Source organism: Miscanthus floridulus, chromosome 5 (assembly GCF_019320115.1).
Source record: "Miscanthus floridulus cultivar M001 chromosome 5, ASM1932011v1, whole genome shotgun sequence".
Taxonomy (NCBI): domain Eukaryota; kingdom Viridiplantae; phylum Streptophyta; class Magnoliopsida; order Poales; family Poaceae; genus Miscanthus; species Miscanthus floridulus.
In genome coordinates this window covers 147,193,302-147,316,963 of record NC_089584.1, presented here as the reverse complement: position 1 = coordinate 147,316,963, position 123,662 = coordinate 147,193,302, and the positions used below count along the sequence as shown (strand labels likewise).

Genomic DNA, 123,662 nt, shown 5'->3' with positions numbered 1-123,662 from the left:
GTGTTGTTAACAAATTGGTATTATTTTGTAAATAGAAATTAACATATTCATTTCTGACATTTGAGTATACAAAAGCTGGTAATTTTGTCGGACTAGAGATCAAACACATTAGGCCTAACAATATGTTTAATTAAGACTAAAGACTCAGGAAGAGTTTTGCTATTATCTAGTATCCTTCCAACATTGATGAGTCTCACATAATTGTCAGTTCAAAACATGCTATATATTGTCGTCACTAAATGTAAACAAGGGTTCTCTGCACAGACTCAATGGTGTTTGCTTGTGGAATTTCCAAATATATATGATATATAGAAAATGCTCATGCTTCTAAATGACGTGTTTCACTGGTTGGGGAGGAAGCATCATGGTCCACACTTCCACTAGCTCCGTCAAACTTGAAGAATGGCACACAATGGCCTTCATATCAGCACTGTTTTCTCTGAAAACCGGCTGTCAAGTATCATAAAATCCTGGAGTTCAGTGTTGCACCAAATGGCAAAGTGCCTAACATGTGCGTATTCTGTCTAAGGACAAATCTTAACTTCTGATTTCAGACTACTGGGAGTACAATGCTACGATGTCATCTTAGGGGGCAGGGGCTAATTAGATTTATGCTGACAGCCCTGTTGGTCTTAATCTGTAAAGATTGAGGAATTTATCTTCCATTAAATCTGATGAATCTGATATGAATTATGCATACTCTGAATGAATAACTCGTCGTGTTGCAAAATAGAAATTACTTGATGTCGTAGATTTTGTAATATATAAGAATAATTCTGAAAATAAGCCTATACCTTATGAGTCTTGAGAGAGAATTATCATATAATATTTAGTTTTTGCAAGCGGTGCAGTTGGAGATGTAGTATTCAAAGTGATGATACAGGTTAAACAATATATATAGGAGGAAAAGATAGTGGCGAGCTTATGTTAAGAAATTACAATTAAATACAACATTTTATCTATGTGTAGGATCTCAAAAAAAGAATTCAAAAGGAGGATAATTAAATTATCTAACTTCTACCATTCACCTGTTTCGTAAAAAAGCACCCAGAGAGACTTGGCTGGTCGCTTTAGCTCTGCTTCCCAGGGCAGTGGCTGGGCGCCATCGCTGCTTGCCTCCACATGGATCTGCAAGCTAGCACCTAACATCCCCTTCCAAGGCAGCCACAACCGCCGTAGTTTGACGCAGGGCTGATGGAGGTAGTGGTTGCAGCTAGGGAGCAAAGGGTGACGCGGAGTCTTGGCAGGCGCACGAGGCTACAGGAGAAGGGCCACAGCGCACAACACGACTAGTGTTTCGTGTTCGTGGAGGGACATGCCGTCGCAGAGGCGCCCGCGCCAAGCTCGAGCGTGAAGCGATGGGAGGGGGTGAGGAGCTGTGTCGAGTGAGGAAGGAGCGGCCGATGGCCGAGGGTGAGATTTTTTTTAATTTTAACACTTTTTAGAAACTAATTTTAAATCTAACACTATCGTTTTTTTAAACTAACACTTTTGGCCGCGCTTATTTCTCTAGAGCGGCCAAATGCCTGTGCCGCGCCATGCATGGTGGCGCGGCAGCCGACTGATGTGGCGACGACCGAAATCGCGACCGGTGACGTGGTAGGGCTCTGCCGCGCCACCGATTTTGGCAGGGCAGTGCCGCGCCCTGATCCGTGGCGCGGCAGAGCCGAATAAAACCCCTGTGGCCAGTCCCGCTGCAAGGCCGCCTAGCCGCCGCGCCCGCGTCCGCCCGCGCCAGCCCACCGCCGAGCACGCCGGCCGCCGCACCACGAACGCCGGCAGCCCACCCCCGCCCGGACCTCCATTGCCGCCTCCCTCCCTTTCCTTCTATTCCCCGACCGTCTCCCTCTCTCTTCATCCTCGTTCAAGGTAATGATGCACATTTTATTTTCGTTTGAATGGTGGATAGGATATTATGAATAGGAGTTAAGGTTAGGAGGAAAATTATGTTTGTGAACTATAGTCTACGGTTTGAAGAAAGATATTAGTTTGATTTTGTCAATGTTAAGGTTAATTATTTAGTTAGAAGTATGTTTACCATGTACTTTTTTATTGCTATAATTCTCGGTTATATTATTTTAGTTGCATTGCAAATGATTATATTTTACATTAATTTGTGTTGTTTTGATTGATGTTTAATTTGAACTGTTTTATTAAATGGAAGACATGTTTTGGGAGCAGTTATGGCGAAAACGAGATTGTCCTAGAGAATTATACCCTGACGAGTCTAGCAAAGATGCCCCCGTCCCTCCTGAACTCCCTGTTCCTAACTGTGATTGTGGTCGTCTGGCCGACGTGTTTCAATCGAGATATCCAGACATAGCGGCTCGTTGCTTCTACACATACAGCCGTTTTAATGCAAGTAATTGTTTCCGTATGTTTTTTTTTCTCATTTGTATTACTAGGTTACTAATATTTTGTTGGAATTTTGTTGTGTAGGCCCATGAGAGGTGTTTTTTTCTTTCAGTGGATCGATGGTGCAGACAAGTTTGACCCTAGGTACCTCCTTTTCGACGATTGGTGGAGAGGGTGACATCCACGAGAGCACTTCGAGCGGTGGGTTCCACCTCTCTCTAACCCTCCTCCAATGATGGCTAAGGAGAAGCACTTAGCCACAGTTAGACGACTCGAGGAACCTCCTCTGTGCCATTGCGGAGATCGAGCCGTGATAAACCCTGATAATATGTTAGAGTTTGTGTGTCCAAACAAGCATGAAGTAAGTGCAAAGTGCATGTGTTGAAATGTTGAGCTATATGTGGCATGTACTAATGTCATGTTATTTAGGTGTATTCAATGGCGAAGTGTCATTTCAAGGAGTGGTTGTATGGTCCTAAAAACAAATGGCCCGAAGAAACTCCAAAAGCAAAGCAAAAGAAGAAAGAAAGGTTAATTTACAAAGCACCGCCAGTCAAGTGCGAATGTAGTGTTGAATCCAACTACGGTCTAGTCCCTTCGGAGCTTGGAATAGGCCATTATTATGGCCATATGATTGACTATGATGAGATTGGTTATTTTTGTGGTAACCATGAAATCATATTTTATTTCTTTTGCTAAGACATATATGATATAATTTATCGTTTGAACAGAGCATTAGGAAATACAGGTGGGAATGTTATGATGGTCAAACTAAGTTCTTGGATGAACTAAAGGGAAAGCAAGTAATTGCACGAAAGAGGGGATATGTACCTGACTACGTCAACCTTTTCGTTAAACATCACAAAGACAAAATGCGTGAGTTTGCTAGATAGTGCGGTATTTGTAACCCGATCGACGTTGGGCTTATCATCAAATGGGGATTGGAGGGACGGATGACATTAGAGGAGGAGAGGGCAAGGAAGGAGGCAAGGGAGGAGACAAGAGTACAGATGTAGGTCTTGAACGAGCATGTTGTTTCATTATGTACCAGTGAGTGCTTGGAAGCCTTTTTTCGTTTCCTAATTTTAAATGTAATATAGTTGCGTTGCTAACTGATTGCATTTTATACATAAAGGGATTGGATGCAACGAGGACCATGTTGCAGAGGTGGCTCATGCAAGGTACGAGAAAAAGAAGTTAGATGAGCATAAAAAGCGAGCCGATCGCACCGTTGAATCACTGATTGTGTTGTCTGATGAGGGGGACGAGGATGAGGACGACACTACCAGACTAAGCGAGCTCATCGCTCTAGCAGAGGCGGGCTTGCAGGCAGATGAGGTTAAAGACAACACTGGTAGACTGAGTGAGCTCATCGCTCTAGCAAAGGCGGGCTTGCAGGTGGAGGAGGTTGAGGACGACACTAGCAGACTGAGTGAGCTCATCGCTCTAGCAGAGGCAGGCTTGCAGGCGAAGGAGGATGACGACGTGTTCTACACTCAGGCCGTAGAGGCTACAGATGAAATGGAGGCCGTTTACTACAGGTGAAAGGCAGATCAGGGCAATGCAGGTGAGCCTAGCCACAACAATAGGGTTGTGGTTGAGGATTGGTACTCAGACAACGAGTTGCTTACTCAGTATCTTTCTGACGGAGGGTTTTTTATTTGCGTCGTCTGTTAGTTCCATGATTTATTAATGATCAATGTAGCTATGTAGTAGAAATTCTATTGTGTTGTCTTATGTTCCATTTGAAGTACTGATGTATTGTACCCATGTATCATGTACTCAGATTACCCATGATCGATCTTAAGTGATCACATCTGTTTGTATCATGCGTTCAAAATTTCTAAAACGAACGTAATCGGGTGAAATTATCTTGAATACAGCAACATAGCCCACTAGTTACGCCATGCCATAGCCCAGGTACTGCCGTGCCAGAGTCCACGGCATCTCAGTGACACACCATAGACCATGGTGCGTCAGTGACGTGGACAGACAACATTCAGTTTCAGTTGAGTTGTTGTCGGTGTTGTACAAAACTACAAGTGCTGCCACGACCGTGCGCAAGTTCAAACGAACATGAAGCAAATAAATGAATGACAAGTTGCCACATAACATTTTCATTGGTTTATGAGTCTATAAATTTTCGACAACAATATTCGTTCAACATAAGTTCGACGTAATAAACTAAGTCATAGGAATGTAAGGATCCCTCGAACGCCTCTTGGAAACCTCGTGGTCTGGTGGAAGAAGGGGGTCGTCGTACTCCACCTCAAGAAGGGTGTACAGCTGGTGCGGCATGGGAGGGGCCATCCTGTTACAAATTGATAAACTAAGGGTTAGAGTATTCAAATTAACAATATTTAGATTAACATTGTGTAGCATTGCAAAATTTAAACTACTTGTTATGCAATACGAACACAATATGAAATCACCTGCTGCCCTCATCTTCTATGTCGGCTAGCCTTGTGACCAGATTGTTTACAAACGGAGCAAAGATTCCTACCACGGGTCTCGTTGAAGTGTCCCCGTTGTACATGTCTTCGTCATACCCTCTCATAGCGTCCATATCCCTCTTGAGTCGCTTCTTCTTCCTCCTACCCTTTCCTACCTTCATTAGATCCAGATGCGGCACATAGTCATAACTATTATAAGGTGGCCACTGTGTCGGGTCAAGGTATGGCTCGAAGCTCATCTCCCAAATACTAATGGTGTTCGAACAGAGATATAAGGGTGACATATATGGCAGATCCTCATAGTTGTACCCATGAACCCTGCAGGCCGTGATCATATGAGAGCAAGGGGCATGCATGATCTGAGAGACGTTGCAACTGCACTATACCTTTTCAAGATTAACTCGGTAGTTTCGTCCACCATAACATTCACCGCCCAAGCTTGTGCCACCCTTGCCCCGTACACTAAAGATATGGCGGCAGGGTCCATACGGCTCGACGGTGTGCTGCTTGGCCAATTTCTCGGCCTCCTTCAAATGTTTAGCTATAGCCTTTCCAAAATGCCCCTGCTCAGCTATATTCCTCTGCGCAAGTTCCCACCTCTTCACAAAATTTCATTGCACTTATGAAAGGAGAACTCAACAATTCCAGACACAGGCAATGATCGAACTCCGGTGAATACATGATTGAAGGACTCCGAGGAGTTAGTGATCATGATGCCATACCTAAAACCCCCCTCGTCATATGCTAACGCCTACTGAGCCTTCTATTCTATCTGCGCCTCTAACCAGACCTTTCCCGCTACATTTACCATCTTGTCTAGTTCTCTCTTTGTCTCCTTGAATTGGTGCTCTGTACGTACACAACATAGAGCCTTTACCTTGTCACATACCTCCTGTTTTCGCTGACGCCGCCAGAAATTAGCGGCAAAGTATCTCATGCACCATCTATGTACTAGAGGCGGGAACCTATCTATATGCTCAGTTGCAGCATTAAGAAGCCCTGTGTAACGGTCTGAGATCAAACATATAGTGCGAGTTGGGCCAAACACTTGCACACGTAGAAGCCATAAGAACCATGACCATGATTCATTGTTCTCTCCCTCTGCCAAAGCAAAAGCCATGGGTACTATCTGATCCTCAGGATCAACAGTAGCAGCCATCATCAAGGTGCCCCTGTACTTTCCTGTTAGGAAAGTGCCATCAACAAGTATGACTAACCGACAAAACTAGAATGCATGTTCTGTTTGCGTGAACGACCAGAACACACGATAGAGGACATGCCTCAATGGGTCCCAAAAAAACATCCCTCCGATGTCCATAAACCATTTCAAGCTAGGGTTGTAGTAATGATATACAACCTACTGCAGTTGAATGAAACTGCTCCTATGTCAACTGACCGTCCAAATCCATATTATCCTGAGTTGCTTTCCCTTCGACCCCTAATTCTTGGTCATTGCCTCCAAAATCATCAATGAACGGGTCGTCCTGAACACCCTGCATCCTGTACCCATTCTCCACCACCACCTCAGCCATGGGCACATTGGAACCTTGGAGAACCCTAGTGTAGCGGGACCAGTGAGCAGGGTCGCACAAGGGCATGAGGACATAGTGTTCCCTAGTCTTCCCAGTATCAAACCTCCCCTTCAGTGTGAAATCACCACAAAACTTGCATTCAAACGGACACAAAGGTCGTTGAAGCTAGGAGGTTCATCAAACCATTCCAATTCTTCTTCCATATCCTCAAATATATCATCTTCTTTCCTAACACTTCCTCCATACAAAACTCTAACACAACAATCCATCTGCAAAAGCATTTCAAGAAACTTCATCAAGTCATCGAAATCGTCGTACGTAATGTCCATAGTAATATTAATACATATTTTAACGATAACTATACTAACTAATCTAATATTAACATCTATACAAGGCTAACTACAACAAATAATTAGACTAAATCCAATATATAACTAGAATCAATAACTGTACTAACTAAACTACATAACTTTACTACCTATACTAACTTACTATATTACATATACTAACTAAACTAACTAACTATACTAACTATACATTAATAATTTTACTAACTTTATTAACTATACTAACTATATTAGGGGAGTACCTCGCTGCAGCGTGCTAGACCAGACCGAGAGGAGCGGGCGCAGGCCTCGGCGGGCAGCCGCCGTGCGTGGTCGGAGGGGGTGGCGCGCCGACATGCGGGCGCGGCGGCCGTGCCATGCTCGACGGCGGGCTGGTTGGCGCGGGCGGACACGGTTGGCTAGCTAGCTGGCTAGCGCGGAGCGGGCTGGCTGGCGCGGGCGGACGCAGCCTAGGCGGCCTTGCTACGCTGCTCGGGCAATGGTGGTTGCTCGGCCACTGGCGGACACAAGACACAGCGGGGGTTTTATTCGGCTCTGCCGCACCATGGATCAGGGCGCGGCAGTGCCGCGCCAAGATCGGTGGCGCGGTAGGCCCTGCCCCATCAGTGGTCAGTGATTCCAGTCGCTGCCACGTCAGCCCTCTACCACGCCGTCATGCATGGCGCGGCACAGGCATTTGACCGCGCTAGGGCAATAAGCGTGGCCAAAAGTGTTAGTTTTAAAAAAATGACCGTGTTAGATTTAAAATTAGTTTCCAAAAAGTGTTAAAATTAAAAAAAATCAAGGGTGGTGGATGGGGCCGATTCATGGGCAGAGTTGACCGGCAAAAAGCGCCGAAGGGACAGGTGGCTGAAAGGTCCTAATATGGCTAGAATGGGGGTAACCAACGTCCGGTCAGTCACCCTGATCATTGTGCTGCCACGTCAGTAGGACCGGACGCAGCCTTCCAGCGCCCGGTCAGTTTGAGACCCAGCGTCCGGTCGAAGACCGACGCCGGCATTTTCGCTGCTACAACTGACCGGACGCGCCGGTCCCTCTGAGACCAGCGTCCGGTCACTTTGTGACCAGCGAGACTAACTCCTTTTCACCTCTATCTTCTTCACCTTTGCTCAAATGTGCCAACCATCAAGTGTATCACCTTGTGCACATGTGTTAGCATATTTTCACAAATATTTTTAAGGGTGTTAGTTCTCCACTACATCCTAAATGCATATGCAATGAGTTTGAGCATCTAGTGGCACTTTGATAACCGCATTTCGATACGAGTTTCACCCCTCTTAATAGTACGGCTATCAATCCTAAATGTGATCACACTCTTTAAGTGTCTTGATCACCAAAACAAAATGGCTCATATAATTTATACCTTTGCCTTGAGCCTTTTATTTTTCTCATTCTCCTTTTCCAAGTTCAAGCATTTGATTATCAACATGCCAACATCATCGTCATGATCTCCTCCATTGCATCGTCACTAGGAGTAGTGCTACATATCTCATAATCATTTTGATAAACTAGGTTAGTACTTATGGTTTCATCAATTCACCAAAATCAAGCTGGAGCTTTCAGTGGCGGCGGCGGCGTGACTGCAGGCGGGGAAACGATGAACGGGACTATGGGAGGAGAGTTCGAGAACAGGGCGAGACGAGAGGATCTGACAGATCCAAAATCGGACGATCCATTTCGAGTCTTGGTAGATCCAATGGTTCTCGCTGGCTTGGTTCATGATGTAGAATTCGTAAAACGCTCTGGAAACCAGACACGCGGCAAAATAATAGGCCGAGTAGTTGGTGCAGATTTCGTCTTGTAGAGATGGTCCAATTGTTAGAGAGATTAAAGCCAGGAAATCTAGTTTCCAGCGTGTTGAGTTTGTTCATGAGAGTAGGAGCTCCAATGTGGACGCTCATAAACTAGCGAAGAGCTCGGTTTCTCTGGCTCCAGTTTCCAGCGTGTTGAGTTTGTTCATGAGAGTAGGAGCACGCTCGTAAACTCGCAAGAGCTCCAATGTAGGCATGTTTGGTTTTTGCAACAGTTACATAGAGATCAGCTGATTTTGGGCCGTTATCTAGGCTGGGCTCTAGGCCGTCGCCCTGCGTGGCCGCGGTTGAACCGAGAGAGTTGGCGCGAGGCGGCGGCGGGGTGCTGGGGACCTGGGGTCGGGCCGCGGAAGCGAGTAGCGAGTAGCGCACGCGCACCAGCCTGGCCCAGTTGAGAAAATTTACGGTGCAGCCTGGATTTCTCTGCCCTTTCCTTCCCTTACTAATTAACATCCTTATTACGTCCACACGCGCCGCCGGACCCTGATCCATCATCCCTATTCCCTCCTGCACTGCCCCAGCCTCCCCCGCCGGCCTCCGTGGCCGCCCAGCCCTCGTATCCTACGCCACTGTTGGTGCGCTGGCAGCCCCGCCTCTGCGACCGCGCCGAACACCGGGATCCCTCAGCCTCTGCAAAAACGGAGTTGACTGTCTTTGAATTCCCGAGTCGATCCGAGGCGTCATCACGTCACGGGGATGCTGAAGCTGAATCAGCTCATGTCCATCAAGCGGCGGAATCGTCGACGGCAGATCCAAACCCGTAGTAAGTAGCAGCATCTCGTCCGTCCATATGATATTTTTCTTGCATTGATGAATATTATAATAGGTTCATCTAAATCGATCTGAGCAGCCTACCCATTGTTTATTTAAGCATATATATATATAGCCTTAGGGCTTCTTTGTATACATGCATTAGCCTAGTGGAACCAGCTAACACCTAATTTTTAGTTTGGTGATTGGTAAGAGACTATTAGCTGGGATCCAAACGGGCTAATTTTTAGCAGCTAAATTTTAGCCGTGTGGGATCCAAATAGAGCCTTACTCTTGAACAAAATTAGCGTGATTTGGGGAGTCTGTACTCTTTTCAAAAAGAAAAGGAAAAATCTAGTTGGTTAACATTTTTTAGTGTTATGTAGAAACAGTTCGGGGTCTCTAAACTTTTAGACGTTCTGATGCTTGCGCTGAAGATTAATTAGATTAACTATTTTTTGCACAGAAGATTAATTTCAATATGAACAAAATTAGATTTCTGTGTGCATTCTTTCCTGACCATGAACTGGTGTGTCGCAGGTGGATCCATTGCTTCATGTGCAAAAAGAAAGGGTTCACCCTGTCAACATGATGAACATTCTCTGGATGGCCAAATAAAGGGATACTCGGGATCAAATCTCCCTGAGGTACAGCATTGATGTTGGAAGATTTACATTGCTCAGTATGACTACTCGGTTTTAAATAGTTGGCTAAGACATTTAGCGGTGGTCTCATCTAGGAGCTCTAAAAAGCTATAGCAGGATATAGTAGAGCTATGTCATTATGCGGTTTTGTCAAACATGAAGATTTTCAATGAATTATGTACAAAAGCATAGAACTAATTAAATTTCATGGACACAAACGTCATAATCATTCCATCAACCAATATAGTCACAGTTATAATCAAAACATTATATTCATTCAACAATAAACAGCTAAGCATTACATAGTTTATATTGAAGTAAAGAACACAATAGAGAGACATAGATTGCACTAATCCAGAACAAAGAATGAATATTTTCTCGGTCATGTTATGTTGGTGGCCTTCATGTTGCAGCCACCGCAAGAAACCATAGGTCGCAACGTGTGATGTTGGTTATCTCAAGTGGAGGCCAACTAGTGCATGAAACCGCTGGCCACGGCCGTCTCTAGTAAGCTTTCATAGGATGCTGCAACTGTTTTTAGAGATGAATGGTGGCCTGGTTAGGGATCCATTAGGACTAAGACTTTGAGTTACTGGCATCGTTTGTAGGTTTTTGGGCCTCCATTGTGAAGGGAATGAAGTAGCCTTGACCCACAGACAAGCGCTAAAAAGTTGTGGCTAACCCAAATAGCGATTTTTGTCAGTGATATCGCATTGTTAGCTATAATAGCGAAAAATTTGGCAATATCGTAGTGTTAGGTCTTTGAAAACTCTATAAGCTTCAGCTATAGTTGGGCTATAGTGGGCTATTTAGAACCATGATTGCTTGATCTGCACAAATTGGTTGACCGATGGTAGCAATTTGAAGTTTTTGAACTTATCTTCTAATGCTTCTATTTTGTGGACTTCTACTCTTCTAAAGAAAAAATTGTCTTGGGTCTAGATCCCCATGTATCTTGTTTCAGCACTTGGCGAGAGCTATTGGCCAATTTTGCTTCTTCTTTTTTTGTGACTGTCGCTTTGTTTATACCTACGAATACCCCTCAAGTTGTAACTTTTTCCTCTCCTCTTCCACGTCTAGCACAAACCATGCCAAGCTTGTCTAGATTAAAATAAGCTTTTATAAAGATAATTTCATGCACCTACCTATGAAAGGCACTTCCCTAGTATTATGCTGGCTGTCGTGCTAGTGCACAGATTTTGATTATCTATATTTGCTAATAATGTGATTGTTGTTGTTTGCCAACTCCTAATGTTTGAAGATTAAGGTTTAGTACATACTCTTAAGCACCCTCAGAATATGATTCCCAACCATGTGCATTGTCCAGTTGTCAAACATGGAGTTATGTTTTTGTAATTTTTTACCAACATCTAGACCGGTTAGAGCAGTAGCTCCATCTCAATCTTTCCTCCTTAAGTCTAGTTTCAAACCATCCATACTATGCTTTCTCAAATGACAATATTGCAAATCATCTTTAGGAATTTATAATAATAAGCGTTTCTTAATACCAAGAGGTTGTCTCAACATTAGGCACTTGCCACAAATATTTACGAGTAAGATGCACTGGGGTCCCTAAACTTGTGAGGGTGTGTCACTTATCGTATGTTTGGTTGGAGGGATGGAACGGGATGGGACGATTCTACGTTCGCTAGTATTTGGTTTAGAAACGAAGTGGAATGGGACGGTCCCAGGAGAGAATATTCCTCGTACATCCGGGATGGATTGATTCCTTGAAATCTCGCAGACGAGGCCGTCCCACGCACATGGTGTCTGTGTTTGTCACTTGTGGAAGAGTCCATCCCTGTGCATGGCAGGTGGGGCCTCAAGTTCGGGCGGCAGCCATGGCACGTGCAAACCTTGGCAGGCGACGGCTGGAGCGTGGCAGGCAGCGCCCATGGTGGGGGGAGCTCAGCAGGCGTCGGCCGAACCTCTGCAGGTGGCGGTCATGGCGGATGGGAGCGACCTCCCTGTGAACTCGACACATGACTTACGTCCATCCTTCCACCGTGAGATCGACGCACGGGCTCCAATCGTCCTTCCTCGCGAGCTGCATGGGGTAGCACCAGCGGCCATTCCTCGAGCCGCGCGCGGGAGAATTGACGGCCCTTCCTCGCCAGCAGTGTGAGGGAGCAGCGGCGGGTTGAGGCCCTTCCCCTCGCAGCGGATCTCCCTGCTCGCCTCGAGCCTCCTTCCTCGTGAGTTTGCGACAATGGATTCGTCTGCCTCTACCTGGAAAATGATAAGGCAGAGTAAAAACAAATAGAAAGAAAAAAAATAAGGATAAAAGTAGAGAGCATGCCACGGAAAACATGTGGGCCCACCTATCAATGTGACTATCGGTGCTGCAAACAACGTCCATCCCATCCCTCTTCATACCTCCAACCAAACAAGAACTGGGACGGTCCCATCTCTCAAATAGGGAGGGAATCGTCCCATCCCACTTAGTCCCTGAACCAAACACACGGTTAGTTTCATCAACTCCAAAAGTGCATTTCTAGGTCCATAAACTTTTTAATCGTTCATCGAAGGTCTAAATCAGCCACACCACATCCTAGGAGCTGACATGACATGCTGATTGTGTAGCAACGTGGATCCTAACATGTGGGACCCACATGTTAGCCTCACCCCTTCCCCCCTCTCTCTTATTCCTTGGCCTAGCTGCCGCTGGTCGGTAGGGTAGAGTTGCGCCGCTTCTGCCCTATCTAGAGCGCCACTGCTGCTGATGGCGGCCTAGCTCGCCAAGCACCCTGCCCTTGACTGAGTCGCCGCTGCTTGTTGTGGGTGTCCGACGATCTAAAAAAATCATCCGTAAGACAAACAATTTCTATCAAAATCGTCCACAACGCGATGGGCGGAGGCGGCTGGGTGCGGTGGCAGGAGGGTGGGAAAGCCGCAGAAGCCCTCTCGTTGTGGTCCGTCAGGGGCACGTCGTCGAGGCGGCCACCTGCGTAAACAAACTCCATGTCTGCCCGACCCAAATTCTGACTTGTGGGCCCTTTTTGAGCATGTTGTGCATATTTTCATAACTTGGTTTCTAAACAAAGTTTATTCCTTATAAAATTTGCTACAACTTTGTTTTAGGTTGCTTAGACATGCATAGACTCTAAGTTGTACTTTTTAAACAGTCAAACCAAAGAGTTCAGGAGTCAAAACTAGTCAAACCATGACTCGAAAACTTAATTAGGCAAAATGATCAACATGAACAGTGTTCCTAATGACCTTCTAAGTATAGCTAAGTTGTTTAAAAATATATTTAGCCATACCACACATTGGTCACACAAGAATAAGCACTGAATGCACTAAAACAATGAAAAACAATTGAAATGTTACTTTTGTTTCATAGCCATGTTTCACACGTTTCATGATCTTGTTGCATCGTACTAACTAACTATGTTCCACAAAAGTGAGTTGCACATGTTGCACTTGGGTGCTGCACACTATTCATTCCATAAAAACAACACTCATGAAATATACAATATGTTGAAATGTTTCGATAACATGTTTCATGTGTTATAAGCTCATGAATGGATGAATGATGCTCATGTTCATGAAATGCAAGTGCAATTATGCAAGCCTAACACCAAGGGTGTTACAGCCTTCCCCCTTATAAAAATCTCGTCCCGAGATTTGGGTTACGAACCATTTGTTATAAAAATCTTCATAAGCTTTTTGTAGATATTCTCCCGTTTCCCAAGTTGCATCTCCCTCATCATGATGATTCCACTGTATCTTGTATGTTTTCACCACACTATTCTGAGTAGCACGTTCTTTAGTGTCTAACACATGGAGTTGCTCACGATACACCAAATCTGATTTGAGTTGGATGCCTCGAGGTTCTATTCTTTCCTCCGGAACACGCAAACTTCTTGAGATGTGATACATGGAAAACTAGGAAGACGGTACTCATTGTCTCAGGTAACTCTAACTTATAAGCTACTGGACCTCTTCTTTCCAAGATCTTGTATGGTCCTACGAATCTAGCGGCAAGCTTTCTTCGGACTCCAAACCTTTTCTTCTTCATTGGCGTGACCTTCAGATAAACATAGTCACCAACTTCAAACACAAGGGTCTCCTTCTGTCTGCATAACTTTTCTGACGTGATTGGGCCGCCTTCATTTTGCTGAATAATATGAACTTTCTTCTCGGCTTCTTCTACAAAGTCAATGCCATAATACCTTCTATCTCCTGGCTCGACCCAATTCAATGGTGTTCTACATTTTCTGCCATACAAGCTTCGAATGGAGCCATCTTGATGCTTTCTTGATAACTATTATTGTAAGAAAACTCAGCTAATGGTAACCATGACTCCCATGATCCCTTAGAAGACAACACAGGCTCTTAACATATCCTCCAAAACAGCATTCACTCGTTCAGTCTGACCATCTGTCTGAGGATGATAAGCGGTACTACGAATCAAACTAGTTCCTAAGCCTTTGTGTAAATGTTCCCAAAAGTGAGCCGTGAACTGTGGCCCTCTATCAGATACTATAGTCTTTGGTATACCATGCAACCTCACAATTTCTGATATACTTCTGGCATATTGAGGTGGTCGATATTCTGTCTTGACAGGCAAGAAATGAGCGGTCTTGGTAAGAGGTCCACAATACCCAAATCGAATCATGTCCTTTTGAGTAGTGGGCAAACCCGAGATAAAATCCATACTTATATCATCCCACTTCCAACTAGGATGGACAAAGGTTGCAACAAACTAGCAGGTTTCATATGAATAGCTTTCACTCTACAACATGTGTCACATCTGGCAACATATGCTGTAATTTCTTTCTTCATTTTGGTCCACCAATAACGAGGTCTTAGTTCTTGATACATCTTACTACTTCCGGATGGATAGATAGCTTAGAAAGGTGAGCTTCATCCATGAGTTTATTCCTAAGCTCTCGATCCTTGGGAACCACAAGACGGTCGTCAAACCACAACACGCCCTGTTCATCCACTTTAAAGTGCTGAGACGCTTTTCTTTTATTTTCTCTTTGATGTGGAATATTCCCTTGTCGGTTTTCTGGCCTTCTATTATCTTACTCTCCAAAGAGCAACTAATCTGAATACTATGTAACACAGCAGGATGCATCAGATCGAACCCATCTTCAAGTAATGGCTGCACATTCAAGTAATGTGACTTTCTGCTCAAAGCATCTGCCACTACATTGGCTTTTCAGGATGATATTGCACATTCAAGTTGTAATCTTGATCAATTCCAACCATCTGCTGTCTCATTCAGCTCTGGTTGGGTAAAGATGTACTTGAGACTCTTGTGATCTGTGAAAATATTGCACACATTACCAAGTAGATAATGTCTCCAAATTTTTAGGGCATGCACAACTGCAGCAAGTTCAAGATCATGTGTTGGATAGTTGACCTCGTGCTTTCTCAATTGACGTGAGGCATAAGCAATGACTCTCCTTTCTTGCATAAGAACACAGCCCAATCAGTTTTCGATGCGTCGCAAAACACATCAAATGGTTTCTCAATGTCTGGTTGTGCTAGAACAGGAGCAGTGGTCAACAGTTTCCGCAAAGTGTGGAAAGCTGCTTCACACTCCTCTGTCCACACAAACTTGTGATCCTTCTGTAGCAGACTTGTCATGGCTTGGCAATCTTCGAGAAGTCTGGTATAAACGACGGTAGTAACGGCTAGTCCTAAGAAACTTCTAATCTCAGGAACTGTGGTCGGTGCTTCCAATCCATAACCTCTTGCACCTTACTTGGATCGACTGAAACTCCATTTTCTGACAGAATGTGACCAAGGAAAGGAACTTTCTTCAACCAGAATTCGCATTTGCTAAACTTAGCATACAGTTGATGATCTCTAAGTCTGGTCAAGACAATTCTCAGATGCTCTTCATGATCCTTCTCGTTCTCGGAGTACACCAGAATGTCATCGATGAACAACCACAAACTTATCCAATTCTGGCATGAAAACTGTATTCATCAAAAACATAAAGTATGCAGGAGCATTTGTCAAGCCAAAGGACATGACAAGATACTCATACAACCCGTATCTTGGTGGAAAACAGTTTTCGGTATATCTTGTGGCCTAATCTTGATCTGATGATAACCGGATCTCAAATCTATTTTTGAGAACACCTTAGCCTTGGCTAACTGGTCAAACAGAACATCAATATGAGGCAAGGGATACTTATTCTTGATGGTTACAGCGTTAAGTGGCCTGTAATCTGCACATTCTCAACGTGCCCTCTTTCTTCTTCTTCACAAACAAGGCGGGACATCCCCATTCAGACTTGCTTGGGATAAACCCCTTTTTTGATAACTCTTCTAGTTGCTTCTTCAGCTCAGCTAATTCATCTGGAGGCATCCGATAGGGTCTCCTTGAAATCGGAGCTGTTCGGGGATTAACTCAATTCCAAACTCAATATCCCTTCTAGCGGAAGACCAGGTAGCTCATCCGGGAATACATCCGGAAACTCACACACTACCGGAATCTGATGAATAGGAATGACTCAGTAGCACATGTACACTTATAAGGTCTTCTTGAGGCAATGGTACTTGGAAAGTACCCTCACCAGGGGATCCTTAAGGGTAAGTACCGACTTCCAGTATCTATGACTGCTCCCCAATCCTTCATCCAATTCATCCCTATAATGACATCCAAACTAGTCCAGGCATAACTATCAAGTTCACTCGAACTTCCTGCTACCTAATTCAAGGGTTGCCCCTCGAACCATCCGGTTGGTCAAAACATCAGCCCCTGCTGAACTTATACGGTAACCATAACCCAATTCTGTGCATAGTTGTTCATGTTTCTGTGCAAATGCTTGACTCATAAAAGAATGCGATGATCCAGAATCAAATAGAACAACTGCAGGGTTTTCGTTGACAGGAAACTTACCAGCGGTTATGGGCTCTCCCTCAGGAATTTCATCCACAGTCGTACTATGCACCCTAGCATTATAAGTCTGCTTCTTCTTGGGCGGATAAGGACAAAACCTCGAGAAGTGGCCGGGTTGATCACAATTGTAGCAGGGTCCCCTCACTGTCCCAGCAGATCCCACAGCTCCCTTGGAACTGCCTTGTACCCAGTTGCGGCTGCCTTTGGGCTGTACTGCCATCTTGTAAGGCTTCTGGGTCCACGGAAATTCTGACTTCTTGCTGAGGTGGCCTGAACCTAGCCCAGGTGCGATGGCGATAGGGAGGACGACCTCCCATAGGTGCTCTTGCTTGGGACGGACCACCTTCTAGGGCTCTCTTGCGAGTCTTGGCTGCGGTGCTGGCGTTGTTATTCTTTCCTGCTTCAGACATCGCTGATGAAGTCATTGAATCTGACGGTTGTTGGTACCCACATGCTTCATCATCTTTGGATTGAGTCCCCTCTTGAAACTGGCATTCTCTTAGCATCGTGTCAACCATGTCGGGAGCATAACGACACAAGTTGTTGAAGGCATGCAAATATTGCGTCACGGTCTTGGTGCCCTGATTCAACGCCAAAACTCTCCCAACTTCATCTCGGTCAGCCCAGGTGGAATATAAACTCCACGGAAGGCCTCAGCAAACTCTCTCCACGAAATCTGAGCATTTGGAGGGAAGGTGGTGCGATGGTGCTTCCACCACATTCCCGCTGGTCCTTGCAACTGATGTGCAGCATACTCCGTTTTCAATACCTCAGTCATCCTCAACACACGGAATTTATCTTCCATAGTGTTGATCCATTCCTCAGCATCGATGCGTGGCTCTTGCTTCCTTGAATATTGGCGGCCTGGTGTCCATAAAATCTTTGAAGCTGCTATATTGGTTCACCCCAATGCCCCCCCTGATTGTTACCGCGTGAACGTTGTTGGCGATGGTACGCAGAAAATCCTCCATGTTCTTCTGGGATTGTTCCGTTGCGCTGACTCCGAGCAACTGTGCGAGGAACATCTCTGGGGTAAACGGGGGAGGAGGTGGCAAATGCGGTTCATGGGGAGGCTCATTGTTGTTGCCGTGGTTTCCACCACCACCACCGGTCCCCGCACCGTTAGCACCGGTCTCAGCGGCCTCATACGTGGTACGGCGAGTGTTTGTCATCTGCATATTTCAGCAACAAGTAATGATTGAGTGAAGCTGTAATAATTGCGAGTGAAGGAAAAATTATCGTACTGAATTTACTGGAGAGAATAAATTCATACAATAAAACAGAGGCACAACAATCGCATCCCAATTAAAACAACATCACTTAATCAAATTACTTCAACAGCAAACATCGCGTCCATACAACCAAATTGCCAGCATACATACACTGGACTTTTATGCGTTCAGATATCGCATTAATCAAGTTCCAACCACATGCCAAGTCTCATAAGTTCGAAGCAAATACATTAGGTTACATGCCAACAAAAGAAAGGTCATCGCGACAGGACCTAGATACTAGCGCAAGGCAACTAGCCTACTCCTGGGGCCATCGTCGGGATCGGAGACGTCACCATCCCCCAGGTGAAACTACAGGCTCGTCCTCGTCGTCGATGTCCATGCCAGCGGCTCTGGAGCATATGGGCCAACCCCATTGTAGAGCGCGTGAAACTCCTCGTGCAGGTTGTGTTGTACTCCTCTAGCTCATCGACCCCTATAGCAGAAGGTCCCTCTCGTCCAGGCTTCATTCCTTTCCTGAACCAACTGTCCAATCATGCGGTCTGCATTGTTGTTGGCTTGAGTCAACGTATGCACCCGCTGCATAGCTCTATCACCTCTCTCAACCGCCTGGTCCGCTGTAAGTTCATATCAGCCAACTGCTCCTGCAAACTAGCTATAGCACGTGCCTGTCTCTTCTTCTGCTTTCTCCCCTTGAGCTTATCATGACCACGTAAGCCAGTCAAAGTCCAGTAGGTACTCTAAGACCCTCATACGCTCTGATGGTGGCAAACATAGCACTCATACTGGTTGTCGCTAGCCTGTCCCTCAGCTGGACCTCTGACCAAGGCACTTCCCTGAGGCTGAACCCAAATAGCATCACGAGGATCATCCCTAGGAAAGTGCCAGCTAGAGCTGCTGCAAGCTCACTGGGAAATCTGCTCATGATATCCCTGATGACATGAAAGCTGCTCCCTCTGCACCCTCAGCAGGAGTGCGACCCTCAAACTCCAAGTGCCAACCATCCCAATCTGGAGCATCACCGAGAGCAGGAACCGTGATCTCTACCACTGCAAGTCCATCCTCTGCTAACTGGCTCTCATTCCAAGAGTACAGGCTCTTGACCCTCTGGGTACCCCACATCATGGAGCACTCTCCAAAGCAAGGTCGGCATGCCAAACTCGCTCAAGAAGGTGTCCGTGGTGCGGTGCTCCCTCAGGGCCAACGGACGTCGAGGTGCTCTTCCTCCGGTGGACTTACGGGCGGTCTGCTTCGTGCGGGCCATCTGTAGCAAAAGTTCTTTTATTACCCCGTGGAAACATATTTTAGGTGATACAACTTTTATCAAAATGAGATAATCAATTTATAAGGGGAGGAATGCATGACATGAATGAAATGCACAAGTAATATGATGTATGTACGTGCCGTACGTTCTCACAAACTTATGAAATAATAATTTCTAGCGACGAATTCGGTGGCATACAAACGATCTCTCAAATACGTAGCTAATACGTTCTACACGATAGCGTTGTTATGTACCTGCAGAAGATTCATTTCAGCCCAATTCCCAATGAATGCATAAAAGCAGTAAATTTTATCTACACGCTCTACACGAATCCCCAGATACGTGTACAACGGTAGTAACTACCCGAACCATCGTCCTATTGACGGCATCGCCTCAACAGACGGAAGACCCACACATGAGATACCTTTGTAAAACATGCGTAGAACATGTAATTACTCCAGCATCATATAAGCATTCACCCTAGATCGGCGGTGTATCCGATCATGCTCTCACAACTCACACTTACCGAGGCGTAGAGGCAATTGATCCATACACTACCACTCAAACAAGTGGCACTCATACAATAGCACGCCGTATGAGCGACGAAAGAGAAATATGATGCAAGAACCCCAAGTCAGTACTTAATTAAGCCACCTAGTCCTTAACTGGGCATAAAGGATATGACCACTGGCACACTTTTAGTTTGAAATCACGTTTTTCAAATGCCTTTTTGTTTTAAATACACTTGTGAACAGTAACACGCTAAACCATGCTCTGATGCCAGCTGTAACAGAACCGACCAATTATACGAAATTAAGTAAGAAAATCATCCGCCAGCAGACGATTTAGCAAACTTAAGCCCGTATAACCCGGTAGTCCGTGAAATCACGAAGGATTTCAAACCAACTCACATCCAGCCAAGATCGTAATAAGTTTAGCGGTCACCATCACATATTACATAAAAGTTGCATCTCAGATACATCAGAGTTTAAACATAGTTATTACAAAACGAGTTCAAATAAAGTAGCGGAAGCCATTTGTTCAAAACCACACACACTCACACGGAGTTCAAATACAGTGCCAGCTAATGATCATCTCCAACAAAAGCATCAGACGAGATAAGGAATGACCATGCCCATGGTCCTAAGCATCACCCATCGCAGGATAAAGGCAGTTGATACAGTAGCCGTAATACATCTGCCCATCTGCAACAAGTGGGAATAAAACCCTGAGTACGAGAAGGTACTCAGCTAGACTTACCCGACATAACCGAAAAAAGTGACACCAAGGATTATGAAGGGCTTTATAGTAGGGTAGCTGACTCATTTGCAAAAAGAAGCATTTTTAGCATTTCAAGAACCTTTCAAAAGCATTAGTCAAGTTAATTATTATTAACCTGTCGACTAGATTTGCACCTATACTAGAGCAAACATGTGATTAAGCAGATAATGATAACCAATGATCATTAACAACTTCCATAATGTCATATTCATTATAACTGTCCAAGTGTTCCATAACATTACTACGATGAAGTAACTCAAGTCAAGTGCTCACTATCCAGGAGCGATGGCGATTCGAATCGATTCCTAACCAGCTGGTGATTTATTCCTTACACAAACCTCACTCACCCGCTAAAGTGAGGTATGTCACCGAGTCAACTATCCAGGAATCTCGAGTTTGCCAGGAACCACATGTACCCGGGGGCCGACCGACTGCACTTTGGTCTTATCATCTCGCCCCCGTGTCCTACCACACCTGCTCCGGCACAGTGCGCTGGGCAATCTACTCGGCCCGAATAATCTCCAGCTTCGGTCGAAGGTACTTTATTCGGCCAGCTAAATGTAAGGCATGCGTTCAACATGACTCGAGGCCCAACAACGGTCGGTCCTTAATCGACACAGACGGAAAGCACTACAGTCCAAAACTCTGTAAGTCTCGTCCGGTCTCAACTTCATTTAACACTTAGTTATACCATGACTCATAGTATCCAAGCAGATCCAGGTAACCACCTATAGCTCGCAGGTGACAGGAAATCACCCGACTTCTACCGGTCTAAGCCAGCTAAGCATTGACTCGACTGCGGATACCAGGGTAACAAGGATATAGTATAACAAAGGTAGACAAGGTATAATGCAGCAACGGTTGCAAACAACTCCTGAACGTAATGCATCAATTAAAGTAAAGCATTTAATTAATAATTGCAAACCGGGAGAAAATGCTCCGGGCTTGCCTCTCTCGAAGGAGCTCGGGCGGTGATCGGGGCACTGGAAGTTCCTCAACGTCCTCCTCGTCGGCTTCGGCACTTCCTGGCTGCACCTCGAGCTGCTCCTGGGCTCCTGGGTATGACGACTGGGTTCTCGGTTTGCGATCCTGTATGATGCATGTGCGTAAGTGCTTATGCAAGTGTGCATCGGATGAATGAATACAATGGATATGCTTGAATGCAAGGTAGTCAACATCATCCAAGAACATATACTACAAGCACATGTCATCTACTGCATTCTCTTCTACTACTAATATGCTAAGAACACATCTATTAAATGCTTCAAAGATACACCAAAGCTTCACTAATTTCTTAATCACACATAAAGCAACACTTGATTAAACCCTAATTAATAATAGGTTTGAATAGCAACATCTATTTTTATTGCTTAGAAAAATCTTAGAAAATTACCATAGCACAGTACTACCCTAAGTAGTCTACCATCAGATTTTATGGTATTTGAATGAGTGGATTAGCCTACACAAAATAACAAGCTATGGCATGATTATGAACATGAAAATACTTTGTACTGTGAAAAGTGTCAAACAACAGATGAAATATTTTTCCTATGTTCTACACAGCAAATAATCACTGTACAAAAATTATCACATGCATGTTTTATACAAATTTTGCTCTCTAGCAAAAATAACAAAAATCAGCCATTAAAGGCACTTGAACTACACCTCATAATTTTTCTATAGTACATGCATGACACATATTTTTCCTAGGAAGTCATTACACAAGAGTAACAAACTTGGAATCATATTTTTCTGATACATATAGATTTACTAACCATTTTTACAAGATCAGCAATATCAAGATTAATTAAAGCTCTATAGAAAAGTATCTCAAAAAACATGCAATATTTTTATCATGTAGATCTGGTGACAAGGAACCTAGCAAAATTTGTTTAACAGATTTGGAGAAAATTTGAGTATACAAACATTTTCCAAAGTATTTCTCTTTCCAGATAATAAAAGAAAACTTAAAACCAAATTTTCCTATTACTACTGGGCCGGCCCGTGGAAAACAACTGGCCCACGGCCACATTTGGCCTGCGCAAACCGAGCGAAGGGGAGGGTGGTGGCCTGGCTCGGGGCTTCGGCCCAAGCCAGCCTGGCCTAGCTCGGCCGGGCAAGGAGCCACGCCACTGCGGCTGGGCCCTGCGGGTCAGCGACCGAGAGCTGGGGAGGCGACATGCGATGGCGCGGCGATGGTCGAGCTCACCGACGGTGGCTCCCCCGATGAAACCGACAGCACCTACATGATCTATGTGACGAGCCGCGTTGAATGGTGCTACCGCGAGACCTAAGACCTAGCGGAGGGGGCTCATCGCCGGTGATGGCGGCACGGTAGTGCTCCGGCGCGAGACATCGGCGACAGCAAGCCATGACTGACTCAACCGAGCTCGGCATGATCTACCGGGGGCCGCTATGGTGCTACCCAAGCAAGAATAGGGGACGAGATCCTCGGTGGCAGTTGGCCGCGTAGAGCTCCAACTCCGGCGAGACTCCATCATGGCGGGCGGTGGAAGAAACAGCCAATGTGCCCTTACCAAGACCCAATCGGTGCAGCCAAGGGGTAGAGGAGGTAGAGGACACAGTGGAGCTGCTGACTGGCTGGCAGTTGCGTTTTTGCGGCGGCGAGCAATCTAGGCTACGGCGGAGCTGCTCGGCACGACTGCGGCTGCTGTGGAGACGAAGGAAGGAGACAAAGGAAAAGAAAATGGACGGGCGAGCAGGTCTGGCAGGCGCGGGACTTAAGGCATGGCCAGCGGTGCCAGGACGGCCATGGCGCATGGCCTGCGTGGTCAGGCGACCGGCGACACGCGGCATACACGCGGCGGTGATGTTTCTGAAACGGGTCGGCACTAGTAGCTGCCGATTCTGCTAACCAACTACGGACTGACAGCGGAGTTTTCACCGGCCATTAACTCCTAAAACCGTTGATCGTTAGCGAGAGAAATCAAAACGAAAGTTGTAACACCTACATACCAGCTACAAAACTCATTTAGAGATCAAGGTCTAATTCGCAAAGGACAGAGAGTAAAATCAGGCCAAAGTCGAGTTCATGAAACTAAAAACTCGGTTTTTGTACTTAGAAAATTTCTAAGTGTTAAACCCAACCCAAATTCTGACTTGTGGGCCCTTTTTTAGCATGTTGTGCATATTTTCATAACTTGGTTTCTAAACAAAGTTTGTTCCTTATAAAATTTGCTACAACTTTGTTTTAGGTTGCTCAGACATACATAGACTCTAAGTTGTACTTTTTAAATAGTCAAACCAAAGAGTTTAGGAGTCAAAACTAGTCAAACCATGACTCAAAACTTAATTAGGCAAAATGATCAACATGAACAGTGTTCCTAATGACCTTCTAAGTATAGCTAAGTTGTTTAAAAAATATATTTAGCCATACCACACATTGGTCACACAAGAATCAAGCACTAAATGCACTGAAACAATGAAAAACAATTGAAATGTTACTTTTGTTTCATAGCCATGTTTCACACGTTTCATGATCTTGTTGCATCGTACTAACTAACTATGTTCCACAAAAGTGAGTTGCACATGTTGCACTTGGGTGCTGCACACTATTCATTCCATAAAAACAACACTCATGAAATATCAATATGTTGAAATGTTTGATAACATGTTTTCATGTGTTATAAGCTCATGAATGGATGAATGATGCCTCATGTTCATGAAATGCAAGTGCAATTATGCAAGCCTAACACTAGGGGTGTTACAGTCGTCGTACTCCACCTCAAGAAGGGGGTACAACTGCTTAGCTATATTCCTCTATGCAAGTTCCCACCTCTTCACAAAATTTCGTTGCACTTATGAAAGGAGAACTCAACAATTCCAGACACAGGCAACGATCGAACTCCGGTGAATACACGGTTGAAGGACTTCAAGGAGTTAGTGGTCATGATGCCATACCTGAAACCCCCCTCGTCATATGCTAACACCTACTGAGCCTTCTATTCCATCTGCGCCTCTAACCAGACCTTTCCCGCTGCATTTACCATCTTGTCTAGTTCTCTCATTTGTCTCCTTGAATTGGTGCTCTGTACGTACACAACATAGAGCCTTTACCTTGTCACATACCTCCTGCTTTCGCTCATGCCACCAGAAATTAGCGACAAAGTATCTCATGCACCATCTATGTACTAGAGGTAGGAACCCATCTATATGCTCAGCTGTAGCATTAAGAAGCCCTACGTGACGGTCTGAGATCAAACATATAGTGCGAGTTGGGCCAAGCACTTGCACACGTAGAAGCCGCAAGAACCATGACCATGATTCATTGTTCTCTCCCTCTGCCAAAGCAAAAGACATGGGTACTATCTGGTCCTCAGGGATCAACAGCAGCAGCCATCATCAAGGTGCCCCTATACTTTTCTATCAGGAAAGTGCCATCAACAGTACGACTAGCTGACAAACTAGAATGCATGTTTTGTTTGCTCGAACGACTAGAACACACAATAGAGGACATGCCTCAATGGGTCCCAAAAAACATCCCTCTAGTGTCCACAAATCATTTCAAGCCAGGGTTGTAGTAATGCATTGCACATAAGATGCGGGGCACCCTGTTGTACGCTTTCTCCCAAGTACCCCATCGAATCGCCAGAGCAATTTGCTTAGCATGCCAAGCCTTTTCGTACATCACATCATATAACAAATCTAGATATGGACTGTTGTAAAGAAGACACGAGATGTCGTTATTGTCATCAACAAGCCCCAATATACGACGAACAAGGTAACATGCAGTGAGCTGCTGATGATTTTCCTTCCCTCTATTATCTAGGCAAGTGTGGGGTTCGACAACTTTAGTTATCCTTCACTTGCCATCACTCTGTCTCTTTCATGCATTTAGCCTCCACATACAATTATTTTTGCATATCACGTGGTACCTCAACTCCTGGTCCGAATGAGTGACGGTGTACGGCCTATGGTGGGTACATAGCATAGTCTTGAAGGAAGAGTTTCATCTCTGACACTGTGTTGAATATCATCCCCTTCCTAAGGGTTTCTTTCTCATGGTTGTATAATAAATTCCCACATATCTGGAGACCGATGTCACAAACTGCCATATCCGTCATGCTGACATCCCTATAGTTCGAAACGCTCCTGAAGGTATGTTCTTGGACCTTAGTTGCTCAAGCTCAGTCACTGTGTAAGGTGGTGGTGGAACATATGCTACGCTTCGCTAATTCAGGCCCATGAATCATAGGGGGTATCATCTGCAGCCAAATCTGTGACTAGTTTACCCTAAGCTTGGACACCATGCAAAACCTCAATTGGTACTGGTAATGGCATAGTATGAACCAGTATGGCATGGCATCAGCGATGTTGGCATAGCATATTACCTCCTTGGTCATCATCAGGATCGTCTGAATCACTGCTAACTACATCACCGATCCTGTCCTCCTCCTCCTGCTCCTTCTCTTCCTGTTTGAAATCATTCACAGAAGTCTGCTTATATACCTATTGCCGTTGAATGAAACACGGCCTGCATCAACTGACTGTCCAAAATCCATGTTATTCTGAGTTGCTTCCCCCTTCGACCCCTAATTCTTTGTCATTGCCTCCAAAACTATCAATGGACGGGCCGTCCTGAACACCCTGCATTATGTACCCATTCTCCACCATCACCTCAGCCATGGGCACATTGGAACCTTGGAGAATCCTAGTTTAGCGGGACTAGTGAGCAGGGTCACGCAAGGGCATGAGGATATAGTGTTCCCTAGTCTTCCTAGTATCAAACCTTCTCTTCAGTGTGAAATCACCGCAAAACTTTACATTCAAATGGACACAAAGGTCGTTGAAGCTAGGAGGTTCATCAAACCATTCCAATTCTTCTTCCATATCCTCAAACATACCATTCTCTCCTAACACTTTCTCCATACAAAACTCTAACACAATAATCCATCTGCAAAAACATTTCAAGAAACTTCATCAAGTCATCGAAATCGTCGTATGTAATGTCCATAGTAATATTAATACAATTCTAACTATAACTATACTAACTAATCTAATATTAACATCTATACAAGGCTAACTACAACAAGTAATTAAACTAAATCCATGTATAACTAGAATCAATAACTGTACTAACTAAACTACCTAACTTTACTACCTATACTAACTTACTATATTACATATACTAACTAAACTAACTAACTGTACTAACTACTCTTTATAATTTTACTAACTTTATTAACTATACTAACTATATTAGGGGAGTACCTCGCTGCAGTGCGCTAGACCGGACCAGGAGGCGCGGGCGCAGGCCTCGGTGGGCAGCCGCTGTGCATGGCCAGAGGGGGTGGCGCGCCGGCGTGTGGGCATGGTGGCCGTGCCGTGCTCGACGGCGGGCTGGATAGCGTGGGTGGACGCGGCTAGCTGGCTAGCGTGGGGCGAGCTGGCTGGCGCGGGCGGCGCGGCCGACGTGCTCGGCAACGGGCTAGCACGGGCGGACGCGGGCGTGGCGGCCAGGCGGCCTGCTGCGCTGCTCGGCGCAATGGTGGTTGCTCGGCCACTGGCGGACACAGGACACAGCGGGGTTTTATTCAGCTCTACCGTGCCACGGATCAGGGCACGGCAGTGCCGCGCCAAGATCGGTGGCTCGGCAGGCCCTGCCCCATCAGCGGTCAGCGATTCTAGTCGCCACCACTTTAGCCCTCTACCACGCCACCATGCATGGCACAGCACAGGCATTTGACCGCGCCAGGGCAATAGGCGTGGCCAAAAGTGTTAGTTTAAAAAAACAACCGTGTTAGATTTAAAATTAGTTTCCAAAAAGTGTTAAAATTAAAAAAATCGAGGGTGGTGGATGGGGCCGATTCATGGGCAGAGTTGACCGGCAGGAAGCGCCGAAGGGGCAGGTGGCTGAAAGGTCCTAATATGGCTAGAATGGGGGTTAATAGCCTATTTAAAAATCTATAAATCAACTAGAGCAATTTGATTAGTATGACAAATAGTGAAATGCAAACTTGCTCTAGCTCTATAAGGGTTGCAAGCCACCTATTCAATAATTATAGTTGCAATGATTATTAGACACACAACTTGCTATTTTACTACTCAATAAGAGCTCTCAATCTTGCTACTCTAAAGAGCTCAACTAGATCAACTTAAGTAACAAAGCAAGCTCTCAATTCTAATTACACTAAAGAGCTTGCCACAACTAGTTTGCAAGAATATAAATGAGTGAGTAGGATGATTATATTGCCGTGTAGAGGAGTGAACCAATCATAAGATGAATATTAAATCAATCACCGGGAGATTACCGAATGGCAAGAGACAACCAATTTTCTCCCAAGGTTCACGTGCTTGCCAACATGCTACGTCCCCATTGTGTTGACCAACACTTGGTGGTTCGGTGGCTAAGAGGTGTTGCACAAACCTCGTTCACACGATTGGACAACGCAAGAACCTACCCATAAGTGAGGTAACTCAATGACATGAGCAATTTACTAGAGTTATCTTTCGGTGCTTCGTCGGGGAAGGTATAAATCCCCTCACAATCACCGGAGATGGCCACGAACAATCACCAACTCGTGACAATCCTCCACCGCTGCACCAAGCCGTCTAGGTGGTGGCAATCACCAAGAGCAACAAGCAAATCCTGCAGCAAAACACGTATACCAAGTGCCTCTAGATACAATCACTCAAGCAATGCACTTGGATTCTCTCAATCTCACAAAGATGATGAATTAATGATGGAGATGAGTGGGAGGGCTTTGGCTAAGCTCACAAGGTTGCTATGTCAATGCAAATGGCCAAGAGTCTGAGCTTGAACTGGCCATGGGGCTTAAATAGAAGCCCTCACGAAATAGAGCCATTGTACCCCTTCACTGGGCACAACACGGGATGACCGGACGCTCTGGTCATACTGACCGGACGCTGGACCTCAGCATCCGGTCACGCGATGCGTGTCACGTGTCCCCTCTCTTCAAATACTATGCGCCCGATCTCAACGGTCGTATGGTGACCGAACGCTGCAGCTAAAAGTGACCGGACACTGAACCCCAGCGTCCGGTCGTTTCCAGTAAGCTTCCAGAGACGACATTGTCTGGTTGCCCTTGACCAGACACAACCAGCGTCCGGTCAGTCACCCTGATCATTGTGCTGCCACGTCAGCAGGACCAGACGCAGCCTTCCAGCGTCCGATCAGTTTGAGACCCGCGTCCGATCGAAGACCGACGTCAGCGTCTTCGCTGCTACAACTGACCGGACACGCCGATCTCTCTGAGACCAGCGTCCGGTCACTTTGTGACCAGCGAGACTAACTCCTTTTTACCTCTATCTTCTTTACCCTTGCTCAAATGCGCCAACCATCAAGTGTATCACCTTGTGCACATGTGTTAGCGTATTTTCACAAATATTTTCAAGGGTGTTAGTTCTCCACTAGATTCTAAATGCATATGCAATGAGTTTGAGCATCTAGTGGCACTTTGATAACCGCATTTCGATACGAGTTTCACCCCTCTTAATAGTACGGCTATCAATCCTAAATGTGATCACACTCTTTAAGTGTCTTGATCACCAAAACAAAATGGCTCCTACAATTTATACTTTTGCCTTGAGCCTTTTGTTTTCTCATTCTCATTTTTCAAGTTCAAGCATTTGATCATCACTATGCCAACATCATCGTCATGATCTCCTCCATTGCATCATCACTAGGAGTGCTACCTATCTTATAATCACTTTGATAAACTAGGTTAGCACTTATGGTTTCATCAATTCATCAAAATCAAACTGGTGCTTTCGGTCGCAGCGTGAGCGTGATTGCAGGTGGGAAAATGATGAACGGGACTATGGGAGGAGAGTTCGAGACGGGGCGAGGAGCTGACGGATCCAAAATCGAACGATCCATTTCGAGTCTTGGGTAGATCCAACGGTTCTCGCTGGTTCGGTTCATGATGCAGAATTCGTAAAACGCTCTGGAAACCAGACACGTGGCAAAATAATAGGCTAGAGTAGTTGGTGCAGATTTCGTCTTGTAGAGATGGTCCAATTGTTAGAGAGATTAAGCCAGGAAATCTAGTTTCCAGCGTGTTGAGTTTGTTCATGAGAGTAGGAGCTCGAACGTGGACGCTCATAAACTAGCGAAGAGCTCGGTTTCTCTGGCTCCAGTTTCCAGCGTGTTGAGTTTGTTCATGAGAGTAGGAGCACGCTCGTAAACTCGCGAAGAGCTCCAATGTAGGCATGTTTGGTTTTTGCAACAGCTACATAGAGATCAGCTGATTTTGGGCCGTTATCTAGGCTGGGCTCTAGGCCGTCGCCCCTCTGGCCACCGCCCTGCGTGGCCGCGGTTGAACCGAGAGAGTTGGCGCGAGGCGGCGGCGGGGTGCTGGGGACCTGGGGTCGGGCCGCGGAAGCGAGTAGCGCACGCGCACCAGCCTGGCCCAGTTGAGAAATTTGCCAAACACCGTCCCTCTGCCGGGCCTGGCTCATCTCACCTCACCCGAGCGGCAGCCTGGATTTCATTCCCTCCTGCACTGCCCCAGCCTCCCCCGCCGGCCTCCGTGGCCGCCCAGCCCTCGTATCCTACGCCACTGTTGGTGCGCTGGCAGCCCCGCCTCTGCGACCGCGCCGAACCCGGGATCCCTCAGCCTCTGCAAAAACGGAGTTGACTGTCTTTGAATTCCCGAGTCGATCCGAGGCGTCATCACGTCATGGGGATGCTGAAGCTGAATCAGCTCATGTCCATCAAGCGGCGGAATCGTCGACGGCAGATCCAAACCCGTAGTAAGTAGCAGCATCTCGTCCGTCCATATGATATTTTTCTTGCATTGATGAATATTATAATAGGTTCATCTAAATCGATCTGAGCAGCCTACCCATTGTTTTTTAAGCATATATATATAGCCTTAGGGCTTCTTTGTATACATGCTAGCTGAGTGGAACCAGCTAACACCTAATTTTTAGTTTGGTGATTGGTAAGAGACTATTAGCTGGGCTAATTTTAGCAGCTAAATTTTAGCCGTGTGGGATCCAAATAGAGCCTTATCTTGAACAAAATTAGCGTGATTTGGGGAGTCTGTACTCTTTTCAAAAGAAAAGGAAAAAACCTAGTTGGTTAACATTTTTTAGTGTTATGTAGAAACAGTTCGGGGTCTCTAAACTTTTAGACGTTCTGATACTTGCGCTGAAGATTAATTAGATTAACTATTTTTTGCACAGAAGATTAATTTCAATATGAACAAAATTAGATTTCTGTGTGCATTCTTTCCTGACCATGAATGGTTGTCGCAGGTGGATCCATGCTTCATGTGCAAAAAGAAAGGGTTCACCCTAGTCAACATGATGAACATTCTACTGGATGGCCAAATAAAGGATACTCGGGATCAAATCTCCCTGAGGTACAGCATTGATGTTGGAAGATTTACATTGTCAGTATGAGTACTCGGTTTTAAATAGTGGCTAAGACATTTAGGGTGGTCTCATCTAGGAGCTCTAAAAAGCTATAGCAGGATATAGTAGAGCTATGTCATTATGCGGTTTTGTCAAACATGAAGATTTCAATGAATTATGTACAAAAGCATAGAACTAATTAAATTCATGGACACAAACGTCATAATCATTCCATCAACCAATATAGTCACAGTTATAATCAACTTATATTCATTCAACAATAAAAAGCTAAGCATTGCATGGTTTATATGAAGTAAAGAACACAATAGACATAGATTGCACTAATCCAGAACAAGAATGAATATTTTCTCGGTCATGTTTTGTGGTGGCCTTCATGTTGCAGCCACCCGCAAGAAAAACCATAGGTCGCAACGTGTGATGTTGGTTATCTTAAGTGGAGGCCAACTAGTGCATGAAACCGCCGGCCACGGCCGTCTCTAGTAAGCTTTCATAGGATGCTGCAACTGTTTTTAGAGATGAATGGTGGCCTGGTTAGGGATCCATTAGGACTAAGACTTTGAGTTACTGGCATCGTTTGTAGGTTTTTGGGCCTCCATTGTGAAGGGAATGAAGTAGCCTTGACCCACAGACAAGCGCTAAAAAGTTGTGGCTAACCCAAATAGCGATTTTTGTCAGTGATATGGCATTGTTAGCTATAATAGCAAAAAATTGGCAATATCGTAGTGTTAGGTCTTTGAAAACTCTATAGCTTCAGCTATAGTTGGGCTATAGTGGGCTATTTAGAACCATGATTGCTTGATCTGCACAAATTGGTTGGCCGATGGTAGCAATTTGAAGTTTTGAACTTATCTTCTAATGCTTTATTTTGTGGACTTCTACTCTTCTAAAGAAAAAATTGTCTTGGGTCTAGATCCCCATGTATCTTGTTTTGGCACTTGGCGAGAGCTATTGGCCAATTTTGCTTCTTCTTTTTTTGTGACTGTTGCTTTGTTTATACCTACGAATACCCTCAAGTTGTAACTTTTTCCTCCTCTTCCACGTCTAGCACAAACCATGCCAAGCTTGTCTAGATTAAAATAAGCTTTTATAAAGATAACCTATGAAAGGCACTTCCCTAGTATTATGTGGCTGTCGTGCTAGTGCACAGATTTTGATTATCTATATTGCTAATAATGTGATTGTTGTTTGCCAACTCCTAATGTTTGAAGATTAAGGTTTAGTACATACTCTTAAGCACCCTCAGAATATGATTCCCAACCATGTGCATTGTCCAGTTGTCAATCATGGAGTTATGTTTTTGTAATTTTTTACCAACATCTAGACCGGTTAGAGCAGTAGCTCCATCTCAATCTTTCCTCCTTAAAGTCTAGTTTAAAACCATCCATACTATGCTTTCTCAAATGACAATATTGCAAATCATCTTTAGGAATTTATAATAATAAGCGTTTCTTAATACCAAGAGGTTGTCTCAACATTAGGCACTTGCCACAAATATTTACGAGTAAGATGCACTGGGGTCCCTAAACTTGTGAGGGTGTGTCACTTATCGTATGTTTGGTTGGAGGGATGGAACGGGATGGGACGATTCTACGTTCGCTAGTATTTGGTTTAGAAACGAAGTGGAATGGGACGGTCCCAGGAGAGAATATTCCTCGTACATCCGGGATGGATTGATTCCTTGAAATCTCGTAGACGAGGCCATCCCACGCACATGGTGTCTGTGTTTGTCACTTGTGAAGAGTCCATCCCTGTGCATGGCAGGTGGGGCCTCAAGTTCGGGCGGCAGCCATGGCACGCGCAAACCTTGGCAGGCGACGGCTGGATAACGAGCTGGCTCGGCTCGGCTCGTTTTGGCTCGTTAAGATAACGAGCTAGCTCGGCTCGGCTCGTTCTGGCTCGTTAAGATAACGAGCTAGCTCGGCTTGGCTCATTATCCTAACGAGCCAAAAAGCCAGCTCGGCTCGGCTCTTTAAAAGCTCGAGCTGGCTCGTTAAGCTCGCGAGCCAGGTATAAAAAATACACAAAATATAATATTTGCATTTATCTAAAGTTTGAGAATAATAATAATATAAAAAAATGCATCTAGACCAGTTACCAGTCAATTTATAGGGTCTAGACCAGTTACCAGTCAATTGTAAAGTGCAAGACATGAAGTAATACAAAAACTAATATAAGTTTTGATACTTTTTTTCCTGGAAGCTTGGCTTGTTTAGCTCGCGAGATGGCTCGAGTTGGCTCGTTATAGCTAACGAGCTAAAATCTTGACTCGGCTCGGCTCGTTATCATAACGAGCCGAGTCGAGCCAGCACGAGCCGAGCGAGCTAACGAGCTTCGAGTTTTTCATCCAGCCTTACGCGCGGATGGGAGCTAACGAACCTCTGCAGGTGGCGGTCATGGCGGATGGGAGCGGCCTCCCTGTGAACTCGACACATGACTTACGTCCATCCTTCCGCCGTGAGATCGACGCACAGGCTCCAATCGTCCTTCCTCGCGAGCTGCATGGGGTAGCACCAGCGGCCATTCCTCGAGCCGCGCGCGGGAGAATTGACGGCCCTTCCTCGCCAGTAGTGTGAGGGAGCAGCGGCGGGTTGATGCCCTTTCCCTCGCAGCGGATCTCCCTCCTCGCCGCGAGCCTCCTTCCTCGTGAGTTTGCGACAGTGGATCCGTCTGCCTCTACCTGGAAAATGATAAGGCAGAGTAAAAACAAATAGAAAGAAAAAAAATAAGGATAAAAGTAGAGAGTATGCCACGGAAAACATGTGGGCCCACCTATCAATGTGACTATCGGTGCTGCAAACAACGTCCATCCTATCCCTCTTCATACCTCCAACCAAACAAAATAAACAGGGACCATCCATCCATTTCAACCAAACAAGAACTGGGACGGTCCCTTCTCTCAAATAGGGAGGGAATCGTCCCATCCCACTTAGTCCCTGAACCAAACACACGGTTAGTTTCATCAACTCCAAAAGTGCATTTCTAGGTCCATAAACTTTTTAATCGTTCATCGAAGGTCTAAATCAGCCACACCACATCCTAGGAGCTGACATGACATGCTGATTGTGTAGCAACGTGGATCCTAACATGTGGGACCCACATGTTAGCCTCACCCCTTCCCCCCTCTCTCATCTTCCTTGGCCTAGCTGCCGCTGGTCGGTAGGGTAGAGTTGCGCCGCTTCTGCCCTATCTAGAGCGCCACTGTTGCTGATGGCGGCCTAGCTCGCCAAGCACCCTGCCCTTGACTGAGTCGCCGCTGCTTGTTGTGGTTGTCCGACGATCTCAAAAAATCATCCGTAAGACAAACAATTTCTATCAAAATCGTCCACAACGCGATGGGCGGAGGCGGCTGGGTGCGGTGGGCAGGAGGGTGGGAAAGCCGCAGAAGCCCTCTCGTTGTGGTCCGTCAGGGGCACGTCGTCGAGGCTGTCCTTGACCAACATCAGGAGGCTGTCCTCGTCCGGGAGGTTGGAGTAGGATCTCGGCAAAATCCATGCACCCAATCAAAACAAGCTCCCCTCCAAGATTTGATCTTCACCACTCGCTCCATAGACAAAATCTCCACCAAGAACCAAATCTTGGCAAGGAATCGAATCAGCAGAACTAATCAGAAACCAAAAGGCCTCTGCGACGTACGTCATGCCCAACATGCCATGTCAGCTTCTAGGATGTGGCATGGCTGATTTGGACCTTCTGTGAACAAACTTAAAAAATTTATTGACCTAGAAATGCACTTTCTGAGTTGATGCACTAGCATTTTACTCAATATTTGCATACTCTTAAGCTTAGAACAAACGATCTAATTAAATGTTTACGTTCTGTTTGCAATAATACTTGTGAATCACTTGTCTTTGTAGGTCTCCGTTGTGGTCCGTTTGAGCTTAACCTCCTCATCTTAGTAAATATAAGGTTATTTTTTGTATTACATATCTAGCCCTGTAGCTTCCAAACAACAACAACAACATAGTCTTTCAGTCCCAAGCAAGTTGGGGTAGGCTAGAGTTGAAACCCACTAAGAGCCCCAAGTCACGGTTCAGGCACTTCAATAGCTGCTTTTCAAGTACTCCGATTCAAACATAGATCTCTAGGTATATCCCAAGCTTTTAAATATTTTTATTGCCTCCCCCCAGGTCAATTTCGGTCTTCCTCTACCTCTCCTCATATTATTAGCTTGGCTTAGGACTCCACAATGCACTGGTGCCTCTGGAGGTCTCCTTTGGACATGGCCAAACCACCTCAAAAAGCTGTTGGATTATGTTTTGTGTGTTTTCTGACCGTTAATATATTCAGATGCTTTATATTTATTACCTATAAAAAAGGGCGTACCAAGTGCAGAGAGCTCCCGCTCTGTGCAGGGTCTGGGGAAGAGTGTCACTGGCAAGCCTTGCCCTCGCCTGTGCAATGCGAGGAGACCACGACTCGAACCCGGGACCTTCTGGTCACAGGCGGTAAGACTCTACCGCTTGCACCAGACCCTTCCTTCCTTTATATTTATTACCTATCCAGGAATTATATGTTTATGTCTTTACTTTGCTACATTGACTCATTTATAGCATACTAGTGTTCAATAAAACGTCATTCCCTGCATTTTGGTTGACACAAAATATGCAGAATCTGCCTGAGACATGCAAATAACAGATTTCATATTTATCTGCACTGAACCATATATTGGCATCTTGTAAATCCACCTATAAACTCTTTTCAGGTGGAAACTCTGTATATAGTGCTCAATAAACTTTTCACAATTACATTCCAACTCTCACATCTCTGTAATTCATTTACTTTTGCAATCAGGTGACTCTGTACAGTTCTATTGTTTTTTTATAGAAATAACGTTACTGTTTGCCTTTTCAATTCCACTGTTGATTTTTCTCCCACACATTTGCATGCAGGATATCTGGTGTCAATACATTCCTTAATGCCAATTCAAGATGCTGCCCAAGCTGCCTGTGTGTCTCAGACCTTTTTGCGTTCCTGGAGATGCCGCCCTAACCTCGATTTTAGTAGGAAACATTGGGCTTAATAAATGAAAATACGTGCAGAAATGATGAGGAAACAAAGGGACATCACCAGCATATGATCACATTCTGCAAAACCACTCAGGCATTGGAGTGAAGGCAGTCAAGTTTCAAGATGATTCATATTACAATAATCGACTTCTGTCATCTTGATCTCGACCGTTGGCTTCGGAATACTATTAAACCAGGGATTGAAGAACTGAACATTTCTCTGTATGGAAGGAATACACTGTACAACTTTCCATGCTCACTTTTATCTGATGAAATTGGAGAGTCACTCCGTAGTCTTCACCTTGTCGGCTGTTACTTTCATCCCACAATCGGACTTGGTTCCTTTATAGAAACTTGAGAAGAATACAGCTGGTGGTGTATCTATTACCGAGAGCAAGCTAGAGTGTCTTCTTTCCAATTCTCTCTCTTTGGAGCAGTTGGTACTCAGGGATTGCAGTGGGATTATTTGCCTGAAAATACCTTGCCTGCAGCGGCTTAGCTACCTTGAGGTGAACGCTTGCCTTGGGCTGGAAGTTTAGAGCAAAGCTCCAAATCTATCTAGTGTTCTCATTGCAGGAGACCTCCATGTACAACTCTCACTTTTGGAAACGTCGCGTATTATAAAATATTTTAGATTATGTCCTGGTGCTGCCTTTTATGCTCGTACTGAGCTTCCATCCAGCATGCCAAATCTCGAGACTCTTAGCTTAGTTTCAGGAACTGAGGTATGAACTTTCTGTGAGCGATATGCTTAGAATGATTTTACAGCAGGCATACGTGGAAATAATTAAAGCAGACTTTTTTCCTCCCTTTTTGCAGACGGTTAATACGCCGGTAATGCCTAGCAAATTCCTCCACCTCAAGTTCTTGGCTATTGCTCTTGATGGACAGACCTATGATTGTTTTTCTCTGTTATCCTTTTTTGATGCTTCTCCTTTCCTGGAGACTTTTATTGAATGTAAGTCATTGTCCGTCCTGCAAAACATTGTTAACTGACAGAATCGTTAATTCAAGTTGTTTTCATCTTTATTAGGTATTATCGGTACGTGTGGAGCGTGTCTCAGTTTTTGAAGATCCCTCGGATCTGAGGAAGATGCCAGAGAACCATAATGACAAGCTCAAGTGTGTTCGAATCACCAATTCTCATCTGTAAAGAGCTTGATTGAGTTGACTGTCATATTCTCGAGTCTGCAATGTCACTCGAGTGCCTCACATTGGACACCACTCATGGTGGGCTTAGATGCTCTGTCACACAAACATGGCAGATGCTGGCCAATGACGAGGGATGCACTTATGGAAGCGCATAGAGCACTATCGGCTGTCCAGACATACGTCAAGCCAAAAGTTCCTTCAACAGTCGAGTAAATGTTTTTGAGCCCTGTAGCCAGTGCCATGCTGTTGCACTTTAGGTGGTCAGGGGACCACAATTATTCACTGGAACGGTCAGTGTGAGTTTTATGGTGTCTTACAGTACCTACTCCCGCGAGCATTCATCTGGCTTGGCCTAAGTTAATCTATCTTAAATTTGACCGAATTTAATAAAAAAATATCAACATTTACCACAAATTAATGATTTTTTTATGATGAATATAATGAAACTTATTTGGTATCACAAGTATTGGTACACTTTGTATAAGCTTGGTTAAATTTAAGATAGATTAACTTAGAACAAAGCTAAATGGACACTTTTTGCGAGATGGAAGGAGTCATTTATAAGAGCGTGAGTTCACAAAAGAACCTTCCAATCTTAGGGTTTTTGGAAAGATTGGAAAAAAAAATACATCTCCAACTGCTCCCAATCTGAGCTCGTGTCTCTTTTGGCACTGGGGAAAAAGTCCCGATGGCGCGGAAATGCGCGCAGACTCGCGACTTGGAAAACGCGGCGCCGGTTTTTCTGCGGCATTTTCCCTCCCGCGCCCGAATAGAATGAGCCGCCGCCGCCGCCACTACTGGTTGAGCAGCCGCCGAATGTGCGGGAGCGAGATGATCAGCAGGTTGCCTCTCACGCGACCGGACGGCCCTGAGGTGCCAGTGCCCGGAGCTCGTGCTGGCGGACGACGACCCTTGCGCTGCGCTGCTGGCGTGCTGCATCAGGACGCGCTGCCGGGGGACAGGGCATGGGTGTACTCGGCTCAGGGCCGCGCCCCGCTCGTCGGCGGCCCCGGTGGGGTCCTGGTGCCCACAGCATCCGCAAGCAACAGCAAGGCCATGGTGCGGTAGTAAGTACGCGCGGCCGCCGGGAAGCAGTGCACGTGTCCTCGGCGTCATCGGCGTCGAAGTTGATCACGTCGTGGCGGGACAGCTTCCGCAGCAGCGCCGTGTATTTCTGCACCCACCACGGCTTGTAGATGGTGACCAGCAGCTGCACCTCGCCCTCCAGGTGCACCACGCCGGGAGTAAGAAGTTGTCCTTGCGGGCGTACGGCCGTCGCCACTCTCGTCGAACCCGCCGGCGACCAGGATGCAGGCGCAAGCGCGAGCGCCGCGAGGAAAGTTTCCCGTGGTCTAACTTTTTGATATTTAGGAGTTAATTTTTTGGAAACTGTTGGGATACGCTTCTTCTTTTCTCCCCATTATTTTTGAGGACTTTTTTTTAAGACAAATCACATATTCATTAGACACAACATTCAGATAAATCACCTACAACAAGTTCACTTACAGACTTAGGGCTTTGGCTGGTTAACAACTCGGTATTAGAAGATAACATACAAACTCCATAAGCAGCCAAAGCATCAGCCACCTTATTACAACACCTGCTACAATTTGAGATAACACAAGATGAAAATTCAAATCGTATTATTTGTTGGGCTTGTCGTACGAGGTCTCCGACACCACTTCGATCAATTTCATTCGCTTTAAGAGCAGAGGCCAGCACAGAAGCGTCCATCTCTAGGATAATGTACGGCATGCTCATTTGTGAAGCAAAAAGCAAACCTTTGTATGCCGCCGTTGCCTCATTCTGTGTTCTGGTGCATTCTGATACTGATGACCCACTCTTCGATTTGTGTTATTAACCCCATTGCTTTTGTGCAGCATAACCAAGATGCAACCTTCCCCAATTTCAACTTCAATGCCTCACACCAGGGAGACTACGTCGGCATAGCATCGTGTCCATCTCCAAGCCTCAGGGAGAAACGGTCACAGAGTTCATCCACCACTTTTCTTGGTACCTCAGTGACCATGAGTGGAACTCCATTGTTCATGCCGGCAGTCCCAAACTCCCAATGACGTGCTGACAGAGTTCTACGCGTAATTTTTTCATGGATGGCATTCGGTCAGTTGAATTACATCTGAATAGCACGAACAAAGTATCTGCTTGATTTACTTAAATAAATGAAAGAGTTAAATGCACCATAGGTTCATTAACATGTGAGGAGGTTTCGGTTAGGTCCATCAACTTTTAAAGTGGTTTTTTAGGTCTATAAACTTTGGGAAAAAGTCTACTTAACCCCCACCTTTCATACTTGGTCTACTTCACCCCCAACTATGAAACCGTCTGTTTTACCCCCTGAACTTTCTAAAACCGTCTATTTTACCCCTTGGGCGGTTTTCAGCGGCGGTTTTGCTACAGTAACAGCGGGTCTGGGACAGCAACGGTTTGTTGCTACAGTGTCGGTGGTTACTGTGGCAAAACCGCTGTCAAAAAACCGCCCGGGGAATAAAACAGACGGTTTCATAGTTGGGGGTGAAGTAGACCATATATGAAAGGTGAGGGGTTAAGTAGATTTTTTCCATAAACTTTGTATGCTGTATCACTTAGGTCCATATCCCGCCACGCGGGCTTCTCATGCTGACGTGGCCTGCTGACATGTTCTTCTGAATCAGCTGTTGTCAATGCATTTTGTCAAACAGCTTGTCGCCCACAGCTGCTTCAGAAGAACATGTCAACAGGCCACGTCAGCATGAGAAGCCCGCGTGGCGGGATATGGACCTAAGTGATACGACATACAAAGTTTATGGACCCAAAAAGCCACTTTGAAAGTTGATGGACCTAACCGAAACCTCCTCACAAGTTAATGGACCTCTGGTGCATTTAACTCTAAATGAAAAAAAAACGCATAGGGTTTCTACTCTTCAGTATAATCTGCAGTTTTTTATTAAATAAAAATAGATTGTGGTATGTTAATCTGGTTCTTTTGTTCAGGTACTGGTGTCTTAAGGAAGCATTCGTTAAAGCTATAGGTGCTGGAGCTGAGTTTGGGTTGCATCGACTGGAATTTCGCCATGTCAGTTGGACTGATATTTCTATGTGTATTGATGGAGAAGTGTCTAGGAAATGGAAATTTTGGCTTTTCAAGCTTGATGAAATGCATTTGGTATGTATGACTTTTACACACAGAGGAATCTGAATCTACTTCAGCGCCGGTCTGGTGATATAAATGCGGCTGGTTATTTACTTGTCACCAATGAAATTATTGCTAAAGGGCACCCTGAGGATGCAGTAAACAGCTACAAGAGAACATTGTCCAATTTGACCATCGAAGAGGAACAAGCTACAGTAGAGATTCCAGAAGAAGGTTTCGTTTTGCAGACAGTAGAACAACTTACACGGTTACAAGATTAACCGGCGTTCTTGAAATATGCAGTGAGCCAGTGACATAAAGTAGCAGGATAGCATGATGAAGAGGACTTGTACTATGGACTCAGAGCTCCTAATATAATATACAGCCCCCAATTATTTTGTCAAATTTTGGCTGGTTTTGTTCCAATTTTTTGAAAAAGAGGTTTACAAAATTTGGGATGACTCGTTTCATCATATCTTTGTAAGTTTGTCTGATGAAATGTGTGAATGGAGTGTTGCCCATGAGCGGAATCGAACTTCTGAATCCTGGTTGAAGCAACAGTTTGTCCAAAATTGCACAAGCTCTGTTTTCACTTGAAACAACAGCTTGCTTTCACTGAACCTGATACATTAGCGGTTTGTCTAACAACTGAACTTTTCTGGATCAACAAACATAAGTTGTTTTGCACTATCATAAGAAAATTCTGATGTTTACGGTCCAAAAAAATACATTAGCAATTCATTCTTGTTGGTTAATGAAAAGCACAGCGATTCAAGATTCAGCCATGGCCGTGGGTTTTCGGCGAGGCAGAGTAGGCCGGCGGCGGCAGATGGCCGTCCATGGCAACCGGCGTTCATGGCCATTGCAACCGAACCCGATTCTGAAACGGGGAAACCAAATTTGGTCCGAATCGGATTCCGAACTGCAACCAATCCGGCCGAGTGCTAACCAAACCAAAGGCGGTCGGATTCTCTCGATCGTCAACAAAAACCCTGGCCGGCACCCCTCGCCTTTCATCCTCACCAAAGATCAAATCCTCCCCTGCAGTCGATCCTGCCCTCTCGCGTTAATTTGTCAGTTCACCTCATGGGCTACCTCATTGGCTACAGTAACAGTAGGCTGCTACAGTAACGGTGTGTTTGCTGCAGTACCGTCGTTTTGAATTTCCTTTTTTTATTTATTTTTGGTAAATTTTTGAAAAATCATAGAAAAATCATAGAATGAAAAATCTAATTTTATTGAACTCCACATGAGTAGATCTACACAATGAATATATAATACAGTATGCTTTAGTATAAATTTTTTTTGTCGCTTTAGATTAATTGGAAAATCTAATTTTATCTGTAATTAATTAGAATTTATCTATAACTAAGTTATACATAGTCTAATGAGTACAAAATTTTTACTATAGTTCAAGCATACAATAATTAGCGTAGCATAAAAATTTCACCACAATTGGACCATAGAAGCTGCAGCTATGAATTATTCTAATTAATTACAGACAAAATTGGATTTTCCAATTAATCTAAAGCAACAAAAAAAATTATACTAAAGCATACTATATTATATATTCATTGTGTAGATCTACTCATGTGGAGTCCAATAAAATTAGATTTTTTTATTTTATGATTTTTCTATGATTTTTCAAAAATTCACCGAAAATAAATAAAAAATTCAAAAATAACGACACTGTAGCAAACCGCCGTTACTGTAGCAAACCACTGTTACTGTGGCAAAGCCGCCGCTGAAAAACCGTCCAGGGGGTAAAATAGACGGTTTTGGAAAGTTGAGGGGGGGGGTAAAACAGACGGTTTTATAGTTGGGGGTGAAGTAGACCAAGTATGAAAGGTGGGGGGGTGAAGTAGACTTTTTCCCAAGGAAAAATGGGGATCTCTTCTTTTCTCTAGCGTGACCCTGAGAGGACTTTCTCCTTCCCTCCAGCGCCCCCAACGGGCGACTCGGACGCTGACAGCGCTGGCGCCCTAGGCCCCCCCTGCCCCGGCTCTCCTCTGGCCGCCATCGTCGTCCTCCGGCGTGCGGCAGCGGCGGCCTCTAAAATTGGGTGCGGCCGCAGCACCCCTCCTCCCTCCTCCTCCACCCCTCCCCCTCAACTCTGGCCACCAGGTTCATCTCCGGTGAGGAAACGCGGCCACCCGGGCGGATCCGGGCCCCCTAGGGCCGGATCTAGCGCCTGCACCCTCCATTCGTTCGGCATGGTGATGCAGCGCATCCAGCCCCTCTTCCAGCGTCCTTGGGCCTTCACGCGGCAGCCGGTCAGATCTGGGCCGGTGCCGGCGGCCTGCACCCCTTTGGGGTCGCTAGGGCCGTTGCCTACCTGGCCCTAGCGTGGCCAGTGCCTGCACACGGTGCCTGCCCTCCGCCCAGTGCGCCAGGCAGACGGCGGATGCTGCGGATGCGATCCTCGCTCGCGGGGGACACTATAGTGCCAGCGACGGCCAGATCTGGTGGTCGAGGTGCCTGCGGCGGCCACGCCTGTGCGGCCGGTCCTGGCCTGGTCGGGCCTTCCCAACCAACCAGCTCTGGTCGTTGCTAGCGTGTTGGACGGGGCGAGGCCTGCTGGTTGGCTGCCTGCTAGCCGGCGCTGGAGGATATGCCTCTGCTCTCGTAGTGCGGGACGACCCAGATCCGACGAACAGTTGTTACTTGGTGAAAGCTCTGCCCGGTGCCTTGCTTCGGGCCGACAGTGGTGGTACAGTCTGTGCCACTATCTTCTCGAAGGCGTCGTTGAAGTTGTCGTTCGTCGCGCAATTTGTTGGGGGCGGCTCTAGGGCGAAAGTCCTTGCGCTCTTCTTTCCCCTTCCTTAGACTTGGTTAGAGCACTCTTGCCACTGTCTCGTCTCTCTCGCCGGAGTTGAACCTGGCTGTGTTGCGCCTACATGTGCTTCAACTCTTTTATCGCTTTGTCTGCCCAGCTCGGATGTTTGGTGTTGCCGCTATCGTCTCGTTCCTCTGTCGTTGCTGTCTGGGCGGATGCTTTGCCGTAGATGTCGTTCCACTCTTGCGGATACTTTGTTGTATGGTCTCTGGCAGTTGCTTTGTCGCCGTGCTGCTTGGATTGCTTTGGCGGATGCTTTGTCATCGATGTCGCTTCGGTCTCCTCTCTCTAGCAGATACTTTGCTGTCGTGCATGATGGCCCCTCTACTTGCGGATACTTTGCCGCTTCGGTCGTCTGAGGCGGATGCTTTGTCGCCGTTCGCGCTGGATTCTCGGTGGATACTTTGCCACCATGACTTCATCACCTCTATTGGCAACCATTGTGTCGATGTATTTTTGTTTGCATGCCTGCTTAGCTAGGGTTGTGTGGCGGAGGGTCATTTTTCCTTCGGTCCATTTTCTCTCTTCTTGCTTTGGTTCAATTGCTAGTGTAAGCGTTGCGTTGAGGTTCCCTCCTTCGGTAATCTATGGATTACTTGGAATGTTGTAACCGGTCACACTTTTCTTCTGCTTAATGAAAAATGTGTCACAAGGACATGCTCACAAAAAAAAGAAGAGGCCAGCGCCGCCGATCGGCTAGCCGCTGTTGAAAGCTGTAGTTTGATTTTGGTGAATTGATAAAACCCTAAGTGCTAACCTAATTTATCAAAGTGATTATGAGATAGGTGGCACTACGCCATGTGCACGGAATGTGTATACACCACTGTTTCTGATATCTGTGGTCATACTATCAAGGTAATAGTTGAAAGTGCAATCAAGCCCCTAATTGTGGATTTTGGTGATAATGACCACGTAATTAGAGATCTAATGAAATTTATCGAGATGACAAGCAGAGAATTTATATTCGAGGATGCTATATGAAATAGAGGAGTCCCCAATTATAAATGTAGATGGCTTCAAACTCAAAGAAAGTTTAAATTCCTTTATATATTGAATTTTTGTATAGAAAAAATCATACTATAAAGGGGGCACAATGCTTAAGCTAGCATGTGCTACCAAGTGCTCAAACAACCACAAGCATCCTCAGATTCACAGCCAAAACAGTCTACACTTCACTATTATCCTTGCTGTCTTGCAGGGTGCGAGCTCTGACTCGCCCGACTCCTAGGGTGCGAGTTCCGACTCACCCGACCCCTTGGGTGCGAGCTCTGACTCGCCTGACCCCTTGGGTGCGAGCTCCGACTCGCTCGGCCCCTTGGGTGCGAGCTCCGACTTGCCCGACCCCTTGGGCGCGGGCTTCGTCTTGCCTGACCCTAAGGTCATGGGCTCTGTCTCGCCCCGATCCTAAGGTCACAGGCTCCGTGTCGCTCGACCCCAAGGTGAAAAGTCCTAATGGCTAGAGGGGGTGAATATCCTATTAAAAACTTCTAGAACAACACTTAGCAAACCAGATAGACAAATATGAGACGAAGCGAGTGTTGCGCTAGCCTACTAAAAATACAAGCCACCTACCATAATTCTAGTTTTTATAGTCTCTATCCACACAATGACTATGTTGCTATACTAAGTTAGTGTGCTCTCAAATGCTAACTAAAGAGCCACAATAACCAAACTAACAAGCTCTCACAACTAGCTATACTAAAGAGCTTGACAACTAGTTTATGATAATGTAAAGAGATAGAGCAAGATAGATATATCGCCGAGTTGAGGAATGAACCAATCAATCACAAGGATAAATACCAATGAATACCAATCACCTCGGAATCAAAGAATGAACACAATAATTTTTTATCGAGGTTCACTTGCAAGTTAGTCCTCGTTGTGGCGATTCACTTACTTGGAGGTTCACGCGCTAATTGGCATCACACGCCAAACCTCTAATAGGATGCCGCACAACCAACACAAGATGAGGATCACACAAGCCACGAGCAATTTACTAGAGTACCTTTTGGCTCTCCACCGGGAAAAGGTCAAGAACCCCTCACAATCACAATGATCGGAGCCGAAGACAATCACCAACCTCTGCTCGACGATCCTCGCTGCTCCAAGCCGTCTAGGTGGCGGCAACCACCAAGAGTAACAAGCGAATCCCACAGCGAAACACGAACATCAAGTGCCTCTAGATACAAACACTCAAGCAATGCACTTGGATTCACTCCCAATCTCACAAAGATGTTGAATCGATGATGGAGATGAGTGGGAGAGCTTTGGCTAAGCTCACAAGGTTGCTATGTCAATGCAAATGGTCAAGAGAGTAAGCTAGAGCTGGTCATGGGCTTAAATAGAAAGCTCCATAAAATAGAGCCATTGTACTCCTTCACTGGGCACAGCTCGGGGTGACCGGATGCTCTGGTCAGATCGACCGGACGCACCCGGTCCAGTGTTCGGTCAACGGATGCACGTCACGTGTCGCCTCCGTTCAACCTTAGTCGCTTGATCTCAATGGTTAAGTGATGATCGGACGTAGCACAGTGCTAATACCGGACGCACCTTTGCCGAGTCCGGTCGTTTCCAGAGAGGTTCCATTCACGACCGGACGCGTCAGTTTGATCATGACCAGATGCAGGACCCCAGCGTCCGGTCACTTCTAGTAAGGTTCTAAGGCGCTCAACAGCGATCGGACACGTCCGGTCGATCATGATTGGACACAGCATCAGCGTCCGGTCCTTTCTCCTCTTTCTTATGCGCTACCACGTCAGCAGGACCGGGCGCTGAATAGTGTTCAGCCAGAGTCCGGTCACTTTTCTTCTTAGAGTTCGGTCAGTCTCTGCGGGCAGACATTCCGCCGGTGAAGTTTTGAACCCTTGCTCCCAAGTGCTAAACACAATGTGTATCACCTTTGTGCATGTGTGTTAGCATATTTTCACAAACATTTTCAAGGATGTTAGCTTCCACTAGATCCTAAATGCATATGCAACGAGTTAGAGCATCTAATGACACTTTGATAACCGCATTTCGATACGAGTTTTACCCCTCTTAATAGTACGGCTATCAATCCTAAATATGATCGCACTCTCTAAGTGTCTCGATCAATAAACCAAAAAGCTCCTATCAATTTCACCTTTGCCTTGAGTTTTTTGTTTTTCTTTCTCCATTTCCAATTCCAAGCATTTGATCATCACCACGCCATCACAATCATCATGTCATGATCTTCATTTGCTTCACCACTTGGAGTAGTGCTATCTATCTAATAAACACTTTGATAAACTAGATTAGCACTTAGAGTTTCATCAATTCACCAAAATTAAACTAGAGCTTTCAAATTCAAACCATGTTAGATTTAGGGGTGATACAGCCAAGTGATAGTCCATTCTCTTCGCCTATCTTGCTGGTCAAAAAGAAAGATGGTACATTCAGATTTTGTGTGGATTTTCGCCATTTGAATGCCATCACCGTCAAATCCAAGTACCCAGTTCCTATTATTGAAGAGCTATTGGATGAACTCTCGGCTGCAAGCTGGTTTTCCAGTCTTGATATGACTGCAAGCTACCATCAGATACTGTTGAAGCCAGGTGAAGAACCAAAGACAGCTTTTTAGACACACACTGGACATTATAAATTTCGTGTGATGGCTTTTGGTCTGTTTGGGGCACCCGGTACATTTCTGAAGGCGATGAACACAACTCTAGCACCATTATTGCGCCGTTGTGCTTTGGTATTCTTTGATGATATTCTAATCTATAGTAGAACATATGAGGAACACTTGGAGCATCTCAGAGCGGTCTTTCAGCTACTACAGAGACATCATTGGCTGGTCAAGTGATCCAAGTATGTGTTTGGGCAGCGGCAATTACACTATCTCAGTCATATCATTTCTGAAGCGGGTGTCGCGATGGATCCTGATAAAGTGTCTGATGTACTACCGCCAGTTTGTGTGACATTTTGGTATTCTCTGCAAACCACTTACTGATCTCCTGAGGAAGGGCACCATGTTCATTTGGACTCAGGATCATCAAGCTTCTTTTGATGCTCTCAAGGCTGCACTCACTTCTGCCCCTGTATTGGCCTTATCCAATTTTAATCAGCCATTTGTCATAGAAACCGACGCCAGTGGCATCGGCATCGGTGTTGTACTGATGCAAGTCGGCCATCCCCTGGCTTTTCTTAGCAAGGCGTTGGGACCATGATCTCAAGGACTATCGGCCTATGAAAAAGAGTATATGGCCATTATCATGGCGGTGGATCATTGGCGCCAGCTAGCCGAATTTCACATTGTCACTGATCAACGAAGCTTGGTTCAACTAACAAAGCAGCGTCTCCACACCCCGTGGCAGTAAAAAGTTTTCACCAAACTCCTTGGCTTGCAGTACACAATTCACTATCGCAAAGGCCCTAAGAACAGAGTGGTGGATGCGTTGTCTCATTTTCCAGAACCCAATGCCGAGTGTGTGGCACTATCAGTAGCCACGCCTGCATGGACTCAGGCGGTTGCGGATTTGTATCTGGAGGATCCAGTAGCACAAGACATGATCACCAAGCTAGCTGTTGATCCAGTGGCTGTACCTCATTTTGTTAGATTGATCTCCTGACCAATAAGCCCAACGGCCTATTGGGCCTTGGTCTCGCGCCCTGATCGGGGGCGCCCAACCCTATATGGTTGGTGGGCCCCCGTCGCACTGCGCTATATAAAGAGGTGGGGGCCGGTGGCTCAAAGTATGAGGTTCGCCGTGAGCCGCAAACACTACCGACAAACCCTAATTCCAATCTCGAAGAGGGCGCGCAGCCAGCGACGGGAAGCCGCCATCGTCATCACCGTCATCCCATCGTCACTGCACTGCTACGCCCCGTCTACTCTGCATCGATGTCCGTACAACCTCTACTCCAACCATCGCTGCCTGTGAGCAGACTTCACCGACGAAGCAGATGGAGGCCTCTGGATCCACTCCCTCTGGGATCTCAGGTTCGACACCTTCTCCTTCCTCTAGATAGCCTCCTAGGTCTACATCGTTACCGTTGTCTACTGCTCTTTATCTCTACCCTCTAGACCGACTGCTAGACGATTCAAAGGTTCTTAACAATGGCATCAGAGCCTACTAGCACGTAGATCTAGATAGGGGTAGAGAAAGAATGAGATCACGATCTCGGATCGGATCTGATGAAACCCTAACCCTAGATCGGGTTTTAGGGAAGGAAAAGTATGAAGAGGGGAACCTACCCGGTCCTCCCGACACCGCCGCCGCGTGGAAAAGCTATCACCGCCGCCATGGTTGGCGCGCGAACAGAGGCCTGGCTCGGCCGTGGCTCAGGGAAAACAGTGCCGTCTCTAACCCATACCCTAACCCGCTCGGTGATTGACTGAGAAGGGGAAAAGAACCGATTTCAAATCGGTAAAGCAAACCCTAACCCTAATCGGAAAATCGGGCCAAATCCGAATCAAAGAAACCGAAAGGGGAAAGAAAAGGAAGAGGGTGGCTCGGCTCGGCTCACCTCACCGTCGTGCACGCCGCCGCGCGGGGAAAAGAAAGGGCCGGCTGGGGGTGATCTGCTCGCCGGAATGGCCACTAGGGCGCCGCGACCAGGCCGCTCGACGGCGGCACGTTCACCCGCTGGGGAGCGCGCATGCCAGCGAGGGGGCCGGAGACTGTGCCGGGGCTTGCTGATCTCTCTCTCGCCGTCGAAGCTCCTCGCTCGGTGTCTGCTGCGGCGGGACTGAGTGGAGAGGAGAGAGCAGTGAGGGGCGAAGCGAGAGAGAGAGAGCGAAGCCGAATGATGCTAGGTCAAGGGCGCCGCGCCGGTCGCTGGGGTTTTGATCTCGCGACGCGCGCGGGCAGCCGTCGGATGGAGATGGACGGCCACGAGCGACTGGGCCAGCGCCGCAGCCCAGGCGGGAAAGGGCGCGAGGCCGAAATCCCGGCCCAGGCCCAGGTTGCGGCCTGGGCGCGGGGAGAGAGCGCCGCGCGGCTGGGCGCCGGGTGCGCTGGAGCGCGTGGATGGGCCGCGGCAGCTGGGCCGAATGCGCAGGCGAGCGCGCGCGCGTGGGCAGGCCGTGGGCCGCGCGTGTGCTGGCTGGGCCGAAATGGTCAAATGAACAGAAAAGTCACAGTTTTTGTTTTTCTTATTTTCTAGAAAACAGTTTGATCAATTTGAATTGATTTTTATGATAATTTTCTGTACAAAATTTATCCAACGATATTTTTTGTTCAGTAAATAGTAAATTTGCTTCTGGAAAATAGGAAAAAGATTATTAAATGTTAAAGTTTCCGCTGCGTATTTAAAGATGTAATTTTCATTATTAAATTCGAACCAACGGGAGAATTTAATTTTGAAAATGGATATGTTTTAAATTGATTATAATATTGTTGTTATTCTGACCAACGTTGATTAATGGCAATATTATAATGTTTTTGTTATACATTAATTCTATTTCTGCCCAACGGTGATGTAGAATTAGTGTAGAAAATAATTGTATGTTTTAATTTTGACCAACGTTAAATTAAGGCATGCAATTATTGTTGTTATTTCTGTTCTCACCCTATTTGAATTATGTTTTCAGGAGGATACAACTTGATGAGTTGTATCAAAGAAATCCCCACTCTAAAAGGTGATAACTATATTGAGTGGAATAAAAAGATAGATCTGGCCTTTATCCTCACTGAGGTGGACTGGGTTGTCATCACACCGTGCCCCAAAGAACCTGTGGCACCGGTGAGGGAGACAGATGAAACTGATACTGCATGGCAGAATAGAGAGCGGAATTTTGCTCCCGTAAAGATGTCCTATGACCTTGAGCATAGGAAATGGGTCACTACCAACAAGAAGTGTTTGGCAGTGATAAAGAACACGATTGAGCCTACCATTGTGGGCTCAATTCCAGACTGTGACACGGTCACAGAGTACCTAGATAGAATAAAGGGTCAGTTCACTGGCTCTTCAAAGACATATGCAACCCAGCTGATCAAGCAGCTGGTTACAGAAAGGTACTCTGGTGGCGGCAGTGGCATTAGAGAGCACATACTGAGAATGAGCAATCTGGCATCTAAGCTCAAACCAATGGATTTGGCACTCAAGGATGAGTTCCTTATTCATTTGATTTTTGCTTCTTTGCCTAAAGAATTTGACACATTTGTTGTTAATTACAACATACAGCCTGAAAAATGGGATTTAGAAAAGCTCATTGCCATGTGTGTGCAGGAGGAGGAAAGAATAAAAGTTTCACAAGGTGGTTCTGTCAACTACCTAAAAGATAAGAAAAAGAACTATAATAACAGCTCTTCCTCCAAAACATCTGGAAAAGGTCCCATGCAACAGTCTCAGAACCAGCAATTCCCAGTGGCTAAAGACCAGTGTCTTCACTGCAAGAAGACGGGGCATTATAAAAAGAATTGTCCTGATTTCTTAAAGATGATAATGAAGAATAAAGGTGAGAACATTATTACGTTCGTAAATGAATCCTTGTATGTAAAGTTTTCAAAATCTACTTGGTGTATTGATTCAGGTGCAACTATTCATGTTACTAATTCATTACAGGGATTTCGTTCGATGAGAACTTTGCAAAGAAGCGAAAGTTTCATTAAAGTCGCAAATGGAGAACAAGCAGATGTTGAGGCCGTTGGTGATCTTTCGTTAGAGCTTGCTGATGGCTTCATAATTATTCTTAGAGATGTTCTTTATGTACCTTCTTTACAAAGAAATTTGATTAGTGTATCAAAGTTGGACCATAATGGTTATGATTGCCATTTTGGAAATGGCAAATGTCAGATATTGTTTAATAATAAATGTATTGGTCTTGCCTTCCGACAAGACGAGCTTTATTTGTTATCACTTCGTGAAAATGTGAATTCCGTATGTGATGTGAATGAAAATGTATCCTCATCGAACAATAGAAACAGAAAACGAAAGAGAGCTCAAGATGCGTTGTTGAAATTATGGCACTGTCATTTAGGCCATATTTCGAGGGGGAGAATAGAAAGACTAGTTAAGAACGATATTCTTCCTCCATTAGAGCTCTCAGAGTTAGAACAATGTAGAGATTGCATAAAAGGAAAGTATGTAAAGAAAATTAAGAAAGATACCAAACGAAGCGCAGGAATTCTACAGATTATTCACACAGACATATGTGGTCCTTTTCCTATGAAAAGTGTGGATAGTTATGATTCATTCATAACATTCACAGACGATTACTCTCGGTTTGGCTACATTTATCCAATTAAAGAAAGAACAGAAGCGTTGGATAAATTTAAAATATTTAAAGCAAAAGTTAAAAATCAGCATGATTTAAAGATTAAGATAGTCAGGTCTGACCGTGGAGGAGAGTACTACGGTCGGCATACCCCATATGGATAAGTTCCTAGACCTTTTGCAAGGTTCTTACAGGAGAATGGTATAGTCGCCCAGTATTCAACACCGGGCGAACCTCAGCAGAATAGAGTGGCTGAAAGGCGTAACCGTACCCTGATGGATATGGTGCGTAGTATGATAAGTTACTCCACTTTACCCACGAGTCTGTGGATGGAGGCGTTAAAAACCGCCATTCATATTCTCAATAGAGTACCAAGTAAGTCGGTGCCCAAAACACCGTATGAATTGTGGACAGGAAGAGTACCCTCACTTAACCACTTACGTGTGTGGGGGAGCCCTGCTGAGGCTAAAGTTTTTAACCCAAACATTGGGAAGCTAGATCCCAAAACAGTGAGTTGCCATTTCATTGGCTACCCAGAAAAGTCAAAAGGTTTTCGTTTCTACTGTCCTAACAGACATACGAAGTTTGTGGAAATGAGACACGCTGTTTTCTTAGAGGATGAAATGATAAGGGGGAGCATGGTAGCTCGAGAAATTGACCTTGAAGAGAAGCGGGTGTATGCACCCACTCCGATCATTCATGAGCCATTTTTCTCACTACCTGCTGTTGCTGCACCTACAGTACAAGATACTGTGGTGCCAGCATCTGTTGTTATCCCGCCTGTGGCAACAATGAATGATGATGAGGAACCTGTACCTCAGGATCCTATGGAACCTATTGCCACACATGAGGGGGAGCAACAACAGCCTCAAACAGAAAATGTGCCAATTGAGGAGGCCCCTAGAAGGTCTCAAAGAGTTAGAAAATCAGCTATTCCTACTGATTATGAAGTGTACAACACTGAAGAATTTCAAATGGAGGACGATCCCACCTCATTTGAAGAAGCAATGAAAAGTGATCATTCATCAAAGTGGCTTGAGGCCATGGAAGATGGGATGAGATCAATGAATGCAAATAAAGTTTGGGATTTGGAGATAATTCCTAAAGGAGCCAAAACAGTAGGCTGTAAATGAGTCTACAAAACAAAACTTGACTCTCAAGGGAATATAGAGAGATATAAAGCCCGACTTGTGGCAAAAGGCTTTACACAAAGAAAAGGGATTGATTACAATGAGACCTTTTCTCCAGTCTCATGTAAGGATTCCTTCAGAATCATAATGGCATTAGTGGCACATTACGATTTGGAATTACATCAGATGGATGTAAAGACGGCATTTCTCAACGGAGACTTAGAGGAAAATGTTTACATGGCACAACCGAAAGGTTTTGTCATGGAAGGAAAAGAACGTTTGGGATGCCGCCTAAAAAAATCTATTTATGGATTAAAACAAGCTTCAAGACAGTGGTACTTGAAGTTTGATCAGACAATAAAGAATTTTGGGTTTAAAGGTAATGTTGAGGACAATTGTGTCTATGCAAAGTTTAAGAATGGGAAGTTTATCTTCCTTGTCCTGTATGTGGATGATATCTTACTTGCTAGTAGTGATGTCAGTCTACTACTGGAAACAAAGAAGTTTTTGTCCTCAAAGTTTGATATGAAAGATCTTGGTGAAGCTTCGTTCGTTCTAGGGATCGAGATTCATCGAGATAGAAGTAAAGGGGTATTAGGACTGTCACAAAAGGCATACATAGAAAAAGTCTTAAAGAAATTCAGTATGCACAAATGTAGTCCCTCACCTGCTCCTATAGTCAAGGGCGACAGATATGGGGATTTTCAATGCCCCAGGAACCAATATGAGATCGATCAAATGAAAGTGGTTCCATATGCTTCAGCTGTCGGAAGCTTGCAATATGCTCAAGTGTGTACGCGCCCTGACTTGGCATTTGTTACCGGGTTACTTGGCAGATTCCAGAGCAATCCTGAAATAGAACACTGGAAATTGGTAAAGAAAGTCTTGCGTTATTTGCAAGGAACGAAAGGCCTCATGATGACGTATAGAAGATCTGATTCACTCAATATAGTGGGATATTCAGATTCTGATTATGCGGGAGATAATGGAAAATCCACGTCTGGATATGTATTTACTCTCGCAGGGGGAGCTATTTCATGAAAAAGCTCAAAATAAACCGTCACTACATCGTCCACAATGTATGCCGAGTTTGTAGCGTGTTATGAGGCAACGGGGCAGGTGAACTGGCTGAAGAAGTTCATACCCGGTTTGAAGGTGGTTGACGACATCAATAGACCACTGAAATTATACTGCGATAATAATCCAGCAGTACAGTATGCTCACAACAATAGGTCAAGTGGTGCTGCCAAACACATTGACATAAAGTAATATGTTGTGAAGGATAAAGTCCGGGATCAAATGATAAGTCTTGAGCATATAAGTACCGAAAAGATGCTCGCGGATCCGCTTACAAAAGGCTTACCACCCAACGTGTTCAGAGAACATGTAGCCGGCATGGGTTTAAGGGAAAGCCTATGATTCCTGGACTATAAAGGGCCCAAAAGTTAAAGTAACTATTTCAGATCAGAGACGCGCATTGTAGCTGTTAAATCTATCGGCGATTGATCGTGACGATGAGACATGCTCTATGCATCATCTGTGAAGAAATGAGTAAGAATAAAAGGATTGAAGTTTAAAGTTTAAAGATAAAAGTAATAGTGAGATCAAGGGGGAGAATGTTAGATTGATCTCCTGACCAATAAGCCCAACGGCCTATTGGGCCTTGGTCTCGCGCCCTGATCGGGGGCGCCCAACCCTACATGGTTGGTGGGCCCCCGTCGCACTGCGCTATATAAAGAGGTGGGGGCCGGTGGCTCAAAGTATGAGGTTCGCCGTGAGCCGCAAACCCCACCGACAAACCCTAATTCCGATCTCGAAGAGGGCGCGCAGCCAGCGACGGGAAGCCGCCACCGTCATCACCGGCATCCCATCGTCACTGCACTGCTACGCCCCGTCTACTCTGCATCGACGTCCGTGCAACCTCTACTCCAACCATCGCTGCCCGTGAGCAGACTTCACCGACGAAGCAGATGGAGGCCTCTGGATCCACTCCCTCTGGGATCTCAGGTTCGACACCTTCTCCTTTCTCTAGATAGCCTCCTAGGTCTACATCGTTACCGTTGTCTACTGCTCTTTATCTCTACCCTCTAGACCGACTGCTAGACGATTCAAAGGTTCTTAACACATTTCAGTCTGCGTGACGGGCTATTGTGCTACAAGGGGCATCTCTGGGTGGGCAACGCACCGGCTCTTCATCAGCAACTGCTGGCCACTGTTCATAGTAGCCCTGTCGGTGGCCACTCCGGGATACCAGTTACCTTACGCCGTGCCAAACAACTCTTTGCCTGGCGAGGTATGCATGCCACTGTTCGGGAGTTTGTGGCTGCGTGTCGAGTATGCCAACAGGTCAAACCTGACCGCTCCAGACTTCCTAGGTTGCTCCAACCGCTGGAAGTGCCAGACTGTGCCTGGAAGGTGATCAGCATGGACTTCGTGGAAGGCCTTCCGTTGTCAGGACGCTTCAATGCCATCTTGGTCATTGTTGACACCTTCACAAAGTATGCACGCTTAGTGGGCCTTCATCATCCCTTTACAGCAGCCACAATGGCAACAACCTTCATGCAAAACATTTACCGTCTTCATGACTTACCCTCAGCTATTGTGTCTGACCGGGACCGTGTTTTCACAAGCAAGTTATGGTCGGAGTTGTTCAGACTGTCCCAAGTGGAGCTGCGCATGAGTACGGCATATCACCCTCAGTCGGACGGCCAAACTGAGTGGGTGAATCAATGTTTGGAGACCTTCTTGCGCTGCTATGTCCATGCCTGCCCGTCCAAATGGAGCTCTTGGCTTCACTTAGCTGAATATTGGTACAACTTCAGCTTTCACTCTGCTCTTGTCCGTTCTCCCTTTGAAGCTCTGTATGGATATCTTCCAGCTCACTTTGGGATCACAGCTGCTGATGCAACGGACCATCAAGATCTTCAGTCCTGGCTAGAAGAACGTCAATTGATGACTGATCTCATCCGTCAGCATTTGCTTCGTGCCAAAACCCGCATGGTGAAGTCTGCTAATCTGCATCGCTCTGAACGTCAGTTCGCAGTGGGGTACTGAGTCTATCTGAAATTGCAGTCGTATGTTCAATCATCTGTCGCCGCTCGCGCAAGTCATAAATTGGCTTTCAAGTTCTTCGGTCCCTACCGGTCACTCCTTGTCCACCTGATGATACTACTGTTCAGTGGAGCGTTCCTGCTGCTATTCTTCAGCAGCGTTCTGTGCCTTGTGGAGCTACTACTAAACTGCAGGGTTTGATCCGATGGTCCAATATGTCGGATTCTCTGGCCACCTGGAAGACCTCATACCTCTGCAACAAGCCTTTCCGAGAGCACCAGTTTGGGGACAACCAGGTCTTAAAGGAGCGGGGGATGTTACCGATGGTAACGACCGGGAAGAAGAAGAGAAGACCAAGGATGGACCCGGCGCTGATGGGCCTGAAGAGCCAAGGCCTCGTCATACAAGGAAGCCCAACCTGAAGACTACCGGCCCAGCTTGGGTCCATTACGTGGAGATGGCGTGACTCACTAGGACTCTCTCGTCTCCCCGTCTGCGAACGGTAAAAGGGCAGCGCCTGCTCTGTAATTGGCATCGATCATTTGAACCATGAACTCCTGAGCTCTAATGAAGAACTCCTCCGTTCCTGCCCCTTTGCTGTGCTCTCTACCCTAAATTCCTATCTATCCGAGTGTGTTGTTAACAATGACCCACCGGGAGGGATGGAAGCGGCCGGGGGTCATGCTGGTTGCTCCCAGGGTCGGCGGTGACGGAGCGCCAGTGGTGGCAGATGGCGCGCAGGTCCTTTTAGTAGTCGAGGTCGTTGGTGGCTAGGAGGCAGTCAGCGACGCGGTTCACCAGGTCTGCCGGAAGGGACGACCAGCCCTGCGCCATGGCCACGATCGGCCCTCGAGGCATCGGGGGCTTGTTTCTTGTGTTGCTGTTGTGCCGAGGCAGGCGAAGAGAGCAGGAGGGTGTGGTGGGGCATTGGCGGATCTGGAATTTTATCGTAGAGTATGCCGTACAAAAAAAAAAAATCGTATACAATTCGGTAATACCATTTACAAAATCTGTAAACAATTACAAATCGGCAAAATAATTATACATACATCTACTAAACAATATGACAAGTCTTAAATTCAAAGATTAAATCAGAATTCAGAAACTATTTCACAAATTGTGATGACATAAATAGTTCAAACGCTATAAAGATATAATTAAAATTATAGGCATAAAAGAGAGTAAAATACTTACAATGCTAGTTATTTGACTTTTTTAAGTGATTAACAATGATTTAAAGCGGTAGTAGTAGCCGTCGCTGCCTTCTTGGCTGCGTGTTTCTGGAAAAGAGATAATATCTTCGTTTCTTTTCTTGAACAATTCTAAAAAAATAATGTAACTAATTATGTATGTTTAGAGATTATAAATTATAAAATAAATAAATCTGGCAAACCTGTGCAAGTCGTCTGTTGAATCCTCGAAGTCTTTGCGAGTCTGCGTACTTTACAAATTACAAGTACAGCGGTGGCAGGAGTAGTCCAGGTAGTTGCTGAATGCTTTCACGGCCAGAAGCCCAGAACGCCGGCAACAGCAGTTAGCCAGCCGGCCAGAACTGCAGAACGTAGGCAGCGCTGTCCGCGCTGGCTTCTTTTCCAAGAACGAAATGGGCAGAATCACAGCCAGGACGAGATCGCCAGATCGCACCTCGCGAGTTCGTGAGGCAGACCATAGACGAAGCGAGAGCGGCGGCGGCTGTTGGGGATTGGGATCATGACTTCGCAACACACCCAGCGGACTTAGCGGGAGGCAGGCAAAGCATCGTGTGTTTTTTCTATTTCTTTTTACATTATATACACAGATGTATTACTCGTGTTGGCTGAACCGCAGAGTATGCCAGTGTATACCTGGCGTACCTTGTAGATCCGCCACTGTGGTGAGGTTAAATAGTAGAGCCAGCAGGCAGGTGATGTGAAACCTCCAACATGAGAAGAAGCACCTGCATGCATGCATGCATTGCCATTTACTACTCGCTTAGTTACGCTCATCGGAGATTACCATGCCGGCGCCGCCTAGGCTCCAGTTCCGTGTGAGGGTTGATTCGTGCGTGCTCCGCTCGTGGTGGACCGTGGTAGCTGCCTAGCTGGTCATTCCAGCTTCCTCCAACGTCATTGCTGCTCGTGCTCGAACAATAACTCAAGCCAAAGCCTCTAAATTTCAGATTCAAATTCAGCCCAAACCATCGCTCAACAAATCGGGCTTCTAACTTTTTATTATGGAGATGATGATAATGGGCTTTCTAGCCTAAATACGGCCCATAAAATAAGAAACCTGGCTGTTGCCGTCATTTGTAAAAGTGAATAGTGATAATACTTGACCGTCGGCCCAGCCTACCATCGAACGATGACGAGGTTTTCGTCACCATGCATGGGTACCGCGTCGACGATGATAATACATCTTTAGAATATTAAATTGATATGTAGCGTAATAACTAATAGTATTATTAATGTGATTACATCAAGCCTACAACCTCAACGATGCATATACATTAAGTTCGAGCCATGACATACATCAAATCCAGCCACAAGTAAAACAATCCAGAAGAGAAGAGAGAAATTAGGTTAATGGTTTAGGTAAACTATAATTAGTTTAGATTGAATTCCTCCGGTGGCGGCTTAAATTCAACCTCATACTATTTAATTATTGAAAATTTTGATTTATGTTTTTGAAAAACTTAACTTGATTATGTTATATGCTAAGTAATATTTTAATTAAACTTTTAAACTATGATTTTGAAATAGAAAAAAGAGAGGATGTTTTGAAAAAAAAAACATTTCTCTAACACTACTATATAATTGATTTTCACCAACAGGGGCTTTTTTCTATAGAGACGGTTCTATTTCCATAGTGGTGTCCTAATCGAACCATCTCTCAAAATATATTTGTAGAGGCAGTTCTATTTCTAGTGACCTCTACAAGCAGCATCCAAAGTTCCAAACTGAGTTGTCTCTAAAAATATATTTGTAGAGACGGTTCTATTTCCAGTCGCCTCTACAGTAGTGTCCTAACTGATCGAGCAGCCTTAAAAATACACTTGCAGAGACGGTTCTATTTCCAGCCGCCTCTAAAATTTAGTTTTTAGAGGCGGCTCTATTCCAGCCACCTCTATAAATGCTCTTTTTTTAGAGGCGGCTGGAGAGGTCTCTATAAATCGATTTTTAAAGGCGGTTGGAAACAGAGCCGCCTCTAAAATTGGAGATGCATAGTAAAATTTTATTTTTCAAACAATCTCGGTTGGAGAAACGACCAAAACAAAAGTTATAAATCTCAAAAAGGTTATGCAACTGTGCAGTTGATAACTTTTTTATTTGATATCATCTATTCAAGAAAAAATATGTTTGAATTTCTCAAATTTGAAATTCATAATTTTTAAATGACCTCGCATGGAGAAACGACCAAAATAAAAGTTATATATTTCAAAAAGTTACGCAACTTTGTAGTTGATAACTTTTTCATTTGAATTCGTTTACGGTCCCAAATACTTATTTCAAAATCGAATGAAGATAAAATAAGGTGTACGAATATCTAATATGAACACAAGTGCCTCGTGGGTGGAGTGGATTAGGGACGATATATGTCAGATGTGACCACGTGAGGTTGCGGCCGGTTGAGCTCACCCACAGCCGCAAAGCACCCTTTTTTAAGTGAAAAATTGTGACTTGTAGCAGCGGCCTAAATTCATGATTTCTAGCGACAAAAACCTTTTAATTAAATTATGTAATTTAACGATCTATATTTATATTAGAAAGATATGATAAAAAGTTCTTGCCGCCATATATATTTTTCTATGTCTTCGGACAATAAAACCACACAAAATGCAATTAGAATGGACTATTTCGAATATAGAAACTTTTTTGCCTACCGTATAAGGACACATTTATTGAAATGTTAGGTTTTACTAAGTGTGTACTTACATTTCATCCTATTTTACGGTTTACTTAATGTGTACTTAACTAGCAATCAAGGTTCTATGGGCAACAAATGCACCTCGAAAAATCTAAATAGATGAGCTACGCTCATATCGTATATATTGAAACTTTTTGACCGTCCCCCCTCCTATATAATTCCGGGCTCCGCCACTGATTTCTAGGCAATAATTTGTAGTTGCAAAAAAAATAGTATTTTTATATATTGCATAAATGAAAAAAACCGGGATCGTTACATCTTGGCTGCACTCGGATGTCTTCTTGCATCAGGTGTGATGGATGCTTTAGAAGCACATGAACTGTGTGGTCCGCCAATCGCCATCCATCACGTTACATCTAGGCTGCACTCGGATGTCTAATGTCTTCTTGCATCTGGTGTGACTGATGGATGCTTTAGAAGCACATGAACGATGTGGTGCGCGTGCGCCATCCACCAGTCGTTTTGCTGCAGCCTGCTAGGATGCATGCAGCCCACATATGGAAGTACCGCTGCCTAGCTACTGGCGAGAGTTACAGTGCCGCAACGGTTAGTTTCCCTATGACTATGAGTTACTAGTTGTCCCCATCCCCCCTCTCGATCTCTCAACTTGTTAGGGCAGTCCCAATAGTGTATTGATGATGGTTTCTATCCTTATTAAATGACTTGTCACGTAGGCAAAATGTTGATATGACAACATAATTAATGAAGAAAGAGAGCAAAAATCATAGAAATGGTTTCCTCATAAAGAAACCAGATCTTCTCTTGACCCAATGCACCAAGAAACCATGAAATCGCCATTGAGGAGAAACCACCAGTTTCTAGCGGGCTCGTGCCGCACTCCCATTGGAGGAATAAGATAGAGTTAGGAGAGAGAAAGATAAAATAATTATTACTCATAGAAACCATGGGTTGGAAAGCAGTACTTTTTTTGTGCGGTATCCTATGTTATAGAAACTACTAGTTTCTTTCATTGGGACTGCCCTTAACACCCCAAAGCTACAACTCCTTTGGCTGAGAAAAAAGAAATAAATTATGTTGCTCCTAATCAACCATATCATAGATGGGAAGCATTTTTTAAAGGGGAAATAGTTTCAATAAAAAAAATTCAAAACCGTTTTTTAGGGGGGCAAAAAGGGCTCCAGAAAACCATGCATGGATTATATATGTCTTTCATCGTAAGGTATGTACATCGATAGACCGAGTCTGACTCGGACGACGAGCCAACAATTTCATTGATCTCAGCAATGCAATGCTAACTCGTCATCAGCTTGTTTGAGATGACGCTGATCAATGAAAGATGCATCATGCGTGCATCTCCATCAGCAGTGGCTATATAGCCCAGCGGCAGAGCATCGTTGAGCAGATCGAGTGGAGCTTGCACAACAAAACCAAAACAAAAAAAAAAAAAAAACGTATTGGTCGTCGTCATGGATCAATGCATGGATCAGTAGACTTCGACGTTCCATTGCTCGCCCTTCTTGAGCTGCTTCTTGTATTCCATCCAGTCGATCCCTGATGGATATATGATGATGATTCATGCATGCATGGTTAACCAAACCAATGCAGCAAGAAAGGTTATTAGTTAACTAGTTTATCAGTGGCCAAAAAAAGGAGAACGAGAAGAGATGACAATGCAAATGCAAGGCAACAAACATGTGTACGTACCGTCCTTGGCTGCTAGGTCGACCATGATGTCGTCGATGCCCTTCTCCATGCCCTTGAGCCCGCACATGTAGACGTAGGTGTTGTCCTTCTTGAGCAGCTCCCACAGCTCCTCCTTGTACTCCGCCATCCGCGTCTGGATGTACATCTTCTCCCCGGCCGCGTTCGTCTGCTCCCGGCTCACCGCGAAGTCCAGCCGGAAGTTGTCCGGCGCCATCTCCTTCATCTTCTCCAGCTCCTCCTTGTACAGCAGGGTGTCGCTCGTCGGGACTCCCAGGAACAGCCATGCAAGGCCGGTGTACTACATCATACATAGCATTATTAATTATATAATTTCAGTTAGTGCTTACATTAATTTGTAGTATCTACGTATATTGTACTGTCTGTCTCTATTGTTTAATTGGGACTGTGGCTGGGAGAACACAAGCTGACGCACCTTGTAGTCCTCGTGCTCCTCGAAGAACATCTTCCACAAGAAGGAGCGGAACGGAGCAATACCGGTACCCGTTGCGAGCTGCATATATACATCAGGATTCAGGAGAGGACATGTTGAGTTGTGTTCATTCAGTTTACCAGTGTGAGAAACATGCATATATGCATGATGAACTGGTTGCACTGCAAATTAAACAGATAGCTAGCACTTTCAGTTGGAGGGATGGATGAGCTGAATAATCACCATGATGATTGTTGCATTGGGGTCTTTGGGCATGAGCATCTCCTTGCCCACTGGCCCTGTGATCTTCACCTCAGCGCCTGGCTTCAGGTCACCTGCATGCACAGGGTATATATCAGTCAGCGTACAAGTCAGATCCTTTCAACACACATATCCGATCCCTTGAAAAACGACTCTAATCCTTAATTTGATAGGTTCTACATATGCTTAGTCTGCATGGAACAATCGAATCAAATTCGAACTAAAACAAGAGAGAGAGGAAAGGAAACTGACAGAGGAAGTTTGAGCAGACTCCTTTGACGACCTCCCCTTGATCGTTGGTGTAGACTAGCCTCTTCACGCACAGCGACACCTACACGTATACAATAACAAAAGTTTTTTTAATTATTGTTTTAATTAATTTGGATAGAAGACGTCGTGTATATATTTTAAGAAAGAGCGGCAAATCTGGTGTATATATTACACAAAGAAAAAACAAAAAGTTCGAAAATTACAGGACTAGAAAACCTGCCACTATGCCTAACCAGACAACTACCAGAAAAAGAACTGCAGAACCAGGGAGGCCACTGAAAGCGACCAAAGAAACACACCACTGAAAAAAAGTTGCCATATGATGTTCTTGTAATTAATGGTAATATATATAGTTAATTGTTGGCGATATGATGCATATGCAGCTGCATGCAAGCAACTCGATGGCTAGCTCACCGTCTTGGAGTCGCCGAAATCTCCGAGGGCGCTGCTGGCGATGGAGTAGAGCCTGAGCTTGTGCGGCTTGCCGTTCTTGTCCTCGCCGTCAGCGATGATGCCGATGGACTGCCCCTCTCTGTAGGGGACCTCGCCTGCATGCACACCCCAATATATATATGGCTATGTTTATATATGTATATATCTAATAGCACATCTAAGTATACTATATGCATGTAGTACTCGTACGTACGTACATACATACATACACCAATTTCAAAATTTTAATCTCTATCTTGCTTGTATGCTTAGCACGGTGACGCCAGCTGCATGCTCATACCTTATCTTAACTAGTAGCTTACTAATTAGAGAGAGACAGAGAGAGAGAGCAGCGGCGGCGGCGGCGGCAGCAGAGGCTACGTACACTACACTAGAGAGTAGAGACTAGAGTGTAGAGACTAGTAAACTACATATACTACGTACCTTCGGTGCTGAAGACCATGTGCCACGTCTCCCCGGGCGCGTCGTCGCCGGTAATCCTAGTGTTGGACAGGCACCTCCCGATGTACGGCTCCTTGGGCCTGTACTTGTTGGTGACCACGCCCTCGTCCTGCTTCTTGGACACCTTCTCCTTCTTCACCGCCTCCGCCTCCGCGGTCTCGGTGCTGGACACCTGCACTCGCACCGCGCGGGCGCCGTGCCGCCGCCGCTGCGGGTACAAGGATAGGAACTGGAGGTGGCTGCATGGCGACGACGGGGACGCCGCCTTGGGCTTGGCAGCAGCAGCTGGGGAGGACAGAGAGACGGCCGCCGCGGTCACGGCAGCCATGGCTGGCGAGGTGCGTGGGGTCGAATGGAGGGGACCAAACGGCCGTTGCTAGCTAAAGTGGAGGAGACTCAGGACTCAGGAGAGGATTGGATTTGTAACGGTAACAGTCAATATTGGGAGATGAGAGGCGATGAGCCGATGAGGAGAGGAGATGAGTGGAAGAGAGACGAGGTGGGGAGCAAGTGGCTGCTGCCCGCTCACTGACTGTCTCTCTCCCTCACAGGACCAGTGCTCCAGGCTAATAAGGCGGTGCCACGTCGGGTCGGGATCGGCTCGCTAAAAGACAGGCAGCGACGACGATATGCATACGAAAACAAATCCCCCAACGGAATTGACAGGAACACAGGGCGTCTCGACCGCTTCAATTTGCGTTCCATTTGCAACCACTAGACCCAGGCTTATCGGTATGGAATTTTTTTTATTTTCGATTTTTAAAAAGAAATTTAAAACTAATCCTAGCTATTTTTATTTTTAAATCTAACCTGTTTCGCACCAAACTCTCTGGCGCGGCAAATGCGCACTGCCGTACCAAGCCGACTAGCACGGCAGGCCGATCACTGTGGCGGTCAGACGTCTATTGACTTATTGACGTGACACCCCACCAAGTGCGGTAGGGTCATATACAGAGGCACGCATTAGCTCCCCTTCTTTCTTCCTGCTCTTCTTCCTTGTCACGCTGCACCTCCATTTCCTCCCTCCTCGCCACCTTCCCCTCTCAAACATCGATTTCCCCTACTCAAATCAAAGGAAGGCGAAGGTGAGCCCACAAGGTATGTACCCTAGTTGTACTTTCACACATCAAAATCTTTGCATATGTGGTGTTTGGGGTTTCATGGTACAAGGCTACACCAATTCCTAAATTTCTAGGTCCTTAATGAACTATTGTATATTTAATGGTGTCGTAGTGACGAATTAGAAAACATTAGACTAATCTATGGAACGTTTAATTTTATTTCTAATAATGTACGATGCAATAAGGGAAACATTATATTCATTTGTTAGTACCCTCTATTTTGAAAGATGGAGGACATGTGGAGTATGGTGAAGTGGCGAAACAGAGGTCGCCCCACAGGATGCACATGTCCATCCTAAGTTACCAGCGCCTAACGGTGATTTGTGGTATAAGCCATGTTAGCCTTAGCAACCTCAGGGGATGAGGAGAACAGAGAAACGACCGCGACAGTCACGGTAGCCATATGGCTGGTCTCCTGGCGAGGTGGGGTCGAATGGAGGGGAGTGAGGAGTGAGCGGTGAGGAGAGAGAGAGAGGAGATGAGTGGAAGAGAGACGAAGTGAGGAGCAAGTGGCTGGTCGGGTCAGCTCGACTCGCTAAAAGACTGACGGCTTCAGCAATATATACATCTCTAATTCTATGTCGTTGCTCTTGATCTGATTTGATGGAAGAAGGATGACGCGTTGACTAAATCAAGTGGTTCAAAACTCGTGGCGGAGGAGTTTGAGTATTTTTTAGATGTAAATAGAATAGATAGAAGATACTCCTTGTATAGAGATATAGAGAAGAAGAGAGATGCAATTGCCAATTGCGTCCTGCCGGTGATTCTTCGGTCCGCATCGCATAGATGACAGTGACACATACAACAATTCATTGGTTCCCATGTCCTCTTGTGCCTTGGAAATGTCTCCTAGAAAGATTCTTTGTTTAAGTGTCCATGATCCGCGTAGCCCTCACTACAACGATCTATACAAAACGCAACGGCAATGGAGCAATCTCTCTTGAAGTTCGACATGGGCAGCAATCGACGGCTAGCTAATCTCCTACTTAATCCATCCCAAATTGCAAGACGTTTGACTTTTTTTTACATCAAGTTTTATCACTCGTCTTATTTAAAAATTTGTGCAAAATATCATTTCTTTTGTCGTGGCTTAGTTTATTAATAAAAATTCTTCAAGAATGACTTAAATTTAACTATGTTTGCATAAATTTTTTGAATAAAACGAATAGTCAAACTTGATGTAAAAAAATCAAATGTCTTACAATTTAGGACGAATGGTGCAGAAAGGAGCGTCGAGTTTAGGTCCGGTCGTAAGAAGCAAAGCAATGTCACCAGTGCGCAGCAGCAACCTATTCAACCTGTTCTCCGACTTGACGTCCAGCGAGCAGTGCCCTGCGCCCCTGTCCACACCAACGTGAGCACTGAGCATCCACTGATGAAAGGAGACCTCCGAGGTCCAAGTGTTCAGGGCTGACCTCCCCGGCCGACGCCAAGAAAGAGGCTAAGAGGTCGAGGTAGAGTACAACATTCTTGTCGAGCATATATATATTGCAACCATGGCAGATTGGAGGGAGTAATGTGTCTGTGTGGCGATGGTAGCTATGTCGTGACATGAGGATAAGTCCATTGTTAATTTTACACTAACCCCGTGTTACTTCATGTAAAATTCAAAGCAGACAATACATAGTGCTACTGAGTTTGGTAATTTTACATGGAAATAATCCTCAATGTTATTAATTATACATTTAGTCAACAATTATACATTTAGTCAACAGACTGTACAATTATATTTAGACAAATAAATGTTTTTCTTATTTTTAATACAAGTCTGATGTACAAGGATTTATTTTTCTTTTCGCACGGACATGCTTACTAGTTTAATCTAAAATACAAAAGGGTATCATATTGCCTTCGTACGTCGCTCCACCCGACAACTAGAAACCGATTTTGTGAAAGGGCCTCTGGTTCGATGGAAGGGTAGTCCATGGGACCCTACCCATCAGGGTTTAAACTCTGATGCCGTACTTTTTTTTGGATTTTTCTAAAAAAAGTAGGATGCATGCATGTGTGCATGCTCGGTGGTACCGTGAATTTTTGAATTAGAGGCTACAATCTTCCTATCTCTTTCTTTGTGTTTTATGGACGCGCATGGGTGGTTTAGCGTGTTGTATCCTCTTAAAAATTATACACACTAAACATTTTTCTTGGAAGTAGGCCCGGCAGCGCATGAGAACCACTTTGTTTTTCTTGAGACCCCGGGTCCACATGCAAAACAATCTCTCCCGGGACGTCTGCACGCGGCGCTCCGATCCCACTCTTGGTCCAGCCCACATGCAAAGTAACTTGGCACTTTGTTGTAAAAAAAAAAGCCGTTGTCAAAAAAAAAAAGCAACTCAGCATTTTTCATCTGAATTTTTTCAGCACGTCACAAGAACAAACAGCTACACGTTACATCCAAAATTGCTTTTGATATATCGTACATGCTAAAAATTCAATGATCTCATGATTATGTCTTTTGAAGGAACCAAGGAACCGCTAAATTTGATTATCATAAAAAAATATTTATGTATAGTTAGATTGATGGTCAAGAAGAGTTTAGTTCAGGAGAAAACTAAATGAAGTCCGAATTTAGTTTACACACTGAGCCTTCGATTCATACATAAAAAGGCATCCACTATGTAGCTTTTTGTCAGTTTCATGAAGACTCGTATAATTGTGACGATTAGCTACAGACATTATATTATGGACGTTACATTCAAAGTACTACTCCATCTATCCTAAAATAGAAGTTATTCTCGCTTCCTGAGAAGATTAGCTTTTTCTAACTTTAAATAATTATATATAAAAGAATATTAATATTTATAATATATAATTAGTATTATTAGATAGGTCATTGAATATATTATCATAATAAATTTATTTGGAAGACATAAATGTTGTATGTATTTTCTATAAATATAGTCAAAGTTAAAAAAGTTTGACCTATACGTATCTCATAACGTTATCTATTCTGGGACTGAGGGAGTATGTTTTAATAGTATGACATTCGATTTAAATTTGAATTGTTATGGAATTATTTTTTGTTTCCGTTAACGCACGCCATCAACTGCTCAACCGCTAGCCAGCTGTTGCGCACGCCATTGTTTCATGAGGCTTAACGTTCACGACGACGACCTGATCAACTGCGAGTTCATCTTCGTAGTGACGACCAGGTGGCGGGCACTTGCATATGGTCGAAACTACAATCACGCTCAAAAAATCGGTTTTTTGGTAATATAATACATACACTACATATAAACTTATATGAAGCATTTTGTTTTTCGTTGTAACATACGGGCATTATTCTAATACATGAAAACAAATCCCAAAACATACCTTAAGGTCCAACAATAATAGACCAAAAATAAAATTAGACCAAAATTGAGCACAAATCAAATGGTACTATCCCCAAATCCAACCATTATATAATCAAATCCAACTGTCTAGACAAACACGACAGCTAAATAAAAATTATGGGCTTCAATACACAAAAAATATTATTGGTTACAATATACGATATTTTTAGTGTATTTGTTACAATAATACAAAAAAAAACAGTGTACTATCTGTTACAATAATACACTAAAAAATTGCTTTAGTGTACATTGTAATTACGTCCTCAAGGATTAAGCTTAATGCAGCGCTCTGGCTGTGCTCTGTGCTCTGTGCTCTGTGCTCTGTGCGTGTGCTGTGATTCACTCCCGCCCGGGTATGCAACTTGCCCCCTTGCTTCTTGTTGGGATGTCGATGTCCAGGTGGGACTTATATAAAGTAAAGGACTTATATAATAGTATAAAGTAAAAGCAGCTACATCAGCATCACAAAGCCAACATGAGTAGTAGCACCTGTGTCACGGCAGCCACAACAGGGTGTATCAACCGAAGCCCATGAGGCACACAAAGCCCAATATGCTTGCCTGCATGGTCAAGTATATCCTACGATGACGGTGGCAAGGATGCAGAATCGGCAATTACCCGCTCTGTGTCGCGTCGTAAAAAGAAAGAAAGGTGAAAATCACATGTCGCTTGAGTATGTTTTTAAGTGTTTTAGAGGTACGTTGCAAGTGTTGTATATCGAATTTATAAAAGTAGATCGGGATGTTACACATGTTGTAATGGCTATACACGTATGTTTCAAGTCTATATTCTCAATGTTTCATATGTTCAAGACGTATGTTGCAAGAGTTTTATCTGAATGTTGTAAAAGTAGATCTAGATGTTGCATATACATGCATGTTGTAAGCATATGTTTCAAGCGTTTTCAGGTGTCTCATACATATGTTTGCAAGTGTTTCATATAAATGTTGCATATGTTTGTAATGGTTTTCAAATGTTTTTCTAGACGTTTTCGCAAGTGTTTCAGACGTTTTCGCAAGTGTTTCATCTGTCTTCTTTTGTATATATGTTACAACTGTTACATCTGGATGTTTCAAGAGTAAATCGGGTGTTGCACATGAAATTTGCTTGAGAAGTTGCTGGCAGCTTGGGCGATATTCGGGGCGGCACGAGCCCACTGCTAGAGACGCACTAGGCGCTTGCTCCCTGTGCGAACACCGTCCGAATGCTAGGGTCCGGATCAGACGTACATACGCTAGCAAGTCCGTTCATTATCTCTTACGTCCGCGTCCGTTGTTCTCTTTTCAATCTGTTAGTTCTTTTTTTATTTGACACACGTTTTTTTTCCTGTTGTCCCTCCATTTTTTCGTTCATTCTGTCTACCTTTTTCCTTTTGCTTTCTCTTTTTAGTAGCTCCCGCGCCCGCGCCCGCGCCCGGATCCCATCCCATGCCCCGCGTCCGTATCCCATCCAGTGCCAGCGCCCACGTCCGTACGCAAGACCCGCACCCATCCTACGCTCGCACGAGGAAATCCATGTGGTCTCCGTCACTTGCCCCACCTACGGATGCGCGCCGCAAAGGCGTCTGCTGGCCTTAGTGCCTGCACGGTGACCCTCGGTAGCACTCGAGCAGCAGCAGTAAGCGGCTGCGGCAGGCCGATGTCCAGTAGTCCACCGACGCCATTGCAGCATGTGCAACACCTAGATCTACTTTTGAAACATCCAGATGAAAATATTTGTAACTAACGTCTAAAATAGATGAAACACTTAACATGCGTGTATAGCCATAGCAACATATGAAATATCTAGATCAACTTTTACAACATCCAGATAAAACACTTGCAACATAATAAGTGTGAAACATCTGAAACACTTAAAACATACGTTTAAAATATGTGTGTATAGCCATAGCAACATATCCAACATCCAGATGAAACACTTGAAACATATGTCTAAAACACATGAAACATTCATAGGCTCGCAACATGTGTATATTGTCATTGCAACTTATGCAACATCCAGATGAAACACTTGAAACATAAGTCTAAAAAGTCTAAAACACTTGAGACACGGCGTCGCTAACAACCACGGCCTACCTAGTGGGAAACTGCGGTATAGCCAGCAAGCTCAGGTCAAGGGGGCATCGAGAGCAATGGCCCAACGTACACCTAGGCGCGGGCCTCCCCTGCCTCCCCTTCGTTCCACGACGAGCAAGGTGGATGGTGGCACGACGCAGGGCATGAAGCAGCATGAGATGGGGCCAGGGTGCGGTGCCACCACACTGGTGAAGGCCGCGGTGGGTGGGTGCGCTGCCCGTAGCAAGCGGCCCCACGCTAGAGAAGACGAGCAGTGGGCGTGGGATGGGAAATGTTGCTTTTTTTTTAGAAATCGTGAAGGATGGAAAGCGGAGGGAAATAGGTCTGAGCGTCCGGACGGATGGACGCCCTCTGCAACATTATAAGATACCAGCAACATCCATATGTATCCAGTTTGATTGCACTCGTAAGTCCTATCCAGTCCGATTACACGCCTAAGTCCTAAGAGAGAGTATATACTGCCTCGTGTGTGGTGACATGGGAGGACCGTGGTTTTTGTTCGAAAAATAATAATAATCCTATCTCCTTGTGTGGGCTAATTTTTGTATTTTGGTCTCTTTTGAAACCAATTTTTAGAAAAATACCTACGCCAAAACATTTTCTGAAAATAGACCATTCTTAGGCGTCTTATCACATGACGCCGAGATATGAGGCTCGGCGTCGTGTCACTCGACGCCGAGGTATTGCCACGTCATGGACGACCGGGGTCGTCGGCGACACGGTGGCGCGTGGGTTTGAGACGTCAGCGTCGTGGCAGTCGACGCCAAGTGCCCAACCTCGGCACGGCTAGACTGCGCGCCGAGCTACTGGCTCAATCCAGAGAGCAGCCCAGACGGCCCAACAAAGCACGGTGGCCCAGTAGCTCGGCGTGGAGTCACTTAACGCCGAGCCTCCAGACCTCGGCGCGGCCCGACTCAACACCGAGGTCTGGTCCCTTTAGGCCGCACCGAGGCCCCCTTCTTCCTTCTCCCTCCATTCTGAAACCGCCAGCCTCCTCTCTTTCTCTTCTCCCCCACGCCGCCACCAAACCCTAGGCCCCAAAATCGACCCTAGGTGTCATGATCTCAGCTCCTGAAGCTTCCTCGAGGTAATGGTCCCTCCCCTCCTCCAATCTATCTACGTAGATGTGCTTACATTGTCCCTAATCATGTGGAATCATGATTGTATGGTGTTTTGGTATATTTGTGTTTGCATTTACAAAATGTATGGCTTAGGATGATTGAGTGCATTGTTGTTTAACTGTTTTATGTGTTGAACATGTTAGGTTAGTTTGGTTTCTAGTTATTTTGGTCATTAGGGTTCTTTGTTTATTGTAGGTGTCATTAGGGTTAGTTATTTATTGGTCATTAGGGTTAGTATGTATTTTATTTATTTGTTGGTCATTACATTTCAATTTTTTATGACTAGAAATGATTATGTTGTTGGGGTTGAAAAAGATGAAATGATATATTTTAGTTTCTACTTATTGGATTGAAACTCGCATGATATATTCATATGTTACACTACTTGTTGTGTGATGGCTGTAGATGGACAAATTAGTGAGGTTGCATCATGGAGGCCGTATTGTTAGGACAAGAGATGATAGTTTGGAATTTCTGGACATGTGTGAGGAGTTGTTGATTTTTTCTGAAACACCATCTTTGACCCAGTTAGTGGAGCGAGTGAAGGTTAAGTTAGGCTGGAATGAAGGAGACGTGCATGTTCAGTTTGAAGGTGTCATTGATGTTGGGTCATCGAAGGGTCCTCCGATCAAGCGTCTGCTCAAAATTACAAGCGAGTCTAAATAGAATGATTACAAGGCAGTTGTATTGGCCTCAGAAGTGTGATCTTTGGATTTAGTAGTAAGTAAGGAGTCTGGCTTAGGAAATGATAACTTCGAAGCATGGCCATCTTCCCCCGCTCACATAGGCTATGGTCCTTTGCCTGAAGAAGAAATACTTGTCACACAACTAGGCTACGGTGGAGATGAGGAAGAGAATCCGGTTACCGATGGTGAGGGCAATCATAATAGTGATGAAGAGGATGATGATTATGTAATTATTGATGCAGAAGAAGGTTTGGACGATGCTAGCGGATACTTTTCTATTGAGGATGAGCTTAGCGACGAAGATGATCTTAGTAGTGAAGAAGACTTTGGTGATGCTAGGGCTACGAACCATTTTGACATGGAGATAGCTAGAGATGATGAGTCCTTCGTAGAGGAGATAGCCGAAGACTCTAATGACGATCGCCCTGTTGGTCGTCTGAATTTTAGAGAAATAGAGATATTGTCTAGGGTCTTGCCTTAGAGAGATCCACTAGTTGATGATTTCGAGGACCTTAGCCATGGTCATAGGGCAGTAGCTGATGGTAGGCCAAGTGATACAACTGTGCCTGATGTTAGCAGTTGCCTCATCATACGGAAGGGCATATTGTTTGCTACCATGGATGAGTTGAAATCATGGTTGCAAGAGTACTCCATTGTACACAACCAACCTTTTAGGGTCATCAATTCATTCAAGGAGAAGAGGTATACTATTGCTTGTGAAGAACAACAGTGTGGTTGGAGAGTATGTGCTAGGAAGACAAAGGTAGGCAAATGGAAGATTACCTCAGTGAAGCAACCACATATTTGTGCCACTGCTGAGGCAGAAGAGAACCATCTGCAGCTCAATTCTAGGTTCATTGCAAGGCAATTATGCCCCATGGTGAAGCATATGCCAACCATTACGGTGTCTACGTTGGTTGAGATCATCTTCCAACGGTACAATTACTATATCAAGTATGGGAAAGCATGGACGGCAAAGCAGCGTGCACTGGAAATAATATTTGGAAATTGGGAAGAAGCTTATGAGCGCCTCCCTGTAATGTTGAACGCAATGAGGGCTGTAAATCCTAGGATGTACTTTGAGTATTTACCTAAGGAGGGTGAAACAAGGAATGGTCGCCAGGTATTTGGAAGGGCGTTTTGGGCGTTCGGGCAGAGCATCGAAGCATTTAAGCATTGTAGGCCCATCGTCTCAATTGACGGGACCTTTCTTACAGGGAAATTTGAAGACACAATGCTTATTTGTATTGGGACAGATGCAGAAGACCAGCTTGTGCCATTGGCCTTTGCGATTGTTTGGATGGAGGACACGGATAGTTGGTGTTGGTTTCTCAGGCTAGTAAGACAAGTGGTAATTGGTCTAGGACGTGATGTTTGTGTGATATCCAATAGGCATGCTGGCATTCTGAATGCCGTAGAACAAGAGATTCCTGGTTACGGCCAAATACATCACCAGTGGTGCACCAGACACCTTGCTCAGAATCTTATAAGGTGTGATCACACAAAGGACAACTTCAAATTATTTGAGGAGGTTTGCAGGCAGCAAGAGGTTCAATTATTCAAAGACAAGTTAGATGCCCTGAAGTTAGCCACAAATGTTGATGGCAGGCAATTCTTGAGTGAGTTGATGGCGTCGAAGGATAAGTGGTCACTTGCATATGACACCGGTGGTTGGAGATGGGGCTTCATGACTAGTAACATGGCAGAGATGTTCAACAGCCTTCTAAGAGGTTGTCGTGGTCTGTCTGTGACTGCTATTGCCTCATTCACCTTCTACAAGTTGAATTCTTGGTTCGTTTCGAGGAAGAAGCATGCGAGGTCTCTATGGACAGCAGGCAAAGCTTGGCCACTTTTAGCATCTCAGGAACTAGCTTTCTCAAAGAAAAAGTCTAAACGACAGAAGGGTTCATGTTTTGATCCGATCAACCATGGATATGAGATTCTAGAGGATGGTGGAACTAACATTGGTGGTGAAGACCGGGGTGCTCGAAAACATAAATTAGTGATCAATGAGAACAAGTGTACGTGTGGAAAACCGATCATATACCATAGGCCTTGCTCCCACATGATTACAGCCTGTCGCCTTAGATGTGTTGATGCTGAGGTCCCTCCCCGTATGGCCGTGGAGTTCTCTTTGAGGAACCTAATGAGCACCTGGAATCCTTAGTTCGAGCCATTTCTTGACGAGAGTCAATGGCCTACTTATGATGGCCCCAAGTATGTGGCTGATCTTGGTTTACTCTGGAAGAGTAGAGGACCTAGGCGACAGAAGCGGTTCAGGATGGACATGGACCGAGCCACAAAAGGTAGATCAACCATGAGTAAGGTTGGGAGACATTTTGTAGAGGACACCCAAAAGAGCCGTTGCTCTGGTTGCCATAAGCTGGGCCACAATAAGAGAAAATGTCCTGAACTACTTAGACAATAGGTATCTACTAAGCTAGCTACTTGAATTGCTTTGTGTAATAGTACATTGGTTTACTTTTGTTTTTTTTATTTTTATGTTACTTCGTACCACATACACATGCTTTAACTTATACTAATGCTTTGACATTGCTTATGTTGCAGGATGGATCGGTTCCGCCTTCTTGATCCAAGGTTCGATGAGCACCACCGGGCTTGGAGGATCGAGAACGGAGAGGTATATTCAACAATTCGTATAAAACAGTGTATTGTTCATCTTTTGCTCTATAGTCCATGCTCTTTATAAAGTGACATGAACTAATACTTTTTCATGCTTGTCTTTTTTTGTAGGTTTTGAATGTGCTGAGGCCAATGACACATGACGCCTCTACGACCATGGTCTACGACGAGAGGTACATGCCCCTCCTGAAGCTGGCGAACCTTGCTACTGTTGCTCGTGTTTGTCGTCGAGGCACGCCACCTTTCAACCTAGCGGCGCTGATGGCGTTGATAGATCGGTGGTGTCCGGAGACACACAGCTTTCACCTACCATGCGGGGAGATGACGGTCACTCTCGAGGATGTTGCCATGATCCTTGGAGTCAAAATCTGAGGATTCCTAGTGACAGGAGACACGGAGTCTGAAGGATGGCAGCAGCGGGTTGAGCACTTCTTGGGACGGCCCCTAGCGGCAGTTGAGGCTGGCAAGAAACGGCGTAGCAGTGGGGTGTCCCTGAGGTGGCTTCGTCAGCAGTTTCGGGAGTGCCCACCCAATGTAGACGCCGAGACCGTGACATACTACTGTCAGGCCTATGTCCTGCACATGTTTGGTATGGTTCTCTTCCCTGATGGCACTGGAGACACGGCGTCCTAGATGTACATCCCGTGCCTTTTGAACTGGGAGGATGCCGGCAATAGGAGTTGGGGCTCGGCTATACTTGCCTTCCTGTACCATCAGCTTTGCGAGGCTTGCCGCCATCCTGGAGGTGTGCACGCTACAATATCAGGGTGCATCACACTGTTGCAGGTAATAAAGCAAAGTTGTACAAGTTTCCACTACAATTCAATGTTTTTTCTTAACAAAAGTGATTAACATTAAAGTTTCCACTCTTTTTTGCAGATTTGGATGTGGGAGAGGCTTCCAGTTGGGAGACCGCATTAGCTTGATCCCCCATAACCTTGGTTTCCTCAAGGAGACACAGTTGTCGCCCCTACCGTGGCACACCTCTATGAGCGAGCCCACGGAACATACCACGTGTCACGCCACGCGTACATCAGCTTCACCAACAAGCTAGACACCCTTTTGCCATAGCATGTAAGTTTCCAACTCTTTTGGCCTAATCGAGGATATGTGCACAAATTGAGCATCGACTAGTTGATGACAACGTTGTGTACAGGTTCAATGGCGCCCATATCGGTGGAGGCAAGTCACGGATCTCAACTTGAGCTCCTTGTGCATGGCAGACGAGGACGTCTAGACGATGAGGACCCCCCTTATTTGTTTCTATGCAGTGGAGTACCATCTCCCTCACCGTGTAGCACGGCAGTTTGGTAGGCTACAGCCTTCTCCGCCCGATGATTTCTCCACTGGTTGGCAGCTCCACAAGTACGTAACATGCAATATTTTGTTCGTTTCACATGAATGAATCATTGAGTAGGCCTTCATATTGCCGCTTTGGTGTAAAATTTGCAGGTTCAGTAGACAAAAAAATAAGAAGATCACCAACTGGCAGCTGGAGCACCAGCGCTACATTGATGAGTGGATGTTGATGGAGCAGAACAACATGGGCATCCACGCCGTCCATCGTGACAAGGCATTCGATGATTACCTTGTTTGGTTTGGTCAACGAACAAGGCTTCAATTGAGGCCCGCTTGGACGGAGCAAGACATTGCTGACATTGCGAGCGAGGATGAGGGCACCAACCCATATGACCAAGCTACCCGAGAAGGCAGGCAAGTTGAGATCGCCCCTGCGTTAGCCAGAGCTGTAAGTGATACAACTATTTTCATCTCTGAGGTCTTTACTATGATGGAGACTTAAATTCTTGTTTTTGTTGCATAGAGCACGGAGATAATGAGGACAGTGGCCGAGCAAGGAAGGGCATTGATGATTCCTGTGGGCGATCCTAATGAGGCCTCCATGTTACGATAGCACATTCAGGTAGTCTCCTCTCATTCAGTTGATGTTACATCTTTATATAGTTTTGCGACCAACCCCACTTACTAATAGTGCTTTCAAAATGCAGCGTGCCATGCATCGCCTCTGAAAGGTAGCTGCACGCCTTGGATGTAGACGTTCCCCGGATGTGGCTGTCCCACAACAGCTTGGTGCTGGACCTTCTACTGCACATGTTAGAGGGACTTCATCTTCACATGGTGCACATGGTGGCAGGACTTCTTCTTCACATGGTGCAGCAACTAGTGCAGAGGGTGGTCAAGGACATGGTCATTATAATGATGAAGATAATGAAGGACAGGGGGAGTACTATGATCATGAGTATGATGAGATTGGCATGTCCCAGCTTGGAGATGCACCCCAAGGAACTCAAGGCCCCTCTAGTTCTGGACGTCCACAGAGGACGCTTATACCAGTGGACAGGTACACTCCAGGTACCTATCCGTTTAGGAGGGGAAAGCGTTACGCTCGCCGTCCATGTTAAGGTACAAGGAGCGATAAAAGATCCAAAGACTTCATATGCTATATTTTGTGCATGGACTATGTATGCATTGGACCTTATGTAATGCACTATGTATGAACCTTGTACTATGTTTGGACTATGTTGGTTGATTGATGAAGCATATGTATGGACTATGTTGGATGTTGAATGTGTTGGACCTTATGTATGTATGGATGTTGAATGAATGTGTATGTTGGTGTGGTCATGTGTTATGTGAAATTCTGTGTATTCTGTTTTTTGGTGAACCCCAAGCTCGGCGTATCCACCACGATATTTAATTTAAGATAAGCTATACTTTATTTCTGAAATGAAAATGTGATTGTCCTCATAACGATATTCCCCAAATGTGGAACGTCGCCATGTTTCATGTTTCCAGCTATTAAGAGAGGGCCTGCGTCGCAACTCACAAGGAAGAAGGGGTGTCATCATCCCCATCCTCCATGTTACGAGTAGTGGGCAATAGTGAAGCAAATCAAAGAAGAGATGATATATTTTGGTGAACCCAGGAGCTCGGCGTCAAGTGAACACACGCCGAGTGTGGGAACCTCAGCATTTAGTCATTTGACGCCGACCACTGGTACATACTGGAAACCCTTGCCTCGAAGCGCCGAGGTGCCCAAGCTCGGCGTGCCATAAATTGACGCCGAGCCATTAACCTCGGCGTGGGATGACTAAGCGCTGAGGTTCGGGCCGAACCTGGCCAAGGCCATTGCCAAACCCTAGGGTTGGCGTGGGCCGACTCGACGTCGAGCCTCAGCCCAACTCGCAAACGGCCGAGCCAAACCCTAGGGTTGGCGTGGGCCAACTCAACGCCGAGCCTCAGCCCAACACATAAACGGCTGGCCAAACCCTAGGGTTGGCATGGGCCAAATCAACGCCATGGTCATCTACCTCGGCGTGCCGTAAATTGACGCCGAGCCTATGAATCATAAAATAGAAAGAATAAAGTATTAATAGAGGTAGGTAAACTTGTATGGTTGATTCCCAAACCCTTGGGCCGATTTGTATGTTTGTTCCTGCAGGAAAAACCAAATGTTGGTTCGATTTCAATCCCCTATTTTTAGAGAGAGTCAAATCTTTTTTTCAGTTTGGGAATCAATCATAGTACATAAAACTTAGAGGTAGGTAAACTGCAATCTATGAAATAGCGAATGCACAACGATTACACTCACATCAAAACTAACAATGGCATGTCGCAAACTAAACCTAGCATGCCTTAGGGGATTGAAAGAAACAAGTGATACAGACATTGCAAAGGGTACACACTCACATGAAAACTAACAATGGCATGTTGCAAACTAAACCTAGCATGTCTTACGAGATTGAAAAGAACAACTCATACAAGCATTCCACATTCGGATTGACTAACAAAGGTTGGTCCTAATAATGCTCCCACATATTGAACTGAGTTGCGCCTTCCCCATAGTATCCTCCAGTTGACGGAGGCGGTGGTGGTGGCGGTGGCGGTGGAGAAGGAGGCCCGTCCTTCTTATGGTACGGGCACTCGCAGTACGGATTATTGCATAGTGCCTCCTCTGCATCATTGTTGTTGTCATCGTCCGACTTGTCCCTGTTACCACTTCTAGGGCCATACTCTAGGTCAAAGATGCATCCCTGTAGATATGTGATGTACTGTTGATGAGGATAGATAGGAGGAGGGTCGACCCATCTAGTGAAGCCACAGTTATCTGGACAGCTTGAATCCTGAAAACCCATCTACCAATAAGTACTACTAGAAACCAAATGCAAATCTAAAAAAGGAGAGAGTTCAAAGGAAATACAAATCCTCGTGGGCATCTGAAGAAATGATGGCCTCCACCATCATAGTCGTTGTACATCTGCACAACGCAATCCAAACCGTGGCGGCATTTTAGCCAATCTTCAATGCGCTTCTCGTATGATCTAAGAGGTCTCTCATGGGTGAAGTCACTCTTCCTCTCCAAAGGAAATTCCTCTATTGGTTCTTTAAAAGAATCAGGACCCAGAGAACCCTCCCACACAATCGAAGGTCCCTTCCTCACCCCCTTTCCTGTCCCTCTGCCGAAACCCTTCCCACTCGAGGAACCTCCGCTCGACATTTGCTAAAACTAAACCAGAAAACAAGTTGTGTGGATGTGGAGCAAGATATGGAGCACTATATATAGAGATGAAGGCAGGTTCACCATGAATGCTACTAGACAAAAAACTTGTGTGTGTACTCATTTATTGAATCTACAAAGGCTAGATGCTTCATCTGAAAAGCCTACAACCATGACTGGTCATTTCATCTGAAAAGGCTACACCTGTGTTTTGTCACTTCATCTAAATGCAGTACATCACTCTGATATTAATTCATTGCGTATACAGATATAATAGTAAACGAATCTAGGCTTTTCAGTGAGTTTTCAAATAGACTTGTAGCCCTTTCAGTGACTGCAACAGTACTTGTAGCCCTTTCAGTGACTACAACAACACAAGTAGTCTTTTCAGTGATACAAATAGTAGCACTACAGTCTTAGGATAGTTAACGAAGTACAGGGCATAAGACCATCTGAAATAAAATCATAGTGCATTACAACATAATAAAAAAAGTCTAGGGAATAAGTTCATCTGAAATAAAAACAGAGTGCATTACAACATAGTAAAAAAAGTCCAGGGCTACACGATATCGCTCGTGAATGAACCAAATACCTACTGAGTGCAACGAGGCCACTTTCCCTTTCTCTCGGCATCGGGATTCTCCTCCATCGCTGCCTTCGCTCGGCGCACACGCTCAAGCTTCTTCTCCCTCTCCGCCCTGTACGCAGCAACACGTCTCCTTTCCTCCTCTTCCTTATGCTCCTTTTCTATAGCCTCCAGTCTGCGTCTCTACTCAAACCTCTCCTTAACCTCCGCATCCCACTCCTTCAGGCCTTCTAGATGCTGCTTGTCCAACTCCTTGATCTCAGTGTCAATCCACTGCTCAAAGTCACACAGTGGTGGAACGGTCTGCAAGAAAAACAAATTGTTACAAAACAAATAAATAAGCAATACTTAATATCACAAGAAAATTAATTAACACATTAAAAATTCCTCACAAACGATGCACGCCGCTGTTGCTTTGTAGGTTCCCATGCATAATTGGGACACATCTAGTACCTCTGTCTATATGTTTCCTCATCTTCAAAGATGTCTACCTTGCAAGGATCACCACAAAAGCACATTGGTCGAGGAACACCTTCAGGGAGATGCTTTAGGTCGTAGGGATTTGCCCTCTGGCGACCATAGCTATAATTGAAAGAATTTAGTCATATTAACGGAGAACCAAACCTAAACCTAGGGTTTTCTATTTGTTGCACAGATAATGAATAAACATTGAGATTACCTTGGAATACGAGCTTTACCACGCCTTGGCATCCTAACATTACGTAGAAAAAAAAATCAATCCAAAGTACCTTTCAACGAATGTAAAGCTACTAACACTAAATCACCATACCTCCCAAATAAGCTTTTCATTACAAACCCTAAACAAATTTGAATCTCAACAAACACAAAATTTAACTCAATGATTATAAACCATAACATATACAACAACAACAACAGCAACAACCATACATTTGGGTCATTCAATCATTTGAACCACCATACATTGCATGAATGACATGAACATGAACCAAACCTATAATGCCAAGTTCAAAAACAAACGAATCTAAATGGATGAATTGAAAGAGGAGAAAGAGGAGTACCTTGGCAAAACGCCTTGGTCATAAAAAATTGAAATGTAATGACCAACAAATAAATAAAATACATACTAACCCTAATGACCAACAAATAACTAACTCTAATGACACCTACAATAAACAAAGAACCCTAATGACTAAAATAACTAGAAACCAAACTAACCTAACATGTTCAGCACATAAAACAGTTAAACAACAATGCACTCAATCATCCTAAGCCATACATTTTGCAAATGCAAATACAAATATACCAAAACACCATACACCCATGATTCCACATGATTAGAGACAATGCAAGCACATCTACGCGGATAGATTGGAGGAGGAGAGGGACCATTACCTCGAGGAAGCTTTGGGAGACAAGATCCGGGCACCTAGAGTCGCATTTGGGGGTTAGAGTTTCGTGGGGGCCGTGGGGAATTTGGGAGCCGGCGGTCTTCACAATTTGGGAGTCGTGGGGGAATGGAGGAGGGGAGGGAAGAAGAAGAAGGGGGCCTCAGCCTAAAGGGACCAGACCTCGCCGTTGAGTCGGGCCGCGCCGAGGTCTGGAGGCTCGGCGTTAAGTGACCCCACGCCGAGCTACTGGGCCACCGTGCTTTGTTGGGCCGCCTAGGCCGCCCTCCGGATCGAGCCAGTAGCTCGGCGCGCAGTCCAGCCGCGCCGAGGTTGGGCACTTGGCGTCGGCTGCCACGACGCCGACGTCTTGGACCCACGCGCCACCGTGTCGTCGACGACCCCGGTCGTCCGTGACGTGGCAATACCTCAGCGTCGAGTGACACGACGCCGAGCCTCATATATCGTCGTCATGTGATAAGACGCCTAAGAATGGTCTATTTTCAGAAAATATTTTGGCGTATGTATTTTTCTAAAAATTGGTTTCAAAAGAGACCAAAATACAAAAATTTCACCCTTGTGTGAGGGATCAGAGGTCAGGTCAAGGTGGATCAGTTGACTCGGAAGTGGGAACTGATCACTAAATTTGCATGCTTTCAATCTAAAAAAAGATGAGTCGAAACATGCAAGATAATGTGTACAATCAGAGAGTCAATGAAGATCTCCAATTTAATTATCTGAGAAAGAGATGCTAAGTGAATAAGCGAATCCCCGTCAATTTGGATGAAGCATTCAAACGACACATGCAGATCAGATAACACGTACAATCAGAGCACGCATACTTCCATTATTTCCATATTATTTCTATGCAATGCAACTCACAGCCGATCAAATGGAGAGGTCCTCGAGCAGCTCATCTTGTCGTCGGACGGATTCAGCTCAATGCATCCAATACCCATGGCAAGTTCTTCAATCCCAGCGCAGCCTCGCTCGCTGCCGCTGCTGCTGCCGTCCTGCTCCTGCATCATCTTACCCGCGCTGCTCTTGTACCTCTTCTTGACGAGCACTGCGTCAGGTAACTCGTGTCGCTGCCCATAGCTCTCCAGGTCCTGGTTGTTACAAGAGTTGACGTTGCAGAGGTCGTACCCTAGCACATGGTCCCCAGTGTTCAGCCGCCAGCCGATATGCGTCTTCACGGTGAAGACGGTGTCGTTCTTGCCCAAGTCCGACGCGCGGGCGATCTGCACCCATGCAATAGGGTACGTCGAGCCGAGCCCGCCGAGCACCGGGACGAAGACGTCGTGATGGCGGAGCTCCAGCTCCACGTCGAGCACGACGTACTCCACGAGCCGGCGGCTGCTCAGCAGGGGCTCGAACCTGTACCGGTCGTACTCCGCGATGCTCATGGCGACGAGGCGCATGCTGTTGGTGTCGAGCAGCGACACCGACTTGCTGACCTTGACGCAGAGCACGAGCGGCCCCAGGCCGCCGAGCGCGCGGGACGCCTCCCTGGGCAGGAAGATGAGGTCGTCGCGGCAGATCACGCAGAGCTCAACGGAGAAGGCGTCCCTGAAATTGTTAGGCGAGACGAGCTGCCTCGCGACGCCGATGACGCGGGCGGGCGCGACGGACGAGACGAACTCGACGAGGCGCGCGGCGTGGGAGCGCGACGCGAAGTAGAAGTCGAGCCCGCCCGAGCTGCCGTCCACGCGGACGGCCGAGTCCGCGGCGCCGTGCCTGACGATCTGCTGGTCGAGGTGGATGAGCGTGCGGCGGTGCGACGCGCGCTGCCGCACCTGCACGACGGCGGACCACTGCTGGTCGGGGCCGGCGGCGGCCCTGGCCCGGGCCATGCCGCAGGCGTCGCAGAGGCGGTCGTGGACGGCGAACTCCGCGACGTGGTCCTCCTCCACCGTCACGCCGTGGGTGGTCTGGCGGCGGAGGCGGACGCGGAGCGCGAGGCGTTCGGAGTTGGAGTGCGGCGGCTCGGTGGGGACGGCGACGAACTCCGCGGCGGCGATCGCGACCCCGTGGCGGGCGGTGTGGCGGTCGACGCGGCGGATGAGGATCTGCTCATGAGCTCTGCCGAGTCCGGCGCGGCGTGGATCCACGACCGCGGCGGCCTCAGGTACGAGCAGCACGCTGGGCAGTGCACCACGTCGTTGTGGCGCGGCACGCTCTCCGCGATGGCCATGCGCGCACGTGTTGGCCGGGTTCGGCGCCACGACGCCGCAGGTGGAGCAGATGGACGTGCACGCTGCGGCGCCCGAGGCCTGCTGCTCGGGTGTGAGCAACATCCTGCCGGCGAACGGAGATGGTAGCGACGGCTGCATCGCGGCGATGGCTGGAAACTGCAAAGGAAGAGAAGTGGGCGTCTGGATCGAGGGCTGCAACCGCAAGGGCTACTAATTAGGGTTCTGCTTACTGGGCTCTATTGGTTGCACGGCCCGCGCAAAATAACAGGCTCTGGGCTTTTTGTAAGGTGTAGGGCTCAGTTGGGCTTCCAGCCTCCACCCTGTGGGCCGTGGACCACCCTGCGCTCGGCCCAACCAAAGGCCTATATATGAGTCAAGAAGCTCAGAAATCCATTGGTCCATGCTCGTCTGCTGCTCGGCCTTCGCGCGAGGCTTGGCAAGTTGACAGAGTCCTGTTGATGGGCCAGACATACGCTGGGCCAGCACAGTCCTCCGAGAACATGTTGACGCTTGAAACTTCTAATGGTAAACAGTTGAGTTGCATTGAAAGTCTTTGTACTATTATATGGCCAGTTTGATTTTCTCAACTGTAAAGCCTATTGGGGGGTTAGCTGAATTTGTTTTGTACATTTGGGGGGAAAAATAGGGCTGTTTCTCATTGAAAACTGTAGCTATTCTAGATTTTCTATACCCGAGTATCATACTGTGCATCCATATATACGCTGAATCATTCAATGAAAAGGTTGAAATGAAGAGTATACCCACGTCAACTTCTATATGTCATGATCGACTATCATTAAATTCAGACCAAATTTGTATTTGAATTCTAATTTGAATATTCGTTATAATTTTAAGTGTAGTGTTTTATTGTTATAATTTAAATAAATTATTATATAATGTTACGTTCTCAAATATATATGCATAAAATGCGTGAGGAAATAAGGGAATTGAGAATAGGGCTCTTGTTGGAGTGCAACCCGAAAAACGGAGCCCTCAAAAGTAGGAGGAGCCTCAAATGAAAAATATGGGTCTTATTTTGAGGGCTAATGCTAGAGTTGCTCTTAGGTATCTTTAGTTTAATAGCATTGCATTACGCAACTTATACGGTGTATCCACATGTTACATTTTTAATAATGGACCACCCTAGCTACAACTACGTAGCACGGATACGTCAAGGACGGGCCGTATTGATACGTCACTGATATGGCTCCGATATGTATCCTCCGAGTATCCGATACGTCACTGATATGCCATCATTCGGCTTCTCCCCCTCCTCGAAACTGCCGCACCGAGAGCAGCCAGCAGTTCGCCGTGGCCGCAGCCAGCTCCCGCGATGCAGGGGAGAGGACGATTCAACAAATAATTAGTGATCTGGTGATGTTTATATCATGTATGATTGCATGTATAGTACTGAACTAACGATTAGTGATTACTCAAGTTTTAGACTTTCAGAGTTTTAATTTGCATTATTATTTATTTATAAAAAAATTAAAAATAGTAAAACGTTTCCACATATCGTGTTTTCTAGAAAATTAGCATATCCGTGTATCCGTATCTTTCCGATACTCCGTGCTGCAACAGCAATGATGCTATCAGATGCATAGGGTTCGTAAACAAGACAATAATTCAATGTTAATAGGAATGGAATATTGAATTCTAGCGATAGCTGTTATTTGCATGTTGCACTAGAGTAGCTGTTCCGTGAAGAAAATAATAAGATGGCAAAGTCGGATCACAATTTTCTAATTTCATGTTGCGGTGCCAGTGAACGAATCTAACAGTTTACATGTTGTCCGGGCAGCATCTCCGTTTCTGGTAATAAGGCGATCCTGAATATACTCCGACAGAATCTCTTTAACAGTTGTAAAGAACTCTAACCGACAAAACCACCAAGGCATTGAGGAAATACAACAAGGCTACAATGCATACGTACATATGAAACAGGACAAGCGATACTTCCTAGAGTTTAGGAAGTCGCATGAAATTCCCAATGTAACATATATTTGAATTTTGAACAATGACAGCCCTTGTTGCAAGTTGCAAGCTAGAAAAGAAAAGTTGAGGGGTAAAATGACGTTGTCGTTGCATACGAGAATTCGACGGATATATCCCTACTTGTGGTTTTCCGAACAAAATTGGGATTTGTCCTATATATAGGGGGGGCTCCGATCCAATGAAGAGTAGAGCGGCATTCTAGAGGCAGGCAAGCCATCGATGGTATTGTGAACATGCCCAGTGACAGAAGAACATGCAGACAAGCTGCTAGAACTTTTAGGCCTCTTCGTGATCGTGAGCCTTTTGGACGCCTATCCATCTGGCATAGTCAATCCAGCTGTTCACAAAGTTCACCAGTAAGCAAATATAGCAACAGCAGGATGCAAGATTTCAATTTCCGCTGAATGTTACTCACAGCAAAGAGCCAAGGAATGTGTTGCCCGTACGAACGATGAAGCTCATTGCACTCAGTAGTAGCTTCTGGTTATGCAGCAGCGGCTCCAGGATCCTCTGTTCGATCACACCAGCCAGAAGCTGATACCTGATGAAGTATATAAATTTTGTCATACGAATGAAACTGTGAATGGCAAACCAAATTGTTAACATCAACATCGTCTGTATCTATTTGCTACATGTTTCACAGCTGCGATCTGTTTCAAGGGGGAAAAAAATCAAGTTTGCCAATTCAACTGACACGCTTACTCTCTCTGGCTATTCATAGCAAAACAAGATGATCAGTCATAAATTCAAAAGCTTAAGTATGTCTTGTATGCTAAAATATGTAGAAACTCTGTTTACCTGAGGTTACTAGAAATTGACATGTATACACCATAGGCAACACTAGTTTGGACAACTGGAATTTCCACAACTTCATCCTCAAGGTCCTTATTAACAGCCGCCTTTGCTTTGAGCACTGTATTGGTGACACTAGTGCCGATCTGGGAAGATGACAAATTCATAGGCATTGCAAGCTTAGAGAACTAATTCAGGGAGATGAAACTAACTAATACATAAATAAATTTTGCATGCATAACAATAACATATTGCTAGCGGATAATTCCCGTTTTGAAGAAGTGTTTCTTCGTAACAGGATCATGTTCAACTGTATATCGCTCAGAAAAGAGAACGACAATTTTCTAGCAAAAGATCAAAAGAGACTGCTAATGAAGATCATCACAGAATAGCTATGAGATAAACAAACTTACAAAAGAAGCAGTAGTTCCCACTGCCAAAAGCTTTGCAGCATTCCTCTGGAAAGAAGCAGCCGCTATTAGTTGATCAACATGGCTTGCAAATAAATCCATATAACTATGATTATCATAAAATAGTTAACAATCGAATGCAATGAATCTACAGTACCACAAAAGCTCCAAGCCTCTGCACAAGTGTGAATGATCTTCCAGCCAGAGCAATCTGCAAAAAAGTCGCATAACATGTTTTCGAATACAAGGGAAAGAAATAGGAGGTCCATTCAACTCTAGGAAAAGGGAAACGGTTGCTTTACTTGGAAAGAATTATCCGGGCAGCTAGAGAAAAATTTGGCAATAGCTGAGGCATTTCTTGCAAGTGGAGGCTTTAAACCAATAGTTGGAGCAGGAAGATAGACAAGCATGACATCCGCAACAATCGCCATGACCTAGGTAGTATCAGAAGCAACAACTGAATTAGATTCCATATCAGAAGAGTTAAAATGTTCAGTGTAGAAAGGTACAATCATGTGATATAAGATAGTGAGGTATTTATAATTAGTGAAGTGAAACCACAGAAAATATGTTCTGTTTGATAGAGAGTAGATCTTAAGGTCTTCCGTTAGCCTGAAATTGCAAAGATTGGCATGTTTCATCAGTAACAATGAAAGAATGAGAAATGAACAGGATGGTTCCATGGAAAAGCCAGGGCTCTGACATATTTGGGATATTTGTGATTGTTTTGTTTCCAGACTTGATTATTTAACAAAATAGTGAGTCTCGTCCTCATTAGATGAAATTAACCCTATTTCCAAATTTTGCCACTACTGTTATAGTCCCCAGCGATAGCCAACATCCTTTTGACAAAGAACACTACTGAAATGTAGATACTGATAAGAGCCCACTGGTAAAGCTAGTTTAACCAACCACATAAACTAGCTACTATTCAGAATTTTTTTTTGTATAAAAAAAATGTACCTCCCTTGGTTAATTTTCTTTTACAGTACTTGTAATTTTGTGTTACTAGTATAGATATTTTTAAACATATTCATGTCCAAAGTTTAAAAAGATACAGGCAGGCAGGGACTCTAGGATGTAAAGTGAAAAATTGGATGAGTAGTATGTATCAACTTGTAAGATTTTGCCAGTTTTCACATTTCAGTTCCAAACCTTATACAGTTGCGGCAAAGATGAAAGTGCAGATTTGTCCTGACTTAACAATCTAATGCGCTATCGGTTGAAAACTAGTACCAAAACGAAGGCATACTGAAGCTTGAAGCAAGTTGGATGATATGAGATAAGCACAGCGAGGCAGGCGTACCACATCAGATATGACAACTTCAATCTCTTTGAAGAAATTGTCCCCCCTCTTCTGCAACTCAGCCGCAGTCTGAACAAAAGGAGTATAGTGCAAAAGGAGTCAAATTAGCACTACACAGCTCGACGCAATTGATCACTACAGTATAATACAGAACTGTCAGGAGTAGTATTTGTTTTCATTTTTATAAAAAAAAATAGAAACTACTTAATGAAACTAGTGCAGCGCACGTTCTCGAAAAAAAAATATATATATAGAAAAAGGAGGGTGTGAGAGGTGACCGTGACCTTGGCGACGAGACCGATGCCGCACTCTATGCCGAGCTTGGTGAGGAAGAGTTCGTCGGCGAGGAGTCTCTCCCTGAACCCCTCGAACTGGAGGAGCCATTTGATGAAACCGTTGGCCTCGAGTTCGTTGAAGCGGCTCACGATGTCGCCCCCGATCCGGCCGCTCTCGATGGCGGCGGCGAGATCAGACGGCAGGGTGTCGAGCTTCCGCCCCAGCTGCGCCAGCACGAACAGCGCCTCCCCGCGAGCGTCGCCGGGCGATTCGTCGGCGCCACCCTCGTCGCCGTGGTCGTTGTGGCCGCCGTCGTCGCCACCACCCTCGCCGCCGTCTCCGCCGTGGTGGTTGTGGCCGTCGTCGGCTTCATCGCTGCCAAAGCCGCCGCCGGCGATGGAGGAGGAGGAGGAGACGGAGGCGGAGGGTGGTGGTGGGAGCGCGCGGTGGAGGGGCGTGCCCGGGGCCGCCGGGAGGTTGGTGCGCGGAATGCGGGCGCGCAGCGGCGGCGGGAGCGCGGCGCGCGAGAAGTGGAGCAGCGGGAGGCGGCCGGGTGCCCGGCTTGTGAGGTGGAGGTGGAGCGGCGTCGGCTGTGCTGACGCGGCGGAGAGCGAAGACGCCGAAGGGGACGGCGGGAGGGCCATGGTGACGACTAGGCGAGCGAGCGGGGTAGCTCGCCGCGGGCCGGGGCGCGAGCGAGAGAGGGAGAGAGAGCGCCGTACGGCACGGTGGGGGTTATGTACGAGGAGTGGGCGGGCTTTGGGGCGGAGGCACCGAGGCGGCGAGGGAAACGTTGGTTCCGCCGTCAACCCAGCCAGCCAACGAGGGAGGCAGCGAAGGCTGGTGTGGCGTGGCGGCTTCGGCTAGCCAGCCAACCCGCCAACGGGACAACGATTTGAGAGGAGGAGACCCCGGGCGCGCCGGGCCGAATGTTTAGGATGCTGCGGGCGGGTGGCCGGTAGAAGCCGTGGCCCGTGCCGCCGGCCCGCGGATCGGATTGGGTAGTATTGGCGCGGGTTTGGCGGCCTCCGTCGCCTGCTCCACAGTCCATAACTTTTTCTTTATAGTGGAAGATCAACTTTACCGATGATTGGTGATAAAGCTCTCAACGGGCTCAAGGAGCCATACATGTCGTCCTACATCCAGAGATAAGGAACAATCTATCTAGCTAAATTGTGAGCCTCTCATGAACAAAAAAGTAGCCCATCGAAACTTTCTTCTATTTGAGATTGAGATTTCCTTCAGAATTGTGATGTTAATGGCACAAGCTACCTTTCATTGATCCCTTTCACTTTCACCACAACCGAAGCATCTGATGCAATGTAAATTCTTTGTAAGTTCAAATGTACTGCCAGTGACATAGCTTCGCAGCACGCCACGCGGCTAGGCCTGAACTTCCACTGATGACGATAGCAGAGATAAGGCTAGCTAAATTTTGAGCCTCTCATGCACAAAAGTAGCCCATCTGAAACTTTCTTCGATTTGAGATTTCCTTCATGTTAATGGCACAAGCTACCTTTCATTGATCCCTTTCGCCACAGCTCAAACATCTGATGCAATGTATATTCTTTGTAAGTTTAAATCTGCTGCCAGTGACAAAGCTTCTACCGTGGCTGGGCCTGAACTTCCACTGATGACAGAAGAGCCCTAGTAAAGTCCTTGTTGATTTCTACAAATGACTGAAACTGCTCCTCTGTTACTTTCCCTTGCCATTTTTCCTTCCCCGCCAGAATTTTCGGATCAAAGAATTAATGTGTTCACAGATGCCTCGCGGTAATTTGATACAGGCCATAGGGATTGCTTGCGCCACAGACTTGATTAAAACCTCCTTTCCTCCTGCAGATAAACATTGCTCCATCCATCCTTGAATTCTATTTAATCTACACTCTATCTTTAAAGATACTTGAAAGAGCCATTTTTGGATTCTGATTCTGGTTGTCTCCCTGCACGCGCGGGCAGTGTTCGTTGGTGGGCGGCGGCCGGCCACTGTGGACTCCGTCGCCTGCCGCTCCGCACCTGCTCTGCCGACGTCAAACGTTGGTCAGGGACTCAGGGTGGTTGAGTGCCTGCCTGGTGGGCCGCGCTGTTGTTTATTGCCTGCTGGGCCGTGCGCATGCTTGGGCAAGGCGTGAGATTGGCAGCATAGCGTGCAAGGGGACCTGAGAGGTCCAAACGTCCAGTTCAAATGTCCACCATCTATATTTTTTTCTTAATCAAGTTACAATCTTGCGAATTAATGTTTGCAAAATTTTCTTTTGATCCCTCATGGATAAATCTGATTTTGGTCCTCTCCCCCAACTTATAGAAACATTTTGCTTTTTTCATTCTGAGCGGCTTAATTATACAGTCGACTTTATCCAACGACGTAGTGTCACGTCTGTCAGCAACAGGAATAAATCAAACTACGCTACCGGTTGGTTGGGTTACTTGTGGTGAAACCTGCTCATCCTCGACTTGGTACGGGTGCTCGCATTTTTCTGAATTTATTTCAAGATTTATCGGCTCTATGCTTTCAATGGTAGGCGACATCCCCATCAACAGCGAGGCCCTTGTGGTAACTTCGTGAATCTCAAGATCTGTTGACTCGATCTTTCAGAGGTGCTCGTAGGAGTAGGGTTAGTGTGCGTGCGTATTGTGGGCGTCTACGTTGTATTGTGTAATTCTAAAAAAAATAGTTCAAAGGCAATATTTTTTCCCCAACAATATGCAATTGAAAATCCTAAAATCTGTTCAATCTTACAAATTTTGTTTTAGCTAAAAAAAATTTGAGACCACTTTCAGATTGTCCTAAAATCATATGCTTTATCTTATGGTTCTTACATTTTAAATATTTGAATCTTTTATGATCTCCTTTTAGCATTTATTTTGCTAGTAGACGCTCTTGTTATCTATTATAATTTTTTTACGTTAACAATCTAAACTCCTTACATCTGATATGTGTTCTGTCAATAATCATCGTTTCTGCCGAGCCAAAGTGTCTACCATAGAGTAGAAGATCCAACTAAATATATATAGATCTTTGTTCACCATTTAAACTTGCAACCCAAATTCCAAACATGTGCTTAGAGCGTGTAAGTGTACTACCCAATGTGATATTTGTACCACCCTCCAAAAACAAACAAGGCCCCGTTTGAATCTTGGAATTGAATTTATTTTAATAATAATAATTTAGACATATATTAATTAAGCTAATATGGTTGTATATGTATCATATTTGTATATTATTGTTGGCTATACGAGATAGATACTTATGTGTTGCATTTCTACCGTAGGGGAGCGAGTTGAAGAGCGTGTTATAAGTTGCAAAGTAAAAACATAGAATGATGATCTATAGAATCAATTTGCATGTCCCACCCTATGAATTTGAGATAGGCTTATATGTGAACTTTGGAAAAGTGGTGGAATGTCAAATTTCAAGCCAAATAACATAATTGTTTAAGTAGATTTTAATTCCTCCAAATGAAAGGATCCAAATGGGCCCTGAGTGACCATAGGTATTCTCAAGTTCAAAATTCAAATCAAATAGATATTCAAAACTGCTTGTCGCAGTACTAGGACGAGTACCACTTACAGTGGCGCGGAGCAAAGGGGAGGAAGCTAGGGTGAAAAAGAAGAAGAAAAAAAAAACTAGAGCGTCGGCACGGCAGCATATGGACGTGTGCAACAACGAGAAAACAGACGAAGCTTTCCCGTTCGCCACAACTACCGGCACTCTGTCCTGTATGGCGTTGCCCTGTTGTCTGCATCTCCAGTCGCAAATTCCGTCATTCTGTGACCCCGTGTTCCGAGACGAACAGAGGAGTATGAAATTACATCAAGTACTGCTACGTGTGGTAATGGTATGGTAGCTTTGAAAAGCCAAACCCTCAGCTCATGGCACGGCACTGTGCAGGTATCACGTAGTATCAGTGACACTGTGACACTGCTGGTACCGAGAAGACACAGAACTAATGCGGTTTCTGCTGTCGGTCTCTGCCTTGTTGCGATGCGAAACAACATTTTTTTCTTGTACACGTGTTCTCTAAGACTCGGGCACTCAGCTGTGTTAGTACTTGTTTTTAACAGTTCACCGTCACCCCCAAGCTTCGGCATCTTGCTTCCAGTTTCAAACTCTGAAGGGGATGACATTATGTGCTCCAGAAAACGTAGGGACAGATTTCAGCACTTGTTCTCAAAATTAAGGCTCTAAATGGTTGGGAATTTGGGATAAAGTCCTGAAATGACTTGTCCCTGGATTTGTTTAACTTTCGCGAACACTAGCGACCATGCATGACATGAGATTAAAAGCCAGAAATGATCAGCATCTCCATTATAGTCCCTTTGTTCGAAACAATAAAAAAAAACTTGCTGTTAGGACAAAATTTTACCAGACCTTAATTAAATAAAAATCATAAACATCAATAACTATTACTCCCTACGTTTCAAATTATAAGACGTTTTGACTTTTTTAAATACATAACTTTAGTTATACACTTAGATATGCATTATGTTTTGATACATCGTAAAAAACAATGTAACTAGAAAAATCAAAACGTCTTATAATTTGGAAGGACATGAGTACATCTTTATCAATAAAAGTCAATAACTATTACATTATTTACTTTTTAAAATGCATACATTTGTAATACTTGCAAAATCTTTTAAAGTTGAAGGATAAAAAAATATACTCTTAAAAAGATAGTATTTCCTCCATTTTAAATTATAAGACGCTTTGATTTTTCTAAATACATTATGTTTATTAGGTAACTAGACGTAGTGTGTATCTAAGTGCATAGCAAAAGTTAGAGTCTGTTTGAATACCTCAACTAAAGTTTAGTCACCTAAAGTTTAGTCCATATGTATCAAACATGTGAACTAAAAGTGGACTAAGCTTAGTTTCTACTCCAACTTTCCATTAGTCCATTAGTTGGCAAATGTGGACTAAAGGTGTCCATGAGTCTATAAGTAGTTTTTCTTTAGTTCACTTTTAGTCCATGTATCCAAAGTCCAAACACCACTTGACTAAAAGTCATCTACATAAACTTTAGCTCAACTGAATTTTAGTCCATCTAAACATTAGTTTTAAATCATCCAGGCCATTATATATATCTAGAAAAGTGAAATCATTTTATAATTTGGAATGGAGAGAGAAATGAAGTAATAGGTGCCAAATACCGTACTCGAAGCAGTGTAGGTGCAATCATGCAGATCAGGATCTCTGGCCTGTGGATAGTGTTGCACGTGCCATGGAACCTGTACTCCCTCGGTCCTAAATAATAGAGTCACTATAAAAATTATGTTGGTCAAACTTTTTTAACTTTGACTAGGTTTATAAAAAATACGTGTAATATTTATATCTCCAAATAAATTTATTATGAAAGTATATTCAACGATCTATCTAATTGTACTAATTATATATTATAAATATTAATATTTTATTAAATATATTTGGTCAAAGTTAAAAATTATTGATTTCTGGGAAGACACCCTTTTTCGCAATGCAAGGGCGTGCTGCTGACTGCTGAGCATGGCAACTATATATCCGCATCTAATTGCACGCACTAGGTACGGGGTCAATCATATGATACCACGGGTCCAAAGTGCAACGAAACAGTGGCATGTCGAAAAAGGGTAGATTAAACTGACAGGTCAAGAAAGGTGAAAGTGGGATCGGACCAAATAGTATAGACAGTGGTCCGATTCTGAATATGCATGGCGCCCACTAGGGCTGCATGCTCGCCTAACCTTGCTGCCTTGCCTCCCTTGAGGAGTTAACCTGCATGAGATGAGTGAAATTCGTGTGTATTTGGTAGCGTTTCGGTTCTTATAGAAATGTTTAGGATTTAGATTCTCTTCAGAGACGCTTCTCTGATGAATCAAAAATCATTTCGTGAAACCGTTTAGCTAGTTTGTTGGATTCTTAAAACTAGAATGAGAAGAAATCAGATTTTAATTTTATCGAGGATATGAAACGTGTCTCAACAAACACATCCGGACTCCGTAGAAATACAAGGATCAGTTAAGCTAGGTAGGTAACTTATTAAGTCTCTGGATACAATACAAACTGAAGATGGGAACAGCGAAGACCAAGACAAGTAGCTGCAATCCGCAAGTTGTGGCAAAACATGTCCCTCCAGTTTGGAAGTTCTTATAACTCTTTTGCTCGCAGAACTGTACATTCACTTCAGTGACACAAGATAAAAGAGCTGCTGCATGTATCCAGCAGCATCTATTCCGTATCAGACGAGCGTGGTGTTGCATTGTCCACATCATCTTCCTCCACTGCACTACATGCATATATGTGGAACGGAACAGATGTCAATCTGATCAGAATATGGCCCAGCCGCCGTCCAAGCAATATATAATAATAATGGCGCCAAACCTGCATAATAATGCATTTCCAAGATCCTGATGCTTTGCCGTGTAGGCTGGTGGACCCGGGGCCCGGACTCAGGTACGCACACTTTCGCTGTGCGCTCACATGCTACTCCATGAGCATCATGGCAACAAGACGACGGCTGAGCAAGACAACAAGGAAGAACTGCAGTAGCAACGCTGGCTGCCACTGCCTGCCTGCAACTACAACTCACCCACCGGCCGGCGAGACGTACGTGTCAACCTGTAAGAACGGCAACTACAACAGCAGTGGAATTGTAGAAAGAAGGCAGGCGTTCTGAGATGAGTTGACATCCATTCCATCCATCCAAAAGCGAGGTGAGGAGAAGCAGAGGGGGCGTTTAGTTTCCACCAAAATCTAAACTTTGGCACTACGTAAAAAGAAGATTTCCCATCACATCAAACTTGCGATACATGCATGGAGTATTAAATATTGACGAAATCAAAAACTAATTACACAGTTTGGTAGTACTTTACGAGACGAACGTTTTGAGCCTAATTAGTCAACGATTGGACAATTATTATCAAACACAAACGAATGATACAGTGCTACAGTATTACGGCGGCGCCAACTTCGAGCAGCTAAACAAGGGCAGAGCTGGAGAAAATTGCCAAATTGGCACGTACACAGTGCAGCAGCAGTAGAGCTGAATGAATGAACATGCATGGAAAAGGAGATGGAGCTAGGAGTAACCTGCCCTACTGTGGTTGCTATGCTACACTAGCATGAATGCACATAGTACTTGCAGCCTTGCAGGCTGCAGCAGGCCAGGCCAGGGGATGAGAGATGCCGTTGCTTGCATGGCATCCAGGGATGACATGCCGTTGCTTGCATGCCAACGCCCAACGGACACGGCTGGGACGTTGTTGGTTGGCCGTGACTCGTGACTGACAGTCAGGATGGATCAGAAGGAGGAGGCTTCCATTCTGCCACCGCCGCCCACGGGCGCCTTGATGACCTGCAGGATCTGGACCACCTCCGCCATGGACGGCCGGTTGGACGGGATCTGCGACGTGCACACCATGCCCAGCTTCAGCACCGGCAGCACCTCCTCCTCCGGGACGTGCCCGCCCATGCCCGGGTCCACGCACTCCAGCGCGTTGCCGTGCTCCAGCAGGACGCGCACCTGGTCCATGAGCACCACCACGTCGTCGTCGCCGTACTCCACGGCGCGCCGCCCCGTCACCAGCTCCAGGATCAGCACGCCCAGCCCGTAGATGTCGCACTTCTCGTTCACACGCAGGCTCTGGCACGCCAGCTCCGGCGCCACGTACCCCATCCCGCCGCCCGCATGGAACCGGCTGCCGACGCCGGCCGCCAGCTTCCCCGGCAGCAGCCGCGCCAGCCCGAAGTCGCCCACCGCCGGGTTGCACTCATCGTCCAGCAGGAAGATGTTGCTCGGCTTCACGTTGTAGTGGACCAGCGGCGGCCGGAACGCCTGGTGCAGGTGTGCCAGCGCCCGCGCCGTCCCGGACACCACGCGGAACCGCTCCTCCCACGTCATCGGCGGCAACTCCTCACGGCCGTGCAGCCGCGCCTCCAGGCTGCCGTGCGCCGCGTAGTCCGTGATCAGCAGCTGCAGCTGCGGCGTCCAGTAGTAGCCCTTGAGCGGCAGCAGGTTCGGGTGCCGCGCCTTCCCCAGCACGCGCACCTCCCGCTCGAACTCCTCGCGCGACCGCACCGTGTTCGCCGCCACCAGCCTCTTCACCGCCACCACGCGGCCGTCGCCCACGGGAGCGCGGTACACCGTGCCGAACGCGCCACGCCCGATCTCCGTCGCCTTGCTCAGCAGCGCGTTCGGCGCCGGCCACCAGGTCCTCCGACCGGAGGCTGCTCCCGGGACCGAACGTCACCATCTTGCCGGCGGCGAGCTTGCCCTTGCCCTTTCCCCCGGGTGGCGGCGACGACGGCGACTTGGTCGTCGTGCTGGCGGTGACGATGCTCTCGTCCACCTCCTTCTTCTGGTCGTGGCCAAGGCCACCACCACCCGCCGCCTCGGCCCGCCGCCGGGCCGACACGTTCAGCAGCGTGATCACGATGACGCCGAGGACGATCGCGACCGCCGCGCAGATGGCCACCATGGCGGACACGCTTAGGAACCGCCGCTTCCTCGGCGCCCCCACGCCGCCGCCGTTCGTCTTCAGGTTGTTGTCACCGCCGCCGGCCCCGCCGTGCGGGTACTCGTTGGGGTCCAGCACCAGCGGCTTGGGCACGTTCATCCTGCACGGCTCCGCCACCAGCGGGCTGCAGATGCCCAGGTTGCCCTCCAGCGCGCTCGCGTCCAGGCTCTGGAACACGCCCGACGCCGGCAGCCGCCCCACCAGGCGGTTGTGCGAGATGTTCACGGCCAGCAGGTTCTCCAGCCTGCCCAGCTGCGCCGGGATCTCGCCGCTCAGGTTGTTGTACTCCAGCCGCAGGATCTCCAGCTTCTTCAGCTCCGAGATGCCCGCCGGGATCGGCCCCGTCAAGCCGTTGCGCCCCAAGCTCCTGCAGTGCATGCATAAACCACCATGGTCAAACGGACGCGACGTGACGTGTCGTGAACTCGTGATCGTGACACACTGCAACGCAACACAACTACACAAGTAGCAACACTTACAGGAGGTACAGGGAAGAACAGTTCCCGATGCTGTCCGGGATGGGGTCGGAGAGGGAGTTGCCGTCGAGCTGGAGCACGGCGAGGCTACCGGACTCGCAGAGGTCGGCGGGCATGGCGCCGTACAGCCCCGTGCTACGCAGGTCGAGCACCGTCAGGTTGCGGAGCAGGCCGAGCTCCGGCGGCAGCGGAGCGCGGAGGTCGTTGCGGGACAGGTTGAGGTACCGGAGCTTGAAGAAGAGCGACATCTCCGTGGGGATGCCACCGGTGAGCTTGTTGTCGGAGAGGTCAAGCCACTGCAGCGTCTCCGCCAGCCTTGTCGAGCCGGACGGCAGGACGCCCGAGAGCGCGTTGGACGACACGTCGAGCGTCTCGAGCCCGACGTCGAACAGAGCGTCCGGGATGCTGCCGCTGAGGCTGTTTCCCCTCAGGTGCAGCTCGGCGAGCTTGGTGCACCCGGACATGGAGGCCGGGACGGCGCCGGAGAGCTGGTTCCTGGACAGGCTCAGGTACTTGAGCGCCTTGAGGTCGCCGAGCGAGTCCGGCAAGCTTCCGGTGAGCGCGTTGTCGGATAAGTCCAGGTGCTGCACCGCGGCCAGCTTGCCGAGCCAAGCGGGGACGTCGCCGGAGAGCCGGTTGCCGGACGCGGAGAAGTAGACGAGCGAGCCGAGCTGGCCGATGGAGTCAGGGAGGTGACCATCGAACGCGTTGGCGCTGAGGTCAATGGTGCTGAGGTGCGGGCACAGGCCGATGTCCGCGGGGACGGCGCCGGAGAACCGGTTGCCGCTGAGGCTGAGGGTCTTGAGGTTGTGGAGCCTAGCAATGCCGTCGGTGACGGGGCCGGAGAACTGGTTGCAGGAGAGGTCGAGCGTGCGCAGGCGCTCGAGCGGCCAGAGCGCGCCCGCGAAGTCGGGCGAGCCGGAGAGCTGGTTGCCGGACACGTTGAGGTGGAGCAGGAGCGGGCTCCCGGCCGCCAGCCCCTCCAGCACGGGGCCGGAGAACTGGTTGCTGGACAGCACGAGGAACCGGAGCGTGCGCGGGAAGGCGGGCGGAAGCGGGCCGGAGAAGGCGTTGCCGGTGAGGTCGAGGTAGCGGAGGGAGGCGAGGCGCGCGACGTCGTCGGGAAGCGGGCCGGAGAAGGCGTTGTAGGAGAGGTCGAGCGAGCGGAGGGAGGCGAGGAGGGAGAACCCCTGCGGGAGCGCGCCGGAGAGGTTGTTGCGGGCGAGGGAGAGGTCCTGGAGCGCCGGCAGGCGGTCGAGGCCCCGCGGCATGCTGCCGGACAGCGCGAGCCCGTCGAGCGCGAGGCGGAGCACGCGGGAGGTGGCCGGGTCGCACTCCACGCGCGCCCACCCGCAGGGCGTCGCGTCCGACTCCGTCCACGTGGCCAGCGCGCCGGTCGGGTCGGACAGCGACGACTTGAACACCACCAGCCCTAGCACCTCCTCGTTCACCGTCATCGGCATGTCGGCCTTCGTCGCTGGTGGCGCGCCACCAATGAGCAGCAGGAGGAGGAGGAGGAGAGCAGGCGGGGAGGTGGCTGTAGTAGTGGCCATTTCTGCAGGCTGCAGCTGCGGGTGCAGAATGTTTCTGGGACGGGATAGATATGGTGGCGGTGAGTCGGTGACGACGACGGTGGCTGGCAGTAGATGAGATCTAGTGGCGCGGAAGAGGAGGGGGTAGTGTAGTGGTACCGGCGCCGAGCTGTGTTTTGGGGGTGTGCATGGTGGAGGCATCCATCGGAGGCGGGGAGAGGAGGAAGGGCGCGTCGTTGGATTGGATTGCCCGTGACTCGCGAGTAGGGGGTAGGTTTGGACAGAAGGAAAGCAACAAAGGACTTCACGTTCTCCGGTCCGGGCCCGGTCCTCGGGTTGGCCATGGCCATGCCACCCCGCCCCCGCCTCTGTGACGCTGGGCGGTGGGGAAGCCGGAGGAATCCATCTCGCCGGAACACGACACCGCACGGCGATAGAGGCGACGACGCGCGCGCGCGCACAAGCTCGCTACTGGACTACATACACTCTGCAGCTGTGGAAAGGGATTGGTTAAAGAATCATACGCCGGCCGTTTTTAATTTCTATACTCGGCCTTTAATTCGGGCAAAAGCAGCCGCAGAATCACGTCGAAAGCTACTCAACTTTTGTTAATCCTGATCACGGATTCAAAACGCGTGACCGATCGCCCTCGCCCCTCAACTCCAAGTGGGCAGCAGGCACCCATCTGGCCGTCACAGGAGCAGCAGCAGAGCATGCCCACTCCATGACTCCATTCATCAGTTCAGTTATCAGCATGGAAGCTGAAAAAGGGACGGAGGCTTCCCCATCCATCGTCACAAGTGCCCAGATCGCATGACTACAAGCTGTAACAGAAGCTGCCATCTCATAGTGTATGGCTCGCGGATTATTTCATTCAGATCTGGGGAGCATCACATGTATACATGCATACTTTGGTGGTGTATTATTCAACATGTTCAGTCGTTGCCATCCATATCTATCTATCTCACCCCATACTTTATCCGGAATCAGTGTACATATCTTCTGCCACGTGTGCTATAATCGAGCACTGAAGCACAGAAATGCATGGCCATGGCTATATATTTGGACTCTGCACTATACCTCATATCTAAACGCACGCAACTTTGTATACATTTATAAGTAAGTAATGGAACGGTAAAGGTGAGCACCCTCGAGTAGGTACAGTTATTCCTCTTGATGTTAGCTGCACTTTGAGGATTCCCAGCTTGAATTCTGGCACTGGACTGATATATAACTGAAAAACTGTTGAATCAATCACGCGGGCCATCAAATGACTGGGATTTCCTCAAGTTCCAGTGGAGGCCCTCATGGATGCTGCGGAGGAAATCGGTGGTCGAGTCCACAAGGCAGGCTGTGGGCACAGGCCAAGGGGAAATGCTGCAGATCAGGGCGTCACCGGGCGATAGCTGCTGTCGATCTTTGCCATCGAAGGATGCCCAGGCATTCCCCCTGCTGTTGTACGGCACTTGAACGCGGAGAGTCACGTATTCAGGCAGAATCAAAGGTCTGAATGACAAGGAATGCGGACAGATTGGGGTGAAAAGGATCCCTGGGACCTGCAAAGTCCAGCTAGACATTAGAAACCACGACGAAATGGCAGGATGGACAAGTAATGCTGAGCCCCCACTGGAAGAAGATTTGTGTAACAATCCAAACACGAAGACTGAAATTGGCCAATTAACGCCATATAAATCAATTGGGGGCCATACCTGAGGATGAACCATGGACCCTCCAGCTGCTAATGAATATGCTGTACTTCCAGATGTGGTTGATATGATTAGTCCATCTCCTTGTACACAAGTAACAAAAGAACTGTCACAGTAGACTTCCAGGTTGGTAAGGTAAGATGATATTCCTCGGTCAATTGTAACTTCGTTTAACACTAAGAATGGCTCCTCAGTCACGATTTCATCCTTTGCCGCGTCACGTATTACATGACACTGTATTCGGTTTCTCAGCGTGATGCTAAATGGCCCGTTCAGCACATTGTCCAACAACTCACGGTATTGCTCGCTTGCTGAAAAAAAATGTTAAGGACAACACAATAGATAAAAACAGGACTGTCAATTGGATAGAAGAAAGCTTCACATGCAATTTATTGTCCAACAGAAATAGGTTTTCCGAGATCCAGTAAAATCCAGCTGTTCTAGGTTATTATTGCATAGAGCGTGTTAGCACTGGTGATAAAGGATACGGAAAGGCGTCATAAAGCCCAGTGATCCCAGGGCAAATGCAACAACTGGAGGAACTGGTCCTTTGAACAACGATGCAGCCTGTTAAGAGGGATCCAGAAAATTTCTAGTTTCAGTTGGAGAGCAGTTGAGTAAAATAAAAACTAAGTGAAACTACAAGTCCAAATAAACATACGAGAATATTATCAGAATAAGCATAGACACTCAAGCTGTCCAGCAGTTGGCAGGCAGGCAACATGCAAAATACTAACATTAAATAAAACATCTAAAATATGGAACATGTAAGCTACTAAGGTGGTTCCCACAGTGAATTGTATTAGTACTCTTCACTTTATTATTGAAAATTCACCTGAATAAGAACTGCCATCTTCCATAGAAAAGCAAGACTACCATAAATTTGGCTTGGACAGCACATTGTCATGACCATTCCTGGAGGGATCTACAGACCTTCAATTTCGGATGTTATGTTACCACGTAAACTATATGTGTCCAAAAATGGGAGTTTCTGTGAAATAGTCTATCGTCCAAATGTTCGGATCAGATCAAAGTTTAGCTGGTTGAGGCAAAGCCAGTCAACTGACTCCAAGGTCCATGCGATCCTCCTAAGGCTCCGCATATTCAAAAAATCATCACAGGAGTAATAATTTGTTTTTGAATCTTAAAAAGTATGTAGGATGAAGCTCCACACTGACATGACAAGGGAACAAATAGGAACCTCAGAAACTGAAGGTATCACTATATCAAAATAGATTAAAAAAAGAAGCTTCAAAGTCCAGATAACATTTTGCAAGGGTGCATCACAATTGAAATATAAAAGAAAATGGATGCGTACCCACAGAACAGTTCCATCACCGCCAAGAGTTACAATTAGATCAACCTTTGTATGCAGCATCTTTATCTCCTCATCTATACGAGTTGGCCAGAACACGGGAAGTGATATGTCAATAGAATGATTGTAGGAACAATCTAGATAGATCTAAAACATGACAATACAAATGTAGAAGATGAAGAATGCTGATGAATAAAAAACTACAGTGGAAAAGTATGTTTTTATGCTAAATGGATTAAGTTTTTTTGAAAACATTAAATGTAGGAGTACTACTAAGGTTTACAACTGTAAGACAGCTGCTGCTGCTGCACATGCAACATGCACGACTCAAACAAGTTCTGCATCATTCATAGTGATACAAACACAGCTTAATACTGTGCTCAGTGACCAACCCAGGTTCATTTCCTCCATATTTCATAAATATGTTGGAGGGGGCAATCTCTCCCTTCCAATCTGTCTTTTTTTTTACCGTGCGCAGTTTAGGACAAAGAATGTGTTACTAAAAAGACAGCATTGTGGTCTGACCAGTAAGGTTGGATTTGAGAACATCAGCATCCATAAACTCTCTCCACAATAGTAATATGCATTGCAAATTACATGGGTAAATTGGATAACAGAACATCAACATACAAATAACAAGATGAGGCAGAAACTTCATATAACCTGAGCAGCGCTAGAGTCTTTCAAAAGCATGTATAAGCTATCCATAAACACTCTCCAAATTACTATACCTTATTAATTAATTTATTCAATTCCCATCACAAAAAGAAAAAATATCTTCTTGAGTAATCTATGTCCTGAACTGCTAATCTGGAGCACATGGAAGAAGCGCATCACATAAGTTAAACCTCTTACCATCATCCCATGTTTGGACGAAGTTGTAGTAGGAATCCCCTGTTAGAAGTTCCTTTTTAACACGTGGTTCAACAAAGATGTTTGTATTTTTATGCTCCCTAAGCCATCTGCGGAAAAATAATTCAAAACCTTTCAATGGCGTGAGCACAATATACAGGCTACCTGTGCAGTAGCATATAACCCATGTAAGTTGTGATTCATCAGGCACAAAAACATATCAAGGGTGTTGATTTCTAAAAATATTGAATTATGTCATTTAAGACAATTTGGTTTTCATATGGTACAGTGTGACAGCATTTGTAACTCAGAATTATGGAAAAATTACTAAGTATATTAATGGATAAGTAGTGGTGATGCAAAGTAGGGAAGAGAACACACCTGACCATTTCAGCACAAAGAACACGCACAGAGTTGGAATTCGGTTTGGTAATGAAAAGCACTGTTTGTGGCGGTGATTCCCATTTCAGTAAGATCTGAAAGTGAAGTATTTGTCATCATTGGAAGAGAGAGGAGCAAAAGTGTGACAATTGTTTGGTAAAAATTTCTAGAACTATCTGCCATTCCAAAATGAATTGAACAGGACAAATGGACCAACCTGCTTATTGCTCCTTTCTGCAGTTGTTATATCACCTTTTTCAAAGGACACAAAATCATGCTTATGCTGACCATTTTTATCCCCATTACATCCCCATGAAAGTTTAAATGATGCCTTTCTCCCCACCACCTTGTGATTAGATCTTGGGATAGCTCCAGGAACTTCGTCCTGCAGAACCTCGTGTGCACATATACCATGCTTACCGCAACATCCTAATTGATCAGGTGCAGGTGTCTCCAGAGTCAGTTGGCTGGCCAGTTTGTCCAAGTCATTACTGATACAACTGTTGTAGCCTGCACAAGATAGAACTCGAGTTGCTCAAGAGAAACAAATAGTATATATGCAAAGCACAATATTAGAGTATTCCACAATGTAATACGTGTGTCTAATTTTGGGATCCATCCGATGATGCTATGATAGCCCCCACACCCTCAAGTCACAATTGAACATTGCAGGGGCCAGAGTCTAAAATTTGCTAAACCAACCATACCCCTTGCTGGATGGGCCTACGCATGTGTAGCAACCTGCTTGGAATTTTGTGGTTGCTTCACCAACTAAACCATCAAATGGAAAACATTGATAGCAACTTGAAGCAATAGCTCTTTCATTCCTATCTTAATTGAAAGGCAGAGCTCCTACCCAAGTTTTCAAACAAAAAACTTGAAGCAATAGTTAATGGATCGCTCAAGTTATGAGATTGTTTCACTAGAAGTAAAATCATCAATAGCAAATGCACAAATCTCACCTTTGATTTTACTCTGCAGCTTGTGCGCTGTCTCTAGTTCATACTTACGTTTCCACTCTGCTGCCTCTGCTTGAGCAGCAGCCTTCCCTTCAGCCACTCGTCGTAAGGCTTTTGCAACAGCTTCAAATTCACAAAAATTTATACCAATTATTATTTTAATAGTAAATGGAAGGTTCTACATATGTTTGTACTTTTGTAGTACATTTTAGGCTTCAGTCAAAGTAGAAATTATGTCTATTCTTACTTCTCATAGCTTCTGAAAACTCAACAAGGTGTGCATCGGTTGACCTGACAGGAGTTTGAGCAAGAAATTCATATGCTGCCTTCTCTGATTCTAGTGAAACAGCAGAACTAGCTGTAGAGATGGATCCATTTTCACTTTGATGTGAGGCCACGATATCTACATTTACTCTCTCATCAGAAACCTAAAATACAAGCAGGTGTGTCAGTGTGAATGTAAAACAATGGGACATCTGACGACTGTTTAAAAAAATAAACTCAACTGCCTCCAGAAATAAATGTATCCAGTCGTATAAGATTGCAATGACATATTTAGCTTAGTTTCAATTCACAGATAAGGCGTTGAGAGGTTTTCAGATAAATTCAGATTTAGACTCACCAAACTTTTGAACTCCATAACTAATACCCAATAAAATGCTGATCTATTTATTTAACTCAGAGCTTAAATAGGCTCAAACTGCAAAATGATGCAATGTTAAACTTGGAATATGTTAGCCTCGTATTTTCATGTGCATGACTCGGATTTGCAATCAGTGTGACTTTGTAGCTGAAATCGAATCACAAATTCAAGTTTCACATACTATGCAAATGCCTGTACTAAATACGTTTTTAAACAAATACACTAAAAACAACGGAATCAATCTTTTCCCCACAAATTGGGGAAAGGAGGTGGTCAAGCCCATTGGCATTTCTGGTCCAGGAACTCCCCAGCCTCGCAAGATAAGCTAGTTACTTAAAACACTTGTACGACAAAAACAGAAGACGTAAAACTCAAGGACACTCCAGCTAGTTAATTGGCCCGCCCTTACTACGCAATCGCACGACGAAGAACAGAGCTACGAGCGAGACGAACTCAGAGCGGGCACACATTACTTTGGGCCATCTATACATGTCTGCACGTACCGAGTCGAGCAATGATCTGATGCTCGGAGAAGCTGGGATCGGAATCGGCGCAGGGCTCAGGCCCCGGAACATGGAATCCGACGGCGCGAGCTGAACTTCCTCGGAGGACGACGGCTCCTGCCACACGGAAACCACGCATTCATCAGAACCAGCTAGACCAAACACTCCGTCGAAGCAAATTGGGCGGAAATCGGACGCCCAGCCGCCCGAACCGCCACCAGGAGTCGCCCCAGCGCAGCTAGCGCGGACGGATCGGGAGGAGCCGGCGTACCTTGTCGGCGAGCTCGTCGAGCGACATGGCGCCGCGATCCGGTCCGCTTCGCGTCCTCGCCGTCGCAGAGAACACCCCCTGTACTACTTGTTCTGCTCTTGGCTCCCGGTCCGGGGGCTTGGGTAGGCAGTGTACTTGGCCTCCGATTCGCGAGGTGGAGAGAGAAGGAGAAGAAGAGGTGGGTGGTGGACCGGTGGCCGGTGGGTGTGGTGCGAGGCGACGACACCGAAGCCGGTGACTCGGTGAGGAGCGCCACCTCTCCCCGCCCGGCGCGGCTATTTATCGGCTTCTGGTTTGACGCCGACGGGCGCTTGCCGGTGGGGCCCAGCTGCAGTGGGACGGTCGGCTTCCGGCTGACGCGTGCTGGGAAGGGAGCGGCATGGCGTCTGGAGCCTTCGTGGTTGCTGCCGGGGTCCACCACGCTTCTCGTTTCTTTTTCCTGATTTGGGAATTATTAAATTAATCGAATTATACCCCCCAACTTTTGGGGAGACAATGGGAGTATCCGTTGAAAGAAACTTTACACGGCGCATGTGCACCTGTGTGTACTCGTGCGAAGTAGATCTGCAGCCTAATTTCAAGCAATTCCTTTTGAATTCCTTTTTTATATGAATATATCATGTATGAAGTATGAATAAAACTGCTTGACCTCCCCACGAAAAAAAACGTATCTATAGCGTGCGATGAATTGAAAAAAAAAATTGATAGAGCATGAGAACCATGGTGTTAGAATCTAAAATCAGATTCCCAATATGGTTCGAATGCTATGGAACAAAATATTACAAGGGCTATGCACACTAGCCGATGGTGGAAAGATCAAGTGGTATGGTAGCCAACAAGTGTAAACTAACGTGATATCGCCGAACTATGCAACAGTAAATCATTCTCTTTTCCTTCGGCTCGATGCATAGGAATGTATGATGTATCTTATTTCTGTTTAAGTTTAAATAGTGTTGGATAAAATGTAGTATAAAGTTTAGTTTTCTTGAAAAATATATATGCCTAATCTCAAATCAAACGTATTTTTTTTCCAATTTCTATTTATAGGACCCTACCATGCATGAAATATGAACAAACTGCCTGACCTATAAAAAAGGGACAAGTGGGAACACATTGACACGAAATTTCCCTCAAAACGTATGTATTGGAAGAAGCTCCTGGTACTTAGTAGCTCTAGTGTGTGGTGAAAAAAATATCAAACCGCAGCCACCTAGAATCGAACCATGCATATTGGACCATGGTGTCATAATCCAAAATTGGATTCCAAATATGGTTCGATTGCTATGTAACAAAATATCAGAAGGGCTATGCACACTAGTTTATTGTGGGAGCATCAAGCAGTTCGATAGCCAGTGAGTGTAAACTAAAGTGATTTTGATTTTTTTTAAAATTCAGTGTAAGGACCAAAAAATCGATGCTTATACTGCGACCACCAAACTTGTACGACAGTAAATCAATCTCTTTTCCCTTGATTACGATGTGATATTGAAGCCTTGAAGGTGCCCTAGAACATAAGGTGGATCTTATTTCTGCTTGTTTTTTAAATAGTGTTGAATAAACGTGGTACAGAGTTTGGTTTTCTTGTAAAAACATCTATCCATAGCAATTTTAGACGAGGAGAACATCAACTAGAAGACAAGTTGTTGGGGGAAATCTTATACCAAACGACGTCTTCTTTACCTCGTACTTCAATCCATGGGATTAATACCATACGTGCAATTAGATCTTGTCTGGAATGATAGGTACGCCACCCCAAGTCCATAGAATTGCCACATTTCAAACATGACAAAAGCAATCTCTTAGACTTCAGTTGTGAAGCTTTCTTTTTGGGCTAAGATTTGTTAAGCTTATAAGCTGAGTTAACTTGAACAAGTTCACGGATGCCAGAGACAAACAGCCAGGACTTTTATTTCTTGATGAGATGAGATGATTACTTGCATGCAAGACTTATTGGATTGACAATTCTAGTCTTTTGATACCTACATTGCGGCTAAACGCAATATTCCTACCCCAGTGACGTGTACTGCTCCCCCCCCACAGGTAAATAAAAAGAAAAGACGCTTGGTTTTACCAGGCACCACTGAAAACCCCCTGTGCCCTTTTTCGGCCAATGAAATAAAACAGTCAAAGCAAAAAGCAAAAGGGAAAAGGCACGTTGAAAGGTACGGTCTTTGGACATCGGCTACCTCTAGCTCGGTTGTGGTTGGTGGATGAATGGTGACGGTGGTGAGAACAAAATCTCTTTGCCGATTGCAATGAGACTTTCAGTTGGGATTCTTCCTCTGTTCTCGACACAAACACGACACCTGGCTTTGGCTTTTCAGCCATATTCACTTTGAGCATCACTCCAGTAGGCAAAAGCGTGTGTCCACTCTGCATTTTTGGAAGCACAGGGGCCTGCTGCTGCTCCTCTGCTTGCTTTGCGGCTGCTAGCTGTATCTGCCTCTTATTCTTGCCACGCCAGCCATGGTCGTTAGCTAGTCATCAGCCAATACCTAGTATGTCTCTCTTCGGAATGCATCGTCAGAAACGGGACGGAGAATAGGAGGTGGCGCGGGTCGTGCAGGCACGGCTCTGACTTTTTCTCGGCCACCTCACCAGCGGGCAGCGGCGGCCGTCCGACTCCTTTCTCGGCAGCGAGCGCGGAAACGCGTCAGAGCGCACGTCAGCTACCGCGCTACGTCCGGTCCCGGTCCGCCGATGGAGAGCGTCAAAGTCAGCGGCAGCGGGCAGCAGGAGCAGCATGCGGGGGGATCGGAGTGGGAGAAGCCGACGCCGTCCACGCGTACCGGACACCCGAGGCGCGCGATCCGACGACACGAGTAGAGGGGACACGATCACACGACACGAACACAGATCTCGCGGACGCGGCGATGGCTCACTTGGTAAAATTTGCAAACCTATTTTTCATCGAAAGAATAGTATTTTTCTCTCACACCAAATCAGCGTAAACATAACGTAAGCTAAACTTTAGCGAAACGAGCACATGGACATGCATGACGGGGAGCTCGATCGTACTAGTGGAGTAGTGTGGTTATGGTCTACTACTATGTAAAATGTTGGGTATGAGAGATAGAACCACGGAGCAACATAACTAACAGATCAACGGGAACGGGCCCAGCGTTGCCATCAGGCGCGAGCTGTATCTAAAACGTTTGTGCTCGCACATCATCTCCTCCGAATAAAAGTCCAAGCCAACCAACTGACGTGAGTGAGCTATCTAAAACGTCATCCGTACCGATAGTGACACGGACCGTTGGTGACAACTGGTGACAAATCGCGCCTGGCAGGCAGTGGCCCTGTTTGTTCGTCGAACAGTATTTTTTCTTCCAACAAATCAGCGAACACTAATTTCAACCATAGCTTTTTAGCAAAAGCGAACAGAGTCAGTGTCTGCGCGGCTGATCGAGCCAAGATTTATAAGCATCTATATACTCTCTCCGATCCAAATCCTACTTGGTAAAAAAAGTTCGGGTCAGAAAAGTACAAAATAGTTCATATAGGCTAATAAATTAAAGGATATTTATTCAAGCCTGGTAAGGTATTCATAAGCAAGCGAAAACACACATGACATTAGTTTCAACAAAATTATGATTTCGTTGGCGGTTGCTAATGGAAGTACTGTACAAGCGTAAATTCGAGAATTTGTACACACATCATGTTTTTGGTGCTTCTCTGTTCCGACAAGCATAATAGAAAGCTCAACAATTAATACATCTCATTTTTTCTAAACATTTCAAGTAAGGAAGAATTTAAGTTTGAGAATCATTCTGAGCTTGTTAAATCAATATGATCAAAACTGAGAAAGCTTAACCATCTTGCATTCTCCTCGTCTGCTCAGTCACACCAAACATCGAGTCGTCCAACAATCACGGGATGAGACAGATCTAGGGCTAGGTATTTAGTGTTCTTTTTTGTGCGTGTGAGTTGGGGGGGAGGGGTGTTTGGACGTCTGTAATTAAAAAAACAGAGTGTCTTACATGCAAAAGTAAAAAAAAAAAAACTTGGGTATTTCACCTCCGCTTGTACCCTTGGTCAGCGTACGTCAGCTTTACGTACCATCAACGAGTAATCATACAAAATCAGACATAGTGACATAGAGGAGTAGCACATGGGACACCGTAATTTATTATACTGGTTCATGTGAAGTGCCCTGAGCACTCGGTTAAAAAGTCTGCATTGTTTGTGCACTGAGCACTCGGTTAGATGTCAACTCGGGGGATGTGATGTGAGAGTGGAAGTTGTATGCGTAGTGTGTTCCAATGGCTCCACGCGAGTGCTCCCCACCCTGCCTTGGTTACATGCAGTCAGTTTGATGATAGTCAACAATACTATTTTGCTCTACTTTGGCAGACTTAGGCCTCGTTCGTTTGTGCAAGGTTGAAAGCAGGCCTGTTTCTATTTCTGGGCCGGATCGAGTGAATCCAGGTGGTTCATTGAAACCTGGTCACCAATGGATCCGGCCCAGGAATCAATACTCTATAACATGAGGCCCGTTCGTTTCAGCTAGGAATAAAAACTTTAACGACTTAACGTAAACACTTGTTTGACAGCAAATCAAGGTCACTTGTTTGACAGCAACTTACAGTATACATTAGCAACTTGTTTGATAGCAACTTGACGGTAAACATTTATCTACATGTATGAAAAGCAAGGGACTGAAATGAGAGGAGAAGTAGCAGACAAGTAGCAAACAAAAATAGAGTCTTGATCAATAAGCATTTCCAGTCTTGATCAAGACAAAATAGAGTTGAACAGGCGGAAGCATAAATCTCTCATAGAAGTTACAAGAACTCTAGGTTATCTAGTGATGTTGATAAATATATGAAGACCTTAGACCTCCTGCATACTCAAGCCTCTCAATCCTGGTAGACAAAAAGTTCAACATCAGTTCTAGTGGCATGACAATAGTATTTGGATTCATAATCAGGAATAGTGACAAATTAGATTAGCCCTAGCTCCTAACTAAAATTCTAATGGAGAACTGCAATTCCAAAAAAATATAATCCATTAGCCCTAGCTCCTAACCAAAATAGGAATAGTCCTGCTGATCATAGTATAAATAATACTATGAGATCTCGCAATAAATTCTAAAATATAGAACAGAAAATTCTTTTATAGGTAAAATACAATAGTACATGTATAAGCCAAGAGTTAATTAAATTATATGCACTGCAAGTATAATAAGCAAGTGATGAGTACTGCTAAAATTAAATTAGTAACCACTGCAGATGCCATTTGAAAATCAGAGTGCACATGCATTAAATCAGAGTGGGTATTTGAAAAGGAGACTACCATCTTCATGAATTAGCACAAGTGCACAGGCATGAAGCTAGGTACTGTTGTTGCTGCCACACCATCAGAGTGGCACCAACACATGAAAATATTTTTACAAGTAGAGATAAGTTCCACCAAATAAAGATGCACCATTGGTGTGACTAGGATCTTCATGAATTAGCACAAGTGCACATGGCATCTATTATACATTGTGGCAATAATTTGCTTTTATAAGAATAAAGAATGGGGACTATATGGCAATAAGTTTTCTGATGGACATATGATGGTAAAACACATCAGAGGCCAGTTCTACAATGCAGACGTTTATAAAATGGACAAGACATGAGTAAGCATCTACTGTAGGTCCAGATAATTAAATCACTAGGTATTCATGGTGCTGATTTGGTTCTATCGGGTTTATAAACCCGGGGTCCCTCAGGGACCGGCTTCCATGCCAAGGCTCGACCCGAGAGTCTAAAAACAACAGGGCAAAAGGACGGTCCAGCAACCGACCGAAAGACCAGGCCCAAGAAGAGCAACGGCCGCTCGTCAGCTACTTCAGCCCACCTATCCGACCGGAGCGCTCGATTCGGGCTCCAGCCGCTTTCGGATGGCCTCTCTGATCGGAAGGCCTGCCCCGAGCCCTACTTCCGACTCCGACCCTGACCCCGCGTCTCTCCGACCGGGGTACGTAAAAACCCTGCTCGCCGCTCTTCTCCGATCGGCGCAACCTAAGCCGACTGGGGCCATCCGACTGGGGACGCCCGCTCGGAAGGGACCAGGGACGAACGGAGAAAGCAGCACGCGAGTCAAACCACGGTACAGGGACCATACCTTGTACACCTGTGGGAATAGTGTTCCACAACCACCCTGACACAAATAGTATTGTAGGCGCCAATATTTATCCCTATAGTATTGTAGGCGTTGCTGGACTCCCGTATGGCAAAAAGCCCCTCACATGCCACTGGGCATCAAAAGTGTTGTAGGCGTCGGGATTCACCATACCCGGTAAACGTGGTGAGACTCCTCAACAGTATTTTGCAAGTGCCGACGTCAACCCTTCCTGAAGAAGACAACGCAACCTTCCACGTGCACCTGACATTCTACAATGACATCAACAGTATTGTGGGCGCCTACTATTATCCAATCCTCATCGGCGTGGGTAACAAGGCTTAACAACATCCATACCCTCTCCCTCTCACCTATAAAGCCATCCTCTTCATCCATAAAAGGGGATGCATTCTCTCCAACAAAAGAGACCGAATCATCCAAGCTCAGTTCCTTTGGATTCATTAGTCCAATAGCTCACAACCACAGAACCGCCAAGTTCAGACCTTAAGCACACGCTTGAACATTTAGGTCATAGCGGAGTCCCCGTCGCTCTCGGCCCTTCCAACCGGAGCCAACCAGGCCTCTTGTACACCCCATCTTTCCCCTTCTCGTTTGTAACCCCACAGCAAACTTCGAGCATCTGGGCTCAGGAATAAAGTCACCGACCAACCCCGACTGGACGTAGGGCATATTGCCTGAACTAGTATAAATCCTGTGTCAATGAGTGCTAGGCCATCCCCGATCACAACGTACAGTAAAACTACAAATATTCACTAGTTGGTCACTTTCTGTACCGACAGTTGGCGTTGTCCGTGGGGAAGACGCTGTACATTCAATACTTTTTTGGTCATCGGATGACCTATACTTCCGCCACCCCCGTCGTGGCGGGCTCGGGCGATACGATTTGCTTCGACTCGTTGGAGTTTCCCGCACTCTCGCCCACCGGGATGTGGGTTCCACCTATTTTCGAGCCATTCCAGGCCTTCCTCTTTGGAAGCCTAGAATTCGTCGCCAACTGGCTTGGCATACTCCACCTCCGCGAGGAGACTCACGACCCAGCACCCGTCGGAGAGACGTCCTCCATCGACTCCGGGACACGTGACTTCAATGGCGCGGCATCTGCACTTCATTCCAAGCAAACTCTGTGCTCAAACCCCACTATGAGTAATATACATGTTGTTATTCACTTACTACGTTCTATCCTCCGCCAAATACCCAGAGGGTTGCCGTTGTCCCCATCGCCGCCATTGTACGACCGGTTCCCCTATGGCCTCGTGTCTCCTGCGGACGCATGCGCCCGGGGGCTCCAAAAAATTATGGCGCCGCTCCCTCTCACGTCTGAATTTATGGGGATGGCAAGCTATGCTCCCACCTGTTTCCTCGACATCATGGATGACGACGCTGGGAGTGATGGCTCCAGCATCGGCGACGTGGCACCTAGCCACCGTCCGTCCCGCGAGTGTGCTATGGCGGACGCTCCGGAGCAGCCGCCAGGGGTAACGGAGTCCTCACGGACTCATGCCCCTCTGAGCCCTCATGCGGAGATCCCTAAGCTCACACGTGAGCACGGGGAGGATCTACGATGATAGTGGCCGCATCAGCCACCGACTGTACCAGCGCGCTCGGCGCACCACACTATGCCCCGTGAGCATAGACCAGCGAACGGCGCTCGGGGTCATGCCCGTCAGGCCTAGCGCAACACCCCGGTTAGGGGGACCGATCCCCCGTAGTTTGCTCGAGCCAGTCAGAACATTGCCGCCATGGCAATGCTTCTGCGTGACCTGTCTGAGTCGAACGACCCTTGCGAATGGGTGATCCACCGAAACCTCTGGGCACTGCTGGAGACCGCCGCCGTTCAACAAGTGGAGTGCTCCGTATCATGATGCCAATTCGTGACCTCACTCCCCATCTAGGGAATAGGGACACAACAGATGGGACACTACACCCTATCACTGCAACAACCATAGAGTGCGGCATAGGAAGCCATAATGGCACCTCACCTCAACTTGACGACTGCTCTGTGCCAACCGCCTGTCTACGCGTGGGTCGGGCCGAACCGAGACACGCGCAGCGTTGACCAGAGTCCCAGCCCTGACAGCCTAGGACCACGGACCTTTGTCCAACACCACCAGCAAGCGTCGTTCCCACCGTGGTTCAACGGAGGCCACGGCAAAGGTAAGGCCAAGCTCCATGATCAAGACGAGGGCCCCTCTATGCATAGGGGAAAAAGAACAGAAAGGATCGCCGCCGACCAGCCAACTCCACGTCGGTTGCCATGGCCGATCACGTGAGCACGCAGCCCCAGCAAGACCCTCTAGGCCACTTTCACGAGCTCATGAAGAGCCCGTGCACCAACCATGACTATCCTGTCAATCATCTCTATAAGGACTGCCAGCTTCTCAAGCGCCTACTGAGATAGACTGGCATGCCAAAGAAAGAAAAAGGCGAGGAGGCAGCAACCGAAGAAGGGGGCACAGCGGGCAAGGATCCAGACGACTTAAGGATGAAGTGATCTGACTGGATGCCTACCGACTGAAGGACAACAATGACAATGCTCTCTCCGAGCACCTTGGAACACCTATGTCGTTTTTTCTTTTCCTAAGTTTCAGTCTTACCTTTGTTTACCTAGCGAACGCTCCTATAAAAGCACCCTGACCCGAACACTTTTCGGCTCGGGGCGCTCGGGGGCTCCACTAGGGGGCTCTACTACCCCTCTATTTTGTTTTTACTTTAAGTACTCTTTTACTTTCATATGGAGAAACTCCTTCCTACCCGAATAAAAGGGCAGTTCGTTCCTTTGATTTACCTTACGTAGCTTTTCTTTAAAACATTCCGACTGATCGCACCCCGCCTTTTCCTACGGTTATGAGCGACCGAGCCTCGCGGGCCATGCCCTGGGCTCACAAGGTTGCAGCCTACGGGACAAATGGGTAGGTACGAGAAAGAAAGAAATAAAAAACAAAATTATGCTAAGGAAAAGCTAAGGAACGAAAGGGAACAAGCTTCCCTGAATGGAGCAACTCCATCACAAAAACAAAAACCGATTGCAGTCACTAAAACACACACAAACATTTTACACAGGGGCTCCCCCATGAACTTAAAACTTTTTACGTTTACTAACTACTTATATTCTGCAAGCTATTAAACTGGCCCAGCGACATCTACTGACGGCGCGACCGATGAAGACACGGGCTGCTCACTCCCCGGCGGCACGATGTTCGGCTCAATCAGAGATAAGGTGATGTCCCCCCGAACTAGGCTCCATGCTATCTGCAGGCTCGGAAGCATCCTCCCCACGCATGCTTCGGGCCATGTCTTCATGGCGAATGTCCAATACCCACTCGGCGAAGACTTGCTCCGACACCGATCGCGCGTGCGGCAGCAAGCTCTCCCCGATCGACTAGATGTCCTCCATGCTTAGGCCTTTAGCATACCTACTGTAGATAGTGGCGAAGTCTAGATTCGGGTGGTGCGTTGCCACCAAGGTCAGCACCCCCGACGCCCCATAAAACAGCCCGCTCCTGACAAGGTCCTTGACCACGTCCGGGACCTCCTCTAGCTTGACAGCAGGCGTGCTAGTGCTTGGCACTGACCCGAAGACTTCCGAGACGATGAGCTGGGCAATGTTGTGGATCTGGTCAAGGCCCCCCTTAAGAGCACGTCGCTCTTCATGGGACTTGGCCAGCTCCTCCGCATTCTGGCTGAGGGTCGCCTTGGTCGTCTCCAGGTCCTGCTTCAGTGTCTTCACCTTTCCATCTAGCTCTGAAGGAGGGGCGACAAGCTCAAGAACAGGCTAAAGAAAGAAACAAACACAACAAAAAACAAGAAAGGGTATGTACCAGCGTGAGAGTTCTCAAGGACGGAGAATTCCTCCGCCTGTTGAGTCGCCTGCGCACACAGCCGAGCGTTCGCCTCCTTCGTCCCCATCACCCGGCCTCGGAGCATGAGCACCTTCTAGTCTGCCTCCGACCAAGCCCTCCGCTCTGCCTCCAGGGCCTTCCTTGTCGACTCTAGGGCGATCCGCTCCGACGCCAAAGCACTCCGCTCTGGCTCAAGGGCGGCCAAGGCCTCTTGAAGCACCGCCTTAGTGCTCGCCAGGGATGCCTACAACCCCACCTTAGTCTCCGCCTGGCGGGCTTTCATCGCCTCAAGCCCTTGCTCGGCGGCAGTCGTCCGCTCTGCTACACGCCGCCCCTCTGCCTGCACCGTGGCCACCTCAGGCGCCTGATCTTGGGACTCACAGTGAGCGGACTCTACCCGATGCTCGAGCTCAGCCATCCAGGCGTATTCCGACCGGAGGAAGTAAGACTTACAGGATGACATCTTCCTTATATCCTACGAAAAACAAGCATGCTAAAAACAATCGATGAAAGATTCAAAGGGCAAGGACAAGTACCAGAAACTCACCTCCACGGCGAGCTACAGGTCGCCCTCAACCAACTGCCATGCGAACTGAGCCTGCTTCCGGGCGCTTTCAAGCTTCACGAACAGCTTGGTGAGCTCAGACACCGTGGCATGCCCTTGCCCCCCCCCCCAAAAATGTCCCAGAGCTAACGCTCCTGGGAATCCCGAAGGATGAACCGTGCCTTCGATGGGTCCTCAGGGCAGGGCCACTCTAGGTCACCCTTCGGTGAACCACCGGAGGGCCCAGCCTCCAACTGGACCACCGCCAGCTCCCACGGGGACACTAGTGGCTCCGCCGCGACATCCGCCTCGTCGTCAGATGGGATGTTCACCACCTCATTCGCATGGAACGCCGCCAGGCATCCCAACTCCGTCCCGGTCGCACTTCCCTTTGGCGCCTTCAGCTTCGATGGCAAGGATAAGTCGTGCGGCCCTCCACCCGGTGAGATAGGGAGCTCGCCCTCCCTCATCTCTTCCACCGCGACCGGTGGAGGAGGGGCCGCGAGAGTTACCTCCGACACAACCCCCACCATCGACACTGGGATCGCCGCCAACATTGATGCCACCACTGCCGCCTTGTCAATAGCCGACCCGAGGGGCACCACCCCTGGGAGGGAAGGCTTTGCCGCCGCCACCCTACTGCCCCCTTCGCTCGCCATGACATGTTGTAGGGTGGGCCTCCAAATCCCCTGCGTGGGGGTTGGAGCGATGCTCAACCCCGGCATTCCCCGACCGCTAACAGAAAGTGCAGGTAAGTCACCCTCCGAAAAAGCTCAACCAACGGAATATCAAAAAACAATAGAAAGAAAAACATACTGGGAGGTGAGCGGCATGACTCTGAAAGCAGAGCTCGATGTCGACGGGCCTGCAGCACGAGGACTGCTCCCAGGTTGCGACTCGTGCCCCCTCGCTTCAGACGGGGGTGAAGTCGTCCTGACCGGCTCCTGACTGGTCTGTGAGTCACTACAACCTCCGGCTCAGAACTTCCTGACCGGAGCAGCGGGCGGAGCATCCTTTGACCGCAAGTCACGCGTTGTCTGGGCACTAGTGTGCTCCTCAGATCGCCTGGACTGCTCGACCAAACCCACGGTAGGTAGGGCCTCTCCGGCTGTGAGCTAGGCGTTGGCACCGGTCCCATCGGCGTACAAATGCCAGTCCGCTCCTCGGACCGCCTGGCTCGCTCAGCCAAGTTCGCCATAGGTGACGGTGGAACCGGCGATGCCACCGAGGGGCGCGGTGACCGCGTCCACTTCATCGCCCATTCGTCGACGACGTCTGCACTTGCTGTGCACTTCCTTGACATAGAAACCTCCGCGTGCCACACGGCCTCCTGCTCCTCACCAGCGAACATCGTTGCAGGGTCGCGACGCTCCACCGAGGTCATAGCGACCCCCTGGCTCTCCTCGTCATCGGAGAAGACCATGTCATCCAAATCCATAGGATCATCCGACGCGAGTTCCGACTTGACGTCGCTCCTATGTTCCCCGGCCCTCACAAGCCGAGCGACCTCCTTCTTCTCTTCCTTCCACTGAACCTCCCTGGTTCTTTTCTTCTTCCGGGCATCTACCGCCTCCTTTTGGGTGACCTACCAGGCCCTACCCTCTGGTGCCTTAGGAAGGTGCGGTCAGGACTTATACCTTTCAAGCCCCTATGGAACGGATGGCCCGGGATCAAGAAACAACAAAAGTAGAGGAAGAAACACGAACAAAATAAGGGATCATACCAGGTTGGACATGACCGAGGCATTGAACGATATGGGTTTCCCCACAACCGTATCCTTGGACCTCAACTACAGCACCCGGCTAAGGTGACTCCAGACCTCATCGCCTGGCAAGTCCTCCGACGACGCACGGTCCGGGTCCGACCGGCCACCGTACATCCACATCGGCCGCGTCCTCTCCACCAACGACGCAACCCGGCGGCAAAAGAGGGTGTGGAACACCTGCACCCCATCAAAGCCGAGCCTTATGAGCTTCCATAGCTCCTCCTTGATGACCTCCACCTTGTGCCTCTCCGTGCGGGCGCAACCCCACGACCAACTTTTTTGCTTCACTGGCCTCCCACCGGTGAACGTCGGAAACAGCGCCTCCACCGGATTCCGGATGTAAAACCACTCCCCATGCCATCCCCGGTTGGAGTCACATGGGGTGTACACAGGATACAAACCTCCTGTGCTTGGCTTCCTCTGTAGGGCGAACCCCCCCACCGGTGCGGTCTCGGCCGAATTCCCCACCATCATAGCTCTCCTAGAGAAGAAAAGCCAAAAGAGATCCATGTGTGGCTCCATCCCGAGGAAAGCCTCACAGACAGTGATGAAACCGGTGATGTGCAGCACCCCCATCAGATTGAGGTGTTGCAGCTCCAGACCCCACTCATTGAGGAGCCCACGCAGGAACCAGTGCGCGGGGTATCCTAATCCGCGCTCATGAAAGGTAAGGAAAGAAACCACCTCGTCGGGATGAGGTTGCAGGAACTCCTCCCTCCCGAGGACCCTCCAATGCGCCACCTCCTGTGGTGGCAGAAACCCCTTCATGACAAAAACCTCCAGCACCGACTTCCTCATGGTGGACGACCTCCAGTCCAACATTTCCGAACGCTCATGGCAAAAAGGAAGAGAGAGAAGGCGGCAGCAGATGAAGAACAGGCAAAAGAACAGAACGAAAACCCTCTCCCCTCTCCTACTTAAGGAAAAGGGAACAATGATTAGGGAAGGACGCGCTGATCGGGGAAGCTAGAACGACGGAGCGAGAGTTTCTCTCTTTTCCATTTAATGTAGATAAGACGTGCCCTGACCGATGAGACATGCTCTGCGTGATGGAATGGCTCCTGATCAGAAGGGACATGGCCTAGCCATGGCCCATCACTACCGCATGATCAACCACTACCACACGATGGGCACAGGAACCAAAGTGCCACCGCACACGGGTGGCTCCCTGTTTCCCTAGGACAGACCTGTGGAGACCAAAAACAAAATCTCCACCAGAAGACCAACCGGCCCCCTGAGTCAATCAAATCGTTGAGTATCCACCCCGAGACACAGGTAGGAAGCGAAGGGGCACCCCATGTAGGCCATGCCAACTCCGTCATGAACGACGAGCACGGGTCCCGATCGGACATTTCCAACTGAAGCTCTTCGAACCCCGTCACTTAGGTCATCAAGATGAGCATGTGTTCATTAATACAAAAACTATTCACACAAGGACTCACCCATGATTGACGAGCGTAGGTCCCGGTTGGACATTTCCGACTGAAGCTCTTCGAACCCTGTCACTTAAGCCATCAAGGTGAGCACTACCAACCACCTCTTTTTCCTTACAATCATTTCATACATCCATACGCGCATTCATTCCATACGCCCGCACCTCCTGGATGATTTGGGCCCTGAACCGCCCGGGGGCTCAGGAACTAAGCATCGCACGTGCAGCAAAATGCACCAGAACGCTCCATGTTGTGTCACAAAGCGGCGGTTGCCTCATTCGACATAAGCAAACAACAGAGCTAGGGGAGAAAACTATAGATGAGCACGATGCGGCCCTCGCCCAGTCTGGCAAATTAGGTCATCTCAACCTTCTCGTTTGATCCTAAACCTCTCACCAAGCCCATAAAATCTCCATCAAGGGGAGGTCGTTAGGCCACCTAGGTCAGTCTCTGGAACGACCTAGGCATCTGCCGAGTTATAGGTAAAGGAGTAGTGGAATGTCACAAGAGGGCTTTACCGACCCCATCACGAATGATAGACCCAAATTCCGCTCAATCACACCCGTTAGCAAACTCACCGAGCTAGTCTTCAAGCCTGAGCGATTGGGACAAACGACGAAACTCAGCCCCTCTAGTTGTAAGAAACCAGATGGGGTAACACACACAACTCACATCGACCCCCACAAAGGCCCGATAGGGCTCAGGGACTCAAGCCAAAAAATCCAGGGACCGCGACCTTGAACTCGCATCGATAGGATCTACGACATCTGGCTACGGCTTGGGACCATGACTTTAAACTCGCGTAACGGCTTCACTTCCGACTACGCTCCAAAAACCCTAGGACCATGACCCTAAACTCACGTCGACAGGATCTACGACATCCGGCTATGGCTTGGGACCATGACTCTGAACTCATGTAATGACTTCACTTTCGACTGCACTCGAAAAATCTAGGGACCGTGACTCTAAACTCGCGTGAAAACTAACTGAACTAACTACCTCGGCTGCCCAGGATGCGATGAGGCCAGGGATCCATGACTTCGACCCACCCGGTCCTACGGCACGCACCGACGCCAGGACCCACGGGCTCGGCCTCGTCCTACCCCTAAGACTAACCATTTCAAAACCACGGTGCGCACCGACGCCAGGGTTTGTCCCAAACTAACTCCCTCACCCGATCCCATGGCACGCATCGACGCCAGGATCAGTGAGCTCTCTCACGACTAAACTAACTCCCTCACCCGATCCCACGGCGCGCATCGACACTAGGATCAGTGAGCTCTCTCACGTCCAAACTAACTCCCTCACCTGATCCCACGGCACGCATCGACGCCAGGATCAGTGAGCTCTCTCGCATCTGAACTAACTTCCTCGCCCAATCCACGACGCGTATCGACGCTGGGATCAGTAAGTTCTGTCTCAAATCCAATCTTCGCGCCTAAAAATGCCTCGGCTGCACAACGACGCCTTGGTTGACAAAATTTTATCTTAGACTAAAAACACGCACACACGCCCACTAAAACAACACCCCTAGATGGTTTTGCCTGAACCACCCGGGGGCTCGGGGGCTACACCCGTGGGTGCGCGCAAGCGCACCCGTCGACAAAACAGAAAACTTCCCCTGATGACACAGAACACCCTAGATGGTTGCGCCCGAACCACCTGGGGGCTCGAGGGCTACACCCACGGGTGCGCTCACACGCACCCGTCGGCAAGACAAAAATCCCCCGGACGATTCTACCTGAATCGCCCAGGGGCTCGGGGGCTCCTGTTGGGTTCATAAACCCGGGTCTCTCAGGGACTGACTTCCATGCCAAGGCTCGACCCGAGAGTCTAAAAACAATAGGGCAAAGGGACGTTGCAGCAACCGACCGAAAGGCTAGGCCCAAGAAGAGCAACGCCCACTTGTCAGCTACTTCGGCCCACCTATCCGACCGAAGTGCTCGATTCGGGCTCCAGCCGCTTTCGAACGGCCTCTCCGATCAGAAGGCCTGCCCCGAGCCCTACTTCCGACTTCGACCCCACATCTCTCCGACCAGGGTACGTAAGAACCCTGCTCGCCGCTCTTCTCCGACCGGCGCAACCTAAGCCGACTGGGGCCATTCGACCGGGGACGCCCGCTCGGAAGGGACCAGGGACGAACAGAGAAAGCATCACGCGAGTCAAACCATGGTGCAGGGACCATACCCTATACACCTGTGGGAACAGTGTTCCACAACCACCCTGACACAAACAGTATTGTAGGCTCCGACATTTATCCCTACAATATTATAGGCGCTGCTAGACTCTCGTATGGTAAAAAGCCCCTCACATGCCCTTGGGCATCAATAGTGTTGTAGGCGCCTAGATTCACCATACCCGGTAAACATGGTGAGACTCCTCAGCAATATTTTATAGGTACCGACGTGCACCTGATATTCTACAGTGACATCAACAGTGTTGTGGGCGCCTACCATTATCCAATCCTCATCGGTGTGGGCAACAAGGCTTAACAACATCCATACCTGTGGGGGTATGGCCCCCAAGACATGGGCCGCACCATCAGAGGTGGCCCAACCCACAAGATCAAGGCATGCACGGTGCTGCTCGGCGTGCACCGCAAGACATTGTATAGTACCAAATATGATACTTTTCTTGTAACCCTACCTCCTCTAGAGTATATAAGGAGAGGTAGGGGTCCCCTAGCTGATAGGATACATACATCTAGATCAAGCTACTTGGTCATCTAGATCAATACAATACACCAAAGACACATGACATAGGGTATTACATCGATCAGACGACCTAAACCTGTCTAAATCACTATCTCTGCGCCTTATGTCACCATCCGGTTCCTGATTACGTGCACCCCCACCGACAAATCTACCATCGTGGGATACCCCTCGGTGGACTGCCGAGCATATTCTGTCGACAGTTGGCGCGCTAGGTAGGGGTGTGCGCTTGATCCATGGTGAGCTAGATGGACCTCAAATCAACAACGCGTTCTCGTCGTCAATCCCATGGAGATCCATGCCGGTCCACGACGACGATTCATCACTGCTACACCAGCCCCTGTGACAGCAGATCCGATCTTGGAACCACCTCCGAGGTCGCCTTCACCAACAACTCACCGCCCGCCAGGTGTTCACCATCAACGCCGACTAGATAACGCCATACGCCGCCGACCAGACGCTCTGTCTAAAGCTAAGTCATGCTTTAATATTCTTCTAAATATTTTCCAATTTCCGTATATCGCCATTGAAAGGATCTAGGATGTCGCCTAGAGGGGGGGGGGTGAATAGGCGTTTCTGAAAAATCAACACCTTTAAAAGCGGAAACGATTAGTAATAGGAGTTTCCAAAATGGAAACTCCAAATCAAAGTAATACAACCCCTCACAAGTTAGCCACAAAGTATATAAAAGATACTAGATAAACCTAGGGAGCCAAACAACGGCAACCAAAGAGTTGAATCAAAATGCACTAGTCAGTTAATGTCGGAAGTCCCGACAGTTTGGGTCAGAACTTCCGACGTGTCAGAAGTCCCGACGTTTGGGTCAGAACTTCCGACGTGTCAGAAGTCCCGACAGTTTGGGTCAGAACTTCCAACGCAAACTGTCAGCACTTCCGACCCCTACGGGAAATGAACTACAAGTGCTAAAATGAACTTTTTGATGCCGATGACTTACAAACCCACTTCCTAGTGGTAAGGTAAGGTGTTGGGTCACTCTCTTGACGTTGATAAGCCACCACTCCGTGGATCAAGGCCCAAACCCTAAGGAATAGCTAGAGAGAAGGAGACAACCAAATACAAGTAATTTCGAGCAAATCACAACAACAACAAGCACGCGGGAGACAAGAATTTATCCCGAGGTTCGGCAGCCCCACAAAGGAGCTCCTACGTCCTCGTTGTTGAGGTGACCACTTAGGTCGGAGTCTCTTCCACCTCCTTGCCTCACTCAAGGGTACCACAAAGGTCACTTGAGTTTCTTCACTAGAAAACAAGGGTAATACAAACTTCCCAAGGCTCTTCCACAAGATGGAAGCTCTTGGGCGACGCCTCGCCGGCTAGGGGAAAATCCCCAAGAGTAACAAATGCAAATCAAACCGGCTTGACGAAGAAATCAAGTGCTCAAGCTTGCTCAAAGTGTTTTTCTCACTCAATCCACTCTCCAATCACTCAAACCCTTTAGGAATTGAAGTTGGAGGCAAAGGAGAGAAGAGTGGCGAGCCTAGAATGCTTGGGGGCTGTTTTGGCCGAGTGTTTGTTGCAATGAAATGAGTGGGCAACGGTTAGAAATGAGGAGAGGGGTATATATACTCCAAGGCAAAATCTAACCGTTCAGATCTACGTCGGGAGTTCCGACGCAGATCTCGGGACTTCCGACGTATGAAGAAAACACTGTTCATGCGAGGTCAAAGTCCACTTGAGACAGCCAACGTCGGGACTTCCGACGAACGTCGGGACTTCCGACAGTCGGAACTTCTGACAAACGTCGGGACTTCCGACGTGCACAGTCAGCAGGTCAGTAGAACCATCGATGCCGGGACTCCCGGCTTGGGTCGGGACTTCCGACTGTCGGGAGTTCCGACTCACGTCGGGACTTCCGACATCCACAGTCATCGCACAGGCAGTGACTGGGAGTCAGCACTTCCGGCAAGAGTCATGACTTCCGACTGTCAGGAGTTCTGGCTTACGTCGGTACTTCCGACACCGACAGTCACAGAAAATTATTCTATGTGCCCGTGAAGTGCTAGAGTCTCTCTTTTGATTTAATTATTATGCTTGAGCACTCTATCTTCCTCAGACCACCTAAACTTGCATCCCTCTTAATAGTACGGCATACCTATTAACTCAAGATCAAAAGAAAAACAAAATTAAACCTTTTGAGTTGATCTTCTTTAAATTGATGCCGTGTCTTTCAATCTTCATCAAGTGAGGGTGCCAACATGTCAATATTGAACTTTTCACTTGAGCATAGCCATCTTGAGCATGTGACTTGATTCCATTCATCAAATATGAATAACTCCAAATGCATCAAGTCACTTTAATCAACTTGTCCAATATAGATTTGATCCTTCACATCAATATGACCATCTTAGCTTGATTAGTACCTCAACTAAATGCAAGTACTTTCTTCTTCACCCTAGCTAGGTTCTTCGACCGCCAAGCCGTCGCTTGCCCTTCACCCTTGCTTAGTACCTCGAAGCCTTTCCTTGCTATCTTCACCATCTCAAGCCATTAAGTCATATCTTGTGTTGAATCATTCATTCATATGTATTATTATCTTTTTCATTTTAATTTAGCAAGCTTCAAATATGAGACCAATCCATATGCAATCCCTTATGTCTCATTAATTAAATCTTACAAGCTTGCTTTCACATAGAACATGGAAATCCCACAATAAATAAGCCTTTGCATGAATTCAATTTGCATTGTTGTCTTGTGCTTGAACTAGATTGTTTACACAATAACACATCATTTTGGCTTTCATTAAGTACCTGTGAGATAACCTATTACCTGTCCATACTTAGCAAACAGGTTAGTTCTTTAATCACGTTGTCATTCAATCATCCAAAACTCACTAAAGGGCTATATGCACTTTCAATCTCCC

General features: G+C 46.6%; 4 protein-coding genes and 2 pseudogenes across 6 annotated transcripts; 1 reads left to right on the top strand and 5 right to left on the bottom strand.

Annotated features, from left to right (window-relative positions):
- The first annotated feature begins 8,975 nt into the window (after nucleotides 1-8,975).
- On the top strand, nucleotides 8,976-37,440 carry LOC136451118 (uncharacterized; annotated as a pseudogene).
- Nucleotides 37,441-60,419: 22,979 nt separating this feature from the next.
- LOC136454046 (ferredoxin--NADP reductase, leaf isozyme 1, chloroplastic-like) lies at nucleotides 60,420-63,267 on the bottom strand. The gene is made up of 7 exons (XM_066454597.1): nucleotides 62,785-63,267; nucleotides 62,323-62,456; nucleotides 61,891-61,969; nucleotides 61,621-61,712; nucleotides 61,381-61,458; nucleotides 60,948-61,245; nucleotides 60,420-60,794 (listed from the first exon to the last, which is right to left on the bottom strand). Exons 1-7 carry the CDS (start codon nucleotides 63,128-63,130, stop codon nucleotides 60,727-60,729), a joined length of 1,095 nt encoding a protein of 364 aa, XP_066310694.1. The 5' UTR covers nucleotides 63,131-63,267; the 3' UTR covers nucleotides 60,420-60,726.
- A 15,524-nt stretch (nucleotides 63,268-78,791) lies between these two features.
- LOC136454045 (uncharacterized) lies at nucleotides 78,792-82,591 on the bottom strand. 2 transcript variants are annotated; one of them, XR_010759114.1, is made up of 4 exons: nucleotides 81,135-82,591; nucleotides 79,565-79,597; nucleotides 79,278-79,467; nucleotides 78,792-79,188 (listed from the first exon to the last, which is right to left on the bottom strand). XR_010759114.1 is itself a non-coding variant. In XM_066454595.1 (4 exons), the coding sequence occupies exons 1-4, from the start codon at nucleotides 82,583-82,585 to the stop codon at nucleotides 79,116-79,118; spliced, it is 1,686 nt and encodes a 561-aa protein (XP_066310692.1). In that variant the 5' UTR covers nucleotides 82,586-82,591; the 3' UTR covers nucleotides 78,792-79,115. The 2 variants fall into 2 exon arrangements, 1 of the variants encoding a protein (XP_066310692.1); XM_066454595.1 differs by having other exon boundaries at nucleotides 79,339-79,467.
- A 1,762-nt stretch (nucleotides 82,592-84,353) lies between these two features.
- LOC136451117 (protein RETICULATA-RELATED 4, chloroplastic-like) lies at nucleotides 84,354-87,933 on the bottom strand. Its single transcript, XM_066451864.1, has 8 exons — nucleotides 87,235-87,933; nucleotides 86,951-87,019; nucleotides 85,947-86,078; nucleotides 85,802-85,855; nucleotides 85,648-85,692; nucleotides 85,241-85,380; nucleotides 84,858-84,983; nucleotides 84,354-84,779 (listed from the first exon to the last, which is right to left on the bottom strand). The coding sequence occupies exons 1-8, from the start codon at nucleotides 87,868-87,870 to the stop codon at nucleotides 84,719-84,721; spliced, it is 1,263 nt and encodes a 420-aa protein (XP_066307961.1). The 5' UTR covers nucleotides 87,871-87,933; the 3' UTR covers nucleotides 84,354-84,718.
- Nucleotides 87,934-94,034: 6,101 nt separating this feature from the next.
- On the bottom strand, nucleotides 94,035-98,411 carry LOC136451114 (probably inactive leucine-rich repeat receptor-like protein kinase At3g28040; annotated as a pseudogene).
- Nucleotides 98,412-98,557: 146 nt separating this feature from the next.
- LOC136451116 (probable NAD kinase 1) lies at nucleotides 98,558-104,670 on the bottom strand. 2 transcript variants are annotated; one of them, XM_066451862.1, is made up of 11 exons: nucleotides 104,361-104,670; nucleotides 104,090-104,206; nucleotides 103,191-103,371; nucleotides 102,947-103,066; nucleotides 102,202-102,494; nucleotides 101,985-102,079; nucleotides 101,607-101,713; nucleotides 100,755-100,828; nucleotides 99,925-100,003; nucleotides 99,440-99,747; nucleotides 98,558-99,286 (listed from the first exon to the last, which is right to left on the bottom strand). In XM_066451862.1, exons 1-11 carry the CDS (start codon nucleotides 104,385-104,387, stop codon nucleotides 98,981-98,983), a joined length of 1,707 nt encoding a protein of 568 aa, XP_066307959.1. In that variant the 5' UTR covers nucleotides 104,388-104,670; the 3' UTR covers nucleotides 98,558-98,980. The 2 variants fall into 2 exon arrangements, with proteins under 2 accessions (XP_066307959.1, XP_066307960.1); XM_066451863.1 differs by lacking the exon at nucleotides 104,090-104,206 and having other exon boundaries at nucleotides 104,361-104,667.
- Between the last annotated feature and the right edge of the window lie 18,992 nt (nucleotides 104,671-123,662).

Excerpts from the sequence above, each read along its gene's own strand:
- LOC136454046 (XM_066454597.1), bottom strand. The coding sequence starts at position 63,130 with ATGGCTGCCGTGACCGCGGCGGCCGTCTCTCTGTCCTCCCCAGCTGCT. Across the intron at positions 62,457-62,784 it reads CATGGTCTTCAGCACCGAAG|GCGAGGTCCCCTACAGAGAG; the intron begins GTACGTAGTATA and ends GTGTGCATGCAG. Across the intron at positions 61,246-61,380 it reads AGGAGCACGAGGACTACAAG|TACACCGGCCTTGCATGGCT; the intron begins GTGCGTCAGCTT and ends TGTATGATGTAG.
- LOC136454045 (XM_066454595.1), bottom strand. The coding sequence starts at position 82,585 with ATGCAGCCGTCGCTACCATCTCCGTTCGCCGGCAGGATGTTGCTCACA. Across the intron at positions 79,468-79,564 it reads GGTAAAGCTCGTATTCCAAG|CTATGGTCGCCAGAGGGCAA; the intron begins GTAATCTCAATG and ends TTTCAATTATAG. Across the intron at positions 79,189-79,338 it reads GAGGAAACATATAGACAGAG|ACCGTTCCACCACTGTGTGA; the intron begins GTACTAGATGTG and ends TTTTTCTTGCAG.
- LOC136451117 (XM_066451864.1), bottom strand. The coding sequence starts at position 87,870 with ATGGCCCTCCCGCCGTCCCCTTCGGCGTCTTCGCTCTCCGCCGCGTCA. Across the intron at positions 86,079-86,950 it reads AAGTTGTCATATCTGATGTG|GTCATGGCGATTGTTGCGGA; the intron begins GTACGCCTGCCT and ends GATACTACCTAG. Across the intron at positions 85,693-85,801 it reads AGAGGCTTGGAGCTTTTGTG|AGGAATGCTGCAAAGCTTTT; the intron begins GTACTGTAGATT and ends GCTTCTTTCCAG.
- LOC136451116 (XM_066451862.1), bottom strand. The coding sequence starts at position 104,387 with ATGTCGCTCGACGAGCTCGCCGACAAG. Across the intron at positions 103,067-103,190 it reads GTTTTCAGAAGCTATGAGAA|CTGTTGCAAAAGCCTTACGA; the intron begins GTAAGAATAGAC and ends GTGAATTTGAAG. Across the intron at positions 102,080-102,201 it reads CAGAAAGGAGCAATAAGCAG|ATCTTACTGAAATGGGAATC; the intron begins GTTGGTCCATTT and ends CTTCACTTTCAG.